The sequence below is a fragment of the Gymnodraco acuticeps genome, unplaced genomic scaffold (genome assembly GCF_902827175.1).
Source record: "Gymnodraco acuticeps unplaced genomic scaffold, fGymAcu1.1, whole genome shotgun sequence".
NCBI classification, from domain to species: Eukaryota; Metazoa; Chordata; class Actinopteri; order Perciformes; family Bathydraconidae; genus Gymnodraco; species Gymnodraco acuticeps.
Window position 1 is genome coordinate 1,575,362 of NW_022990981.1, and position 144,179 is coordinate 1,719,540.

General features: G+C 41.9%; 1 protein-coding gene across 1 annotated transcript; it reads left to right on the forward strand.

The window, feature by feature from the left end:
• Positions 1-14,273: 14,273 nt before the first annotated feature.
• tgfbr3 (transforming growth factor, beta receptor III) lies at positions 14,274-99,087 on the forward strand. Its single transcript, XM_034235640.1, has 17 exons — positions 14,274-14,508; positions 19,718-19,888; positions 41,238-41,425; positions 58,059-58,196; positions 67,613-67,796; positions 70,971-71,133; positions 71,546-71,693; positions 73,488-73,677; positions 74,007-74,278; positions 76,119-76,274; positions 78,065-78,214; positions 79,958-80,143; positions 85,631-85,924; positions 86,451-86,577; positions 90,826-90,861; positions 91,326-91,433; positions 94,930-99,087. The coding sequence occupies exons 2-17, from the start codon at positions 19,828-19,830 to the stop codon at positions 95,046-95,048; spliced, it is 2,520 nt and encodes an 839-aa protein (XP_034091531.1). The 5' UTR covers positions 14,274-14,508; positions 19,718-19,827; the 3' UTR covers positions 95,049-99,087.
• The last annotated feature ends 45,092 nt before the right edge of the window (positions 99,088-144,179 follow it).

Below are 144,179 nucleotides of genomic sequence, written 5' to 3' on the forward strand. Positions count from 1 at the left end.
AAAAGCACATATGGACAGAAGGTGTAAACCTATTAAATGTATAAGTAAACACATTTAGTCAAATAACGTGACAGACTAGGCCTGTGCAGTTGGTATCAGCTATGCCCAGCATGGGCTCCTCCATCAGGCCTGGTCTTCCTTGCTGAGGAAAGACCCTCAGTCCTCTCCACACCAACAGACTGGACGTCCATCACACGGAGGTTTCTCCCTGAAGTCTCTGCAGCTCTCTGGACACCAGGCTGTCTCAATCCGTCCACACTGAATATGAGAGGGGAAAAATGAAAATAATAAATGCTTTAGACAATAAGAAATATAAAGTTGAGTTGCTCAGTTTTTTTAGATTGTCAATACTATTACTGTATAACTAATATCTCAGGTTAAGAGGCACATTCAAATAAAGATTGGTCTTTAAATACATGTTGTCTTTTGAATTGTTTGTCTAAAGTCAAGGGTCTGGTACTGGTACTTAGTTTTAATGATACAGTCTGGTTATTATGCTGTTTGGAGGAGGCCTCACAGGTAAGAGCACTAACTAGCTACCATCACATGTACCTTAGCTTGACTTAAATGTATTAAACGTATAATTAAGTGATATCAAAATATAAATAACTAATGTCATGCAAACATATTAATATTTGCTTGATTCCAGTGTTGAATTTAGCACAATTGCATACAAACGTTAAGATTCTGAAGTATTATGCTAAAAACTCAATAACTTAGATTATTATTTATAGTTTTGCTGAATAGTTTCATGTCCGCTTACCTTAGAAACGTAAAATGCGACGGCAGTGTGCAGATGGGGAGCATGTTAGCTTAGCTTGGTAGCTTCAGCTAGCTCTGGAGCTTCCAGCTCGGTGGCAGCAGGTCCCGCCTCTTTGCCCTTATTTGGAGCAGGCGGGAGTTGAAATCTGACGTCACTGTCGAGCCGTTAGTGGCCGACTCCGCCTACTAAGGGCTTCTCGGCAACTCTGCAGAATCCTATGGGTGACGTCACAGACCCTACGTCCATTTATATATACAGTCTATGGTTCAAATGGATAGGATACTAAATACATTTGCACACATCTTGTGTCCATATCTTTCTGTTTTGGTGGTCATGCCACAACCGTGCACGTGCATGCATGCGCGAGTCATAGTGAGTGTCTGCATTTTGGGGAGGGGGGGCGCCAACTAAAATCTTGCCTAGGGCAGCAAATTGGTCAGGGCCGGCCCTGAGCCTGTGTGATATATAACTCCATTTAGCTTCAGTCTTCAGCGGTCCAATAACAAATTAACATATTCAATATTTAGAGACAAATAAAAGGGGATTCTCACAGTGAACACAAGACATTACACTTCTTACTATTTTTTGGTTTATTATTTTATTCTGTTTGTGTTTTATAACTTGATTTCTACTGCGTTGTCACTCTAAATCATATATTGTTTATGAGACTGTGCTGTACACGTCTGTAAAAAAACATTTAATGAAATTTGATTTCATATTCTCTTTAATATGGATCAAATGTGACTTTAATGGATTTAATTTCCTTCTTACAGTGCAAAGATGCTACACAAAGAAAATAATATCCTATATTGAAAATCAGAGTAAAAAATGTAAGGAAATGCTGTTGTCAAATGGATACGTGCTGCTTCCCTCTATTTTATATCATACTCGATAAATATCTGTGTGTTTGTGACTGAGAAAATAGACATTTGAAGACATCACATTTGATTTTGAGAAACTGGATGCGATTTTTAACAATTTTCTGCTAATTTAATAGACCGACTAATCTAGAAAAATGTATCTGCTGATATTTCGATAAAGAAAACAATTGTAAGTTTCAGCTCTAAGCAAGAGGTTAAAAAGATGGAAATGGAGTATGTATCTATTTAAAAAAAATCTAAAATAAAATTGCAATTTCTCATATTGATTTTCTCAAGGCAATAGATGAATGCCTGGTTAATTGAGAAAAACACAATTTGTTGAATATTATCGCACAACAGAAACACATGTAATCAATGTATAACAACAATCTGACACTATGTAATCTATAATATCTATGCCATGTAACCAATAACATCCAAAGATAAACAGATGTTTGACCATGACTTGTATGTAAGCTATAATATAAGCCTGTAATACAATCCAACCAAATACTGAGATCATGTGTTATTGTATGCAGTGATCCTCTGCTCTGAGTGCAGCATGATAAATCTGCCACAGCATTGTTGGACGTGACAGCTAGTGCAATCAACTGGGTCAACACAACTCCAGAACTCCTGATACATTAATGGAATGTGAAGATGCTTCAGATTTTCACATATCTTTGATGTGCTCTTATTCTTTCTATCCCCCTTCCTCTCAGCTGTATTCACAAGCCTAACACAGTGTAAATAAACAAAGTGGAACACTTTAACGGAGGCATGCATATGTATGAGATGTAAAATAATTTGATCCCTTTGAGCGTTTCCTTGTCAGCTCTCAAAGCAGCAGTGTTTTTTTGTTTTGTTTTCGTGTGTGTGTTTTGAACAACAAAAGTTTCCTCCCGTCTTGTCACAGGTGCCATCTCATTAGTGGTAAATCACTAAGCTCAGCTGACATTTATGTTGTACCCAGTCACACGGCATCTTCTTTTCAGCGGAAGTCTGATATCACAGCGAAGCAACGCAGTGTTTGTTCAGGAGGGAGCGAGACATTTCACACACAGACATCATTGTGCGTACAGTTTAGTCATTGGGGTTGTGGGGTGCTGAATTGAAAGAGTGTGACAAAAATGTGTTGTGAGAGATGTGAAAAAATCCTCACATCCTAATATTAGAAGCCTCCCAAAATTGAAATATGGGAGGAGCCAAGTTTGCAATTGATGTGTATTGTGATTAAATATCTAATAATATCTGTGCTAATCTGATCACAATGAGGTTACTCTCAACTCTTCTTTGCTAAATTCAAACGCAATAATGTACAAAAGAAAATGTATAACATTCATACATCACATAAGAAGTTGAGTGCTATTATTATGGAGGTTTAAACTAATGTATTGTAATTGCTTTGAGCAAAAGCATCTGCCAAATGAATGAAATGTAACAGAGGCAGTGCTTATTCGCTCCCCCGAAGCCAAAAATAATCTAAACAGTAAAATAACCTAATTACCGTTTATCATAACAGCTCCATATATAAACATGGCTTTTGAGACATTCCTGATGCTTGATGAATACTGTAACACAAGGCATGTCTCATGAAAATTAAATGGCATACAAAATATTCCATTATATTCTTAGTGTTGTTGGGGCAGTAATACAAAGTACTGTTTAAGGTTCGTTTATCAGCTGCACATGTTAAAATACGTTCTCCCGTTCTCACTTAAAGAGGCCCTATTGGCTAGCACTCCAACAAATTGTACGTGATAGGCTAAGGGGTGGGGCATCTCTAAGCGGTTGACCAATCACAACAGAGGCGGCCAGCTAACCAATCAGAGCAGACTGGGCTCTGGTTTCAGACAGAGGGTGAAAAGAGGTGCTGCAGCACAGGCAGTATGAGAAAAATAAAGAGCTTTCTGAACATTAAAGCATGGAGACATGTCACAGTAGAGGCAACAAAATACACATATGAACGAGCACAATAGTGCCCCTTTAAAAAAGAATAATAAGGAAGTGTAAACTGACAACTTATTCCAACAATAAACAAAAAAATACTTTTAATAAATTCTCATTTTTGCTCTAGCCCTTAATTGTCAGTATTCAAGTTGCAGTACAGGTAACATGGATAACTCATATCATTCGTAAAAAACTGCCTTTATTCGGATTAGATGTCTGTGGTTAACAAGAACCTATTTTAATAAAGATAAAACCTTAACATTTTAATATTTATTGATATTTTATTGTAACAGTAAGTATTTCATCACAGCATACATGATTCAAGGTTTATTGTCAAGACATACTGTATACAAAACTACGGTGTAATTATGTAATGTATGAAAAACAGATAGCATGCAGGTTCCTCAACAGTGCAATTTACAAGACATAAAACAAATAATATAAAAAACAACAATACAAATAAATAAAGATGGTGCAAGCTCAGGTGTTAAATAGTCTTATGTGGGATGAAACTGTCCCTGAGTCTGGTGGTTTTAGTCCGGATGCTGCGGTAACGCCTGCCAGACCAACACATCCTCACTCCCAGATCGGCCTATGTTGACGTTATGTCAAGTCCCCTGTCGGCTTTTTCCAACGCAAGGGGGGGGGCCTTAGCGTCCATTTTCAACGCAAGGGGGGGCCCTTAGCCTCCATTTTCAGCTTTCCGGGATGTCCATATGCTTCTATGGACGCTCATGGAAGCACGGCATTCGTTTGTGTCGGCTGCCCTTAAAGGCAATGTGAGCGTCCATTCTCATTGGATAACGGAGAATTGTACACCCGGAAGTAAGTATTCCCCTTACTGTCGATTGATTTTACAGTGATATCTGCACTACTCATCGACTAAAAAACACCAGATTATCCTTGTTAATTACACAACATTGATTGGTTTAAATTGTGTGCAATGCTTTTGTATTTTTCCCCTTCGATTCGGAGAAACAAATGTGTTTTCGGAGTAAAGGATGGCAGAAGACACTACACTACCCAGAATCCACAGCTATCGTTTGGACTACACCAGGGGTACTCAAATACAAATCTTAAAGGTCCAAAATAAATGTTTCAATAAGACAAAGGTCCGTTTATTACGGTCATTCAAACTTTTAAACAATTGCAACAAGATTCTTAACACGAGGTTGCAAAAACAAAAATAATCTGTATGCAGCAGTTTTCATTGTTATTGTGTCTGTGCTTGACCCCTCAGAGTCGCAGTGTAAGAGCTGCACAGTTAGGAATAAAGGCAGCTGCACCCTCTTTCATTCAGCATTCCCATTATTGCTTTATAAATGTATGCCCCCTTGTGTGTCCACTGAGGTTCGTCAGGCCCAACACATCTTCAACAAACTCCCCCTTTGCCTCATCATAAAAACTCACAAACACCAGCAACTGAGCATTGTCAGTGGTGTCAGTGGACTCACCCACAGCTAAGGAAATGCACTGTGCATTTTTTATTCCATCACAAAGCTGATTAATCAAATCACCAGCCAGTATTTATGTTCTTCTGGTTGCTGTGGAATCTGAGAGGGGATTTGCTTGATTTGACCTGTTATTTCCTCTTTTTGTTTGCCTTCAACATGGTCTCCATCACTTCAGTCATGCATTCTTTTATACTTCAGTTATGATCCAGTGGAATGCCCTTACCTACTGGCCTAGTTAAATCAAAGTGGTTACTTTTTTTTGGCTGGGCAGTGTAGTTTTAAACACCGTCTTATTTGACTTTCTCAGGACTTAAAACAGTTTTTTGGGGGCAGACCCCCTCAAAGAAAACAATATATTTACACACGTAAGGTCATCATCTTAATAGTTTTGTATGCTCATCCGTGAGCAGAGCATCAAGTTGGCATGTCTATTACAGCTGAATGCGGCGATTACCATCTTGTTCAGCGAAACGCCTCACAAACGTATTAAGATCAACAGCTTTAGTGCGTTTTGATTCAATGCTGAGTACAGCCAAACTGACAGTCTCTTCTCTGTCATTGTAGAACGTAAATACCTCATTCCTTCAGCGCTTGGGTCCGAATGCTTCTCGTTTTGCGCCGTCCAGTTAAAAATGAAATCGCCGCCAAATCGTATTTCCACGCTCGCGCCAGGACCGGGGGAGGGGTTACATGACGTGCATCTTGTGCTGCATTCACTTTCACTCGGACATTAGAGACTTTCTCTCATAAATGTCCGATGAGCCACAACTTTTCTTTCAAAACAAAGCTGCCAACTGGGGTGGCAGCTGGGGTGGCAAGGCCTATTTTTAGGGTGTCAATTGCCACCCCGGTAGGTGAAACTAGGCTACTAGCTACAGTACAGATGGAACTAGATGAGCTGTTAACTCTCGCTCTGAATTTTTTTTGTTTTTGTTTTAATTCTCGCTCTGACTTAGACAGGTTGAAAGAGACACACACATTTTTCCCACCCGCATTCCGCGAAGACCCGCCCTACTGTGCCTCTGATTCGCAGATTGTTTGGGGGGAAAAAACGCTGACTGGATGCTGAATGTGATTGGACCAAAGCGTTGACACACACAGGTGGAACACAGTGGAACAGTCAGACATGCAGAGCGCTGTTTGCAGTGGACATAGCGGAGAATTTTGACTCGTTGCGAATGCGTTGTGGCGATGTCTCACATATAATACAGAGAGATCATACATATGAAAAGTATAATTTGCTCAGAGTCCGGAGACAGTGGTGGTTCGGTCCGGATCCGGACCGGAGTCCGTAGTTTGAGGATGCCTGGACTACACCATGTGCTCTGTTTGACAAACCCCGTGATAGTCCTCAAGCTCTGTGATTGGAGAGTGTGCTCCGAGGGTTACGCCGATTCTCGAACAGCACTTGAAATGGGATGGAATCACGGCAGACTGTCCAAAACTGGATTTTAACGGTTCCACCGCGTCCCCCCCTCCCCCACCCAGTCCCCAGAACTACACATGCTGGCTATTCTGTTTCGCAACATGTTCTCTATCTATGGCACGTCTCTACTGGGAGTTGTAGTTTTAAAAGACGTTTTCGTATTTCCCATAATAAGAAGTTGCCAGTATTAAACTGTGTACATCCCTGGAGGTTTAGGGGATAGGAAACACTCACATTTAAAACATATAATTAATAAATGGGTGAAAATTGCTTGTGCCCATAATGGGCAGCATTAATATATATACACACATGCCAGCTAAGGTCAGAAGAGCTTTATTTAACAGCTGGTCTTATGTTTGTGACCCCTGTTGTTAATTGATAACATTACATTACATTAATTGATAAGCCTGAAACATGCACTTGTTAAGGTTCAGAGGCACATTTTGCAAATATGGCAGTAGCCATCGATCAGCTTAAGATAAGATATACTTTATTGATCTCAAGTTGGAACATTTGCGTTACATCAGCATGTGTAACAGTTCAAATGCAGTGGTGTTTATTTGTAAATCATTTAGTATAATCACACAAATTCTGTGTTTTATATTCAACAATTCTGTGTTCTTTATTTATTGATTGTTCAATACCTGACAAGGTCGGAGATGAAATATCTACATACATCTTATAAGAGTATAATACATTATGTATAATATCAGTTAAAATAAGTGCTTCAACATAGTTAACATTGCTGGAGGTATGCACAAATATTGATAGATGTCTTGTAATGCACTATTGAGAAACCTGCGACCCAAGTTTTTCATTCAATTTATAACTACACCATAGTTGTGTAGGCCTATATGATATGTCAATAAACCTTAGAAAATCTTGAAATCTTGAAAGGGATGTGCAAAATAGTCATTATATACAGTCTTTAATTAACTATTAGTAGAGAATAACGAGTAATTAATATACTTTATAGGGATCCTATTAATATCTAATAATAAAAATAATGAAATTCAATAACATGCTTTAACCACTAGGTGTCCCTTTATATCAGCTGTGCACCTTTATGGTGTAAATACAGCCTATCTACCAATTGGATCAAATATAAAAGTCAGCCGAATTAGTGTTGATACTGCAAGGAGACGTATTGTGTGAAAAGAAATGTAAGATGTTGTTTAATGGCTGATATATTTATGATCCACGTCACGTTTTCAGTTCCTCATGTTTGTCTAGAAGTCTTCTCATCAGGGCTCTATAAATACAGAACTACGGCAGATATGTAATATTTAATGCAGCCGAACCGTGTATTACAATGCCGTTATGTGATGACTTCCAAAGAGAAAAGCAAGCACACTCGGAATAAAGTATTATTGTATTTTTTTTTAATGTTTTCGGTCTGTTTCCGTTATTTGTTAATGACGATGTGCTGTGAGATGTGAGACTGGAATTGCACAGGGGAAAATAACGTAGGCTATCTTTAGATGCGGATTTTGTTAAACTAATATGTTTGCGCTGTGGACCAACACTATACATTGACGGGGAAGGGGGTAGCAATAAAGATAACACCATTAAACAGTTACACAACATAACAGAAATAATATCGATAGCAGCGTCCCTAGCAACCACCTTGGTAACAATGAAAACGTTATGGACGCAATTTCCTGAAGTAATCTTCGTAATAACTAGCAAACTAAAGATCATGTACATCCACTGCACACATCATCTGAAATAACAACTCATATTTCTCGCATCAAATGACATCAAAACGCATTTTAATGGCCAAACTAACTTTAAAATAGGCATTTTCCATCGAGAATAAAACGAAGTTCGGCCATGTTTTTTTTTTCTGCAGGGAGAAATTTGAAGATCACGTGACGTCAAACAGAGCACATGGTGTAGTCCAAACGATAGCTGGGGATTCTGGGTAGTGTAGTGTCTTCTGCCATCCTTTACTCCGAAAACACATTTGTTTCTCCGAATCGAAGGGGAAAAAATACAAAAGCATTGCACACAATTTAAACCAATCAATGTTGTGTAATTAACAAGGATAATCTGGTGTTTTTTAGTCGATGAGTAGTGCAGATATCACTGTAAAATCAATCGACAGTAAGGGGAATACTTACTTCCGGGTGTACAATTCTCCGTTATCCAATGAGAATGGACGCTCACATTGCCTTTAAGGGCAGCCGACACAAACGAATGCCGTGCTTCCATGAGCGTCCATAGAAGCATATGGACATCCCGGAAAGCTGAAAATGGACGCTAAGGGCCCCCCCCTTGCGTTGAAAATGGACGCTAAGGCCCCCCCCTTGCGTTGGAAAAAGCCGACAGGGGACTTGACATAACGTCAACATAGGCCGACCTGGGAGTGAGGATGTGTTGGCCAGACGGCAGCAGACAGAACAGTTTGTGGCTGGGGTGATGGGGGTCTTTTGTAATTCTGAGGGCTTTCTTCCTGAGCAGCTGGGAGTAAAGGTCCTCCATGGATGGCAGCTCCGTCCTGGTGATGTGCTGTGCAGTTTTCACCACCCTCTGTAAAGCCTTACGGTTGAGGGCGGGTGTAGCTGCCGTACCAGACCGTGGTGCAGCCAGTCAGGATCCTCTCTATGGAGCACCTGTAGAAGATCAGGATCCTCTCTATGGTGCACCTCTAGAAGGTCAGTATGCTCTCTATTACCTCATTCACACCAACGGTGTTTCGGGGCCGGTTCGGAGCTGGAGCTTGAAAAGCACCGGGTTTTCCTCTTCACACCGCAGCGGAGCAGTCTCTTAGCTCCGGAATCCGGTTCGTTTCAAGCACCAAAAAATTGTCCGGCCAGAGCAAAAGCACCACATACGTCACGCTTACGTCGAGGCGGGGGCAGGGGCAGGGGCGGGATCAACTCCTGAACAACAACAAGAAGCCCGCGTTTTATCCAGCTTGTACACAACGATGGAGAAACTTAACAAGCAGCAGTGGTCCACTGAGGAGACCAGCTACCTACTGGGAATCTGGTCTTCCGAAGAGGTACAGAGGAAGCTGGAGCACAATCGGCCATTGTTGTTGTTGTCGGTGTCAGCTGTGAGGGGTTTCCGCGCGGTTTGGCTTTATGAAGCAGGCACGCAAACGGTTACGTCATGACGCGAACGATGACGCAATGACGCAGCACCAGTCGGACTCTGGGCAGTGTGAAAAGAGCCTCCGCTAAACCGAAGAACCGGTTCTGAACCTGAAAAGCTCTAGCACGGAGCTTGAACCGGAGTTACGTTGGTGTGAATGAGGTATCTGGTGCACCTGTAGAAGGTCAGGATCCTCTCTATGGTGCACCTGTAGAAGGTCAGAATGCTCTCCATGGTGCACCTGTAGAAGGTCAGGATCCTCTCTATGGTGCACCTGTAGAAGGTCAGGATCCTCTCTATGGTGCACCTGTAGAAGGTCAGGATGCTCTCTATGGTGCACCAGAAGGTCAGGATCCTCTCTATGGTGCACCTGTAGAAGGTCAGGATGCTCTCTATGGTGCACCTATAGAAGGTCAGGATGCTCTCTATGGTGCACCAGAAGGTCAGGATCCTCTCTATGGTGCATCTGTAGAAGGTCAGGATCCTCTCTATGGTGCACCTGTAGAAGGTCAGGATGCTCTCCATGGTGCACCTGTAGAAGTTGCAGAGTATCCTGGAGTCCATGTTGAACTTCTGCAGCCCGCGGAGGAAGAAGAGCTGCTGTTGAGCTGTTTTGGTGATAGTGTTTGTGTGAAGAGTCCATGTCAGGTCCTCAGTGATGTGGACACCGAGGAATATGTGTTCCTCTGGTCCAGGTGTGAGAGGGCAGTGTGGATGGTGTGGGCTATGGCGTCATCTGTGGACCTGTTTGCTCTGTAGGTAAACTGCAGGGGGTCCAGAGAGTCAGGGAGGGAGGAGGTGATGAAGGTTTTGACTAACCGCTCAAAGCACTTCATAATGATGGAGGTGAGTGCTACTGGGCGGTAGTCATTGAGGCTGGTGATTATTGTCTTTTTGGGGACAGGAACGATGGTGGAGTATTTAAAGCATGGTTCATGGTACATGGTTCGGGCCCCTAGTTAGGATGCCACCTGGGCACCTCCCTAGGGAGGTGTTCAGGCACGTCCAGCTGGGAAGAGACCAAGGGGTAGACCTAGGACCAGGTGGAGGGATTATATCTCTTCGCTGGCCTGGGAGCGCCTTGGGATCCCCCAGTCAGAGCTGGTTGATGTGGCCAGGGAAAAGAAAGTTTGGGGCTCTCTGCTGGAACTGCTACCCCCGCGACCCGACCACGGATAAGCGGGAGAAGATGGATGGATGGGACTACAGACTGCAGCAGGGACCTGTTGAAGATGTCTGTGAACACCTCTGCCAGCTGAACTGCACACACCCTGAGAACACGGCCAGGGATGCCATCAGGTCCAGGAGCCTTGTGTGGGTTAACCCTTTTAAAGGATTTGCACACATCTGCCCTGTTTAAAACAAAAGGGCATGGCTCCTGATCCTTCTGTGCCTCCACAGCCTGGCTGCTCTCAAACTACTTTGTCTTTGTTTGTGTGTCTCTTTGCACTGATGATAGGTCTCCGGAGCGCGTAACTTGATTTCCTATACTCTTCAAAGTCTCCGCGCTGTCAGCTTGGCACGCAACTCGCCGTTTATCCAGGGCTTCTGATTCAGGAATGTTCGGACAGCAATCTTCGGTACTATGCCATCAATGCATTTGCACTGTATACTCCGTGTCACCGGCCTGTCCCGTTTAAGTTTCTGCTTGTAAGTAGGCAGCAGCAGCAGCAGTGAGAGGTTGTCTAATTTGCCTCAGGGAGGGCGAGGGAGAGCTTTATATCCATGTCGGAAAGGGGAATAGAAGTTAGAAGTCGTTAGTCCCTGGCCACAATACAAGTCTACTCGGTAGAGGAGGCCGGTTCCCACGTTTCATCAGCCTCACTAGCACTCCGACCCTGGATCTCCTCTTCATCCTGCGCCGCTCAGGTACAGCAGCAGCAACGACAACAGGTAGCCATGGTGATTCCCCATTGTTTGCAGGTCTCGTTGATAGTGGTCAGCTGTCCACCAAGTTTCTGATGTGTAGAGGTTCCTCTCTCCCATATTTGATTTCTTTAATACATGATAACTGTGGTTTAGTTTTTTGCCTCAGGGAAAGATTATGCAGTAAGTCTAATTTAGTTGAGGCAATATTATGCTTGTGTTTGTACTTGTGCTCAGATGCAAGATGATGGTCATAGGGATTTACTGTACTATATACTGAAATAAGACACACTCACCTTTAATGGCCAGAAGGTGTTTGCGTGTGTCTGTGTGTGTCTGTGTGTGTGTGTGTGTGTGTGTGTGTGTGTGTGTGTGTGTGTGTGTGTGTGTGTGTGTGTGTGTGTGTGTGCACATCTGTCATATGCCCCTAGTCAAAAAAGTGTAACACTGATCAAAGAATAATCCAAACAAAAACACATTCAGACACACGCATTTGCACGTATAGAGTCAGGAAGAGGTCTGACAATTCAGGTCCAAACACACACACACACACACACACACACACACACACACACACACACACACACACACACACACACACACACACACACACACACACACACACACACACACACACACACATGAATATTGTGACCAAAAGAGTTTCAGATAAGTCAATTGTGATATCAATAGAAATGTTAAATAATCATTTAAATACATCAAATCAAACTAGTCTTTACCTTTGTTAGTTGTAAGGGTGAGAGTTTTAACCAGAACTGTACAATAGCATGCAAAAAGCACCATAACAACACCATCAGATTAACTGATGACAAAAAATCCAAGTCCTTTCATCTGCCATGTGATATTATTATATTTTATGTCTATAATTACCTTAACATTTTTTATTTCATTTTAGATATTGCCGTCAAAATCACAACATATATTTATTTTTTTACATTTTTTCGATAGTATAGAAGAGAGACAGGAAAGTGGGAGACATATAGCAAAGGGCCACATGTCAGGTTCTCCCACTTAGGACATGGGGCAACTACTCTACCAGGTGTGCTACCGGGCCCCCCACAAAATAAATATTCTCAAATGATGTGAATACTTGAAGGATGGAGGAAATGGCTGGGAGTTAAAGGTCACCACAGCTTTAGCCTAACATCCTGAGGTTTAAAAAGCACTCACATTGTGTTTTCAAAGCAACAACCTGTTTAAAAATATTTAATATATATAATATATCATGTTTTATAAACACATCTTTAGATATTGCTGTCAAATTCTGTAGTAAAATAGGTTTCCTATTAAATGTAGTGGAGAAGATTTGCAAATATGCAAATGCAGCACCTAAGGCCTCTGTTACTCAAAATAGAATTCCACAGTTTATATTTTCCATGCAGATGTATTCCCTACATTACCACTATATTTTCTTTCAATAACTACAGAGATATATGAGCCCTCATTTTGCTCAAGTGCTAAACTTACACACATAGAGACTCTTGCATAGCCAGACACTTCCATAATCTGGCATCAAGGACCCACATGCAGATAGAGATCACTCCATGGGTCTGCGATACGAGTGACCTAAAGCAACCCATGCAATAACATTGTTTAAGTTTTGTATAGAATTTCACATCTGTCTGCACTGTAGATGGAGACTGTGTTAATATGTGTTAATTGCATTTATCTCTCTCCCTTGCTCGGTCCCATGCCCACTTTGGCTGTGAGCTGCGGACGCCTGATAAGCCACACCCCCCACTTTCATCACTTACAGCACCCATCGTACAGGGCAAATGAAAAGTGTAACCGGGGTGAAAAGGGTGTTACATTTACTTAATTATGAATGTTGTTACATTAAGGCCGAAAATTAGGATGAGCACAAACAGTCAAAAATGTTTTTTCCCTCCCAGAGCCTCCCCAGATCTGGCGCCCATAGGCGACCGCCTATGTCGTCTATGCCAAAAACCGGCCCTGTACACCATGCTAAATGTATGTCTACATAAAGCTAAGAGTTATGATCGGTCACATAGAATTTGGTGATGATTAAATAGTTTACAGTGAGATTTACTCCCATACATTTGGCCATACTCACGCAGCCCTACAAATGAATTGAGATTTCCACACAAATGTTCTTTAGCAAGTGTGCAGAGCAGTGTTGATTTAAAAAAGCAATTTGAAGGTTGGATATTTGTAAACCCTTTTTTTGTGTATATATTAATAATTTAAGATGTACATTTTTATTTGCAATACTTTCTATTTTTATTGTGACATTTGGTGGCATCAATGTGTGCATTTGATACAGATAATGGAGCAGTTGCTTTAGGGCCACAGTGTCCCTAAAGGTCAAATAATGAGATCCTCGACCTCCGCCCCCCTCTCCCACCTCCACACAGAGCCCCCCCACATATCAAATCCCAATTTAACCCCTGGTAAGAGCATACCATATTTCTTGTAAAAGGGGCAGATTTAAATTCTACTTTGTGAGCTATATTGTTTTGTAGACCAACACTTAAGGTTATAATCTGTACAACGACTGAATTAATTTGCTTTAGGATTTTCACTCTTTTTGGTTGACATTTTGATTTATTTTGTCTTGTCGGCTTATTTATTGGCGTTGCTTTTGATATTAAGGTAATCCAAAAGTAACGGAAAGTGCTTTGGTAAGTTTATATATATTTAACTTTATTTTAAGTAATGTCTCGTCTTTTATCTGAGTCTGTGATAAAGTTGTTTGACTTTGAATGCTGTCTGCGGGACCTCCTGACGCTCGTGCAGGGGCTCGCGAGGAAGGTGTGCAGCAACAGCCCGTCTCGCGCACAGCTCAGCCTCCTCCCTCTAGGCCCCGCCCCCAGATGAAGCCCCCAGTAAAAGGCAGATAGATAGTAGTGAACTGTTACAACTTTGAGCGAGAGGGGCTGTTTATCCACACTTTGCTAGAACAATATCACGTAAGTTTTGACCGCTCGCGTTTCCACCAAAAACAACGGGATGGTGTAAATGTCCAGCCGAGAGAAGACGTTTAATATCCGCATCCCGCGAGCGACTTCACTTCCAGCAAGTTTGGGCATTTTCTGGAGACTGTGCATGGTACGTTCTCAACACGTTCAAGATTTGTGCTTGTTTTTGGAGTAGTGTGGTTTATTAAAAGACTGTCATTGTACACCGTGTCTGTAAATAAGATGTATTGTAAAAATATGTTTTTCCAGTTAGCTGTGTTTACCTAACCGCCCATAAATCCAGCTGAACATCTGTCTCTTGAATGCTGCGTTCTCCTTCTCGCTGCTCCTCTACAAGCTACAGGCTATTAGCTAATGTTGATATCCAATGATATGCTGTTTTGGTCATGTTTTATTAGAAAACAGGAAATTAACATAAAACGGAGGTAAACAGAGTGATACTCCAGTGCTTTGAGAGGTGTTCCCTGCTGCAGATAGAGAACAGCATGCTCTTATGACAGGGGAACCGTGTAAGATCTGGGTTGAAAGCAGGACGAGTCAACAGGAATCTCATTTTTGCAAATGACATTGAAAACTGCCTATAATTAAGGGTGAACGTGATTTGCACTGTTTTTTTTAACCAACAATACTGTTATTATTTGGACCCTGGAGAAACAGATTATTTTAATAAATGATCACTTGGCTTCTCAACAATGTTAACTGATGTGTTGCACTAAGGGATTGACACTAACCTTAATTAATTGATGCTGTTTATTGAATGTGTTTTCAAATCTGTCAATGGATATTTTAGGAAAAACATTTGAAATCTTCATAACCAAAATAATGCATTCAACTTACTTTATGCATTTTTGGACTGAACAAAAAGAAAGCAAAAGCCCAAGATTATGTTTTTCATTTGCAAATGTGTACTACCTAGAGTCTGAAATCCAACATTATTCAAATATCCAACAAAACAAAAACTAATGAATGTTTTACTATATTACTGCAAGGTGGGACGTTTTCTTTCAGACATTAAACATAGGACAAACATCGTAAACAGATGGACACAGGTACAAAATCATTACTAAATAGTACATCATGTATCGATAACTGGAAACATAGTCTAAGCTTAAATCACCCTGAGGTGCATGAGCTCAATCAGAAAACCCTTTCATTTGAGAACCAGAACAAGCATGTTAGTCTTCTTCACTACAAACTATTTCATGAAACCTGAACCTTTTTTTTATGTTCATTTTAAGTCAATTACTTATCCTTTGAGGTCTATTTCAGGACATTGGATATCAAAACAAAAAACTTCAAAGTGACATGCATAAAGTATTATGACTACTGCAAAGTAACTGGACTTATTATGTTAAAATTAGAGCTGCAGTGATTTGTGTAGTTAGATTCGCCGATTGACAGAAAAATGTCTATTTGATACTTGATTAATCATTTAGATTATTTCTCATGCAACAAAGTCAGAAAATGCCTCTCAAATATTTCATTGCTTCTGTTTTGTTTCACATTTAAATGCTTCACCTTGCACTCTTTCTGAAATGTTTTGGAGCTAGAACATAATTGATAATGAAAACATGCATTCATTGCAGCCCTTACAGGGGGTCCCGGGGTCTTAACAAGTATTAAAAGTTGATCAATCAATTTAGCGAAAATGAAGGCTATTAAAAAGTATTAAAGGGCATTTCCCAAGGTGTTACATTTTGTAGCTTGTTTTCAATTAGTATATAAAGTGTCCAAAGAGGTTGTGTTCTACAGTCTGCCTGAATGTAATCATTGCGTAGGTGTGTAGTGTGATTCTGTGTAGTTTATTGATGGCATCCCGTTGGGTTTGACGTCATCTGAACAGGACATCGCACGCTCACTGCTTGATAGCGCGGAGGTCCGTTTACGCCGGTTGTTAAGCAACATCGTTATGGGGAAATGCAAGTCTGCGTCCAAATGGTTGGAAGATAAGGAGGAAGGACAATCAATACTGTAGTCAATGTGAGGTGAAGTGTGTCACCAAGGTAACCGGTTAAAACTCCAAGTGGCGATGAGGTCTTAAAATGTATGGAAAGGGTCTTAAAAAAGGTCTTCAAAGGTTTTACATTTGACTTCAGGATTCCTGCATATACCCTGCCTTAGTATAACATATGTGTCAAGGATCTGTTTGGATGCTAACGCCGTTGTCAAAGGTGCACATCATGCACATCATGCACAGGTGTCAGGGTGTTTCTCTGCGCTGTAGCGTGCAGGGACAGAGAGCACTGTTAGAAATAAGGGTGTGATAACACTTGTAATCAGTCAGTCAGAGCGGTGCTTTTGTGATAGAAGGAGAAGTGGGAGGTTTGATGGTGTGTTAGTCCTTAGCCAGTAGTTACACTTGCACTGAAAGAAGAGAAGAGCTAATACGAGGTTCATTCAGCAGGTCATGAACATATGACTTATGACACATGCTGGTGTTGGATGAGTCATTCTTAACGTCTTACTCCTGTACCTCAACATGCAGTTTGTCCCACACACACTGGCTCAGCCTTTCGTGTGCAGCTCTCTCTCATGGCTTTGTGATTAGGGGAACATAGTATCTTCCCTCTGGACATAACAACACTTAACTTCAGCGTATGCATACGTGATGACACAGATGTAAGCCAGGACCTTTAACATTGAAGTGGCCACAAGTATGTACCTTGGTTTCGGTAATGTGCACTGCAGTACGCTCAGTCTGGAGTCTGTGTACTGATGTACTTTCCAGATCTTCTTTGGGTGAAATAGTTGCTCGGCTTAGACGGTCAGGGTTGAAGAGAAGTCACATGAGGTGATTTAAAGTTGTTGCTGCAACACAACCAGCACCGAGGCATGAGTAAAACCCCTACTCTCAACCCAAAACAGATTACCCTTCATTTACATTACACGCTTGTTAAAATTGTGATAGATTCATTTCAAAACATACTAAGAACACTTTCTATCTTTAATCCCAACCTTAACCAACAGATTAAGCTTCCTTCCGTCTTGAGTGCTCCTTTCCTTTGATCTGGTCTGACTCACCGAAGGCATTGCAACACAGTTTACCTTCGTTTAGTCATTGAGGAGAGGAAGGTCACAGAGAGGCATACATCAAACAGAGGGCACTGGCTCTCCTTGACTAGCTGAAAGTGTAATATTTGTCATGATCTTCCAAAGTTACTTCCCAGGCCTTGGATCGCCGCACAGTGAAAGGCCCTTTGTCCAGTGCAAGCTGCTTGCACTGCAGAGCGATGCACCTTAGGACTTTATGCACCACCTCCCCACACACCCTGTACGGTTCACCACGAGGCAGATAGGAGCACACATCTGTTTTTACCACTCTGCTTATACTGAGGCCGAGTGCAATTCCTGTCACAGCACCTTAACCACATGAGTTTAAAATTCAACTCAAGTTACAGTTTTGTTGTTTTAAGAATCAGATATCACTCAGAGAAGTAGTTTGTGTAAAACTTTTTCAGTGGACCACTTCAAACATGTTACGCAACCTAGAAATAAAAACATATTGGTTCAAATGTTTCTCCAGAATACATTTGTATAAAGTTATTATTTTTAAAATTCCCTTTTGAGGCTCGATTCAAGATAAAAAAAAATAATAATAATTGCATTATTCCAGATATCATGGGCCTGCACTTGTGTTAGTCAGAATCATCGACTGTTTATTTAAAGGTCAGAATGCACTGCTTTCAGAAATGATGAAAACCTAGCCTAGATGATCCTCCCTGTTCTGATGCAATGGCAATGATGATTTGTCTATTTACTATAACATCTCTCTTTTGTAGGCAAAGCCACAACAACTAAATGAATATTATGTTGTTTTAAGGTGCTTCACTTAAAATATTTTCATTTATTTTTTAATAATTATTACAGATAATTAACCTGCTTTTAAAATCCTCCTGCCTCTCTTTTACAGTAACATCTTTTACTTCAGTAACATCAAGTTTTTCTTTTGGCAAATAGATAATAATGCAACTTTTGTCAAGACTTATTTGTGGAACCTGTATCAAGGCGTCAACCTCTGGGTGGGTTTTTCCCACGGCAGCGGCTGACTGACATCTGGTGGGCGTGTTGCTCGGAGATATACAGTTTAAACAGTTTACTGTCTACGTGGTGGGCTTCAACTAGATACTGTGATCGGCTTATATATCCTTCAAATCTCGCTTTGTTTGTTTTTAATGATATCTTATTTTTATCACACACATAATAACACTTACAAACCCACATTCAAAAACGTAACAATAAATGCAAAAACAATGACCACACATAGATAAATCCAACAGCGTGTCAGCTTATATTATTAAGAAAAAATACGTCAAAAATAAATCAAAAATGGATATCCCTCAGTAGGGACCGCTAACAAACGGGAGAGTAAATATGAGAGTCCAGGACCATGTCAATAGATATGTTTCCGCCTTTATGAAAAAGCTCTCATAGCTTTGGTTAGCCTTTTTCAGCCGCCTTTCCTTTCACAATATTCAACATGAGGGAGGACCCATCGTGTGGCTCAGTTGTATTTCCTTAAAAAGGGAAAGCTAGCAAGCTGGGCTAGCAAGTGTCCATTTGGATAGCTAGATATCATAGCTCAACTGGTTCCCACTGTAAGTTACCTATCATGTGTTTATCCCACTATAAAGGAGGGAGGCTATCAGCAGTCCCACTCTTACATGGTTCCAGTTGGGCTGAGGTTTAATGACCTGACTGCCAACAATCCCAGGAACAAGAAGTATATACTAATATACTAATACTTTCGTTTCAGTTTGACTTCATTTCATAAAGTAACATGACAATGTTTAACTTATTTTACCTTTTTATTAGTTAGGTTAGTTGGTTAAGAGGAACTCTGTTGATTGTGTAAAAAGTGTTGGACATCCTCAGTGTTTAACAGTACATGGACGTATTGCTGCGTCCTGTTAGTCAATGTTTGGGGTCACATTACTAAAGTTAAAGCTTTAGGCGAGGTCATGCTGATTAGCATGGTAAGTACTAATCTGCTTACTTAAGACCCCTCTGGAGCATCAGTGTTTCCTGGCCCTCTCAATTAAAGAGTGTTAATAACCTGTGGCATGTCCCAAAGTGTTTCACTCCCAGCAAGCCGGTCAGCCACACTTTTCATACACTGGCACGGAAAGGTGTGTGCAGCACGGCCCTTTGAAGCATGCATGAGCCCCAATTAACCCTCCTGGATTAATCCGCTGGCCTCTAAACTGCTGCTTCTCTTGTCTCATCTCATCACTCCCACAGGGTGTATATTAACCAGAGCCCAGTTCCCTGCTGTTTGTCCATGCTCAATGCAACCTGCTTCTTCTTCTGGTTGACTTTCTCTACTTATGTTCACTTTGCAGTCGGTGCTTGGAGTTGACTTTCTGCAGACTGCTTCATAGAGAGGAACATCCTTGTGAGGAGCAGGAGAAAAGGCCTGTTTGCCCACCTTCCTCATACTGGAAACGCCAGGATGGCTAGGAGATTCCCCATTCCCTTGTTACTTCTGGCAATATGCTGCTTGGCATCTGCAGGTAAGATCCTCTCATTGCTAAGCTACATGTGAAACAAATAGAGTTATCATATATAATGACAACATTAGATTACACTTTAGTTTGCTTACATCATTTTATGGGTAGTTAGTGCTTTTCATTAGAGAGATATTATTAAGTGACTAATTGGAACTTTCTTTTAAATTGATCCTAAATTGAGCTAGAGTACTGCAGCCGGCAGTCATTAAACAGTTTGAAATGTTATCGTAGATAACTGTTTTCCCTTCCCCCATTATTTGAACATCTTCTGAAACATTGCAACAAGTGACTTGTTACCAATCAGAATCAGAAATCCTTCAGAAATCCTTTATTATTCCCACTATTCCCATTATTTATGAAAGACAACAGTGAAGACAAAAGGCGCATTCACACCGCAGTACTTTTCCCACAAAGGTTCATGAGAACTCTTTAGTTCATGAGAACTAAAGAGTTCTCATGAACTAAGTACAGATCGCGTTCACACTGGAATAAGTTCCCTGGGGGAGGATTAGGCAAATGAAGCCGCTGACGTCACTTGTTCTTCTTCTGCTTTGGGTTTACTGGCAGGCCGCAAACCACTTCACAGCTTATACTGCCACCCGAAGTCCCCGGCCGGAAGTCCCCGGAGTTGGGGAAGGCTTCAGTAGAAGCTGCTGGGACTCCCAGCAGCTTCTACTGAAGCCTTCCGAGTAAATCGCCAGAACGCCGACACCTCCTCATCTCCACCGCTCCCATGTTTTATTTTGTGTTGCCATGAGTTAGTCTCTCTGCGTTTCTGCGCTGGGCTAATGCTAATGCTAATAATGCTAATGCGAGGATAATAAAATGGCGGCTTCACAAAACTTTTTGGGAGTTTTACGGGGCGTGGTTTGCAATCCGCCCAGCCAATCAGACATAGGAACCTTTTTCTCCCACGAAAGTCCCTGCTCTCTAGCAGGGACGGAAAAGGGGGTGAAAAGGTTCTCATGAACTAATTTGAGTTCCGGCTCTTTTTGGTGTGAACGCAACATTTCGGAACTATATCGGAACTAAAGTGGGAAAAGTACTGCGGTGTGAACGCGCCTATAGTGAGACTTACGGTACGTCCATGCAGTTCCGTCGCGTTGAAGCTTGCCGGTGGGCGTGTCTGGTGCGCGACCAACAACCAATCACATTAATCTCCCGCCCCGGACACACAAAGAGCGTGTTTGATTGGCTAGCGCTGGTACTGGCATATGATTTGATTGGCTAGCGCTGGTACTGGCATATGATCTGATTGGCTGGCGCTTCCGTCGACGCTTGAAAAGTTGAACTTTTCTCAACTTTCAGCACGAGCAACAGAGGCAAAGCGATGCGACGGAACCACAATGCAGTTCGGCAAAGCGTGACGTTACCCCAATCAAAGTGAATGGGAAGCGTCTCCGTTGAAGCACGCAACGGAACCGTGTGGACGTACCGTTAGAGAGAGCAGTGCGAGGAGTTTGTTGTGTTGTATTTCAGGAAGTGAAGCCTAGAGCTATCTAAAAGATAATTAATGACATGACTGAATGTGTTTTTAATTTCCACTATGCAACTCTGCTATCAGCAACAATATATATTGAATACGTAGCACAGAGTCTTGCAGTGCTGTCTTGTCAGACAACCGCAACTTTGTCCATATGGGATTTTCCACTATCTCTCCCAGAATGCCTTTCTAGACAGCGCTTGTCAGAGTCGTGAGTAAGGGGGATTTACATTTAAGAAAGTGCTGCCAAGTTCAATCTCAGAATACAAACACTCAGCAGCTCTACATGTATCTGTCAAAGTGTTTGGAATGAGGATTAGATAATGCCAAATACTGAGTAATTTACAGCCGTTAATCAAACCAACAGACAGAGCCAGAGAAAATATATAAGTGAACTGCTACAAGAGCGAATACTTAAAATGCATGTGCATTATCGGTGTGTCATATGTCAATTCATGTTAGGCACTGGATGGTGATACTGCACTTACTGCCACAACTCATACCATAACTTTGTCTAATTATTGAGAAATACAGTAGCTTCTTTTGACCTTCAATATTAACGTCTATCACATTTCATGCCAATCCCTCTTTTAGTCGTATGACTTATCAACAAACATCACCATGTCAAAAAAACCCAAAAACAAATATATCACAGACTATTTATTTGACATATTATACTATTTATAAAATAGAATGCAAGATTTCAGACAAATTCATTGTATTGGTCAACTACAAATGATGTACACTTAGACCCCGGCCACACGAGGACGAAAACGGCTAAACGCATAGGATTAACGCAAACGCAATCGCAAACAAGCTTCCGTCCACACGGACAGCTATCCGGATAGTGTCTGCCCACACGAGACCGCTCCGTTTAGCTCCAACCGCTGGAGAAGCTGCAGTACATATGCAGGAGCCTGTACGTGGCGCTGTAACTTCCTCCACAAAAGCAGCGAAGAAGCATGGTTGTCATGGTTGCCCTTCTGTTTATTCTCCGCGGTGGGGGCCGAGGGAACCGGGCAGAGTTTTTCGCCAGTCAACGTGTATTAAAGTTTAAATCTTCCGACAAAATTATAAAAGTGCCGGTCAAAGGTCTTCTTTGTTATTTATTGAGCTTTAAAACAAATGAATAACGACTCTATATATTATAATAATAAAATACACGGAGCCTCTCTTTTTCCACCCTCTCTTTGGACAGCGTCAGTGTCTGTCTCATGCAGCAGCTGATCCAGTAATGAGTGACCCGGCCGACAGTAAAAATAAACATATTTATAACTAGTTTAGGTAGTTTGAGAGGTGTCTCCGTCCTGTCAGATTAGACTTCACTCGCGTTTATGTCCATATCGAGAGAAAGATAAATAATCTGAATTCAGTGTGCAGTTTACTTTGACGCGGGGGTGAGCAGCAGAGGTGGGGAGAGGCGGGGCTATTGCCTCATCATTATCAGAAAATGATCGCTGAAGCTGCAGTACATATCCACAAAAGCAGCGAGTAAGAATCCCCCCCGGATGTGTAAGTCTGCTGTAGATGTTGCACAAAGAACTGTAGCATGGTCAGTAGCGTCCGGAGCACGATAGCAACTCTGCGATCCGCCATTGTTGTTGTTGTTGTTGGTGGCGAAACACATCAGCAATGGCGCGGGGTAAGCGGAGGTGAGCAGAAGAGGTGGGGAGAGGCGGGGCTATTGCTATTGCGCAATCACTATCAGAACATGTTCTTATAGGGCGCACACACGGAGCCGTTTGACCCCCCAGAGCGTTGCGTATGCCGTTCTATCCACCTTGGGACCCGTTATCGTTTCCTCAGTCATTTAGTGTCGTATTCGGTCGTCCTCGTGTGGCCGAATGGTCTATATGACACTAAACAGTAACGCAAACGGCCGTTTTCGTCCTTGTGGCCGGGGCATTAGACTGACCAATCAGATTTCAGAGAGGCCACTTCCAGGTAGCCACTTTTGCATTGCCCTTGTTAAGCAACATACATATTACATGGGAAAGGGAAATTAAAAGTTACTTTTTAAAAAGGATTCTCGTGCAGAAATAAATATGTTTCTCGGGAGAAGTTTGGTTGTGGTCATTTATGTACTAGCTGGAAGTGGGAGGGGTAGGCTATTAACTAGAGGAATTGTTACTGTTGTCCACATTGGCTTCAATATCTAGCAGCGGTTTCATCGTTTGAACAAAATATTCAATTCACTGATCTAAGCCTGATGCTCAGCGCCACAGTACGATTAAAAACAATGCTCAAGTTGGCAACAATCTTGCACGAACCACATTGAGAATCCAGTGTACATGTCTCTTTTCCATTTTTTTGATTATGAGTTGTCATGTTTACAGGGTCTGCTTTCACAATGTTTGCCATTGGACTATAACTCACTCCAGCTTAAATCTGGATCCCCAAGTTGCTTTTCCGCGGTAGCACAGGGATGATTACCCGGGAGCAGGCATGCCACATAGCCAGCGCTCCAAAAAAGTGATCCAGTTTTTCATTCTTACAGTCTGATTGACGCCAAAGGTCATTATTTCAAAAGTTCTTCCCTATTCCCTGGAGGTTTGAACCGCACTCCAGAGAGTGGACTTCTACTCATACAATAGCAGTGTAGTCAGTATGTTCTGTGGGTAAAGCAAACATCATTTCTACCACAATGCCAGGATCTCAAACACAATGAAGTCACGTACAAAGTTTTCCTCTAAATTCTTCCTCATGCGGCACAACGCATTGTTTAACTGCGTCACTAGGGACAGATATTTACAGTGAGAAAACCAAATGCCCTTTCCCCCAAAGTGCCCTGGCAGCGATTGTACTTTGTGAACAATGGACAAATCTTCAGATGCACTTGGGTTTATCAAACTGATTTTTGAGCAGGTAAAGGCAGTCAATCAATAGCATTTTCAAGATAAAACAACAATCTTCCACCTCTATTTGGCTGAATGAACTTTCACTTTCAGTGGTAAGCTTATCAATTTTGTCATCTTTTTTTCACACCACCTCTTCAGCCCATCTTCACCTCTATCTCTCTTTTTCTGTCTTTTTCTATCATCTCGCTGCATCTGTGTAAACAGTAACATCTGCCCTCTAAACTTGTGAGGAGAGCTCTCTTACGTAATGTTTAGATTAGTCTGCAAGGAGTCTTCTCTCAGCGTAATGCTATCCAGGATCCATGCCTCCCATAACTCTTAAAACTCAGACTGAGAGCACCTTGATGTCCATATTTCAAGTCTCTGTTCTGCTGCTGCGCTCAATTCTTTAGCTGTTTATAACTTTTTCTTTCATATCCTCACTACCATTTTGTGGTCGCCTCTCCTCAGCTTGCCCAAACGGTTATTTTGTGAAGGATATATTGTGGACATTTGGGCTGAGTTTTGGGTTTCGCTGTAAAATCAAGTTTTCTAGGAGCCATGCCAGATATTAATTTGAGGCACTTGCCAGAAACAGCTCCGGCAGGATGCTGGTTTTACTGGAGGCACAACGCCGGGCTGGTGACTCACTGAAAAACACGCCATTGATTGAAGTAGTACATTCTCCTCCTCCTATAGCCTTTCCTGATTCTACCTATGGGGCGGCTTGATGAATGATGGAGCTATTAGTGCGTATCTGTCCTCAGCTACTCATTGTGGAACCAGATAATCTTTTGGGATTGTTAAATCAAACAATGAGTGGAAAAGGGAATTGTGCTCACATTCACGGCCTATACGTATGACTTTTAAACACTAGAGTAAACAACTTTCTTTCTGTTGGATTTGTTGTATACTCTTGGCAGACTGGAGTCACTGTGCTGCCAAAAGTGGTTTTTAATGTTTTTTCCACCCACAGTTGAGCAAAATGTTCGTCTTTATATGCACAATGCTTTATAGGGCCAGCAATAGTGGGACTGCCAAAAAGCATTGTGCAACCGCTGTAATCTGAGAGGAGGGGTAGCCAGGGGGAAGAGAGAGGCAGGCGTGGGTCGTCTGGTCCAAATCGACACACTCCACACACGTACAGCGTGCCAAACCGACAAAGTCCCTTCCAGCGTGCTAAACCAGATGTTGCCCTGTGATTCATGCGAGGAGCTGGAGCAGCACGGCACAGAGGCAGTGTGCTGCCAGGCAGAGTGGTTGGGATGTTTACATAGCAACGGGAGTCCTGTGTGTCTAATTACAGGTCTGCTCTCCCCCTATGATGAGGCCTTTATCTTAACAGTGCTGTCAAGGAGGAGACGTCCATGCTGGCCTTGTTTATATCTCTTGCCTGTTAAATAAAGGTCACCCTTGTATTACTCAGTTTAATTAACAGCAGTGTCTTAATTAAATCGTGGAATATTTACTTTGATATAATTACTCATGCAAACACTCACAGGAGGAAGATCACCTGAATGAGCTGCAGCTGACAGGTCTTTACTAATAGACTCGTATCTTCGTCCTGCTTTATCATATCTTGTCAGCCTCCCGTTACGAGGGCGCTTACGCAAATCTGCGGGAGTGAACCGAATCCCTCTCTCTCTCTCTCTCTCTCTCTCTCCATAGTTCCAGTAAGCAGGCGTGTAAATAATTTTGGTCAAAGCCAGTAATGGGAGACAGCTGGAGTGATCGTGCGTTTTCCATTGTGTTTCGCAGCACTAGGAGGAAACAAATGCCACCGAAGCTGGGGAGAGTTAGTGTAAAAGAGTTATGCAATGTGTGTGACTTCATTGAAAAAAGAGAGAGTAATTGTACAAAATGGGACTCCTCCTAATCCGATAACTTTCAGAAGCAGCAACACCAAATTGAAGTTGTGCTATATCGTGTAGTATTTTTAGATGTGTAGTTTTTATTTTACATCCATTACTACTTGCCTAATTTTGTTGCAAAGGTGCAAACATTTGAGTGGATGACTGACTGCAAAATAAGTCCTAATATGGGATGTAGCTGAAGGCTTCCAGGTGGTGTCTTTCATCAGACCAACCCCTCCTGGGGCCTCACCTTCCTCACTCCTTTTCCACCAGATGAGTCTTGCTGAAAGACCATGTCCCCATTTTGGAATAGCTCTTAGGAAACCAGGACTGTTTGTCCAAGAAATGACAGCAGGCCCTTTACTCTTCCCTGAATAACAGATACTTGAGTTATATCACATACACACATTCAAACTCACCCACACACACTCTTTGAAATGCTTTCTTTTTCCACTTGTTTTTCAAAATGTAACTTCTAATAAAGGCAGAGGTAATAAAGTAACCATTAGCTACAGTGGTTTAGCCTCTAAAGGTCATTTAACAGGCTGTTATGGTAGCTGAAATCCTGCCACTGTAATTACTTAAAGCATCTGCACTTATATAGGTGACCATTTTTGTAGGACATCTATGTGCATTTTAAGCATTCCCCTCAACATCCTAGATATCATCTGCTATCTTAGTTTTTTTCTTAACAACTTATATTCATTGCTTATTTATTGTCTGTTATAATAGTGCTATTATTCATCACACTTTCCGTTAGTTAACTGTCCATTAAAGAGGCCTTCCAAAGCGTCCTTTGTACGTGTTAAAACACGAGGCGGCACGGCATTTGACAAGTCATTCTTCTCTCTTGCCCTCCCTTTCCTGAAGATGAAGAACCCCGGAGGAATGTCCTTCCAGCTTGTGTGAAAACGCTGTCTGCCTTGCCCTTTCTCACCTCTCTGGCTCCTTCCCACTGGGCTCACACACTGGCACAATGGCCCAGCATTGTTTCACTCTTTGCTTTCTGTTGATGGCGACCCGCTGCTTCTCAAAACCCCCCATTATCACATCTGAGTGATGATGTTTTTGTAAAATATCACAGGATCGCAAAAAGGACATCTTTATGGGCCGCTTATTGATTGATGTTGAGAAAACATCTATTTTTTTGATTTACAAAATCCTTTTAACATGCCCATAACAAATCAGTGGGTATGGAAGGATGTGTGTGTTTACAGTATGTATGCCAATTTGGATGCTAAATAAATGAACAGATATGGCTAAACATGGCCCAGTTTGATTTTGGTATTAAGAAACAATATCATTCTGATCCTGAAAATCTGGTTGAGACATGACATGGATGAAATGTGCAAGTATTGCAAATGTAAGTCCATTATGATTTACACTGTAGTAGAGTATGCTCTACAACTTGTTTACAAAGATTGTTATGGTGGTGGCTGTTGCTCAGGAAGAAGAGTGCTTGTCCACATATCGGAAAGTCAGTGGTTGGATCCCTGGCCCCTTTGGTCAACATGTCAAAGTATCCTTGGGCAAAATACTAAATCCAAAATTGCTCCTGAGAGCAGAGCCTGTAGTGTGCGAGCAGGTGGCACGTTATATAAAAGCCTGTGCCTCTTTATGAATGGGAGAATGCTGAGTTGAGTTGTAAAAGTGCTTTAAGTTGTCACAAAGACGAAAGCGCTATATAAATGCAGTCCATTTACGTTCTGTCGAATTCCCCAAAAGAGCATCTTTTAGACTTTCAACTAACTTTTACCATAGCCTGTCTGAAATAGTTACTTTCCATCAGTGCTGGTGAATTATATAAAGTATAGTTTGTATTAGAAAAATACATATTTTTGTGGGCTGACCTGGAAGTTTGCTTCGCAAGCGCTCCTTCGACAAACAGCAATGAGATTTTTCCATTGGACATTTATGATATCTCGTAAGCTAGTATTAACCACAGACCTAATTTAAGTAATCTAATCAAAATCTCTACGTCACGGGGAAACCCAGAAGAGCTAAAATGCTAACTCATTCCGTGTTAAGGACTCATTTCTTCACCACTCTATTGCAACTGTACGCACAAGGCAGATAATACCACACAAATGGAATGAGGCTGATAGGACAACCCAAGAACTGAGGGGCCCACCTCCTTGCTGGGTTTGAATCTTTGTGAATGCAGATGAAGCAGGGGCCCCCGAACCCCCACCATGCTGCTGGCTTTTGCAGACATGATTGATGAGTGAAATGCCCTTGGAGCAGCAGGACAAACATTTCTCACCATTGCCCCGTTTAAAGGGTAACATTGGTATTTTTCAAACTGGACCCTATTTTCCCATGTTTTTGTGTCCATGTGACTAATGGGGAAAAACATTTTTCAAATTGGTTCAGTACTGAGCGAGAGTGCTGCAAATGGGCTGCAATGTGATCCTTCCGGGCAATTGTGTGACGTAAATGTACGTCCACTGAAAGTGCTTGTTTTTGCTGCTGACAGGCTCGGATTGTTATTACAAGTGTTGGGCATCATTATGGACAGGACCCCAGAGAAATTCAATGTTTTTCTTTACCTTTCGCTTGATCCTGGCTGTTTGTTGTCGTGTCTAACTAAGCGTCGCTCAAAAAGAAATCATGTTAGAGGTGACTTGTTGCTGGAATGCAATGGTTGAAAATGGAGGAGTTTGTTTTGTTAGAGTAAAGAAAGTGTAGCTTATTGTTATCTTAAAGATCATGGCTTAATATTAAGCTGATTTTCACAATGTGGAGGAGGCATAACCCTCTTGTTTTCCGAATGAGACTTCTTCTTGAGCAAGACTTGCTTAGAACAATAACAAACACGATTGATCAAATTAAAGGTAAAGAAAAAAAATGTTTCCATAATTGTATGAAGCACTTATAATTACAATCTGAGACTGTAGTGGATGAACACAATGGTGTAAACATGCAGCCAGTTTCACGGCTGCCTTCAGAGGTGTACTCACTCAATACTTGACCAATTTCCAGAAATGTTGTCCCTTTACTCATTAACAAGACGGTAACACATAGGACAATAGCCTTTAACCTGGGCAACCATACGGTATAGCTAACCTGGTAGAGCTTGCGGCCCATGTATTGGGGTTCAGTGCCCATGGAATGGACCCATGAGGTCCTGCAACCATTTACGCATGTCATCCCCTCTGACTCCCACTTTCAACACTGTCACTCTCCAATGAAGGCTGCTGATCTGGCTAAAAAAAGCATTAAAAAAACCCAAAACGCTGGTGCTATGAGCACTGCTAAATACTGCAATGTGAATGGATGGCTGATGCAGGTATCTACACAAAGTCATTTCTCATTCCTGTTCAACCAATGTAAAGATAATGACTATACATTGTTGGTGCTAGATTGTACACTCTTTCTGTCATTACCAACCAATCCTTCACTTGTTTTTGTTTTACTCATGGTTTGTATGTATCTTGAGTACAACCTCATAAGGAATTTCAAAATAAATATATTTCACATTTTACTTGGCTCAGAATGTATACTCCAAACGGCTTTAACATACTTTTGAGTTGGTCTTAAACATTTACTACTCTTTAGAACAGCCAGTTCTTGTGTCGTGATGGTGCTGACAACCTTTTTGTTCTTTGATATTATCGGTCCAGACAGCACATGTCAGCACCCATCAGTAAAGACATACAGTGGCAGCACAGCCCGTAAAGTCTTTAGGCACACATGCTCAGCTGTCTCACTTTACACAGTGGCTCCTGCTTGTGTTCCTCTGGGAATCAGCCTTGTCATCCATTGCTTCAAAGCCCTCTGATTGATGTCTTTATTTAGAGGTAGAGATAAATGTACCCACTTCCTTCGCGCCTTTAATTGTTCAAGTCAACTCACGGTGATGGTTTACCAACAGGTGCCCACTTCATCTGTCAGGGCTGATGAATAATAACCAGTCTCGCTGTCAGAAACAGAAACATGTATGCTAACATGCTAAACTATGAGTGTGTTAATATGGTAAACCTAACTGTTGCACATCAGAATGTTAGCATCATCATTGTTAGCATGCTGATGATGCGGGGTGGGTCTTAACAATTATTAAAAGTTGATAAATCAATTTAGCGAAAATTAAGGCTATTAAAAAGTATTAAACAGTATTAAAAAGTATTTGTACTTGTTTTCAATATAAATGGTCCAAAGAGGTTGTGTTCTACAGTCTGCCTGAATGTAATCATGGCGTAGGTGTGTAGTGTGATTCTGTGTAGTTTATTGATGGCATCCCGTTGGGTTTGACGTCATCTGAACAGGACATCGCACGCTCACTGCTTGATAGCACGCGAAGGTCCGTTTACGCCGGTTGTTAAACAACATCGTTATGGGGAAATGCAAGTCTGCGTTCAAATGGTTGGAAGATAAGGAGGAAGGACAACCAATACTGTATAGTAAATGTTGCGCCAATGTAACCGGTTAAAACTCAAAGTGACGATGAGGTCTTAAAATGTATGGAAAGGTTCTTAAAAAAGGTCTTAAAAGGTTTACAATTTGACTTCAGGATTCCTGCATATACCCTGTGTTAGCATTTAGCTCAAAGCACATGCTGTGCTAGCACTAAAAAACTGGCTTTGCAACAATTACCGGACTAATTGATTGATAAATCAAGCAGTATTTTTAAATGAATTCATATTTAACGTCCTTTTTCATATAAAACCCTCAACTTAATGGCCTATAATCGGCACAACATGAGTGTCTTTGTTCCTAACTGTTGCTGAAGTATTAACATCCACATGAATGTATATATTGTCTGAACACCTGCTAATATACTTTCAAACTTAACAAAGCCTCTCCTGCATATCCTTTCACCAGACTTCCAACAAAGATCAAATATAATCCATTGAAACTCTTTAGCTGTGTATTCAGCTATATGCCAGTTTACACTAGATGACCAATAAAGAGTGTTTGGGAGATACTAAGTTCCACACAGGTCTGCAGGATATGTGTCTTCATATTTCTCACTTTGATGGGGGAGTTTACAACTTCCCTAATGGAGTTCGGGCTCGCCCCTATCCTCCTCCCTTCATCCCATTCCAGCTTCCTCCTCTTATGCCTTCAAGAGGTAAATCCTCTTCATAGGCAGGCCCATGGAGTGAACCTACACTACCCTTATGAATGGCTTTACTCACTTCCTGTAGTAGTTGCTCAAGGTTCAGGGGTGAGTGCGCTGTGCTAGAGTCAACACTGCAGATCTAGTGCTTCTTTAGTCCAAAGCCCCTTAGGAAAACAAAAGCGGGCAGAATATTACGTTCCCTAAACAGGTTTGCATAGTTCATGGTCCATGGGAATCATGCCTTGCAGTAAAAAGCAAGGAGACTTGGGGATTTATTTAATCCTGTTGTTCATATGGGAACTGGTATATCTCAGGTAAAGGGAGGAAATATATAGAAACAAAGAGGCCCCTTTGTGCTACTCTGTTTTCATTGTAAAATACATTGGACTTATTATATCTTTGCATTATTGGAGAATTCTATTGAAAATGCATTAAGTTTCATAGTGGACTTCCTCTGCTCCATTGTTGTTGTTTTTTGATAGGGAACTTTAACATTGTTGTCATGTGTGAAGTAATCTTCACTGCACAATGATTCTGTTTGCTAAAGGGTACTGGGAACAGGACTTGTGAGGATGTGTGTACACACACAGGGTGGAGGTTCTGTTTGTTTATGTTCGGAAATGGCTTTGTGGGAATATCAGATTTGTCCCTAACTGGCACACAGACTGACATCACTTCCTGTACCAGATCTTGGCTCAGTGTCGCAGTGTGGAAGGCATCAGTGTATTCTTTGGAAACAGAGGCGTTATCAGTGGCAAGGCAAGGCAAGTTTATTTATATAGCACCTTTCAACACAAGGCAATTCAAGGTGCTTTACAAAAATGAAAGACATTGAGAAAAAGGCATTTAAAAACAGTAAAAGATAATAAAAGAAACATTAAAAGAAAAAATACATAAATAAAAAGTACATGAATAAAAAGTTACAGTGCAGTTTAAGATATGAATAGTTCACACAGAAGTTTCACTTTACTGATGAACACAACGGCTCAGTTGAAATTAAAATTAAAAGCAGCGTCAAAAAGAAAAGTCTTCAGCCTGGATTTAAAAGTAGTCAGAGTTGCAGCGGACCTGCAGGTTTCTGGGAGTTTGTTCCAGATATTTGGAGCATAATAACTGAACGCTGCTTTACCATGTTTAGTTCTGACTCTGGGGACAGAAAGCTGACCAGTCCCTGAAGACCTGAGAGATCTGGATGGTTCATAATTTAGCAGGAGGTCAGAAATGTATTTTGGGCCTAAACCATTCAGTGCTTTATAAACCAGCAGCAGTATTTTGAAATCTATTCTTTGACACACAGGAAGCCAGTGTAAAGACTTCAGAACAGGAGTGATGTGATCCACTTTCTTAGTGTTAGTGAGGACTCGAGCAGCAGCGTTCTGAATCAGCTGCAGCTTCCTAATAGATGTTTTAGTGAGACCTGTGAAGACACCATTACAGTGGTAAGATAGGAGAAGATGGTAATGCTCACAGGGAGGTTCCAACTCACTAAGTTTATCATTTTTAGTGATACCTGGTCCACTTTCCAGTTTAATATCCTCAAAAAGTGTGTTTAAACCCTTTACTTTGAGACTTACCTAATACAATATAATACAATGTATACATTTATGAAAACATCATTCTTTTTTTAGTCAAACTGTTTTTATTGTAATTGTTTAAGCAAGCAAATTTAGACATGCCCTATTTCCACCTGTGATTATTTGAGGCTTTTCTTAGTCTTGTGTGATAACAAACTCATGTTTTAACTCATAGAAAATATGTGATAATATGACATCAGCCCATCACATGAAAGTCAAGTATTCACTCTATAATGTTACTGCTCATATAATATATACAGTGAAAGTACATCAGTGGACTTTGGAGCATTACAAACTCATTACAGCATTCTTTCTTTACCAGCGTCAGGCCTACTTACTTTCCTGGTCCAATTCCCCAAGGGTTCTTCTACATTTCTTCTCATCCAATTTCACTGATGTTTTTGCAATCGTTGAACATAATGGTTCAGACAGATCATTTTCAATAACTTACTGCAAGACAACCATTAGTGCATAATGCCAGTTTCAAAAGGACTGGTTTCTTCCCTTTAAATCATATGTGGTTGCACTTTAAAGCATGCAGTCTGGTGAATCTGGTAGAGTGAAAGCTGGACTTGTATCTTGTTTTATCACAGTATAGTATTCTGGAATACTATTACGAGATACAAGAGATTAAATCAATACAGAGTCTATTGTCCAAATGGAGCCGCCAACAAATGTGAACAGTGTCTAGTGACATCACTGTCTGGACATCACATTGTTATTCTCAAAGCGAGTATTTACACAGTCTCTCCTCTGGATTAAAAATGTTTACTTCCGTTCTTACAGACCTGTAAGACAAAAGTCATTTCAGGCAATGTAAAATAATAAAAGACTATACAAATATATTTTGACAGAAAATAAATTAATCTTGCAAATGGTATTGTTATGCCATATCCAGTGTTGCTTTTAGAATCAGTCCGTGTATATTCAGTGCTAATCCCCCAAAAGGCATAACTGAATAAACATGTAACTGCAGGTGGTTTGGAGAAAAGAGTCAGATTAAGGTGCATGTCAGTCACAAGTGTTTCATGTTAATGCCCTGTACTACTTTGGTAGAATGCGACATGTGCCACTAGCACAAATGAACCTATGTGCATGGTACACTATTCATTTGGAGTTATGTGAAGGGAGGTTCAGACCTTACACTTCAATTTACACTGTACATATTTGTACCCTAACACGTCAACTAAATAAATAAATAAATAAATACATTTAATTTATATAGCGCTTCTCATCTGCCAAGACAAATCTCGAAGTGCTTCACAACAAGGGATATTGATACACTTTGAGAGATTAAACAAATAATTTTAATAATAATAAGAAATCAAAAAATAAAAAATAAAAGAGTACAAAAGTAAAAGTCGGAGATAGCCAACTAGTTTAATCTTATTCTTCAGTTGACAGTTAACTGCTATCATGTCAATATTTGATCTGCTTTCATAATACTCTTCACATACCAGTTCACTGCTTTAAACACATTTAGAGTTGCTATTTGAGCTGCTTGCTTACAGCATGTACTGTTCATGTCAACTGACGGTTCAACTGATCTCTTATTGTTTAAGTAAGAGTTTATCTGATTTCAATGGTTACACATCACCAGCTCACTCGAACAATTCTTGTTCTGAACCTTCACTTCAGTTGATACTTCCGTTTGACTGATGCTTGAACTTGATTCAGTTTTTCATTTACAGTGGGGCAAAAAAGTATTTAGTCAGCCACCAATTGTGCAAGTTCTCCCACTTAAAAAGATGAGAGGCCTGTAATTTTCATCCTAGGTACACTTCAACTTTGAGAGACAGAATGAGAAGAAAAAATCCAGAAAATCACATTGTCTGATTTTTAAAGAATTTATTTGCAAATTATGGTGGAAAATAAGTATTTGGTCAATAGCAAAAGTTCATCTCAATACTTTGTTATATACCCTTTGTTGGCAATGACAGAGGTCAAACGTTTTCTGTAAGTCTTCACAAGGTTTTCACACACTGTTGCTGGTATTTTGGCCCATTCCTCCATGCAGATCTCCTCTAGAGCAGTGATGTTTTGGGGCTGTCGCTGGGCAACACGGACTTTCAACTCCCTCCAAAGATTTTCTATGGGCTTGAGATCTGGAGACTGGCTAGGCCACTCCAGGACCTTGAAATGCTTCTTACGAAGCCACTCCTTCGTTGCCCGGGCGGTGTGTTTGGGATCATTGTCATGCTGAAAGACCCAGCCACGTTTCATCTTCAATGCCCTTGCTGATGGAAGGAGGTTGTCACTCAAAATCTCACGATACATGGCCCCATTCATTCTTTCCTTTACACGGATCAGTCGTCCTGGTCCCTTTGCAGAAAAACAGCCCCAAAGCATGATGTTTCCACCCCCATGCTTCACAGTAGGTATGGTGTTCTTTGGATGCAACTCAGCATTCTTTCTCCTCCAAACACGTCTAGTTGAGTTTTTACCAAAAAGTTCTATTTTGGTTTCATCTGACCATATGACATTCTCCCAATCCTCTTCTGGATCATCTAAATGCTCTCTAGCAAACTTCAGACGGGCCTGGACATGTACTGGCTTAAGCAGGGGGACACGTCTGGCACTGCAGGATTTGAGTCCCTGGCGGCGTAGTGTGTTACTGATGGTAGCCTTTGTTACTTTGGTCCCAGCTCTCTGCAGGTCATTGACTCGGTCCCCCCGTGTGGTTCTGGGATTTTTGCTCACCGTTCTTGTGATCATTTTGACCCCACGGGGTGAGATCTTGCGTGGAGCCCCAGATCGAGGGAGATTATCAGTGGTCTTGTATGTCTTCCATTTTCTAATAATTGTTCCCACAGTGTATTTCTTCACACCAAGCTGCTTACCTATTGCAGATTCAGTCTTCCCAGCCTGGTGCAGGTCTACCATTTTGTTTCTGGTGTCCTTTGACAGCTCTTTGGTCTTGGCCATAGTGGAGTTTGGAGTGTGACTGTTTGAGGTTGTGGACAGGTGTCTTTTATACTGATAACGAGTTCAAACAGGTGCCATTAATACAGTTAACGAGTGGAGGACAGAGGAGGCTCTTAAAGAAGAAGTTACAGGTCTGTGAGAGCCAGAAATCTTGTTTGTTTGTAGGTGACCAAATACTTATTTTACCGAGGAATTTACCAATGAATTCATTACAAATCCTACAATGTGATTTCCTGGATTCTTTCCCCCCATTCTGTCTCTCATCGTTGAAGTGTACCTAGGATGACAATTACAGGCCTCTCATCTTTTTAAGTGGGAGAACTTGCACAATTGGTGGCTGACTAAATACTCTTTTGCCCCACTGTATATCAAATGTTTCTGATACACAAACACACATGACTTTGTTTTGGTAAGATAGCCACCCATGTGCTGTCTCTTGCTAGTGTCTGATATCTGTGTTGAGTCACATTATACAGTAGTCTTTTCTTTTTCCTCTGAAACTTTTTGATGTGGTTCTTACTAGGGATGGGAACAATTCATCGAATATTCGAAATGATTCAGGTATTCGAATATGAGAATATGAGTTATGAATATTGTTTTTGTAATTATTTTAATTTCTTTGGGAGGGGTGCCTAAGTTGATTACATATTATCAAATGGAATAATTCAATGTATACGACAGCGCCATAGCTAAGTGTGTTAGGTCTAAAGGTGTGTTTTGCTCCGCTCACCGGTCCCTCACAACGGGCAGAGCTGCAGCTGCTGATCTCTCTCTCGTGTCCGGTTATACTTCACACGCGTTTATGTCCAAATCCATCAAAAAAGTTATGTTTTAAGCATGAAAGCTGTAGGCCTATAGCTGTCAACTGTTCAAACTGTGGTCACCAGTTGGTGTCTATACTTATTTGAACATGTATTTATTTATTTTTCAAAATTCAAAATTATTATTATTTAAAAAAAACGTTTTCCCACAATTTTTTTTTGTATAGGATCCTATTGCATGAATGTTAACTAAATGAATGTTTGGAGGATTACAAGTTAGGAAATTGGTGGGTTAAGCCTTTTACTACATCATAGATTTTGGGGAAATAAAGCATCTCCGTCGCTTTATTCCATCATTTTAGAAATGAATGTTGCCCAAGCTATTACCCTGTACCCCATTTGGTAGTAGATCCATTTCCTTTGATTAGCGGATGTTTGGAGATATTAGTCTGTAGCTTACCACAAACAATAGTGCTCTGCCAAAATAATTTGAAGTACCAAAAGGGGTGAGATGCGAGCTACAAAATGGGTCTGGATGGAAACAATAGATGTTTTGCATAGTTTGTTGTAGGATAAATAAGGGTTACTGTCTCTGCTGTGTATCTTTTATAGTGTGTACTCTCATCTCTCTTTTTAGAGATAACTGTTACTGGTTCAGCTGGAGTATCAGATTCACCATCAGAAGTTGCTGTATGTGTTGGGTAAAGGCGGTATTTGGGGTATAGTCTGCAGAGTGTCTGGCTGGACTTGTTTTTCAGGCAGATTGAACAACAGCTTCTCTCATTCCTCTGCTGTGGGCGTTTGGCCTGGCCAGCTAAAAGGCACTAGTAGCAGCTGGACAGGACATACTCTGTACTCCATAGATGACCACGGAAATATGGCTGGAGAGGAGGGGAGACAGAAGAGGGGGAGAAAGACAGACAGACAAGGTGACAGAAGACACAAAGCTGTGGCCCGGCAGTCTTTTTAAAAAACGATTTTCATGTCCCTTAAGATTGTAGGCTGATTGTAAATGCACATGGGATGGTATTAGACCTCAGCCAGTTTACATCATAAAACAAACTTAATGAAGATGGCCTTCTGCTATGCATCATCCTAAATCTAAATATGTAGGGTTTATAGGTTGCATTATAAAGGGTATGCACTTAACATCATGGAAGTTATTGCAGTTACGCCAACTGAATGGCAGTGCTAGCTGTTGCCATTTTTCTACTTGTTAAGTTCAGTTAAATGTTCAAATATAACATGGTTTATCATTCATTTACCAAAAGTACACAATTCAGATCCATTATAACTCTCTATGTTCAAAGAACAAAACAAAAGTAGTTTGCTTTTCACGTTTTCAGCACACGTAAAACATGCTAACAATATTAGTTTTTGTTTTTTAGCTTTTAAGGTTATTTACATTTGGTGTAAATACTTGTATTTAGCATCCTTTTTTTAATGCTAAATTGTTTCTTAAAAATACTTATTTTCTATTACCCTTATATTATATATATATTTTTTCTTATTACCTACTTTGCAACTTGTTTTTTTAGATTGATATGTTTGCACCACCAAAACCAAATACCAATACCAAAGCCAATTCCTTGTATGTGTAAACGCACCTGGCAATGAACTTGATTCTGATCCTGATTCTGATTTGACCTTGTAAATTAGCCTAGTGGCTAGCAAATGTAGAATCCATGGATCCTCTAGCCATTTGTTAAATTGAATGCTACTTACTGCTAACTACCGTTGTTATTTGAAAATATAATAGTTTTTCAATCCTGTTTTTGCAGTTTCCCATACTATAACTGCAGCCATGTTGCAGGTTTTCAGTCTGACTAAATGGGCGTGCACATGTGGGAAAGTAATGTCTGCAAATAGCTTTAACGGATTTCTAGATGTATCATAGTGAAACATCTGTATGTCTTTATCGCTCATAATTGAGTCATATGCTGTGAAAGATGTGTGCGAGTGTCTTAGATCTTGAGTCAACGTAAAAGGCTCAGTTGAAAGTAATAATTGATTGCAAATGAGTATTTGACAACATTATATCAATATAAAAAAAATAAAAGTCTGAAGCCCCTAACCCTACTGGCTGGGGATTCAGCCGGCTAAAGTAACTGGATGGCCTACCTGCCTGTCAGCGTTCCATCTGTGCACAAACTTATCTCGTGCCCTCATTGGTCATGTGCACGTTCGTGTGTGTTGGAGGAGGGGCTCTGGAAGGAAGTCTGAAGGAAGAGGCAGATTTTTTCCGGTTGTGTACTTTCAAATTCTGGCGCACTCGAGCTGGTTTCTCCATTCTTACCTACCCTACCTTTAACTCCCACGTGCCTTATTTTTCAATTTAAAAAGTCCGATCATTGCCCAATGTGTAATCTTTTGGCAGTCTCCGAGAAAGAACTACATTTTTCTTTCTTTGTTTGTCTGGCAGTTGTTTGTTATTCTCCGTGTGTGAGGGGAAAAAGTGAGTTGGTGTGCCCTCATACGTGTTTGTGGGAGTGAGACTTGATGACATGGTTAGGCTTCGGTCCTTTGGGAGGAAGAGGGAGGGGGGAGTTAAGCGGGGGGTTGAGAAATTGATGCACCGCAGGTTTTTGCCATTAGGCCTTGTCCTTTTATCACTACGGAAAGACCTTGCCATGTTTTTAATATATGTATGCTCCCAATAAGAGTTTCTGAGATGATCTATCTGCGCTTTGAGGATTCACAAGCTGCTAGAGACAGCACAAAGGCCAGGTTGAAACATCTGTCAAGGGCTTGGGATTTGTCTCAGGAGACAAATAAGGTAACAATAAAGCCTCTGTATTTTTTCTCTCAATACGGAGGGGGAGCTATGCCATACATAATCTATGGCTTTATGCTGATGTAACATAGGCTTATTGGATAGCACGAAAGAGAAAACAATAGCTATGTGTTCTGAGCAACAACAAAACAGTTTCCCCCCTTAGTGTACCCCACTGTTGAGGCACGGTCTTTTTGGAGTCAGTCAGGGGAGAATTTAACATTGTTATCTAACTGTCTTTCACTGAGACTTTAATGATTTCCAAATGTTCCATCTGATTGCTATTGGCAAAGGTTGCATGTTTAGCGTTATGTGTTGGAAATGTGAGCAGGCCTTGGCTGGCACAAGGCTTTGGGGTAAAACGCAAAGTCTGACCCCATGAAAAAACCTGGCCGCATAGTATACATGACTCTAATGGAAAAGAGCTGCCTCACACAAACCTCAGCGCTGTGTTTTTGTGCCACCCTCACTGACTGACTGAGTGTGTGTGTATGCTTGTAGATGTGCAAGATACACCCTGAATGTGTTTGGGGGGGCCACACATGTAAAAGGAAGTTTACCTTGTAGGAACATCTCAGGCTGTGGTAAAGCTTGTTAACCCCCTTACAGATTGTGGTTAAAAAAGGAAGTCTCAATATCATGCAAGAGCAAATGTGAAAGCTTGGTGCGATCCTGTAAACGTCAGTGAATCTTTGTTTAAGTCAAGTAGCCCGTTCACAGTTCACTGAACTGCTCATTACAGCTCACTGTGCTGCAGACAAAACACTGACAGGGACTGAGCTTCAGCGTCCGTACCTGCCGAGTGCTTGACTGGGATCAGTGACGGATGTTCGTAGTCGTGGCTGCTGTCATGACTGGAATCAGAACACCAATAGAGATTACGTAAGGGATAATGTGCAGCGGAAAAGAACACCGACAGGCTGATCAGGAGCCCGACGCCAAGCGGAGGGATCTAGATCTGCATGCAGTTTGCTTTTCGGCCAAACTGTATACAGTTAAATCGAACGGACTTCTTTGTGCAGATGTGAGCGTCCTTAACACCGGTCAATACATCCTTGACAGCAGTCTGTCTGTTCTGGATTAACAACGTGTCACATGTTCTGAATTGACCAATCAGAATCGAATATTCAACTAAACCATGTAATAATAAAAGTGAGATAATGCGTTTTGGCTTTTAATGGAATGACATCGCTAAGGGAGGCGTGTGGTGCAGTGAACTAGTGCGTTGGTGTTCGAATCAGGGGAGCACAGGTTCAAACCCCACTGCAGTCAGTATGTCGTTGTGTCCCTGAGACACTTCACCCCAAAGTGCTCCTTTGGAGATTGCCCACAGTATTGAGTATGTAAGTCGCTTTAGATAAAAGCGTCTGACAAGTAACATGTAATGTAATGCTTATAAAAATAACTCATAACTGAACAGTTTGATATGACTGAATCAGATACAATAACCGAAACAATTGAGAGGTCAAGGTTTCTAGTATAACATGTTTCTTTTCCAATTGTATAAGTTTTAAAAACAAGTGTAATTTTAGGTTATACAGGAGTCTTTTTACACCGGTAGGATTTAGCGGGATTTTCACTGGTGTATAATCAGCTGAAACTCAGAACTGTTGAGTTTTCATTCACTTCGAAAGAACCCATCATATCATCGTCGGTAGCGAATCTGCTTCCACTGAACCTGCCAATGAAGCATTTGAAGGTGGATTATGGGAATTATAATTGGAATCTTGAAGTGTGTTGATTATCTGTCTTTCAAGTTCCTCAGCTTACAGGTGGTCAGCCTGACAAATGCTTAAATGAGAATTCAATGTTATGTATTCCAATGAGACTACAATAATGCATCAATAGGGATGATGTTTTGAATGGTTCATTTATCAGAAAGATTAATGTGATGTATTTTCAAGTTGTTGGAAATAAAACTGTTTTCTTAAGTAAAGTCATTATGACCATTGGGACATTAGTCTGTACACTAAGAGTTCATGCATGATTTACATAAATACGTCAGCACCATGTGAGACATGCAATTGAAATCCCTTCACATACTGTAGCATTTCATTCATACAGTATTCTTGTGTTGGCTGCAGGGCCAGTGTTTCGCAGCCCGTGTGAGTTGCTGCCGGTGGGGATGGGACACCCAGTGCAGGCCACACTGAAGAGCTACACCGCCCTGTCAGGCTGTGCAAGCAGAGGCACCACCAGCCTGCCCCAGGAGGTCCACATCATCAACCTGAGAGGACATGTTCCACAGGGACCAGACAGCAACCCCGCTGAAGTGAGTCATTCTTAGGAGAAGTTCAAATGTAGCTATATTGTCTACCAACATCATTGTCTCTTCAATACAGTCAGTCAAGATTAGACTTGAATCAAAAAGTGTTAATAGTGAGGCATTTAACAATTCTCTTCACCCATATATACTGTACCTTCATTATAGGCAGACAGTTGTGTTTTGTTTCTCAACATTGACACTATTCCACGCAGTCTTATCTTCTGGGTAATATTGTTCAGCCGGATAAAGAGTGCAAGATCTGCTGCATATTTCCACCGCCCTTGTTGGCTCTATTTTTAACCAGTGACTCTGATAATGGCTGCCAGTCCTATTCCCTTTTGTTTTTCGAGAAAGCTTCTTGGCAAAAAAAGAGTTAGTAAAAAACATGTTCACACTAGAGTGGCACCGTGAAGTTCATCCACACGAATCCACTGGAAGCTTGTTAAAGGCGGATTACAGCTAGTTGGTAAAAGTCTCTTTTTGGTGCGGTATGGTAACACGCTTGTTAGGTGGGATAATCATTTTGTTTTTGAAACAGTTTAAACTCAGACAGATCAGGGTTAAAAAAGTGAATGGTGCAACAAAGCAAATAAGCTTTGATGGCCTCAAACTATTTATAATCTCTGTTTCATTAAGACAGCTGTCTAATGGTTAATGGTCAACATGTTGAATTTGACAAACAAACCTATATGGTAATTAACCTGATTCTGATGTTGAGATTGGCTAACCTAATCTAACCCTTGACTTTCTAAAGAGTAAAAAGTAACACAATAATGAGTCGGTCACTTAAATGTCTGTACAGAGATATTTTCCAACCCCTTGGACCAGCTAATCTCTTTAGTGCACTGATTTAAACTGGCAGCACTTCTTCTGAGTTCCAAATGGTGTCAGTTTTAAAAACCACTCCCTGTCTCCAGGTGATGTCTCATAGCAGGACTCCTCACAGTTGAAGGTGAATCATAGGCCCACAGCCTCCTAAACGCTGTATCTGGAGTTTGAACTGTCCCACGTTCCCCTCCCCCTCAGTCACAGCAGTGTGAAACGCAGCATGTATAGACTTGCCATTGCTGCTGATGTAGGCTTAAGACGTTGCCAAGGCCAAATACACAGAAAACCGGTATGTGTGTGTGAGTATGCTGCATCAGCACGTACATACAGAATGTACTCTGAGTGTTTGTTCTGAAGCTTTACCACATGAACTCAAATGATAGAGTTCTGTTTTCATAACAATGAGAAGCATTTGTCTTTTGTTGTGATCTGTCATGTTTACTCCACACAATGTAATGTCGACATTTGACGGATGTTTATAAAAATCTTGAAATATGTCGAGCTGGGAAGGAGCATTGACAATGCAACAAGCATAAGATGCATTACAAAAAATTGCCCAGCTTGATACATTTTTGAAACCTGTTTATTACTTTACAGACAAGCAGTGTAGTCCAGAGGATACAATCATTATTTATTAAATGAAAGTATGATACTCAGATTTTGCATGCAATGTGAAACAAATACTTCTTAACAAATTTGCAACAAACATACACTCAAAAGTCTAACTTTTATAAGTAACTATTAACAGGATACTTTTCCTTTTAATTTGGGCCATGCTATTTTTATTGCAGAAAGAAAAATGTCTCAGTGTTTTTCAGTGTTTTTCAGCCCTTGTACTGTAGGTATGGCAACGCAGCATGTTTTTCTGCCCCTCTGACTTTACTACATGCAGACTCCTGCCAAGTAAGATGGTTGTGTTGAGTTTCATCTCCACTTGTGTCAAGGTAGATTATGATTCAACACAGATAGATTTGTAGTGAAAACAAACTGAATTGATATTTATTTTCGACCAAGTGGCCGTTTATAGGACAGATAAGTGCAAGGCAGAGTGTACAGTAAAGACTTTTGCTATTATTTACAAGGATTTTCTTTCTCAAGTTTTTTAACTTGTGCCAACAATGAAACTTCGGAAAGTCAAAACATTTCAACCATATTTATGCTGCTGTTGAAGCTGTCACAACCCTTGAGGCCGACCGTCTAAATCTTATTTCCACTTGCTCTCAAGAGACCCTGCTGCAACTGACAAGGTATTTCTCAAGTCTTCTACAGAGATCATTTATTCAAATTAAAAGCAGACAGATAAGTACAATTAAAGAAATGCGGACACTGGCAACACAATTTCATTTTTGTCTTATGGCATTTCTTTTACATAATTAGTTTTATTTATTAAGAGAGGTATAGCGTAATTAGCTCTGTAAATGACTACTCGGAGCCTAAATGTAATAGATAGTCCAGTAAAACTTCAGTTTGAAGGTCTGTGAAAAGCATCTCTTCATGTCAACTTATCCAGCTGTTAGTAACCCATCAGCTTAATGGTCAAGTGAGGACTTTAGCGGAGGAGGCAGATTTCCAGCTGTCCGTTCCCCTGCCTACAGCCTTGGCTGCAGAAGGTCACTTCAGCTCTGATTGAGATTACGTTGCCCAGCAGAAACTTTTTCCATGAGCTTGTGATAAGATAAGATCAACCCCCTCTCCCACTCTGGTCCTTGATTGCATTTCCACCTGGGTCTTGGGCACAAGAAGCCTTCCTAAGGGCTTAGCCTTCAACAAGACTGAGTTGGAGGGCACACAGTGCGTCACGCTGTGGTCCCATTGACACAATCTGCCCCTCATCTGTGATCTCTGGTGACAGGAGGAGGTGATGAAACAGGGGGGAAAGGGAATGACAAACTGAGCCATCCTTGGCTACATTTGGGCAACTTGCTGAAGCAAAATAGAGTAAAGTTGGAAGTAAGGAGGTTGATGTCGTTCATGGGAACGTTCCTTGGAATTATTTCCTAAAAGCAAACCATTAAACTGCATGGCCACTAATCGTACAACGTCATTCCAATGAGAATGAGTTTTATATATCAAGCTCCCTGATCTTCTTTGTGTAAGTCACAGAGATACATGTTTTTCTTTAATTTAAGGCTGATCTAGTGATCTGATTTGGAAGCGTCCAAATTGATTTCACTCTTAGTAAAGGGTCTTTTTCCCTGTTTGCTTTTCTCATGCATATCCTTTGCTTATTTTCAAAGTCAGCACAGGGGTGCTGGTCAGTCTGTGAGCAAGTCATTTTTCTCTGAGCGCTACTCCTCACCTCTGCTGATGGAGGAGGAAGTGGTGTCTGGGCCACAGAACAGACTGTATTTGGATGTGTTCGAGGCCCCCAGGACAAAAGGTGCCTCTGGCTGGGTTTTGGCTGTGCTGGACTCTTGGCTGTCTGGGTTCAGGGGCTGCTGGAGAACATGATGTGCCCCACTGACTCCTCACTAAGTATCTGCAAAGCCTTGACCAGGTCGGGAATAAATCTTCGTTTCACAAGGTGTGTATCGGACATAGGGGATCACATGGTCTGTCTCCTACACACACACTGGCACACAAATGTCCTGCAGCAACGGTGTGTGAGGCCTGCTTCACATCTCTTCCACATCCGTGTGTGAAAGTCATGGCTTGCAGTTTGTCCATATTTTCAGTGAAGACGTGAGAGCAATGAATTGTTTCCTGCCTGCACCAGTGAACCCATTCAGTACGGGTATTAACTGAGGGCTGTGAACTGTTATCCACTGAAAGAATTGCACAGCTGGACCTGACTCAGAATACACACTTTGGCTCCTGGCCAATCCACACACCAACGCAGAGTTATTAAGTGCAACAGAACACCTCAGTTGTGACTGTGCACAGTGCTTCGTCTGGGATATGCTTCGGGCTTGAACTCAGCGTAGAATAACACAACAGAAGGAGAAAATATGCTAATCATTCATTTAAGAACCCTTAAGCTAGAAATACCCACCATAATATTTTGATAGTATTCGAGTGATGTACAAGCCATGTGCTCAATGCTGCTGATGAGAGAGTGAAGCAGTAGAGCCATTTCAACTAAAGTCACACATATGTCCAATGTTGCCTGTTCTTGATACATTCCTAATAACCGTGATCTTAAGAACCACATGTAATACAGGTGATACTGATTTAAAACAAATTGTAACCTAAACACAATATGTTACATTTGGAAATTGGTTCACCCTACTTTCGCAAGCATCCCTTACAGAAACTGAATGACTTAAATCGATTACTATATGATCTATTATAGTTTTTGAATTGCCCTGTTACTGATTAGAATTTCTTCCAGTGAGCAGGAGATTATGTTCCTATTGCCAATGGCAGTTAAAAAACAAATAATGTTAACGCTTTGAACAATCAATTTCATGCAGCACCCTGATTAAGTAAGAAATTACAGATTCCTCTATCTTGATATCTTCTCCCTAAAACTAGCTTTCTATTGGTCTTCATCTAGATTTAGAGCTTGTACTATAGTAAATGAATGGGACACTACAGTTTTAAAGAAGACTCTATTGCCCTAATCAATTCAAATCAGTCGCATTCATATAGTAATCACTCTTAATACATCTTGCAAAGGCAGCTACGTTTTGACTTGTGCACAGTTTAGCCATACTAGAAACTCTAAGGACGGCAATCTAGGTCTGTTCTTCTAATGTTTGGTCACTTGGTCAGTTTATCCTCCACTTTGGTCAAGACCTTTTCTCTAGTATCACCATAAGGTTTTTTTTTTTTTCTCTTTCTCATAATTCTCTGGACTTGTACTCAACTTCCTGTAGACAGTGGGCTGTTCTTTCATAGATTCATAGCTCTCCTTTTATATCAAATGACCAGTGCTGTCATTGGCACGCCTGGCCAATATTTTTTAACATTTGTCTGATTTCCTCAGCTCTAGTGATCTTGATCATAGTAACAGAAGCCCATTTTTCTCTCTTATACCCTTATGGACCTCTAAATAAAAGACAGGCCAGGCTGAGAGCCAGTGTCCTGGAATGGGACTAGTAAAGTTACTGTTCTGTGCTAGAAGTCATAGCAAAGCCTGTAGTGCCAGGTTGGGGCTTTTTGTGTCGGGGTAGTGATTTCCTCAAAAACTGGTAGAATCATTTTCACAAAATTGTGTTAGATAAAAACAGATCTATTCTTCGAAGCGGGGTAACAGTCGGAGTGGGCTTTGCTGTAGACGAGACTTACTGCTCGAATTTCATCCAAGCTTTAAACCCCTTTTGAGGCAAAATATATTTTCGTCCTGTGACTATTGACCTGGAGGTGTTGGTGTTTTGCCACTTAAGCTCTACCAAAACAATGACCTCATCCAGGGGTTATTTTCTGTCCCCCCAGCTTCGGTTCAACGGTGTAGGTATCAAGTTTGAACATTTTTCCATATGTTCCCTCAGCCACATGCTAAAGTGGCCTTTTGCACCCTGCGAACAAACCACCACCACATGTGCGCCGATGCAGAGCATGGCACTTTGGCAGACACCTAAGTTCCCCAGTTGCTGCAAAGTGCAGAGCGAAAAACTCAAAACAAGAGACCTGTCTGGGGATGCAGTCGGTGATAGGGAATAAACACAAGGGGCCGACCATATCTCAAATCCGCCATCTTTCTCTAATCAGTTTACCAAAAGCAAACATCAAACACAGCCACTGGCTCTGAATCAGGGTGAGGCAGAGCAGATGATTGTTTTATCAGCTGGAATTCGCAGATATCTTTGACTGTATGAGAGACAAGCTGAAGGAGCTCACCGGGCACAAACCGCTGGCGAGAGCCTAGTGTCAGATAAGAGCTCACACACAAGACAAACTGCACACACAATGGCAGCTTTTTCTCTTCAAAACTTGCTTTTGTATGGCCTCACACTGTTATCAAATGGCATGCAGTTTTTGCTCAGTAGAACTTTTTGCTCCTAGGATTTCTCCACATGTAAATACATTGAGTAAATATAACACTGCAGAGCACAGACTTCCGTCGAATCCATGCCCCCCATCTCGCAATGTTAAAGAAAGTGAAAAATAGTGTGTGTTTGCCCTGTGATTCAGATACCTTCCACATTGTAATGGGTTCTTCCTTGCCCATGCTACACACTCCCCATACAATTCCATAAAACTCTTGCCAATATTCTTTTGCTAATCCTTATAACCTCCTTAGATTGGTAAAGGTAGAACATCCAAAGTATCCAAAGAAATAAGAGGAAGCGCTCAAATCACAAAGGGTACTTACAGTTGCAAGAGCTAACAACAATAGCCCATTAGCTAATGAATTAAGTTGTGTCCTTTCAAATCAAAGTGGTATTATAAACCATTATTTGTGCATCGCAACAAAGATATTACCAATTAAAGGTGGGGTAGGTAATTTTGGAGAAACCGGCTCGAGTGCGCTAGAATTTAAAATACACAGCCGGAAAAGATCTGTCACTTCCTTACAGAGCCCCTCCTCCAACACACACGAACATGACCAATGAGGGCACGAGATAAGTTTGTGCAATCAGATGATTGGTCGTGCTTTTTACAGTACTACGGCTTCCACAGTTTTTTATGGATTTATTGTCAAAGCACTTCAGATATTCATTGCTATCGGATGTTAAGAGCATTCCATGGAATATAACAAGTGTATCTCAAGCCGGTTTCTCAAACTTACCTACCCCACCTTTAAATGATTGTGCCATCAAACCAACCAAAAATCCATCCCTGAATAACATTATGTAGTGGGCACTATGACCAAGTATAAATTAAACGCCTTTATTTTTGTTTAGCAACAATTGATCTTCAGTTCAGTCTGACTTCAATCTTATCAGAGTGTTATCTTGGGCTGTCCTCCTGACCCCACTTCGTGTTGTTTTCTTCAGCGCGTCCTGCCTTTCTGCCATATCACTCACAGATTGCTATCCAGAGGTCCTGTCTAACTTTGACGTCTTTCTAGGCTGTTTTGCCTTGCAGTTTGGCATTGAACTGAGTGCAGACTGATTAGCATCACAGTACAGGGGAAAAGGCTCCAGGTAGCATCCCCATCGCGCTCAAATATGTGGGTGGCGCTGATAAGAGCGGTCAACAGCTTTTGGTCCGGATCCCCTTCGCTCTGTACACCCTCAGTGATCCAGAAAGAACCAAGATCCAGACAGACAAGACACACGCACATCAGATAACACAGTATGATTGGTCCCAGGCTGTCTCCTTTTGGAATCAAGACTTCTTTAAGCCAACCCACTTTGTTTTCAACTTATGCAATGTTCCAGTATAGCATGCGGACGTTTATCTAGTGTAGATTTTTGTTATAATCAATTTAAAACCATACTTTCTCCTTTAAAAAGAATACAAGCCATTCATTGTTATTCAGATATTGTCCGCTCTGTTTCATGTCATGGAATACTTTGGGCTTTCTTTGATTATTATTTCCTGGGAGGGAGAGTGTGTTCCTAGATTAGTCCTACTTTTTGGCTAATTAAAGGATGTTATGGGTTTTCTCCGAATCAACAGGGATCATCAGCTCTGTCAATAAAGGAAACGGCAAGGAGCCGCACTGATACTGCACTCTGACTGCAGGGTTAACTGTTGGCTGCAGAATTTGTCTTTGAAAGTATCACATTACAATGTTGATGCGCAGTGTTTATGATGCACACTTGAATCTCAGCGTGATTTACTTGACAAGAAAGGTCATGAAATTGCAACCACATGCTGGAGACAGGACAAACAGATCATTACAATTACTGTGTCAAAGACATCAGAACGTTCTAAATCCAACCATGTGGCTTCGCCGTACAATAAGTACAATAAGTGTGATTCATTCTTGATGGTGCGTTTGTTGTTGACGCTGATTTAGGGCTTGAAAGTTGTAGCTGTTTCTTTGTTAACATTCCCATTCTTTACACATGCTACCACCACTAATGGTATGCTCTGTAACGGGCCTTGCATATCCTGCTACAGCTGTCGTCCCTTGCGTGGAGTGAGATTTCAGTAACGTGATAGGTCTAGACAAACCTCCATCCGTGGCTGCTGGCAAATGTGCCCCATGACTGTAATGGACACTGGAGCCCCAAATCCCTGTGCCAGCCTCCTGATAATCAATCAGGCGTGGCCTCTTGTTCCCGGAAGACCCTCCCCGCAGGGTCCCATGAAGGAAGCATCAAGAGGGAACACTCAGCGCCACCTGATCCTCGTCAACACCATTAGAGGCACTGCCTGGTGTTCTGCTCCTCTTCCCTCCACACCCTGGCTGTGTGACAGGCTCTGTTGCTATGCACACCACTCTTATGAACAATTAAAAGCTTGTGGGGAGAGATGCACACCAGCTGCTGTCGACAGTAGTGTAAAGTAACTAGGTACATTTACTCAAGCACTTTTCTTAAGTACAATTTTGAGGTATTTCAGAGGTGGGAGTACTTAGATATTGTACTTGAGTAAAAGTAGAAGTACCAGAGTGTAGGAATACTCTGTTACAAGTAAAAGTCCTGCTTTGTTACTCAAGTAAAAGTACAAAAGTATTGGCATCGAAATATACTCAAAGTACCGAAAGTACAAGTAGTCGTTGTGCAGATTGGTCCATTTCCGAATAATATATATATATGTTTTATAATGATTGATCATTAAAGTGTTCTCAAAGCTGGTAAAGGTGCAGCTAGTCTGAATGACTTTCTTGTGAATTTACTCCAGGTGGAACTAAAGTCTGATTTAACACTTGATTATATTTCACATCCTTCAAGCACATCTGTAAAGTAACTAAATGTATAACATAAATGTAGTGGGGTACACGATTTACCTAGTAGAAGTACACAATAGCATGGAAATAATCAAGTAAACTACAGCTATCTCAACATTACTTCCCACCTCTGGGTTCTCGAATGCTACTTTGTGCTTATACTCCACTACAATTCAGAGGTTAATCATGTACTTTTACTCCACAAAATGTACTGTATGAAGTACCTTCAGTTACTTTGCAGAAAAAGATGAATGATAAACAATATGATCAACGCTTATAATAGTTTTAGTTTCACCTGGAGTTAATTCACATGCTGCCCAGCAATACATAATTCAAACTAGTTCAACCTTTACCAGCTTGATAAACACATCAATAATTATAATCAAAACATATCATATATATTATTCTGAAATTGACCAATCTGCAGAATGAGTACTTTTACTTTTGGTGCTTTTAGTATATTTTAATGCCAATATTTTCTACTTTTACTTTAGTAACATTTTGAATACAGGACTTTGACTTGTAACAGAGTATTCCTACACTTTGGTATTTCTACTTTAATTAAGTACAAGATCTGAGTACTTCTTCCAGCTCTGGCTGTGGAGTCCTGATCATCGCTCACATTGTGCAACCCGGCTCTGGTCAGAACTTATCTCTGTTTACTTGCTGAACCGAGAAAAAGTGCAGATAATTATCACAGCTTTCTCCTATTTCCACCATCATTGCCTCTTGGCCCTTCCTCTCGTCTGAGCTCTGTATGCGTGTGTTTTCAGGTGACTCACGTCTTCTGGAAGTGATTCTGTCTGGGTTTAAAATTCCTCTTATTTTACAACTCGCTCTCATTCTCCTTCTGCTTCTCTTCCATCTCTCAAAGCCAAGACAGGTATGATTATATCTTGGTTGTTGATATTCTCAGGGGAGCGATGCACACGCTTTTTCCAGAGTCTGGACTTCAGGGGAAGCAAATATGCAAAAAGAAAATGGAAAATAAAAAAATAGTCTCTGATCTGTTTGTTTGGATCACCATACAGTTTGCCTCATAGATAACTGTTCAGTCATTTGTTCCATTTTCTTCTCTCGAAGGGACTTTTGAATGATTTGTGCAGCACTTTCATGGACCACATCACTAAACAGTCGTTTGTGTTGCTGTCCTCCAGGGCTTACATCTGTGGAGGATGGTAATTAGGCTTTGATGCTTCATGTTCACTCTGCTGTCTCTGCTGCCGGTGTCTCTTGTTAAATGGCTTCATGCAGCATCACAGTGACAAGGCTTTGAACGCAGAGCATCAGCCAGAAGAAAATCACAATTGACTAGATGAAATAGATATCTGTTAGGGAAGACAGGAGTCTAGCATCTTGTTAGACAAAGATACAGAGCAATATTTTTCCTACTGACAAGAACATTGAATGGTGATTATACTCGGCAGGGCTGTATTTATGGTGTGGAACTGAATGAGATACTGCAGGCTTGTTGAGGTGCACAGTTCAATATAGGCCTTGGAAACAGCAGTTAACTTACTATTCTATTAGTAGCTGTTCTGGATCTTTTGATCTTATCACATGATCTTCAGCAGCAAATGGAGTTTTCTCAGTTGTCCTGTAATGGTAGATATGTATTTTTCTGGATTGTTTTAGAAAGTATGCTTATTTACGTTATTTTAGAGATTGAGATGATTTATTCACCAGCAACCGATTTGCTTAATTTAGCATAAATAATAAATCAAGATAACCTGGTTCTGTCCAAAAGTGTCAAAAATGTTATATATAATCACATCTATGGATTATTGTTGTTTTCTGGGATATATTGTAACTGTCTCTTTGCCCAGCCAGTGCCTCAGGGGGGTTGCTGCATGTTGCTTGGCAACCCTGCAGTGACAATAACAGATTGGTAGATTAAAGATGGGTTTGTTTGAAGAATAATCACAAATGTATCTGCCTAAACAAATATATCCGATGAACTCAAATAATACTAGACGGGTTTTCAAGCTGATGCAGCGCACAGATGGAGTTTTCTTTTTCTTTTTTGTGTCCTTCGACTAATAGACTAATGAAAAAAGAGCTGACTAAGGCTTTTTTCGCCGACTAACGATTAGTCGACTAATTTGGGGCAACCCTACTATGCACTGTAGCTGCTGGAGCCAACTGTGGCTTCACAAACACAACCTAATCCTGAAAGCAGTTAGGGCTTAAAAAGGATGATATGATGTGCTTGTGAAAGTCAACAATATTCACTCTTAATAGTTTGATCGCTATAACCGGACCCGAGAGAGAGATCAGATCAGCTGCTGAGTCTGACAGAGACACGCAGCTCTGCATAATCACCTCATAATCACCTCAGTTTCTCATGCAGCACGCTAAACAGTGGGCGCCCCGCCAATTAAACTGACGGGCTGTCAGGAGAGAGAGGGAGGGAGAGCAGCCGTTTCTCCCGTGTTATTATTCAAAGTTACTAGGCTTGTTTGAGACGCGTTGCGGCTCGCCTCGAAAGTAGACGAGAGTAGCCGATCGCAGCCGGGGGAGGTCTCAAAAAGCTCTCCTGAAGTCGGACAGCTCGGAGTCGGCTTCTTCTTCTTCTTCTTCTTCTTCTTCTTCTTCTTCTTCTTCTTCTTCTTCTTCTTCTTCTTCTTCTTCTTCTTCTTCTTCTTCTTCTTCTTCTTCTTCTTCTTCTTCTTCTTCTTGGGTTATTTGGCGGATTGCAAACAACTTTAAGGTGCATACCGCCACCTCCGGAGTCGGCTTGACTCGGTTTGCATTTATAAAGAATGCACACATGTGTTTAATCGTTAATGTCAGATATGTACTAAGTAAATACATTTGTTCCTGCTCAAGATTAGATTCAACTTTATTGTTATTGCACATATTACAGGTACTGAGACAACGAAATGCAGTTTAGCTTCTAACCAGGTGCAACAAGCAGTAAAGTGAAAAGTAATGTACACAATAGACAGAATAAAATATAGAATGAATTGAGTGATGAATAAACAGTGAGGGGTATGAATACACTAGATATACACAGCAGCCTGTGAGCAGTATGAACAGTGTGTATAAATATGCTAAGATATATAAAGTATGAAAACGGTAAGCAGTGCAAGTATAGTATAAAATGTATGGATATTAATTTCATTATGATAAACATTGTGGAACAATGATGAAAAATGGGAATGGATGTGGCGACGTAAAACTGACACAAAACAACAACAAACTTTTGCCGAGCCAATTGGAGAGTTTCATCAGCAGCACGTGGTGAAAACCACCAATGAGCGCTCAGCTCGAGATACCAGCGAGTCGTTTCCCATCAAGCATTTCGCTTCCGCAGCCCGTGGAGAGGAACTGCGCCGCCTCGCCGCGCCTCGCTCTCAAGGCTGCGGGCGTCTTTGTCCCGCGAGATTTCAACGTCTCATGTAGGCGGGCCTCCAGAGCAAGTCGGACAAAATGACTAACCATCATGCAACGCACGAGCAAGACGTTGATCGCAACTGCGCAGGTCTGCGCAGGTCTTGCTTGTCTCAAACAAGCCTAATGTAAACTTTTGAATAATGTACGTCTTCATGTTTGAATGTAATAATTATGTTGTTTGTTGTTTGTGGAATCATTTATTGAAAAATGAATCTGAACTTTTTGATCTATAACGATTATAAACTGAAGCAATGTAAAAATGAGCCCCATTAACTGAGTTTTAAACATCAGCATATCCGGTCCTAGTCCGGTGATTACCTGCTAACGGAAACTCTGCTACACAATTCTTATTATTATTATTGAAACATGACCGGTAAGTTTCAAATTTTGTCCGGTAAAATAAATTCTGTCCGACATATCCGCTTACATTCATAATGTCAGCGGAGGGAGGGGAAGCGGCGCTGTGGAAGAGCAGAGTGGCGAGGGAGAGCTGTCATCTTCCCTTTTCAAGCTTCAAACATGTATTTATAGTGTGATTTTGGAAATAAAAATATAATATTCTGAAAGCCAAGACTTTGTTTATTTAAAATCAAACAAAACACCCGATCCCCGAAAAACTAGTTTTTTTACGCAAATCCACGTTTATTTTGAAATGAGCCGTTGTGACTTTCGACTGATTTCGATAGAGCGGGTCACATATGGCAAATGTGTGGTTGTGGGGAACCAGGTCAATTAAAGTACTTATTTAACTATTAAATACATTGAGTTTGAGTAAAATACTTGGTTACTGATTAATTTAGGTTATAATATATGAAATTGCAAAGCAAAACTGCTGTAATTGATTTATTTTGTCCTTTGGTATTTTTGAAAGGGTTTCAACCTGAAAGAATCCTAATGTGTCCTTGAAAAGTTGAAATAAAGAAAAGGAAAAAGGATTCCAGTTGTCCCTCAAGCCTCTCAAATATGGGCAAACACTCAAATAAATGCCAAAAACCCAGAGAACTTGACAATACTTATCAGAATAAAAGTATGTTAAATAACACTGCTACCTAGTTAATAACTCTACTTTACTCAGTGGAGGCTCGTCCATTGAGGAAAGGGAGGACCATCCTCCCTACAATTTCAGAGAAAAATAAACTTTGAAGAGAACAATAAATACACCTCAATTTAAAAGATAAGTCTGTTAAAATACAGATAATAGCCCTGGCTTTGGGACTGAAATGGGGCTAGAGAGGACGAGCCTGGGCGGGTCTAGCCAGAGGCTCTGGATTGGGCGCCTATATCATCAGTGAACCAATCAGCGGATCTGACTGCGCATCAGAGTGTTGATGGGGAGGCTTATCAGCGATATCAGAGTTTTTTCTGAACCGGGGAACAGGGGCGCTGCGCCCTCTTACCAAAATCAATTCCTTGAATTAGGCTTTGATTATGTTCTGGCCCGCCATCTTGCGGCTCAGCAAAAAATTGGCCCACGGCCAAACTTACTTGCCTACCCCTGGTGTAGAGTCTCTAGATGAGTTTACAGTAGTCCCTCGTTCTTATTAAACATCCATGTTGTAGTCCGCTGTATAGAAAACTGTAGTTTCCATAGTTTCCCCACAGCAGCAGACGCACAAAATGACGTCCGCTGACGCATCATAAACACGTCGGATAGTGAAAGTGCAGTCGGATTCTCGAAAGTACCGGGTTGCGTTCCAATAGTCCATTTAGCTTAGGAACCTTCCTAACGGAGTGAAATGACCCGGAATTACGTCACTGGCAGCCATGATAAGTGCCGTTCCAATTCTCCAAATGAAAGGAAAGGAGGTTTCAAACTTCCTTTATAACCTCCTTTAGCTTAGGAACCACTGGACCTCCCTAACCGAAAGGAGAGGAGAAAATGCTGCCCCACAATGCATTGCAGCCGCAGCATTTGCCGTCACTCAACAGTCGGCCGTTCAGGAAAACAACCGATTATGGGAGAAATGATATCATGAAAGTTACGATGCTTATTAAGCATTTTAAAACGTATGTGGTAAGTTGCCAAAGTGCTTTGTTTTGAACGTTCATCAGTATTATAATCAAAAAGAGAAATATGAACTTTAGTTTTTACTGAAATGATCAAATAAAGTCAACATTTCACAGTCTTTACTGAGCTGTGTGGTGTTTGTTCAACTTTTAAAAGATGTTTGAATGGTGATATACACAGTGATAGATGTTAAGGACTAACGTTTATAATAAATACATTTGAATTGATTTTAAGCTATTTTCATAGTTCATACAATCGTACGTATTGGGATCATTTGTATTAATGTGGACCGGAGGGAGAGGGTGACGAGCATAAGTTTCACTTTCCTTTTTTATTTCAATTCCAACTTTGGTCATGAAGAATATGTTTCTCTGTTGTCCACGTTCATAAAGCATAAAGCAACAGCATCAGAGCACGGTGCAGAGTCTCTAGATGAGTTTACAGTAGTCCCTCGTTCTTATTGAACATCCATGTTGTAGTCCTCTGTATAGAAAACTGTAGTTTCCATAGTTTCCCCACAGCAGCAGACGCACATTCATGAAGTCCGCTGGCGCATCATAAACACGTCGGATAGTGAAAGTGCATTCGGATTCTCTAAAGTACCGCGGTCTCTTCTCCTAAATCCTTTTGAATTCTCCTATCCACTATCCCTTAACCCCGTGACGTTTCACTCAGAGGTCAAGGAACAGGAGATAGGGTTAGACGTTAGGAGCTGATTTTTGGATTATCCGACCGCAACCCAGGTACTTTTCGTGGGAGAAAAAGGTTCCCATTTCTGATTGGCTGGGCGGATTGCAAACCACGCCCCGTAAAACTCCCAAAAAGTTTTGTGAAGCCGCCATTTTATTATCCTCGCATTAGCATTATTAGCATTAGCCCAGCACACAAACGCAGAGAGACTAACTTATAGCAAAACAAAAGAAAACATGGGAGCGGTGGAGATGAGGAGGTGTCGGCGTTCTGGCGATTTACTCGGAAGGCCCAGCTCCGGGGACTTTGGGCGGCAGTATACGCCGTGAAGTTGTTTGCGGCCTGCCAGTAAACCCAAAGCAGAAGAAGTGAGGTCAGCGGCTTCATTTGCCTAATCCTCCCCCAGGGATTTATTCCGGTGTGAACGCGATCTGTACTTAGTTCATAAGAACTAAAGAGTTCTCATGAATTAAATTCTGATGAACCTTTGTGGGAAAAGTACTGCGGTGTGAAAGCTCCTATTGGCAACACTCAGAAATGTCTTTGATCAACTTCAGAATGTAAAGTTGCCAAATAATTGTATCACTTCCCAACGCTTGCTAGGATATTGTTCATTTGTGATAAAGCAAAATGAACAATTAGACTGATTCAAATTTCCGTTTCAGAACATTACATAACGTGACCTTAAATAGTTTACCCTCGTAAAATTCAGTCCAAGAGCACAGTGTCTTTTTTGCTCATAAATACTTGTTTTGAAGTGACTGGAATAGAATGTACAAGTTTAGCAGAACTGCATTGTAGCAGAGAAGTTTGATGCTGAGAAATGTTAATGGTTTGCATTAACAATGTATCTTAATCTTGATACGGCACGACCACATTTAAACAAATGATCCGTATGAATGTTTTGTAAGGTTTTTCATGGTTCAGAGACCACTAATGTGAAACTGTCAACACATTTTAACAATTATCGTCTTCGTAATTACACATCGTCGGTTCCATTTTTAGTTTCAATTGAATGCTGTATTTGTTGAGAAAAGCGATTTAGCTGTGACTGATTATATTACTGTAGGGGTCGTTTTATCCTATTAGATGAACCCTTGTGGGTTGAATTAGTGATTTAAAGGCTTTTATTGCTGACAAGCAGGATGGGGCTAATATGATTAGTCTGGGAATATAGAGTGAAGGAAGTTTAAAGAAGAGAGTAAGACAGGCCAACATAACCCTCTCGAGTATCACTTCTTATCAAAGCTAGTGAGAACAATAGAGGATTAATAACAACTCTGGCATAATGCAACAATTAAGTATTACTTTTAGAAGTGTCTAAATGGGCAATACAAAGACAGATCCTTGCCTTGAGATGATTTTGAGTTTAGTGCATGCTCAGGCCATGACCCACCTGAATTCATTATTACCAAATTGTCCAATCCAACATTGGAAACAAAAAAACACCGGTCTTGGCAACAAAACATCAAGTTTGTTTTCCCAATCTCACTACCAGACTGTGAACATCTATTTTAATAGCATCTGAGAATCAAAGGCATAGTTGCATGCTGCAGAGATGGTAACAGAGACCCGCCACTTTCTTTCCCCTCTGTTAACAAAGAGTCCTCTGTGTGAAAGTTCAGATCCCGCTGAGGCTACATATCAGAGCAAGGGTCTTTTAGGGAGAACACAGCACGGAGTCTTGTCGAGCGTATCAGCAAACTGAGTACATAAACAACCACAAAGCCTGATAAAGAAGAACAATCTACAACATTACAGCAGTGTGATTACACCAGGATAGTAACTGTGTTGCCTCATCATTCTTGTTACATTTCAGTGAACATGAGAAAACCAAAGCTTTGCATAGTGTTGCTGTGTGAAATAGGATCAAGTGATGCATTTCAAATGTTCCCTGCTAATGCCCAGCTCTTCCTCAGTATATGATACTTGTTCACCAGCGTGTTGTTTCTTTATTTGACTCTTATCCCTTTATTCTGCCTGTCCAGGTTGAGCTGCATCTGAAGCCCATCCAGTCTCTGCTGCGCCACCAGAAGCCACTGGTCTTCGTGCTCAATTCCCCCCAACCGCTGATATGGAAGATCAAGACAGAGAACCTGGCCCTGGGCATTAAACGTACCTTTCATGTGAGTCCAGCATCACTTAAAGCCTTTAAATCCTACTTCCTAAAAACTGTGTTTTCATTTCCTCAGAGGCTAAACCGTACTCCCATTTCAGTAGCCTTCCTCGCTGAGGAAAATAATTTAAGTGATGTAAATTTGCAGAGAAGGCCCTTCCACACGCCAAAAGGAGTCTTTGAGGCATGCAGGTGCAGTCATTGTGGCGAGGCATCAATCTCTGTGCACACATTTAGTGCAAACGTATTTAGCTACAGCTGTGCAGTCTTCTCAGAACACTGGGGTTTAAGATGAGTGCAAGTTTGGCTAATATTAATATTATTTGTGTCTTATCAAATTATCAAGTAGGTTATTGTGAAAGTAGTTTTTATACTGCCAAACTCCTGCCTTACTCACATCCTGGTTTTGAAAATATATTTATCTGAAAAGTTGTGATGTGCTTTGTCAGCTATTTTCACACTCAATAACCACAGGGCCATGTCCCCCACGCCTCCCTCCCTCCTGTTAACAGTCCAGTTGATAACTTGGCAGCTGTCCAAATCAGACAGGGCGTATCCGTATCCCACAAAAACCCCTAACAACGGGGAATGTGTGGTAGCAAACACTAAACCACTAACATTTGCTGAGTAAGGAGCTGATCGCTCACCCTGTGTAATTTGCTGAAATCTGGAATTCTATTGCTAATTTATTTGTTAATAATACACTGGGGAGGCTAAAACCGATCCAGATGTGCAACATCAACAGGACACTCAATCATCGTTATGACCCAAGAATATTGACACATTTCCTCTGCATGTTATGACACGGCTCTACTCAACTCAACTAGCTGTATTTAGGTTTTCCATCAGTAAAAGTTTCCAAATAGTATGTGACACTTTTTTAGATAAAGGTAAAAAGTGAAGCTTAAAGAATGCAGACAACTGGATCTTTAGAGAGAAGCGTCTATAGCATGAAACTGGACATCCTGTACCAGCCTGCCATTTTTAAATAACCAGGCTACCGGTTATAATAACTGCAAGTTTTTTAATTCATTTGTCCTAGAAAAAAGAAAGAAAATGGCAACAAAACAAACCAGACCGAACAATATGTTGGTTGCAGATGAAAGGATCCAAGAGAGCCGCGTTGAGGAGGATTTCAAGGCTATTTTACGCAATATCACTACGATAATTAGCTAAAATCCCCCCCCCCCCCCCCCCACACTACTACCAACAGTTGAAAACTAAAATAATATTTGTAAGAACTTTTAAAAGTTACTGTCTCGCCCCAGAGTACATACTGTATGTGGAAGGAAGAGAAGATGTTTTGGTGGAGGGATATCTCAGTGTGCAGTAGTTGGTGCTCCGTCCCCTGGAGAGCCAGACTTTTTTTAGTGAAGGTACCAGGGGGACTCGCTGGGAAACTTAATAAAAAATGTAAAAATGGAATCCTTCAGTGCCCATGTTTAAAGCCTGTGTATCACATGAGAAAATCACAGCAAAATGAGACCCAGAAGCCTCAGCCTTGGCTTAACCATACTATATTGCGAGGAAAACTTTTTTTCTTTCTTTGCCTTTATATGCTCCGAAGGCTTTCCTGCATTTTCGGCTTCCCAGAAGTAATCATTTTCAATTGTATGTTAACACCACAGCATTCCCTAAGAATGCAGTATCAGGTACACAAATGATTCCCACATGTGGTCCAGTGTTTTCTTGCTTACCTCTCATGTGCATAATGTTCTGCCGTGAAAGCCGATGTGACACGGAGAAAAAAAAATGAAATTGCAAAATCCTTGCATGATGCACGGGCTCATCTACACACACGCACACATTTATTATATAAAGAGTCTGTGGACGTTTTGAGCAGGCAGCGTATTAATGTGCCTCTTCTACCATATGGAACTTTTTTAGGCTTATCTGACATATGACTTCCAGTTGATATATAAGTGAACCATTGAGAGTGTTTAATGTACATTTAAAAAAAATGGGTGCAGTTAAAGGCTAGGGTACAGCCTTTCATTCATCTGTCATACAAACACAAATGTTTAGAGAGCATTACTTTAATCAATTCAGATAATCTGTTTAAAAAAAAACTTACTTAATAGAAAACACAACATGAAAGGGTGAGGCGTGAGTGTCGAGTTCTCCTTCTAATGATTATTTCCTGTAGTAATGAGAATAAATGCTCTCATGTCAAGGGAAATTGTTGCATATCACGCAGATGGATGCATCTGGCCAGCTTGTATTTCCCTTAAGCTGTGATAATGTGGGGCCAGTGAGATGGATGTTTGTGCAGAGAGCAGCAGGTCAGCATCATAGTAACTGTCTCCCCTTGTCAGTGGTGGCAGACACATAACAGCTGACAGCCTTCATTAGGCTTACAGTCCAGGCAGAGCTGTTGCTGTGCGTCTAATGATGTTAGACACCAGTGCTTTTCCACAGAAACAAGTTTTCCTTTTTTCTTTTATCTCTTATAAAAATGGGCTGCTTTTAGTGATAAGATACAGCCTGTAATAGAGGAATGTGTATAATCATTTTATTTTCAGTAGCGAACATACTTAGCTATTTCTCAAAGCAACAATATATTTTCTGAGACAAACCTGGAGTATTAGCTTCCTTTGTTGGCCAAACAGTATGACACTTGTCTGTCTCATGATGATTGTGACGAAGGTAACTTCATCACTATGGACTGACTGCTTCAGGCCGGGTAATTGTGTGCACCTGGTGTCCTGTGTTGTCTCCTCCCCCCCTCACCTGTGTCTTGTTGTGCTGATTAGTGTGTGTATTTAGGCTCTGTTTCCCTGTCTGTTGGGAGGCTGGCAGGGAGTGTGTGTGTGAGATCCTGGTGGCTGCAGGCTGGGCTCACGTGAACAGCAGCAGCAGGATTGAGGCTGGTGGCTGTGTGCACAGGAACAGCAAGATTGAGGCTGTGTCCTGTGCTCAAGTTTTAATAAATGCCCACACCGGGTTATATTTTTGGACGTTCTGCCTCTGCCTCCTTGCTTGGTCTGGGCCGCTCAACGGTCAGCTTCACAATGATGAAGGGAATCAGAGTGAAGAAGGAGGTCCCTGCAGTCAGACAAAGCTGAGCTAATGGCTTTGACTGGCTCCGGGGGCCCCCACTGAATTTGGTGTTAAGTATTTTGTGTTTGAGTGACAGCACTGAGCCATGTGGCAGTGCTAGCTGTCGGTATCTGACTGCACATGGCTGTGAGCCAGGCCCAGGTCTTAGGTTCTCTTCACAGTGACACCTCCTTAACATACCACACGACTCAGATACCTGAGACAGACACCGTCCCACCGTAAGAACAATGTTTTGACTCCTTTGATCAATGATGAATTGCAGATGAAAGTTCACTACAGATGCACACTTTTGTAGATTTTGCGTAAAGTGTAAAGGACGACCAATTTTTTGGGGCACTTGGGTGTTTCTATTGAGCAGCTAACATTATCATTAACTGTGATTGCAGTCAGAATCAATTACAAAATATAAACTACATTAATATAATTGGTGTTAATCACAGGGAGGCACTGATAGAAGCTTACCAGTTATAGGAACATTTCTGGGCTCATCCCTGAAAGGCAAGTTGTGTGAAACTACACTCCAAACTCTCTGAATGCTGAGTCTTTTACTGCAGCCCATGTGCTCTGCTCCAACATATGGTCAAATACCAGGCTTTGCAGGTCTGTCTCACCTAGTTACATTTGGACAATCACTTTGGGGAGGGGTTTGAGGAACAGTCAATTAAACTAAGAACTTGTATCAGTCCATAAAAGTACATGTGTTCCATGACCACAAAGGTCTCGGTGTTAGTGGCCTTGCCAGTTCCCACACTCTCTGATCGCTGCCTCCCAGGTGGAGAAGTTGTGTGGTCAGATCATACAGTAACAGAGTAAAAAGGAACTGCTTTTGAGCTTAACACTTCAGAACAGAAACCCACTTCCAGACCTCCCTCACTCTGCCTGTCCGCTGGAGAGGCCGTTTCCTGGGACTAATTGGACTCTGATTCGGGCCTGCCAGTCCTTGTTTCCTGGTCCTGGCGCTCTGGGCTCCGCGGACACAGATGGGCCGCTGGAAAAAGCTACAGAGACGCTGAGCACGCTGTTGCTGTTGGCCTCTGGACCCTGCCGCCTTAAAAAAATGCAAGAATCCAGATTTTTGTTGTAAAACATGTTCTCAGCAGTAATCCTTGTCAATCATCCGCAGGCAGAGATCATCACGGGTCTAAAACGCCATGAAGTATGAGCATTGAAATCATGCCAGATTTATTTTAGCAAGGGACATAAGGCCTCGAAGTGAGACACATGTGCAGAGTGATCTGTGTTGACTTCTTGGCAGGGTGTTTATATTTCTTTTTGACGAGAGGAGGAGGGCTGTGTTGCATCTGTGCTTGAAAGGCTTGATCTGGATCAAATGTTTAGTGACTCTGGATGGAACAACTCTGTAAAGTTGTGCTGTTGGCTTGTGCTGCCTATTGTTTGTTTGCCAAGCTTTGCCTGTGTTGCGTTCACAGGGATAGGCTCTTTCGCTCTCTCACACGAGGACTACTCTCCTCAGTGTAATATTTTATGGAAACCATGGGTAGCCGCTATTGGTTTTTATTTGCAGACAGAAATGGCAGAGTAAGGCTCCCGAGTGGCGCTGAGACATATGGTTTTGTTTGCCCCACAAACGAGCCTGCCAGATAACAGGAACATGCATGAGCAGCGTGATTAACTCCCGTATCTCATCAAGACACGAGATCAAGCATTTATCACATTCATATCACCAGAGAGTTATTGCATGCTCATACTCTTTATCCACCCTTTCCATCCCCCTCCTCTGTTTGCAACACCTCTTCACTTCTAAACATTTGTGATTTCCCAGGCTCTGGGTGTTGCTCAGCGGAGGATTACAGCTCTGTGGTAATTGATCTCAAACATTTGGTATGCCTTCTCATTTTGACTGCGCATATGGCTGTAATATGTTGGTGCTTACAGGCAGAAAGGGTACTGTTGGATGTTTAGGGTCATATACTGTAGGGTATTGGCAGATGTGCTTCTATCACTATAGATCATGGGTGTCAAACTCAATTTCATCTCGGGCCTCTAGCATCATGGTGGCACTCAAAGGGCCAATTTTATATATAAGACTATATAAAAATACATATACTGTATAAATATTTAATATTTATAAAATAATGTATTATATTTAGGGCTGTCAGTCGATTAAAATATTTAATCGCATGATTGTCCATAGTTAATCGCAAATTAATCGCACATTTTTGATCTGTTCTAAATGTACCTTAGAGGAATATTTTTCAAGTTTTTAATACTCTTATCAACATATGAGTGGACAAATATGCTTTATGCTAATGTTTATTATCATTTGAACAATGACAAATATTCTCATGAATATTAAACACAACAACTTCTGAACATTACAAATATTCGCCTCAATTCAACCTGGAACCTCTCTCATACAATAATACAATACAAAGTGTGTGTGTGTGTGTGTGTGTGTGTGTGTGTGTGTGTGTGTGTGTGTGTGTGTGTGTGTGTGTGTGTGTGTGTGTGATGGATCGTTGGAGCTATGTGCAACTCAAGGCATATGCTCGAACGGGAGCTGCCTGGACGCTGCAATCATGTTGCGCACTACCCGTGCTGAGTGTGCTGATTTCTCGTACAATGTCCCACTGTCTGGCTGCCTGCATAAAGTCAAGTGCTCGGCGCAGTTGTGGCGAAATGTCGCTCCTCTGTTTTCATTTAAGCAGCTCCTTATATCCGTTAGCGCAGCTAGCTAGCACCAGATGCTAACAACAACAATGCACGTAAGGTCTCTCTCTCGCTCGCTCGGGCCACACATACACACACCCTCCCGGTCCTCCCAACAGCCAGTCGGTGCCTGCCGGTGAGCGTGGAAGTGTGGTCTGCCACAAGCGGGCGGCAGGAGCGGGGCTGTCAGCATCAGCTTGTAGATGGTATTTTAAACTCGATGCGCTCTGAAACTACGGGGCGGCCGAGGAAAAAAATACACATGCGTTAATCGCGTTAAAATAATTAGTGGCGTTAATTTGTTTTTGCGTTATTATGATAGGATACTAACTTCATAAGTCTCTTCAGTGAGAATGTCACAAAATGATTTAAAAAGAAAAGCCAAATTCTGGAGAAAAAAAGTAAAAAAAAAAAAAAAGACATTTTGAAAAAAAAGACGAATTCTGAGAAAAAAGTCTAATTTGAGATGCATTGTGGGACATGTAGTTTATGGGCAACGTGCTTCTGTAATGCGGCATGTAACCGTATAATAAACATATTATATTCTTTGCAAGCTCTTGTGGGGCAGCATAAAAATAAGTCACGGGCTGGATTTGGCCCCGGGCCTTGAGTTTGACACCCCTGCTATAGATATTAGATAATGAAGATTAAGGTGTTCTATGACCATTTCAGATACATTAAAATAGTACTCTTAAACAGATATAAGTATGCTAACATTAGTTATTCTATATAAATGGAGAAAACAGTCACCATTTGAGTTGTTGGAGTTGCATGCCTGCCTGCAAATACCATTTAAAAGCACAAGTACATGAGTTTCTCCCATTACCAACATGAAAGCATGCGTCTCAGTCCCCACGGTGTGTAACTGACTTTATAAGTCTGAGGAATTCCTCTTAAATCGATCCAGTTTTCTTGTACTAAACACATTACAAGGCCTGCACAGGTAACACAATGTACCTCCAAGATACTTGTTGGCAGTAATAGCAATAGGTTGCTTTATAAGAGATCTATATTCTTATATAGAGGGTTAATGCTTTAGTTGGCAGTGGGCCGAAGAAGAATACATATATTTTTGAAATATGAGTGCTTTAACAACAACATTAACAGTTTTAGAGTATATTGATTGACAGCTTATGGAAACAGTTTATTTCAATCATTATTATATAATTATATTTACATATTCTATTTATTTATATTTATATATTCCACATATGCCCATGGAAAACAATGTTCTTTCCTTTCTAGCTTATCGAGGGCTCATCAAGTTTATTGCCAGATACGTTTACACATACAACCTCAAATCAGCTCCTTTTGGTAGTCTTAGAGATCGAAGGCGCAGAATGGATGCAATCAGGCGTTAAACGCTATGTGGAAGAGAAGCTTAATACATTATTAATTTGAGGAATAGAGAATGAAAAAGTAGAGTCAAGGTTCGTTTCAGTCAACAAAACAATCACACAAGCTCCTGTGATCTCCACTAAAAGCAGCAACACGTTAAGAGAAGGGGAGAGAGGCACGGGCGCCTGAGAGACATCGAAAGGATTTCGAGCACCTGAAGTTTCAAAAATACTAATTCACATCCCTCCTATGCAAAATAAATAAATTCAAGTCAATTACCAAGAACAAGTCCATTTGCAAAAGCCCAGTTTTAATGTATATAACATTCTTAAAACAAACATATGCAAAATAGGTTTTGGATTTGATAGATAGTTCTAGAAAAAGAAGAGGGTCGTCACTTAACATTGAATCCCAATGCCTGCTCAGAGGATTCTAATATGAAATGAAGCTATCTACACTGTGTCTGCTGTGTGCAAAGGAAGCAGCATGATTTCAGTCTCATGAAGGGGGGTGTTTGTGCATCCGTAATTTGTGTTAATTTTAGTTTTACAAAACAACACCAAGCCAGAAAATCAGCATAACACTGCTTCTCCTAAAACCTCAATGCAAGCAGATGTATGTTCTGCTGGGAAACTATACACCTATACACACACGCCAAAAATACTGTTGAACAAAAGTATAATGTCATAAATACTGCGTTTGCCCTGCAGGAAAATAGAACTGTACTGTAAGTACTTTGGGTCTGTCAACTGAGACAGAGATAGGGGGAGAGATAAAGGGGGGGGCTGTGACGGCCCTGTTTCAAATTCCTGAGGTTTTCAGTGCTCTGGATGGCCTGGAGCTAGTTTGGCTTTCAGGTTTTCCCCCTCTAATTCTTTGCGACTAATTGCAGTCGTATTTCTGCAATTAAACTAATAAGCTCTGCTGAGCTTGGCAAGGTGAGCGATGAGACTCCAGCCCCTCCTCAGCGGCTCTGGGCTCCACCTCCTCGCCATCTTTCTTTTTTGTTTCTTATCACCGTAGTAAACGCAAACAATTCAATCAAGCTGAATTCTTCGACGGAGCCTGTCTCCTCGGCCTGCAGGATTTACTGCCTCTGGTGACAATGCCAAGAACATGGAGAGGAGTGTCCAGAGGTCAGACAGATGTTGTGAATGAGAGGATTTCAACAGTTATGTCTGAAAAACTTGAACGCCCCCAAGGGATATTATTCCATTATCAATAAAGCATGATTGCAATTTAGGAAGACTTCACAACATCATCACAGAGAAGAAGTCTAACGTATTCCTGTTGGATTCAGAAGGGATTTCATGTTTTTAATTGGGCCTGCCAGCACTGTCTTCTCATGCATACAGATAGGATACCTAGGGAGAAAGAAAAACAAGCATGGAAATAAAATGAGGAAGGCTGTCTAGACCGTGTGCTTGGACTCAGTTTGGTTGTTCGCTAGGTTTTACAGTACATGTGAATGTTTATCCCTCTGAAATGAAGCATATAGTCTGAGCTCCATTAAGTGCTAAAGGGGTGGTCCCTTCAATACGGCCAGGCCAGTTTCCCTGTTCAACGCAAATTAGCACGTCCTTTATATTTTAAGAATTCTACCTTACTCAAGTTATGTTAAAATGTTTGATACGGTTTCTTCCTCATTTTTGAATTTGTTATGACATCCATTACTTTTATCACTGTATTACAAAGTGTTGTATGATGTGCAAACAATTATTGTCTTTTGAACATTAGTTTTTTATGCTTGCACTCTAACGAGCCTGTGCCTCAGATGTTATGTTATGTATTACCTGGTTTGAGTGTGTGCCCAACTACCGTCCTTCTTGTCAGTCAGTCTGTCAGTGTCAAGTTTTTTTGTTTTCTCTGTTATCCCCTTGTGGCCATTTTAAAGCAGAACTACACATTTGTGATGACGCACTACAACACAGTACAAGGTGTAAACACCGGAAACCAGACAGCATATTGTGTTGAAGAACATGTGTAAAAATACACAGAGCATATTTGTAGAAGCTTTGAAATAACAGAAAGGATTGAGCGTGTAGGATGGGTTTCACCAATGTTTAGAGAGCAGGTTTAATTTTGGAAAGGCTGAGCTCTTTTTTTCTCAGTCTGCCTGCAGGTTCTTCTTCTTCTGTTCACTTTTTATGAGCATATTCTTCTCAAGAGGGAGTTGGATTTTTGAGTGTTAAAACGTTAAGTGAAAAAATGAATATTTGATGCATTAACTAAATGAACTAAAGATGGATGCTGGACATCACCAACGCTGAAAAGAAAACCTATTACAGTGTATATCTCCTCTTTTTTGGCATGTTCTGCCTTTGTCCTCTTACACTCTTGTGTTTTCCTCTCTTCAAGGTATCTGAGGGTTCAGAGGTCCACTTCCAGCCTGGAAACTTCTCTCTTTCCTGCCAGATCCAGAAGGAGGCATTTTCCCATGGCAATGAGCATCTCCTGAACTGGGCCCAGAAGAAGTACAGAGCCGTCACCTCTTTCTCTGAGCTCAGGATGACTCAAGACATCTACATCAAAGTCGGAGAAGGTACTAGATTCCCAAAATTCCCAACATAGCTGTATGCCTCAAGGCACGCCCCCCCCATTCCCCTTCAGCTCCCATAACTTTACTTAGCTTTGTGTTTGAACCCTGGCTAGAGGTTCACATGCACTGCTCTGGGAAAATAATTTCCTTCCCTCAACGGGCTACCTGTGGTACTTCTGAGCTGAGCTGCTTACAGCCACATGCACTATTGGACCTCAGATATATACAGAAAGGGCATGGACTATGTATTTGAGTATTCTGGCATCAGGTCATTTCATGCAGTGTCACTCTAGAGCAGGGGTTCCCAAAGTGGGGGTCACAAGACCCCGAGTGGGGGTCGCGAGATGATTACAAAATAAAAATGGAAAATTAATTTTTTTTAAATTATTATTAATAATAATGGGTGCATAGACATTTTTCAGGGGCGGACTGGCCATCTGTATGATTTCCCCGCAGCGAGGCTCCCCCGTTGACTAGCGCAGTGTTTCTCAAACTTGTTCATACCAAGGACACTTAACCAATAAAAAAACACTCACGGACCACCTAACTCCACACATATCCAAAAATCAATAGGCCTGCTTACCACTGCAACAGTATATAACAGCCTAATAATGACAGCTTAACCTTCTCTACTGTATATCGCCTCGTTCACACAATAAATCAACGATACAAATACAACTACAGATTATATAAACATTTAGTTCAAATGCGATTTAAAATGCTCACAAGTTTTACACCTCTTATGAAATGTAGACTACATTTATTACGGAGTTTATGTCCGAGCCAACAGACTCACAGATCGTTGGCTACTGAGAGATATGCAAAATACACCTCATACGACACAAACCTCCGCTGTGGATTTTCAAAACAAAATACAGTAAAACTATGGTCGCAGGCCCAAGTTTAACTCTCTGAGGTCTAAGCCATATTTTCACATTTTAGGCTCGACTGGGCTTTTTTTTGTAAAAATGCTATTAAAACATGAACCTTGGTGACCATCGGGCTGGCCTGCATGGTCTGCCTACAAAACTCAAATGTAAAAACGTTTATGCAGCCCCAACAACAGCCTCTGATTCATCAACAGACTTCATGCAATGCTTCATTGGATGCATATATTAGATAATAATCTCTATCTCACTCCTAACAGACAAAACCTAGATACGACGGTTTAATTAATATTATTATTATTATTAACCAATGCCTATGTATATACACTGATGGAGTTTTCTGGTTAACAGACAAAAGTTATATTTACATTTTTTGTTTTCCCACAACAAATTGCATTTATCTTTGTGGTCTAAAACACTTGATGAATGCAATGGCTTCCTATTAAGACACTAGCAAGGCAGATCTGGGGATATTTTTAATCATGCAATATGTATGTCCATGTTGGATGATCTTCTTCTTGAGTGCCTTTGTGGGAGCATTGCTACACTTATGTACATGCTACTGCTACTAACTGTCCAGCACCACAAAGAAAGAAACCCACATCAGGACTGAAGCATTTCAACTTCTTATTTCTGAGTGGCTTGAGGAAGCACTGCAGGATTCTGAGCTGTGAGTGATCTTCACACATGTTAGAACCGTTGACTTTCAATTCTTCATCCTCTACTGGCCGGTCCATACGGTGAACAGACAGCACGTCCAACCTCCCAATGCATCAGCTCTCAGACAGGACATCTTGTTTTTAATGAGCATCCTTCACCACATGGAAATAAAACAACTCATGTCTGGAAATAAATAATAAATAATGGCTCCTCTACTGCCGGTGATAGGTTCTCTCTCAGTGTTGTTGGTTGCTGTGGAGAGCAGAGTGGTTGCTCAGCCTGCGAGCATTTGGCTTATGTCATTAGGGGCTGTGGTTTTGGCAAAAGCTCAGAGTGCCATGATGTTTACTCCGAGTAAAGAGCTGTAGATTTCCACTCCTTCACATCGTTAGTAGTGTTTCATGAAGATGGACACATTCTCACTGTGCTTTCCTAACCATTCCCGTACTCAAGGTCTCCCTTTAGCTCTTTCAAGAGTCACAAGGGTTCCGGAAAGGAAGGTGCCAGCCTTCAGTTTACACTTCGTCCAATAAGTCTGTTTGCCAAATAAGGAAGCAGCTGTCTTGTGTTTTATCTGACTGCTGAGAAGGGTGTAACTTTTTATGACCTAAAAGTACTTTCTTAGCAGTTAACCCATTTTTCGAAGAGCAGTGAAAGTGGAGAAAAAACACGTTTGATCAAATCTGTATATGAATAACTTTGTCCTGTTATTGTACAGGAACTAGGGTTGAAAAAACGTTGTTTAGTTTTCCCATGTAAAAACCAAAAGAGAAATGTCCCTGTTGATAAGAAGAGGTCATGCCAACCAGAGCACGCCCAACCCATCCAACACAGAGCCGGACTGGGAACATGATTCAGGACGGGAAAACATCAACCATGGCCAATCTCCACACATTCTAACAGACCTTTAAAGTGTTTTTCGTTTTACTGTTGATACCAGTTACAATATGTCTTATCTTTAACTGCTTCAGAAAACAACATAGTTAAAAAAACAAAGTGTCTTCAGTTTTCTATATTTAATTGAGGTTTCATAATAAAAGCTACATAAATATTTATATATATATAATAATTTGCACACACATATTTTTGTCAGGCTTTCTTGAGGGCCTTCCTACTCAAATAAAAGAGTAATAAGGTTTTTGCCAATGTAGTATTAAGGCCTACTGTACCAGAACCTTAGGGAACACGGAAAAACTACAGGCTGCATTTTCATTAAAAAAATGTGAGTGTAGCTGTGGTGAGGGAATAACCCAATACATTTTTCAAGTGCAGCAGAATCCCAATCTGCTGTTTGAGGGATTATATTTGGCTTGCTTTGATTTACCCATTATATTTAGCATTTTGTAGCACTTGTTAATTGTCATGTCTAGTTGTTGCTAGTACAATGATAACCAGCGCTGCAGGACTGTGTGGTGAGGTTAGCATGGAGACTGTTCAAACATCCACCCTACTGAAGTCTCCTAGGCAGAGCACTGAAATCTCCCAGAAGCACGGCTGCTGTTATGTAGCTGACCCCGGCTCTGACCTTCCTGTGGTGTGGGGTAACAAAAAGCTGTATTTCTCCTTTGGGGGATCATTATAGCCTCACAGAACCCGCAACCAGTAACATAAACAACCCTTTCTCTTTCAGATCCACTGTTTTCTGACACTTGCAAGATTGATACCAAGTTCCTGTCTCTGAACTACCTGGGCGGCTACGTGGAGCCACAGACATCAAAGGGTTGTGTGCTGTCTGGACCCGACAAAGACCAAGAGGTCCACATCATTGAGCTGCAAGCCCCCAACTCCAGCAGGTGAGCGGCCGGAGCCAAGAAAACATGTAGTCATAGTTTATTTTCGAGGTCAAGATGCTCTCACTAATCTCCATGGAGTTTGTTTTGGATGGAAAGTCAGTTTGGGGGTTACTGTTCACTTAGTGGAGGTTTGTTTTTTGAGAGATATTTCAAAAGTGGGTCTCAAAGTTCATGTTGCCAGATAATATCCTCACTCCCCATTGGAGTGATTATTCCAAAGACGCAAAGCAAATCTGGGAATAACTGCGCTGTATTTCACTGCAATGCTTTCTGGTCTGTGTTGCATATGTCTGCGTTTTTTTATGGGATTGCATCCAGGTTTTTAATGAGTTGGCCAGACACAGAAGGCGTGATAACACTTTGTGGATCTAAACGTCCAAATATCTTCCCCTCTCTCCCTGCTTCTCTGCAGTGCTTTCCAGGTGGATGTCATAGTGGATCTACGGCCTCTGGAGGACGATCCCCCGCTGCATCGTAACGTCATCTTGCTGCTCAAGTGCGCCAAGTCCGTGAACTGGGTCATCAAGGCCCACAGCGTGATCGGAAACCTGGTTGTAGTGGTAAGCATGAAAAACAGACAGCTTTCCATTCAGGAACATCTTTTTTTATTCCTTCACAGACATCAACACTGAGATTTGTGTTATCAAACATCACAGTGGCTCACAAGTCATGTCCCAGACAGAAATGTCATCACTTTACACCAGTTCCCAAAGAACGTGTCACACCAGAATGTGTGTTGAATTGGCGCCGGGTCCCCGCTGCAGGGGGGGGGGATAACAGGTTAGGAGGAACTGTGAAATAACATTGTGGCAGCTCCAGGATGTCATCACATTGAGAGAGCCAGGAGTGGGAGGTGGTGGGAGCATCACATATTTTTAGAGCCAAAGCTACTGCAGCACTTGAGATGCACAAAGCTGCTTCCCATCACCATCAGTCACAATGTGAAATATGAGCAGTTCTCTTCAGGCGTTTTCTTAAGCTGCTAGCTGTTAGGACCTCCTCGCCACACACAAATAACAAACACTGGCTTATTTCTGAAGTATATCAGAGTGCCCTTTTCTTAGGACTATAGTTTTACACATAACAGAGCTGAGTTTACAGATTTGATATTAAATCTTCATTAGTGTCTCTTAGAACCCTTAGGAACTATAAGAATATGACACCTATGTACACTTTGGAAGTACAGTTTAACTGTACATCATCTTGATGGAGAATTGGCAGTTTTCCAAGCTCTGTATTTGCTCCAGGGCTGAAATGTTGAACATTTTCTTTCTCCGGAGTGAAATAAGAAATCAGTGCAATAAAACTGAAAGAGACTCACTAATGTTGGGCATTTCTCAAAATATTTCCTTTTTCGGTATTTACGGTATGATTTGCTGTGCTGATTTCAGTGGAGCTGTGTGAGGGGTTCTGTGTCTCCTCACTGTGTAACGCTGATGCTTCTGCAGGGCTGTTGCAGCCATGACACAGCACTTTTACCAGGCACGGTGTGTTTGTACAGCTGCCTGGTCACTGCTGTATAGTGTGTCTGTCAGCTCGTGTGAGTGTGATACCAGGTCAAAGCCTGCGGTACGTTCATCAGCACAAAGCAATTGTTATGCATTAAGCAGAAGTTTCAGGGATAGTTCTGATAGACAATAGCAAACATATTTAAGCCACCTAGAAAAAGGCACATTTAATAACCTAATTAATTTGAACTCACAGAACACTGGATTTGCTCATCTATCACTGGCTCAATCGGCTTGTTTCTCCTATTTTTTTACTTTTGTACTTTTAAGGGTTAGTTCGGATTTACCAAAGTCAGACAATGACAACAAATACATTCGTTTTACTTCTGCTTTGTAGCTGCCACACATTATTATCATCAGTGTTAAACCAAAGCAGAATGGTCTTTCTAAAACACAAAACACATTTTTGTTGCCAAATTCCTGACAGTTTGAATTTGACTTGACATCAGTGGTACACAGGATGCTGTGCTTGCGCAACCAGTGTTTGGGATTGTGTCAACTATTTATGTGATATGATAGCCTCGTAAAACTGAGGCCTTGCTTCTGTCACACAACGGGTTCTCTTCAGAGTTGCTTAAGAGACTTGAATGTGTGGGAAAGGTCTGAATCAGAGCAGGAGACACATTTTATGGGGGAAACTCACATGTTGGTTTCTCAGCATTGATTGAGCGGTGACACGCCCATTACCTCACACTTGACACAGAATGAGAACAGGACTGAACTTGAAGTTTAACATCTCTGGAACAGTAAACTATGTCTTTTGTTTCCTGAATATTTTAAAGGAGCTTATGCAAATGTTGTCTTTTTCTACAAGATAAATAACACCTCTGCTTTTCTTTTTCACAGGCCTCTGATACCGTGAGTGTTAGTTTCAATACACAAAAAGTGATGCAGGTGTCAAAATCCCCGAAGGAGAACTTGCCATCGGGTTCACAAGCCTTGATCAATTGGGCGGGGGACCATGGCTGCGGTCCTGTCACATCTTACACCAGCACTCCCGTTGCTAACCACTTCACTATCCGACTTAGAGAGAGAGGTAAAAAAAAACATCCTCTCAATTTAATTCTACTGAAGCGCAGAAACAGAAATAATGGAACGGAAACGTCGATTTTAATTAAATATGCTATGTAAAAGATTTCACATAACTGTATTAGGTAAGCAATTATAAGTTTAGTTGAAAAAGTAGGTTCAACTTAATATTATTGCTTTCAACTAACCTAATACATTTATGAGAAATGTGTTGACATAATCGTTTTTCCAGTGAAGCTTGACTAATATGCGCATACATACATTTTAGCAGCTGATGCAATTTCTTCATAACTAATATAATATATATAATAACTTATTACAATTTGTGATTTACAGATGTGGTGGATCCTCTGGAGAGCATGTTGCCTCCAGAGCTCTCCATCCTGCGTGACGCCAGTCCTCATGCGAGGTCGGGAGCTGCTTCCCGGCGCTCCAGCCTGCCCTTCCACTTCCCCCCGCCTCAGTCCGACGGCCTGCCCCCCTCCATCGATGAGCGGCCTTGGGAGAACGGAGAGCCCGAGGACCATCATGAATTTCTGAACGTGGGCCTCAGCGTGCAGTGTGAGGCCACGAGGATGGTGGTCAGCATCGAAAAAGAAAGCCTGCAAGTGAGTGGAGAGCAAGATTTCATCCATTATGGACCCCTCTGCCTAGAAACGTACAGAGCTAAAGTAATGGTTATTTGGAATAGTTTCATTGAATTGGGGTTCAATCCAGGAGGCATCATTTCATATATATTTAACGTTTACCAAAAATAAAAATGTCCACATCTTTCATACAGACACACACCAGGGTTTCCGCTAGGATTTTTTCTCGCCGGTCAAATGTCCGAACAGAATTTATTTTACCGGACAAATTTGAAACTTACCGGTCATGTTTCAATAATAATAATAAGAGTTGTGTAGCAGAGTTTCCGTTAGCAGGTAATTACCGGACTATGACCGGATATGCTGAGGTTTAAAACTCAGTTAATGGGGCTCATTTTTATATTGCTTCAGTTTATAATCGTTACAGATCGAAAAATTCAGATTCATTTTTCAATAAATGATTCCACAAACAACAAACAACATCATTATTACATTCAAAGAAACTACTTGTTGTAGCCTAGATGAAGTACATTATTCAAAAGTTTACATTAATTTAAGAAGAATAACACGGGAGAAACGGATCCTCTCTTTTCCCCTCTCTCCTGACAGCCCGTCAGTTTCTCATGCAGCGCACTAAACAGTGGGCGGGGCTTCAGGTGATTATGGAGCAGCTGATCTGATCTCTCTCTCACGTCCGTCCGGTTATACTTCACTCACATTTATGTCCATATCGATCAGATCCAGCTCTCCTGATCGGCCTTTATAGAGAGCACCGATCAAACTATTAACAGTGAATATTGGCCGATAATGACCGGCGGGCAATCGATAGGAGCATCGGACATTTTGACCGGCAAGTTTTGAATTTACCGGTTTTTATTACATTTTACCAGCTAAAAACCGGTAATTACCGGCTAACGGAAACCCTGACACACACATACATACCATTTCTTTATAGCATATAAGTTAACGTGGTAGAGATAAAGAAAATATTAGCTATCAAATATGTGCATTACTTAGTTGTTAAATAAATACATTTTCTGTCAATCATCAAACAGATTAAGCAACATGATCTTAGAGTAAAGAAGCAAACAGTTAAGATATGTTCCCCTCTCATGTTAAATAGACAAAAACAACAGTTCATTTGGTATATTCAATGCGTGATAATGCTTTATTCCAGCAAAGAACAAAACCAATGAAATATTTTGTTTCCCAACCACACTTAATCCAGTGTCATCGGTGATTTGAAATGCCTTTCAAGTCGCACATCTGAAAATGTTTCATGGTCCGATCAATCACATTTGCTTTTGGGTGTTTTGTTTGCACATTTCTGCTCTTACGACACAGACTTGATGTGACAAGATGAACAGAAAACAACAAACAATGGAGAACAGAACACCCAAAGAGAACTGCAGTGTCCAGACCAATTAGGGCTCTGAATGGATCGATGATTCATGTGTGGGCTTTGAGCTGCAGAGATCAGGTTAGCCTGCTGATTGAGAAAAACCTGATATCAGGTCACCAAATGTAAAGTAAAAATAACTAGCATTAATGACAATGTTGTCATTGTTCTATTACTTTGTATTTAAGTGACCACATCCCTGACATTGAAGCTGGCTTCCCAACATTTGGCGTCTGAACACGGGCCTGCGCAGTTAGCCCACATCACAGAATGGAAACTGGCATACACTGTAATTAGGAGAAGCTGGGGCTGGAGCTAGACCACCTTGTGGGATTTGTTTATTCCTGGGAACCAAAGTCTCACACAACCACTTTGCCTTTTTTAACATTTTATTATGAAAATGAGTTAGTAAAAGTTGTTTTGATCTTTACTCAATGTTGCCATTTTTGTATGTTTCCTCAGGCGAATGGGTTTGCTCATGCCAACCTCACGCTCCAAGATCCAGCATGCAAAGCAACAGTGAATGCCACCCACTACACCCTGGAAACTCCTCTGACTGGCTGCCTGACCACTGTATATCCCATGCAGGGCAGCCCAATGGCCCTCCACATCAACTCTGTGAGTACAATACCCATTATTACATGTTAGTCTACAGCAAGTCATGTCAACAAAGCTGCTTAACCTTAACCATGGAAATTGGCTGCCCGGTTATAATGTACAAACAAACTCAGTGTTTTTAAAGGCATAATGAGTAGGATTTCCCCCAATAAACTGTGTATAGACTTATATAAAAAGAATCCCTCTCAATCCTCATTTCCCACTAGAAGTGTTTGTTGGCATTTGCAGAGACCATGCTCTCTGTGTTTGTGACATTTCAGGGTGTCAACCTCCATAAAGACGTATTGATTTGGTCCCACATAGTAAGCACGCATCCAAGAGAAAGCTTAGAAAATGGCAAAAACATGCAATTTTCTAAGCTTATACGCGTTGAATAAACTCAAATATAGGAAGGCAAGTCCAATATTCACTCATTTGAAATGCTGTGTTTACTAAAACATGGTCATACTTTTTTTACTTTAACATTTTAACTGAAATTCAAATGTGTTTTTGCCAACCATAACAACCGACTTGTTTATTTTAAGAAAAACATGTTCTGCACTAATGGAAATACCCTTCATATTTTATCTCCATTTTGGTGCAGTATTTGTGTGGGTGGACATCAAAAACACAGGCAGTTATCCAGCCCTGCAGGGGCCACATTTTTGAGCTATTATTTGACTACGCCAACTGGCTAACTGGCTTACTAGGTTGAAACCGTTTATGAGTAAAAGCTAGTTAGCATAGCAGGCCAGCTTCCATATTTTCAAATTAAACAAAGAAGTCATAAACCACTGCTGATACATAACTGTATTCACTATATGGACTGGTTGGAAAACAATGTGTTTAAGCCACTAGCATCACAGAAGTTGACAACATATTTCCCAATAACGTCAGCTATCAGACATCAACAGCTAATAGGAAATATCCTCTCTGACCCTTGAAGCTTAAACACTTTTTCCACAAACTGTTAAAACCTTTTTTTTAATGAATACATACAAGCAATATGACACAATTATGAGCACATTGTCATGTCATGGGTACCAGTGTGAGAACAGTCTCACAGCCCCAGTTGTCTTCATTATTGTGGAATGCATTCACTCAGTGCATTTGTTCTAACAAGCAAGGATGAATCACTTCCTCCCTAACCTTTTGAGATCTTTTGTGGAGGACATTTGGAACAACACATTTTCTGTCCGATGCAGAAGGAAAACCTGGGCACAAGTCCAAGGTCGTCTTTTGTGTTTGCACTTGGATGCAGGGATCTCCTCTGACCTCCAGTCAAATGAGACTCAACTTCATTGTGTAGATACCCACACTTCGGAGATCATCTGCTTTGGCTGTTGTTTCTTCTGTCCTTTGACAAGTTGATTTACTTCAGCAGTGGCACCAAAGGCAGTTCAACTAACTCATTTGGTGCAGACTCAAGGAAAACACTGTTGGTGTCACAGAGATTGTCCTCTCACATAATTAAATCTGACTTTTCTTAGAGAAGCATGTCCTCATGTCAGACCCCTGACATTCTTCTGCTCTACAGAGAAATGAAAGTATGTTCTATGTTTTTGTCCAGGATGAGTCCCAGTGCTGAAACCACAGGACATTCCCACATTTTAAATCCAAATGATTGGTTTCAGAATGTTTTGGCAACCTCCTCTCCAATAGTCAAATCTCCATGCCTGTGGCTTAGTGAACACTCGGACTTAAGCAACACTTCTCACAACTGGATGTGTTTAAAATAAATGTGAAAATCTGGAAAGGATTTATGTTTCACTCACTAACTGATGTGGCTTTGCCCCCTCTGTGGATTGCAGGTTCTGATAAGTCATGCTGAGACCAAGGATGGGAGTGGTGGTCCGCTGGATTATGAGGATCTACAAGCAGGAGACATGCTGTTCCCAAGAGACCCGGTGGAGTTAAACAGAAGGTTTACGGAACCCACAGAGCACCAGTCCGTCATCGGGGTAAGACAGCAGAACCATTGTGGTTCTGTCTCTGTGAGAACTGCAACAGGGAGAGAGTTGATATACAAGACCATCTACTGTACATCTCTATGTAGTTCATGCAGAGTGGGAATAAACCCCCTTGCTGCATGTAAAAACTCATCTGGCTCTTACAATCTGTCTTTCTTTCCATGATGTCTGTTTTATGAACTTGATCTGACTTTCTCCATTTTGAAGTTTCTCCATCTATCCTCTACCGACTTATTTTCCTTTGTCTAATCCATTCCCAGTGTCATACTTATTGTTCTTGTCTATAGAGTATCTCTTGGGTTCTTTCTCCATTTCCTGATCCATTCTAAATGGATAGTTAGCATAGTTTGAAGTGGGGGTTTATGCATAGTTTGTGTTAACTATAGTAAATGGAGGTCAACTTGCCCCCCTGTTTGGAGAAACAGACAGGAGTTACAGGACAGAAGCTAAAGTGAGTGGTTTGGAGCGAATCACATTTTAGACACCTACACAAATCCTGTATCAGTTTAAGTTTACGCTATATTAAGAATGTTTTCACCACTTTGCATTGCTGTCTGACAGCCCAATTAAAAAAAGATCTGACGCTGTTATCTATGCTCTCTTCAAAGCCAGACCTCTTTGATAAAAAATGTGCACACTTGGACATAAAAGGGACTCTTAAGGCTTGTATACGTTTAAAATAAGAATCCTTTTACTTCATCTCTGAAATACACAAGCACATCACTGCCTTGGGCATACACTCGACACGTTCTAATAAGTGATGTCTCTGTCCAAACATTTGTTCACATTCTCCAACTTAGATAAACATAAAATACCAAAGGTCTGCTCACAATTAACCCGATAACACACTAACTGACACTCTTCAGCACACAGAAACAACTCACTATTTGGTTACAGGTTATAATACTAAAGACATTAGCCCAATTTAGCTAGCCGGTGACGCACTGTGACGAAGAAGAATTGGGAGGGATGAAAGAAGAAGAATATGGAGAGATGAAACCCCTCTTTAACGGTCACACATGCAGAGCACACAGCACACACAGCACACACAGTGAAATGTGTTCTCTACTTTTAACCCATCCTAGTACCAGGAGTCTAGTACTAGGAGCAGTGGGCAGCTATTGCACAGCATACATGACATGTTTGACATTTAACTGTTAAATTATGATAATATACGATATAAATATTGATGCATTACCGCTAGTTTCTTTTAACACTTTTATACGTCTTTTCATCACTTGAGCATACCTGGAACACACCAACACAAGCACATCATTGCACATGGCTGCACTCACTCGGCAAGGTCTAATAAGTGATGCCTTTACCTTCCCCGAGCTGCTCTATCTGCCTGTGTGAGCTTTAATATCAAAATATTTAAAATAAACCATTTGGTGAATTATTATGTATTCTATTTTATTTTCTGCAGCTAAATACCATTAGCTGCTTCTCCTGTTCACAGCAGAACATTGCATGATCCTGTCTGTTATTCCAAACTGGGGGCCTGCCAACATTATAAATAACATTATTTATTTTATTTAAACAATACAAAATAAACTTTGTTTGATTGATTATATACAGTCATCTATTGTATATATATTTCACAATGGATAAGTACCTCTACTATTTCACAACGTCAGAACTCCCTCTTTAATGTGGTCAAACACTGGCACACTGAAATCAGACGTCAGATCCATGCTGATATTTCCGTTGGCTTTCGTCTCTTTCTCCTCCCAGTTCAATTGCACGTACAGAAAGAACCAGGAAAGTTCGGCAACTCTTCCCAGGATTGTACCGGGACCAGGGAGGCACCCAGTGAGCAACATGACATTTAAAATGGAGTTGTACAACAAACTGCCGATCCACAACCCCTCACGCCAGGCCTTCTACACTGTTTCACAAAAGCAGCAAGTCTTTGTGGAGGTACGTGTTGCATTGTAATAAAAGGACTATTCTATATATTGTGTCCTTGCCGTTCAGCTCTTCCTTCTTTCATCCATTAGTTTCTGCCATGTCAGTTTCTATTTGATCTTGTTAGGTCTTAAAACCAAACTCTCACTTTCAACCCCCTAATAGTATTTGTATCTCCTCTCTACGTGTCTCCATATCCTGTCTGTCTCAGGATCCTCATTCCACAGCAGTAATAATAGAGGTCATACTCTGGAGTCCTTTGACAAGAGGATTTATGCTGATATCAGTGGGAGGTGCTTTACTGACAGAGCCAGCTGGTTACAAAGGGTCTTTCTGTGTACATGTATGCTCAAGGGGGATTGTTAAGGATGAAAAGGTACATTATTCAAAAATATGTATTCCTTGTTACCCTAATGTATCCTAAGTGTGGGAGTTGATGGTGAATTTTCATGAATATCATGAATAAACTAAAATTTAAGACTTAAAAAATGACACCGACCCCCGCCATCAGGTTAAGAATTGAAAAATAGTCTTATTTTTTTAAATATAGGACTTTTCATGTAAGGAAGAATATACTCACACAATTTTGCTATTCTTTATTTATTTATCCTGTGTTTTCCCAGGGGGAAATCTGTTTCATTTTGTTGACATTATAAAAATGAACTACTTTCTCAAAAACATTCTTTGGAACTTTAAGCATTGTATTTTTGGTATATTACCAAGAATCGCAATTATAGAAATGTGTTTCAGTTAACATCGGTAATGTGTTGACAGGGTTTGTCACCATCAGAAACCACTTCCATATTATCATATATATATATTAATGCTGTCAAAATTATCGCGTTAACGGCGGTAATACATTTTTTGAATTAATTGCATTAAAAAGATTTAACGCATTTAACGCATGTGCAGAATGGCCCGCCCCATACATCCCACCAGTGGCAGCGCCAGGGTATGGCTGGGGTAGGCTACACCCATACCAATAAATGGCTTAGTACCACCATGAAAAATGATGGTAAAGTAAGCAAAATAAAGTCCGCCAACTCGCGCCGAGAATTGCACAGACAGCAGTTAGTAAGATTGATTTCAGCAGCCACTTGTCTGGAAATACCGAAGACCAGAAACGTCTTCTCAATAGAACATCTTTGATAATGTCTTCTGGCCAATCAGAATCAAGATAACGGCGTGATGTTGTTGCAGGAAGTCCCGACGGAGAATACTTTTGCTGTAGTACGGGGTGCACATAACTGGTACGCAGGTTATGTGCGTAATCTGAAATGCGTACCGTCACTTGTGTCACAAAGCGCATTTGCGTACCGATGTACTTGTGAAGCTTTTCCAGAAGGCGGTTAGATCACCGGACGACAGAGTCGGTCTCCGTGTGCACAGACAGGGCTGCTGTTAACATCGGTCTGTACAACGGAATTGTGCCAAAACTACGCCAACCGGCTGCGGAGGGAGACTCCCCCCCTTCACTGGAGAACTGCACTAAAACAGCTGATCACAACGTTCACACTCTGTGGTCACGAAGTACTCCACTAGCCCCCCCCCCCCGTCGACTTTCCTGAAGTACTCCCCCGTTGATAGAAATCAACACGTAATGAATTAAGACCCCACTGTTTGATGATGGATAGGTGTGTGGGCTGTCTTTCATTTTGACACACAGAAAAATGTTATAATAAACATACATACTGTATGTTAAATGGATATATCCGCCTTCTTTCATTTATCTTTCCATTCCCACAACAATATACATAAAGAAATGGCATATTTCGGACATAGTTCGAATGGTGATTAATCATGATTAATGAATTTTTAAGCTGTGATTAATCTGATTAAAATTTGTAATCGTTTGACAGCCCTAATATATATATATCATTTTGTCCATTTGGAACAGTTTGTCAAAATGGCTTATTAGAGCGCTAGGACCCAACGGCGTCCTAGCACGAAGTGCTGTTTTTGAGATCTTTAGGATGCTTCAAAAGTTGTATAATTTTGCACGGATTCCAGAATCGGTGAACAATTCAACATTCTGGAGTCAATGGGTTCAAATTGTCCAACGTGCTCTCTAGCGCCACCTATGGCCATTTCCATTTTTGGAAAGATGTACAAAGTCGCACCTTAACTCTGAATGACCTGACATTTTGCACACTTATTCGGGTGGACCTGCTCTACATATTATCTCCTTGAACTCCTAAGCTCCGCCTACTTTTTAATTAGCATAATTTACAAAACAATTAAATGTTAACTTCAATTTAAATTTTCAGTTTTTGAACACCAAACTTCGTATACAGCATCGGTGGAGGGTCAGACACTTTACCGTAGAAAATGAGCATGTTCAGATGATAAATATTGCCGCCATGAATCAAAACGTACTCGCAAAAAGGTGGAGCTTAGAAAGAAATGCTCATAACTCATCAACAATGTATCCAAACATCACAGATTTTAGTAGATAGGTTCAGTCTGTCTTGGTGAATAGGCACACCAAAGCATTTTCATTTTGGACTATAGGGGTCGCCAAAGACACCACCAATTTATAACTCAAGAACGGATTGACACATTTTTTTAGTTTTTTTTTACACATACTCTGGGGGTGACTACAAACTGAGATTTAAAGTGTCGCAACAAATGCAGAATGTGGGCATGGCTTATACATTTTTTTTTTTATTGCGAAAGCATCAAATGAGCTTCGGACGCAAAACTTGGGACATACGTCACAGCCCACGATCTTTTCGAGAATGTAAAAAAAAACGTAATTTAAAAAAAAATAAAACTGCTCACTAGCGCCCCCTATTGTGTGGTAGTCACATATAGTTTCTCAGAACTTTGCTAATTTTGGCACACACATTCCTCATGGAGTTGCGGACATATTTGTAAATAGCTTCCATTCGCCCCGCCCCCCAGGAAGTCGGCCATTTTGAAAAATGTGCGTTTTTCATGCACTTTAAGCACATTCTTGCGAACTCCTCCTAGGGCAGGGGTGCCCAACCAGTCGACTGGGAATCTCCCCGCGATCGACCGGTCGATCGCGGGGAGATTCCCAGTCGATCGCGAGATGTGTCTAAAAATAGAACAACAATATTCTGTTTTATCGTTAATGTCCTATAACATAATCTTCCTGTGCCAAAATAATGCACTTGAACGCATCAAAGCTTTGTGATTGGTCGGCGTGACCTCATGTGGCGTGGCTGGTGGGCAGTGGGCACTATTTCGCTGACGTTTTCCATGTCAACAGGAGTGACAGTCCGCACACACACAAGACCGCAATTGTGGCAGAAGCAAAAAAGCCCAAAATATATAATTTTCACTCCGAGTGGGAGGATGATTATTTTTGTATCTATTCCAATTCAAAGTCCATCTGTCTCATCTGCAATGTGAGCGTGGCTTTATTGAAGAAGGGTAATTTAGGAGCGGCATTTCAAAACAGTGCACAAACGCTACAAGACGGAATTCCCTCCTAATTCTGCCCTACGCTCCAAAAGGGGAGGGGCCTGAAAGGACAGCTAAATGCACAGCAGTCCATTTTCACCAGGCCCAACAACAAGAGCAAGGCTGCTACCATAGCATCTTATCGTGTCAGTCACGTTCTTGCGAAACACATGAAGTCTTTCAAAGACGGCGAAGTTGTGAAAGAAGCATTCCTGGAGGCTGCCGACGTGCTTTTGGGGAACAGTAAAAATAACAGTAGCATTTCAACAGGTTTTTGATATAATAAAAACTCAAGTTAGATACCGTTATTAATCAGCTGTAAGTTTTAGTTTGTTTGAACTTATTCATTATAATTATTGTACAAAATGGTATAAGAATGCAAACTTAAATTGATTATAGTCTATTATCGATTCAGGTTAAGAAACTAGTAGGGGTGTAACGGTTCACAGAAGTCACGGTTCGGTTCATACCTCGGTTTGGGGGTCACGGTTCGGTACGGGTTCGGTACAACAAGGAAAAGCAAAAAAAAGTTCCAAATGCATAATTGTTTTTGCTGTTATTTATTTTTAACAGTAGTGCAAGTTTAGAACTCTAACATTTGGAATCATTAACTGTATTACACAGTTAAAAACAAACCACAAACAGTAACACACACACTCAGATGGCCATATTATTTATATTGGCTAATGTCAAACTAAAAGGTTAAATAAGCTGTACAACTAAAAAGAATGTCTTGAAAATATTAAAATAAATAATAAGAAAGTGTTTCAATCACAATCAATAAAAGGCAATACAGAACTGTATAACATCTCCTGATGTCAAAATATAAAATAAATATAATGATAAATATAAAACAAAATAAAATCTGTACCTTTAGGAGCAATGTCTAACATGTGTAATTAACTTGTGAGTGTGTGAGGCCATTATGCCTAAATAAAGGTACTCAAGCTTTACTCTATTTTCAAGTTTTTCTTCAAAAAGATGAGTTTGTCTACGTTGTCAGTAGTGAGGGCAGATCTGGTGGCGGTAACTATTGGCGCGTTTCCACTGCAGGCCTCGCTCGGCCTCGCTCGGTTTGGTTAGGCCTTATTAGGCCCGGCTCACTTTAATGCTGCGCTTCCATTACAGTTTAGGAACTGGGGTAGTTACTATAGTAACGCAGGGTAGGCGGAGCCGTGACGTCATCTTCAATGAGAGCCCCAGAAAAACAACACAGCCGTTAGGTCTTAGCACTCAGAGCTCACAGCTCTTCATATATGTTCAGAAACTAGACAAAAGTTAAACAAGTACAAACCACAGACTGTCTGTGTCATGGCGAATACAGCCGCTGGTTTATTTATGTCTGTATAGGCCGTTGTTGTGAGTGTGGACGGTCGGAGCATATATAACGTTAGCTTAGCCAAGCTACATTTAGAAAACACGCATTTTAAAAGGGTTTTTCGTCTGCTGTCTGTCTGCAGACTTGTCAAAGCATTAATTCATGGTTTTTACTAACCGGTATCAGTATGTTGTTACTTCGACATCATTTTGAAACGTGTATTACAATTAAATCACGGTCAAATATGTTCATCTTGTTGTAGTTGTAGCCCCCTTGCCAGCGATTCTTTCTCTAGTTTAGCATACTCAGCCCGACTCAGCCTGGTTGTTCCTGGCCCTAGAACCACGATTTTCTGGGGCCAGAAAAACTGTGAATTAGGACCCGCTAGCCGGTACTAGGCCAAGTGGAAACGCAACCAAAAACGGGCTCGGCACGCTTAAAGCGAGCTACCCGCTGCAGTGGAAACGCGCCATTAGTCACTTGCCGTCGAGAAAACCCTCTCGCTGGGGACTGAGACTGACTCGGATGTGATTGAGCATGTTTGACGTGTTACCACTAGCATACCGCACCGCTGTCGAACAACGCCGACACACCGTCCTCGTCCGATCCACAACTCGCACCCCATCATTGTTGTAGTCCACAGGGAACCCAAAATGTTATAGACTTCAGTCTTACTAACATAAAGATGTTTGCTATTGCAATTTTAGATGTATTTAATGATAAAGTATTTTCTTCTCTCTGGTGTTCTTCAGGTCACATCGGCCGCCACAGATCCGGAGCTGGGGTTCACCATCGTAACCTGTTTCATCTCTCCCAACTCTGACCCCACGGTGCCCTCAGACTACACCCTCATTGAGACAGTGTGCCCCACAGACGACTCCGTCACCTACTACCCTCAGAGGGGCTTCCCTGTCCCCCACACACAGGCGGAGAAGCAGAGTTTCAGCTTCACCTTCAACTCTCAGTTGAACCTGTCCCTGCTCTTCCTGCACTGCGATATGTCTCTGTGCTCCAAGAGTTCTCAGAGCAACCAAAGAATGCCTCCGGTATGCAGTCTTTACTTTCCAAATGACTTTTATACTTTTGCATCTTTTATTATTTGACAGTACAAGTCTCTCTCGAGTTTATTAGCGATGTTATTTTAGGAGATTTGAAGTTGGTGTAGTCGTGCCCCATCCTAACTCTGGCTAACCCGAGCCTTTCACTATCAGGAAACATGAATCAAAGTGAGATTCACCAAGTATCCAGCTGCAGAACCAAACAAACATCTGTCTTGATTTTCATCTTGATTTTTCTCTTACTGTTCTCTGTCCAATTTAGACAATCTCCTGCAAGCACGTTCCTCCACTTTATTTGCATTTAACAATAAAACAAATCAAAAAAACAATTAAAGAAGTGCAAGAAGAAACAAAGTAGAAAAAAAACGAGAATTTTGTAAGTTATAAAGTCAAATAGAGGTGAGCTAAACATAGAATGTAAAATGAAATGCTGTACAGTGACATACATGTACAGTTTGGGCTTTTCACTGTTAATTTATTAGTTTTAAGTTCAGATATTTTTTTGTCCATGCAGTGCTTACAACCGAGTGACACCTGCGATTCTCCTTCTGTGGAAAATATCCTGTCGATGGTAATGCACAGCAAGACGTCCACAAAGCCGCTGGTCGTGGTGGATGGATCTGGTCCGTCAGAAGAACCAGGTTAGTAAAGAGGGGATGAAAATATAACCTTTCACACAAACTTAGACCTTATGCCATGGGCTCAACCTGTACACCATTTATAAATGTCTACAAAGCTCTCTCATTTTCATTTTGGTTTTATCAGCACCACAAATGTTTCCATTGTTTTGAGTGTTAAGTGTGGTTTGAAAACTGGAGTAAAGAGAGAATGAAGTCTGAGCGGGCGAAGGAGTCGGAGAAAGCTCAGTCCAATCCTCAGAGATTAGACCAAACCACAAAACCCTGAACATCACTTCCCCACCTCTGGTCATCATTATCAGCAGTGTGTGTGTGTGTGTGTGTGTGTGTGTGTGTGTGTGTGTGTGTGTGTGTGTGTGTGTGTGTGTGTGTGTGTGTGTGTGTGTGTGTGTGGTAAAGGGGCGTGTGCAAACACAGAGGCCCAGTTCGGCTGCTCTGGACCAGTCCATGCTGAGGGAGGGGTGGAAAAAAAGGAGTCATACAGCACCAGTTGTTTTCACTTAGGACTTTCACTGTGGCCTCAGCCTTCCACTAGAGAGGGGGAGAAGGGAGGAGTGTGAGGGGAGTGGAGGTCCAGCCAGACCCTAAAGGGCCCCTCCATCATCTCTTGTTTAGCCACTCTCCATTCACTCGCTGTGTTGTGGACTCTCCTGGGCTGTGAGTGAGTTCAGCCCGCAGATGTGGGGGGGAGGCCTGAGGTAACCATGTTCACATTTAACTAATTATGACCTAAACTGAGATGGGGTGATATCATGAGTGCCCGATCTCTGGTGGTCAGCCAAAGCGTTTCAAATCAGCCTCCCTCTGAGCAATGACTTCAACCAGAACCTGTGGTCAGTTTGAGTCAACTTCATTGACTCAAGTCTTTTATATAAACCACATCATTTTAATCAGTGTGAGCTAGAGCATGACTCATATATCAGCAAGGCCAATATTAGACTTTTTAAGCCTAATGTGGATATATTGTACTGTCTTATATTTAAGCTTATAAGCAACATGCAATTGCCATAGAGAAATAAAAAAGATTTAGAGTGTTAGCAGTAGTATAAAAGAGTGTGATAAACATAGTTTGCCCAAAAGAAGCAAAGACAAGCACTGGCAAATATGTTTGAAATGATTTGCTTCCGATTTACAATCACACATCATATTCATACAAACGTTGTATTAGGAGAAACCTGGGGGCTTAGACCATTTTGTGTCTTCTGTTATAACTAATGAAATGTTCAGTATTGGGCCCTCATCATAAAGAATTGTTTTTTATCTAAAGTGTAAGGTGTATGTCAGGTGGTGACAGTCATAGTAAACAGTAGGAGACTAAACAGTACTTTTTTCCAGCATGTAGGAGGAGGACAATTTGTAGCTTTAAGCAAACCGATTTGTCTTGCTCCTGGCCCCACTGAAATATATGACCATTTATTTTCAAAATTGTTTAAATAATTTATTTAAAAACAAAAACAAATGGATTGGCTCCAGCCTCTCAAATGTACTGATAATCCTAAACTAAACTACCATGGTTATCATTATACCTTTGAGTGGTGAGACTTTTGACAGACAGTACAAACCATTTTAATATGACAACTTGGTCTTTTAGTCAGCGTTTTTGACTAACACTTTTTACCAACTAAGACAAAATAGGCTAATTGATAGTAAAAACCATTGTTTGATGCGGCCATGCGCAAAACTATACAAATACAAGTATCGACTTCAACAATCTGGTATCAGCCTGGCTGTAGCGTGAGGGGCCAGAGTTGTACAGAACATTCCTGAACTGAAATGAATGTAGGGTCCCTAATTAGAGATCCCTATTAATCCCTATTTAGAGATAAACAGTAGATGTGGTCATTTTTTGGCACAGAAGTCCAGTGTTAATGTTAGCAAGCTGCTGAAGACATTGGTGATCAGAAACTTGTTGTTAAAGTATGAGTGAGTTAGCTGAGCTAGGGGGAGAAACATGCACAGCCACACCAACATCCAGCGGGTGCAGCAGGTTTATTTCCCATGGCACCGATTAAGTCAACACAAATATGCAATAAGCACAGTGAAAAGAAACCTATTTCAAAGAGCAGGTTTTATAACACAAAGGCATCTCTTATACTACGAAGGCAAACAAAACAACCAGCCTTTTCAAGGGCCACAGTTCTGTACTGGATGGTATCCCAAAGAGCACAAGTCCCTCTACAAATCAAAGAGGGCCACTTGTGGCCAACTTGGTGCATGGAAAAGCATAACAGCCTCAGAGCGCAGCCATCAGGAGCAGATTTACTGCTACACAATAAATGTTATTGGATCTGGTCAAGTTCAGAAAAGTTGAAAAGTATCGTTTATTTGAGAGGTTGGCAGTGTGGATTATATAACTCACACCAGTAGTATTACGTTTATACTGCAAAGAGTAAGAGAAGAAGATAGAAACTTAAAAAACGTTTATTCACATTACATTTAATCAAATATAATCTGTGTCAAAATAAAAACTGCATAATATTAGGTTGAATGTATTTTGATCTCCCTATGGGCTGTTATATACACTGCATTGATGTCAAAAAGCCAACGTTATCACAAAAGCAGAATTGAAAAACTCTTGTAGATTATGTACCAATCAAAATATAAATCATCCACACATTGTTTGAACAGATCCATTATGAGAAACCTGTATCACTCTATAAAACCACTGTATATCATCATTTAGTTGGGTGCTAATAGCCTCATAGACCAAGCTTATTGCAGTAACAAAGTTTTGAACTGTCGAGTTCAACTGTACTGGGCTTTATAAATAAGAACATCCAATGTCAAGGGTCTTGCAGAAGAGGATATCAGGGGTTTCTGCGCTGTGTGAGGAGAGATCAGAGTTAAACAAAAACATTCGCTCTCATTCCATGGCAAGAAAACGTACATAAACAAATGACGTTCCTAGAGATAATAGAGACCTCTTTCAACTCTGGCAGAGGAACATAAGTCATGATTTTAACTTCAGGGGTGCTGTGTGGTTCTGTTGAAATAGTCAGCAAAATGTAAGAACTGACAGGCGTCCAGAAGGGAATAGTTCCCCGAAGACATCAAGGCGTTCTATGAAAAGATACATTGAGTTTCGGTTTAACCATAGGAGCTATAAGATGACAGTCATGTCAATTCTCCACATAAAAAATAAAATATGAGTCCAGTTTAAGTCCATTTATTTGGTATGCATTTTATTAAATCTGTCATCCAATAAAAATCGTTCTGCACAGAAACCTTGCACACTGACTCTCATGCTTTTTATTTTTGTTGCGTACATTCATAAAATAAGACGAATGAAAAAGCCAGGGTTGCATCTTAATAGAAGTCAAAGCCTGCTAGATGCTGAATTATTTACATGCGTGCAATGGTGCTATTCCCAATCAGGGTTCATTAATGATTGATAATAATGAAAAGCTATAATTTAGCTGCTTATAGCACAATCAATACTTTCATATTTTTCATAAATATTTGTCTTTGCCATGATCTGTGATATGAAACTGTAATGCGATCTCTTGCCACAATCAGACACTGTTTTGGATGATGCTGTTCTGATATCTATGACTCTGGGTGGTCAAATAACTCTTTCATTTTGAGCGATGAAAAGTACATATTCAAAAACTTTGATAATGAATGAAACTTTCTTAGTCAGTTTGTAAAAATGATTATATTTAAATCCCAACAATTACCAAGGCCATTACAAGACAACATAACACACCAACGTCTCATGCTGGCCTCCCTTATGCCTGCTCTTTCTGCCTTTTCTGTACTGTACAGATAACACTGGAACGATTGGGGGGTGGGGGGTGGAGGTTGGCAGAGAGGACGTCCTCTGGCCATTGTTCCCTCTGAAATTAAAGTTCTCTCTGATGACCTGTCATCATTCATTATGCAAAATGGAAACTCAAAGGTGTTCTTTCCAAGAATAGCGTGCATTGTGCCTGAGTCTTGGACGTGCACCAGGCTCGCCTCTTTAGATTACAGAAGAGGCTTTGTGTTGTTTGTTAAGACATCATTATGAGGGCTTGAAATACAGTGTTCAGAGTCAGTAGGTTCATCAGCTGATAGTATGGCTGCTCTCTTCCTGGTTCAGGTTTCTGTGTCACATTCCTCAGAGAATTGCTTATCAACTCAGGGCAGTATCAGTAATGTTCTGGTCCTCTGGCCTGGAGCTGACAGCTGACCATCTGAACGATTCACTATGTATGAATGTGATACCCTACATGATAATGAGACATACTTTCATTTTCATTTTTGTTATAGTTCCTCCTTCTGAAACACCACCGTATCTTGATGATAGTAAGTGATTGTACACAAGTTTCAAGATGTATTATTCTCCTCTATTTATATTAACATGTATGTGAATTATATGGAGCCCTTAAGTATTAAATACATAAATAAGACTTGAAAATGAATAATTAAATAAATACATGTGGTAAAGGCTTACATAAACCAATAAGATATATATTTCTTGATTTTATGTAATTGTTATGCACAATGTATGTACAGTACATAACTATGACTATTTAAAAACATTTGTCATTTGTTAAATATATTTATGAGTTTTTGGAGAGTGGATTGCTTCCAAACCAAAAACTTTTTGTGTTTAATATCACAATGACAATAAGCGTCTTATCCTAAATTATGTATACATTTAATTAAATGTGATGATTGTCTTACAATTTATTGATATAAATACTTATTATTATGTATATTTTAATGTGTTATTCTAAGTTATGAACTGTGTGCTCTTCTGTTTGCAGACGCGCTATACGTGCTGGACACCCCCACAGTGGTGGGGATCGCCTTCGCAGCCTTCGTGATTGGGGCTCTGTTGACCGGAGCCCTGTGGTTTATCTACTCACACACAGGTAGGTCCTTTACCTGCTGCTCACCTCTCAACACTAATGAAAAGATAAGACGCTAAAGAATGCCCCAGTGTCCGGGTGCCAGAAATGTGCCGCTGGGAATGCCAAACATCCTGCTGCTGACAGAGGCCGGTTCACAATAACAGATTGACTCCTCTACTGTAAATATATCCTGTTGGTCAGCAGCGAGGGCTCTTCTCTTTCCTGCCTTTGAATGTTTTGGGAGCTGCGGGGTGGTCAACGAATACTCTCAGTACAATGGCTGGGACGAGTTGGAAACCCCCGTTGTTGGGTTTAGTGGCCCTCACAGGAAAGGACACACAATCTGTCCATTAGATGCCAAGAGCTTCCCCATCGTCCCCAGCCTACCGACCCCTGCTGACCCCCGGGAGGAAGTGCGCTCCCAGCAGCTCTCTGGAGTTCACCGTTGCACAGAGCTGCCCTTTTCTCATTGGCTTTGCTGCTTGACTGGTGATCAGCCATGCCATTGACCTGCTGGCCCTGCGGCTGATGTGTTCACCATGGACGTCTTTTATAAAGGGGTCAGGGTGTTCTCAGAAAATGCAACGTGTTTGAGTTGATGCATAGAACAAAAGCTTACAGTTGGACAGATTAAATGGATTAGTAAATCATCCAAAGATCCGGACACATTGTCAGAACTATTACAAACTGTTCCACTCATTCTAAATCTTGTGTTTACTGAATAGGATTTCTTGTAGCATAAAAAAGATCAGATTTCAGTGCCCTTATCTTTATCACAACATTGGTATTGGCTCCTCTTTAGAAAGCCACTTGACTACAGTTTGATGGGTTTCCTAGAGAGCCTTATTAGATGGTTTTCCAACGATATGAGAAGTAAGCATGGAGAGAGAAACAGGTGTTAGGATAGTATTTCTGGAAAGAGTTTTACAACATGTTCTTGCTGATGTTATTGAAATAGGCTTTAGCTGGGCGTGTAAAGCTGTCTTTGCTGAAATTACCTTACAAGGCAATATTGGCAGTGCCTTATAAACCCCAAGTATGTAGATCCCCTAAGAAACCACCAACATATCAGTTCAGGGTGTATTTTAAACTTGTGTACAGAAGCATGGAACATGAAAAGAGATGTGGGTCTGTCCCCTCAGGGTCTGAGGACAAAAACTCTTGAGAAATACACTTATTTTGAAGTTACTACTCATTGGCATTACATTAAAGGTTTTTTATCCATTGCAGTTTTACTCCATATAGGGCAATCCAAAGCGTCTCTAAGAACCCTTAATATATGATCTGACGTCCTGCTCATTATGTTCACCATGCATTCTGCCAGGGCTGCAGTCATGTCCGTTGAGAGATCTGCTCTCTACCTCTGCTCACTATTTGAAACCACATACACAAAAGATTTTAGAAATAATTGCATCGAAGAGTACCAATGGTAAATGTCACCTCTAAAAATCAGGGTTTAGAAATATGTTATTAAATACTATTTGACTACGAATACAACTGAAGGGCCGCAAACATTAGTGACAGCAAGAAATGTACGACTAGGAAACATACTTTTTGAAGCATGGCTTTAACAAAGACCAAAGTTTCATGATGTATTAGTAGCTAGTTTGTGTGTTTTTTAAAGTGAGATCCCCTTCGTGGTGAAACTATAGCTTGGATTGTCATGAAATGTTGTCCCGCCGTTCATGTCTCCAAAAGAAGGATTCTTGTGCCTTTGGCGATCCTCTGACCTTTCCTCTACTGACCTTTCCTCACTGAGAAGTTAGTTTTGTGTGTTATCCCTTGACAGCTGTCAGATGACATTGCCTTAACCTTTGTTTGATACATTCATGTTCCATTTAGTATTAATTGTCACTTTTAATCCAGTGTCATCATCAGATACAAATTGTTATTTGTTTAAATGGTGAATGGTAAATGGATTGTACTTATATAGCACTGTATCCAGTCTTTACGACCCCTCAAAGCGCTATTACTATTACAAGTCATCATTCCCACCTCCCCCATACAGAGCAGTGCCACTTTCACATTCACACACATTCATACACCGCTGGCCATGCCATCGGGAGCAACTCTGGGTTAAGTATCTTGTCCAAGGAGACATCAACATGTTGATCTGGTCCCAGGTCTTGATTTAGACATTTTAAGTTCGCAGGCAAATTGCCCCTTGAGTCAGAGTTTTTATACACAATATAATAATAATAATAATTCATTTATTTTATATAAGCGCCTTTCAAGGTTCTCAAGGTCGCCGTACAAACACATAAAAAACAAGATACACAATAGATAACACCAGCATAAGAAACATAAACAAGACAATGACAATGCAGTATATAAATCAATTAAATAACCAAATAAATAAAAACAGCCTTTATCTCTCCTGTCACCAAGATAATATTGGACCTAGGAATTTACATTTCCTTACAGGGGAATCCAAGCTTCTTTGTTTTCAAGAGCTCTTGGTCCTGCGGGGGAAAGACCTCTGGCAGTTCTGCTCTGGTAAACATTAGCAGAACTAAGGGGCCCCAAAGAGGGAGCGGCATGCACGACCGCCAGTGGACCCACACATTCTTATAGTCACACTCAACTTTAGGTACAAACAAGACTATCGATGGGAAAACCTTTATCTTAGAGAAACATTCTCTATGTATTAGGGCGAAATAAATCTAGGAAACAAACAACACACTAACACGTGTGTGCCAAATACTCAAATGAAACCCAGACTTGACTGTACTTCCAAAGCTGTTCATTGTCTGTCAGAGACATTTTTTGTAAACAAATGTAAGCACTTTTATTTTCCCTCTTCATTTAAAGCGCTGGATCCCAAGAGTCTACAAAATGAAATGCTTATTTAGTCATAGAACAATAAACCAGTCAGTGGTTTGAGCTCCAGTCAGTAGGTCCTGTCCTGTGTTTGTTCTGCTGTATAAAGCTAGGCTAATTGAATCCAGATCACCAAAGAAATGAATTCCATGAACAGGAATCCTCCTTTTCTCTTTGTCTCCCAAATGTCATCTGACAGATAGGATGTGACTGGTTGTTTCTGGGCGCTCTGAGGTGACATTTTGTGGGTCCAAGCAGTTGAAAACACTTTGTAAATCTGTAGCAGATTGTGCTTGAAGATGGTAAAAGTTAGCACAGATCAAATCCAGAGTTCTTCTTGCAGTTTTTAGCCAAGGTCTTTGTACTGAAACTGGATCCTTTTTTGCTCATGCTTGAGTGAAAATGTGTGATGGCTAGTCACAAAACGTCATGATAAAGAATTGTATTTGATATAAAGTGTAAGCTTTATGTCAGGTGGTGACAGTCATAGTAAACGTTAGGAGATTAAACAGTACTTTTTTCTTTAAAGAGGTACAATGAAGGTTCCAGCATGTACAGTAGGAGAAGGACAATTTGTAGCTTTAAGCAAAGCAATTTGTCATGCTCCTGCCTTTCTGTAATATATATGAAAGAAATTCTACCTCCCTTTGGTCCTCACCCCTCCTCACCCCCTCTCCTGCTCTCTCCCCCTGTGTAGGTGAGACAGCTGGCAGGCAGCAGGTCCAGAAGCCCCTCCCGGCCTCAGAGAACAGCAGCCCGGGCCACAGTGTGGGCAGCACCCAGAGCACACCCTGCTCCAGCAGCAGCACGGCGTAGCCCCGACCCGGACCCCTGCCCAGGCCCCAAGGTTCACAGGGACCGCTTTGTTCTTCTCCTTCCATGAAAGGAATTATTAGGGGAATGTTAAAGGTCACACAAAAACACCTTTGGTCCTGTAAATTCCTTTTGTGCCAGACTAATAAACTGTCCTGGTGTTACTGCTGTGTAAAAGTAGAGACCTTGGCAGCCTCAACTCATATTTAGTACAGGAAAATACGTTTATGCAAGGCATTTCATTCCAATCCTAATGCTGTTTTTTTCTGAGCAAAAGCCTTTTGTTTTGGCCTTAAATGGTGAGATGTAGGCTGTCTGTAATGAGCAGGTGTACTGCGACAGCAAGGAAAGCAACCAGGCTGCAGTGATGTCAGTATTAGTACGTGAGATGTTAATGGCTGGACTGTTACACTTCACAACACGCAACCCTAAAGGTGGCGAAGCAACCACTATTAACATGCGGACAAAAGTGCAGTATGACATAAGTCGTCATCTTACCGAGAGATGGCTTTTAAAAGATGCAAGATAGATATTGAATGTATGCAGAAGAGTATTCGCCAACAAATGTGAAAGAACAATGTGAAAGACATGCTGATAGAATGCCACATTTTGTAATAACTCTTCCCTTATAATGGATTTATACACGCAGGTTGGCAAAACATATTTCACCGGTGGTAATAGTACTGCATTTCAGTTGAGTCCATTCTTTTACAGAGTTTCACAGGGGCATTATGGGTTCCCTTTTTTTGGTCATTGTTAATGGAATAGTTTCACATTTTGGGAATTCCTTTATTTGCTTGCCATCCAAGAGTTAGACCCTCGGTCTCCTAAAAGTTACGTTACCATATGATATGTCAAATACGTTTCGATGTAAATGAATTTGTTCTCTCGTTCTTCGTTTGTGTTCGACGTAGCGTAATCATGTTTCAAATGAAAGTCTGCGTAGAGTTCTGTGGGTAAATAGGTCAAACACACTACTACTGCTAAACCAAAAGTCAAATGTGCATTTTAACTTAAGGATTCAGTAGGCTTGTGTGACATACTTTATTGAGGTCATGTAGGTCACTTTTCTAGGTCAATTCAATCTGAACCATTATCCTTTACTTTAAATATCCAAGTAGTTTTGATTGCTACTTTTGTTTAAATTCACAATGATTCCCGGTGTATAATTGCGACTGTAATCCGGAAAAGAAAATACATAATTCAAAATGCAGTTTTCTTGTATGGCAGCGTAGGAGACAGGATCAGAAGATATTTACCACTCTCATGTCTGTGCTTTCAATTCTGCATAACATAGCATAGCTCCCAAAATGCTAAACTATTCTCTAACGACCTGTATATTTTTGTAAATATTGTAAATACTCTAAAATGTTAAGCGGTTAAGAGTGTGTGCAAATTCTGTTCTTGTACTTTAAGATTAGACCAGTTTATCAGTTACAAGTTAATACCTTTTATCATTTTAAAAGTGATAAAAGAAGAATCATGATGTTACAAATTAGGACCCCGTCCATTTCCCCACGGACCCTTTTGAGTTTACATTCACAAACACAGGAAATCCTCACAATTGCGAGACGGTATGAAGTGAAATATTTGGCATTTCTTTTTGATGAATAATGAAAAGTTCAATCCAGTGAATGTTTCTCAGCGTATCAGACAGTCAGAGCAGATGTTTGACACTATACAGCCACAGTGTGCAGTGTAGATCTCTTGTCTCGGCACTGACTGTTATATAAGCTGCAGCTCATTGCTATGGACATATCTTTTATTTTGCATCACCCGACTGCCCCCCCCCCCACCCCAGAATAATATGAATGTTTGCTGTAGTGCCTCCCTCTACCCTGGATGTGTTTCTCAGAGTGTGTGTGGGCCCTTTGAACTCCAGAACCATGTCAAGAAAAACAGAATGTATATTATCTCAAAGCTTTTTATCTTATGTAAACATGTGTAAAGCTTTCTACAGAGGGAACAGAGTCTAAATATATATTTGTGTATAAAATTATATTTTGGAATATATTTACCAAGAGAAACCTATTGTCTTGTATGTGTGTTACTGTACTGTGAACTGTGGATATGCTCATACAACACACACGTGTGTGTGAGGGGATTTATTCATAGAGGCCTCATGGCACGGCTTCCTGACACTTCAACTGATAAATATGGAGATACAAAATGATTCACCTTTTTAAAATCTATTTGATATATAGAGTATAAACCAAGTCCACTCTTTGATACAAACTAACTTTGACATCATATTTATTTACATTTGAAGCTATTGCAAGTCATTGTTTATTGTGTCATAAACCATGTGATAGGTTTGATGAGTATGATCAGACAGAATACAACTCCTATCACAATCACTATCACAGTTTGTCATCATCTAATGTTACTATACTGTTTTGTACAGTGTATCATTTTCTAACTCAAAATATATTTTCATATAAAGTAAGGAAATCACTGTTTTTGTTTTTTAAATGATGGCAATAGTTATTAACTTTATTCTTCACAAAGTCTAGGTAAATAATGGTATCCTTACTTTATGTATTGTCATAGAGAAAAACCCTTATTTTCACAACTATGAGGTGAATCCCCTCAAAATAATGAAAACAAATGGATCAACGGTTAAAGATGGCAGCAATAAACCAAAATGAAAGTTGAATGTGTGATGTGTGTGTATATATCAAGAGGATGGAATGGAGGGTGGAAAAAATCCAACTCAACTGTTTTCCAAAACACTTTATTGAGTAGTTGAGCCTCTTGGGAACATTAGAGCTTGTTTGTTTTAGCAGACATGTGGCCAGGTGTGTGCCTAACCTTCAGTTCCTCAGTAAATAAACAGCATGAGATGTGGTGCACCCCCCATGTCCTGCAGAGAGGGAAGCCTACGATCAGCGCTCATTGTGGGATCTCTGCTTTCTGACATTCCTTTAGTTTTGAGGTTCTCTTATCTACTGTCCATCTCCCATGAGTAATTACCCGCTAACTCCAGCTGTTAAGTGGCTGAGCGCCATGTTGTGTCCTGGATCTAATCTTCTCCATTCAGATCATTTTGGAATATTCAATCAAACTGATCATACAGTTCATGAGATGTATTCAAAAATATAAACATGCCCCCATGCTTACTGCCTCAGTGCCTCGTCTCCTTTAAATGATGTTAACCTTAAACAAAACTGAAATCTAAAATATGCTTTGAGGGAAACTTATTTCACATATCGCAAATAAGAGTAATTTATTATTACGTATGCAATTTAACTTACATTACACACTTACTACAACATACTGATGACGTCTGCATTGACTTATTTCAACTTAGATATATGCATTTCAACTGTATAACATTCTTAACTTGGGCAAATAACCTTTGTTACGGAGCAAACTCATTCTGACCTAAAACAGGATCTTTTACCAAAACCTAACCATGTTTTATGTTTCACTTCACAACGTTAAGCATGTGTTTAAAACTGCCACTGTAATCTGGGGGAAAACATGTTTACCTCGAAAGTAAATGAAAATACAGTTGAGTTGTAGTCAGGCATCATTTTTAGGAGACAAGGGGGCCATATGACATAGTGATGCTGTATCAGATCAAATAGGCGTTATTATGGAAGCAAAAGATGCCTTTCCATAGGACTTATAGTTACTGCTGAACAACAGCTGTAAGTGGAGCACAAATCCACCATCTAGTTATTGATTGTATTTGTAACCATTTGACTACCTCATGTTTTTCTATGAATGTGTACTTTTTGTTCTACGTGTGTGATGTCATGTGTGTGAATGTTTCGTGCCTATGTTTGAACTCAACACTAGTTAAATAGATGAAACTGCAGTTGGATGGTTCGGGCCCCTTTGTGGTTTTACTGCAGTTTTATTTATCAAACCATGAAGAGTTTGATCTTTCCCATGATGCCAAGATTGCCTTTTTTCGGGTGTTTGTAAAAATGTGTAAAACTTTTCATGATTTTATTTTGTTTTGGAATTTTATAAGCTGTAAATAAGCATGACATCTGTATACCCATTATGTCCAATAAATCTTCATAACAATGTACCAGACTGCTGTTTGATGGTTTCTCGTCAGTGTGTGAGGGTGCTGTATAACTGATGTGTAATGATGATGTGTTGGGCCTGAAGTCATGACTCCTCTGGTGAGATCATAGCGTGATACAGACCATGCGGTCTTCTGGCTGGAACCTTTGGGGGTTCCTTACCCCCCCCCCCCCCCCCCCCCCCCCCCCAAGAACAGCACTCTCTCCATCTTTGTTTTTGATTAGAGCTCCTTTACCGCTAAAGGTAGCGTGCCTGGCACACTGAAAATAATGAACCGTTGATTTTAATACATGTATTATGCCAACAGTCAATCAATCAATCAATCAATTTATATAGCCCAATATCACAAATGTTACACTTGTCTCAGTGGACTTCGCAGTTTGTACAGAATATCAGTATGACAATACGACACTCTCTGTCCTTAGACCCTCACATCGTACAAGGAAAAACTTTAAAGGGGAACATGGGAGAAACCTCAGGGAGAGCAACAGAGGAGGGATCCCTCTCCCAGGACGGACAGACGTGCAATAGATGCCGTGTGTAAATTGAAAAGATAATACATTTGCAACATAGGTAGTCCAAATGTTTGGAAATGCATGTGTGTATAATAGGAAGATGAATCCACGAGGATATCCATCCAGGACCTATGATCCAGGACCACAGCCACGACTCAAGATCCAGGGCTCGCGATCCAGGACACAGGATCATCCATGACTCCGGATCCCAGCGTATATAGACACCAAAAAGAAAGACATTTGGGGAAGCTGGGTTAATCGGAACATGAGAGTACACAGGTATAGACAGAGAGAAGGAAGAAGTAAGATGTCCCCCGACAAACTAAGCCTATATCAGCAAAACTAGGGGCTGAATCTAATCAGCCCTAACTATAAGCTTTATCAAAAAGGAAGGTCTTAAGCGCACTCTTAAAAACGGATAGGGTGTCTGCCGCCCGAACACAAACTGGAAGCTGATTCCACAAATGTGGAGCTTGATAAGAAAAGGCTCTGGCTCCCATTGTACTTTTAGAGACTCTAGGAACAACCAACAACCCTGCATTCTTGGAACGCAATGCCCTAGTAGGACAGCAGGGTATAATGAGTTCTTTAAGGTAAGATGGCGCCTGCCCATTAAGGGCTTTGTAGGCGAGAAGAAGAATTTTAAATTCTATCCTGTGTTCTATAGGGAGCCAGTGTAAGGCAGCCAGAACAGGAGTAATGTGGTCCCTTTTCCTAACTCTGGTTAGTACACGAGCTGCAGCATTTTGAATCAGCTGAAGCGACTTAACTGACTTCTTGGTACACCCTGATAATAAAGAGTTACAATAATCCAGCCTTGAAGTAACAAATGCATGGACTAGTTTCTCTGCATCGTTTTGAGGCAAGATATGCCTGATTTTTGCAATGTTACGTAGATGGAAGTAGGCGGTCCTTGAAATTGATTTTATGTGGGTGTTAAAGGATAAATCCTGATCAAATATAACACCAATATTCCTTACAGTCTCACTGGAGGCCAAATTAATGCCATCCATAGTTAGTATATCTTTAGATAATTTGTTTCGTAGATTCTTCGGGCCAAGTACAATAACTTCAGTTTTGGTCGTGTTTAACATCAAAAAGTTCAAGGTCTTCCACGTTTTTAAGTCCTTGAGGCAGTCTTGAATTTTATTTAGATGATTAATTTCATCAGGCTTGATTGATAAATATAGTTGAGTATCATCCGCATAACAATGAAAATGTACAGAGTGATTCCTTATAATATTGCCTAACGGAAGCATATATAATGTGAACAAAATAGGTCCGAGCACTGAGCCCTGTGGCACTCCATGGCTAACTTTGGTTTGCGTGGAAGATTCATCGTACAAACTGAGAGCGTTTAGATATATAGGACCTAAACCAGCCTAAAGCAGTTCCCTGTATGCCAACTAATTATAAGATGTTTTTATTTAAATGTATAAAACAACAGAACGATGTGACCTTAGAAAATAAGAAACCAAGATATTTAGGATCAGAAAGGATTGTATTGATAGAAAAGCTGCCTTTCATGAAGCAGATTCAGGCAGCAGCCTACACACCAACACTGAAACACATGAGCACATACTACAGTTTAAAAAACAGAAATAAAATCAGAGCTGACAGAAATGCTCCATTTTAGTTTCATACACACAGTTCAGCTCACACACACTATTTTATGAACAGATTCACACAGTATTAGCCTAAGAACAGTACGGCTCACAGAGAAGAGATAACATCTGATCCTTTACAACAAACACTGTATGATCTTTTTTGATTTACTCAAACTTTAATCCTGATAGTGATCCCCATATTTCAGAAATGCAGTAATTGAATGTAACTAAGACAAAATAGGTGCCTTTTTTCTGCTGTATCCTGATTACGTTATCCCGTATGAAGTAATCCATTACTCCCCAGGCCTGGGTGCAGTACAGAGCGAGGGGCCACTTTTCATGCTAGCTCAGCTTTGGATTGGCCCCTAAAGCCTCTGTGATGTCACATGTCACCATCATGCTGCGATGCTCTCATCCATCTAATGACTAATATTGATTTTCAAATCATAGACACACTGTAGATCCTGTCATTTTTTACACTCCCAGCGTCCCCCCATGGGTACCTGGAGCACACAATTGTTCTTTGGCTTTTACACTCTTGCATTTAATCCGTTTAGTCACTGATTGAGCGTCCCCCAGACAATATGCATGATAAATCCAGGATCAAATTAAAGGGAACTTTAGTTTTAGGCTGGGCTAATTCAGACCAGACCTTTGCTCCTAAACATGATTACTTGAATTAAGTTAAGTCAGACGTTCTGGAACGTTCTGGCTGGTTTACAACATCGGGGGGGGGGGGCTTTGCACAATCACATTCACATTAGCTAAAAGAGTACAAAACAGACCTTTCACACATAAAGAAACCAAATACTTGCAGAGATACTAGACGTGTTTCCGTTCAAGAGTCAGGTAAACTTTCAACATTTTTGGGAGACAGAAATGTGAATTTGCATCAACTGTTTCAAAGTGAATAATACTAGATGTTGTGTAGTACGTGTAGCTTCATCAGAAATTGGCAGTATGAGCTGCTATGTTTTACACATGGCTGAAAAATAATAGAACAATAATCAAACTAATTGCAAAACAAGCGGAAACTGAAACAAGTGTAACCCGAGAGAAACATATTCAAACCATCAGAATGAAGAATTAAAAGCTGCTTTATGTGTCTTTTCATCAGTCAACTCATTTGGAATAGGTCATCAGTTCAGCGCGCCTCATATTCCTCTCATTTCAGTTTGAACATGGAGAACATATTAAAGTCGCATTGTGTAATGCATCGACACATGCCCCAATCAAAACCACTGCAGCATTTCATCATTCCTTTTTGCAATGCATTGTTTTCCTTGGATTATATGTTTGCCATTCCAAATGACGTTCGACTTGAATTATTCGGCTGCATGAGGAACACTGTTTTGTTGAGTTGAACAATTCTTGTGGACTGTAAATGGACATTTGTGCAAGCCGAGTGATCTTATAATAAAATGAAGTGATTTCTCATTTTGTATAATTTAGCCACGCTGAGGAAAACATTAACATAAACACAGATGAATGCCTCAAAAGTAAATATCAGACCCACTTTTCCTTCATCTTTGAGAATTTTGTATCTGTTTCTACAACATAGAGTGTAAAGGTTAGTCACATTGTGTCACGACACCCTAGCTTACTAGTTGTTATGAAGCTAAACATGTTGTGAGCTGTAATGTGTATATCTAATACTAGCAAAATAAAAAGTAATTAAATTAGACCGCACCCATTTAGGAGACAGAACGTCTACACCAGGGGTGTCAAACTCAAGGCCGGGGGCCAAATCCGGCCTGTGACTTCATGTTATGCGGCCCAACAAGAGCTTGCAAAGAATATAATATGTTTATTATACGGTTACATGCCGATTTTCAGAAGACCATAAACTACATGTCCTACAATGCACCTCAAATTTGACTTATTTCTCAGAATTTGACTTTTCTTTCTTCAAAATAAGCCTTTTTCTTAGAACGTGACTTTTTTTTCAGAATTTGTCTTTTTTTCAAAATGTTACTTTTTTTTTCACTTCTTATTTTCTTTTTTTACTTCTTTCTTTTTAATGTGACTTTTTTCCAGAATGTGGTTTTTCTTTTCAAATCATTTTGTGACATTCTCACTGACGAGACTTGCAATTATTTGCCCTAGACTTCTGCTCTCAGACATAGTTAATTATAAAGTTATTACCCTATCCGATAATAATTCAATGCAGAGGCAATAATGTCATATAATACATTATTTAATATATATAACATATATATAAATGTGTATTTACTATTTATATAGTCTTAAAGTTACAACTGGCCCTTTGAGTGCAACCATAATGCTAATGTGGCCCGAGATGAAATTGAGTTTGACACCCCTGGTCTACACCATTCTGTACCATTGGTGTTTATTGTAATACGCTATCTTCACTCATAAAAACCAAGCCGCCAGGATGACATTGAAGCAAATGTTCATAGTGGATACATGGGGGTACTACAACTTGTTGGAATGTCATTGGTCGCAAAAATAATTGTTCCCTTTACTTAAATTGGGAAAGAGTAGTCTGTAAATAAAATCATTTTGAGCTAACTATGAACACTTGAAAAGCCCTTATTCAAATCACTGGGTCCTAATCTTGTAAAATCAGTTATTTTAGGGTTCCATTCAGTTGACTCAGCTGGGACTGGACATGACGGAGCGTAGAAAGGCCATGCTTAGCAAAAACACAAGTGCACATGCTCTCTAATCCCCAGTTGATCCGTATATTAGTTTACTCAAAAGTCAGGACATTTGATTTGTACCACTGATCAGCAGGCACCTCCTCCATCGTTGTATCCAGTTCTGAGTAAAATACATTTTAGAAAATGTTTATACAGTATGTGGGCTACTTGTTGTGTATTGGACCCTTTAAACTGGCGTTGTGGAAAATCGACAGTGCTCTAGTCAGAGAGCTGGAGTAATCAGATGGATTTAAATATCTTTACTCCCAATGCATGGATGGTACCATACGGTACAGCATGTTATAGTACGGAACATGAAGGATTCTTAACAGTACTTGTAGAACATGTTTGGGGCGGCTCTACGTCTTTGTCTTCTCACGTTTGCTGAGAGCAGACTGCCACTACAGTGCCCCTCTCTATCGCCTCTAGAGGAAGAACTGGTACAAGAGGGGCTAGTCAGTTAGCGTGTTAATGTTAGTAGGTCCGTATCTCTACAACACAATACATAGACGTCTTTGTAATTCGGTCAACACTGTTATCACGTCAAATTGTGAGGTCATTGTTGTAATTATAAAATCCTGCCTATATCGCACGCATTGCACCTTTAACCAATTAAGTTGCTTTATTGCTCTAGTAAGCTTCCTCTCCTGTTGTTTTTTTTTTCCTTTTTAGCCATGCAGAAACTATAGCCCCCTGAATGCTAACTTTAGCCTCCCACACAGCTGGTTCTGATGTATGCTACACCAAAATATGACTCTGCTATCTTTCATATTGCTGCCAGAATCCATAAAACGGTCTCATTCTGCTGAATTGCAAACTCTGTTTTCACTGTGGCACATGGGTACAGCATGTGTGTATTTTTTTAGACATCTGAGGCCCTCGTACTTATTGCTGGAAAACACTGAAGTGTTTCCAGTGGGAAGAAAGAGGAAAGAAAAAAAAACACTGTAGCCTAAAATTACATTACTCATAATGAAAAAGCTCAATCGTAAATAGCTTTCTACCACAAACATCTACCACTCAGTTAATGTTAGCGTCTCCATTTCTCTGCACCCCTTTTTTCATTATCTCTTTTGCATGCACATGTGCAAAATCCATGTCCATGTAAACATGCTCACACACCAACATGCTGACTACAATTACTGACTGATTTGCTGCCTCAGCCACAAATATAAACTGAAAACAAAAACAAACTGGAGAAATGTACCCAGCATTCAGTCTGTCTGGACTGTTTGGACCGAGTGTCTTATCTGAGTAGCTGTTTTTATATCTGCTTCTCTAATGGAGGACTTCAGGCTCCACTAGTGGAAGTTAAGGCTGAAAGCTTCCAACCATTCATTCTATCTTATAGATTCATAACCTCCATTTCCTCCTCCTTCATGCAGATCCACATTGTGTTTCCACCTGGCCACATCCTCCTCCACAGCAGCGGTGTGATGCAGCTTCCTGTCAGAGTAACTGTTGGTAATCTGAGGTGGTTGATGGCAGTTTATGTTTCCGCCCGTGTGGTTAAAGTCGTAACTTTTTAGGAGGAGTATAGCGGAACACGTGGCCTGTGCAGACACATCGTTCATTTACACTCCAGCGACTTGTGGCCTCAACCCCCAAAGTGTCTCCAACCACCAGGATGGGGTTTCTAATTCATATATTTAACAGATAAACACATTAGACCCTGTCTTTTGTTGCTTTCATTTTCATGTCAGTGGCTGTACACACACATTTGTGACTCATTTTAGTTTTTGACCCACATAGTTTCATCTTGAGTGAGGCTGTGAGCATTCTGAGTGACTGGATTCATACGCAGGAGGACGGCCGCTGTTTATTTTTAAAAGAGGGAACTTTTGCTCATCTGGATCTGTGCCACCACGAGCACATCAGCTGTGCAGCAGATGACATTCATGCACGGCCTGCGCCTGTCATGGTTTTGGATTTGTTGTTTTCATTTACCACCTTTATTATTTTTGAAATGTTTTCCTCCTTGTGTCTTGTCTGGTCCTACTTCCTGTGTTTGCCTCCCTGTCTTTAGTTTCCCTGGTGTGTCTGATTGTGTTCACCTGTTGCCCCTGTGTTTCTGCCTCCCCTGCCCAGCTGTGTCTTGTCCTGTGATTACCCTTCTGTGTATTTAGTCTTGTCTTCCCTGTGCTCCATGTCTGTTCGTCGTCGTTTCATGTCCCTGCTACCTGTCGTCTCTTCGTGTCCATGTTCCCTGCCTCGTCTATGCTAGTCCGTGTCTCCTGCCTGTTCCCGTCTGTATGTTTGTTCCCGTATGTTTGTTCCCGTCTGTATGTTTGTTCCCGTCTGTATGTTTGTTCCCGTCTGTATGTTTGTTCCCGTCTGTCGTGCTCCCCGGTTTTGTTTTTGTTAATCAGTTTCTTGTTTTTCCTGTCTTCGGCTTTTTGTTAACAAACCTTTTTGTATTTTTAACTGCACTTGGGTCCTATTTTCCCCAACCTGACAGCGCCTGCATTAGCTGGTTTAAAATGTCAGTTTTCTAGCAAACAGAATGTTTCATTTACACAGAATACATTTTTGAAAGAGTTTTTACAGGAAATGATTACTGGAAACTTCATCTTGAGGAAGCAACATTAAAACGTGTTTATTTCTACCAAATCAACTTTGGACTTTCACAGAGTTAGGGCAATATATTTGTGCACTCATAGGTTTTATGCACATCAGTGTTTGATATCATTGAAAATATAGAAGGTGTAAGAGTACAGAGGCTGTTTAACAGTTTCTCTCGAGAGGATTACTCAGATTGTATCTTTAGGAAAGGCTTGTTTGAAGGTTGTCTCCGTATGGGGTTTGGATGTTTGAGTTGTTCAGCTGGTCCAATGAGTGAATCCTTTGATTCTATTGATAATTGAGGGCATAGGCAGATGATGGATGATGAACCTCTTTGTGTTATTTATGTTGCTTTTTGTAGTCATATTGTTTCTCATGGACGTTTCTTTACATTTGTTTGGTGTGACCTTGTAGTCCATGTTGCTCCCGATGGCATGACCAATCGTGTGTGTTAATGTGTGTGAATGTTAGCTTCCCTGAGCACTTTGTACTGTTTGCCAGCATCTGCCTCTGTTTGAATGGGTTAGGGTGAATGCTGACTTGCATATGTGAAGGTGCTTTGAGGGTTAGGGGTTAAAGGCTGGATAAAGCTCTACAGTCCATTTACCAGTTATGTTCCATTCTTGGTACCAAACTGTATGGACAATGTGGTTTGAGTCTTTGAGTAACAATTTGTAGGTGAAGGCCGGGGCACATTTAGTCATCCACCCATGTGCCGTATGAGTAGGCGGAGTCTTGGGCGTGATTGGTCAGGAAATGTGTGATTTTAGGTTAAAAACTATCCGTGTTAAGCATACCTTGTTGTTTTTTAAGGTACAATATTTATGTTGATGCAATTATGAATTTACTTAAGCCTTTAGGATTTTATTAAATGTAGACAACAGTGTTTAATTTTGTATTCAACCCTTCACTCCGCTTTCAGAACCATGACCTGATTGGCCAGGTTGGATTGGGAAGGTGGGCAGTCTCCTATAAATGTGGTTGGGAAGAGAGGGGAGGGGGGCATTGGTGTTTGTTCCTTGCTGGTGAACGCAGCACCAGGCATGCAGTTTTTGTTTCTGTGGAATAATGTGGAAGGCTAAGAATAAAACGCCTGTTTATTTTTGCAAGAAAACCCTCTCTCCACGTATCGTTCTTTCACCTGCACCTCACATCGTAACAATTGGTCCTGTGTGACAAAAATCACTGGTTATTTTTGTCATACAGGAATGATGCAAAATTACAAAATCAGATTTCACTATCAGCAGAATGAAGCCATCCATACTGGTCTGAACACAATCTGCTATAAAATAAAAATAATATTGTGACATGAAGTATATTTTTGCAAGAACTAAACCAACTTCAACTAAAGTAACTTTTAAAAACCAAACAATCAGAATTCTGGTAAATGTTCTCGTGATGTAAACACACTCTGTCAGGCCCGCAGAGCCACAGTAGATGCGGGGGGGGGGGCGACTTCATTAAAATGTGTTTTTCCATCCAGAATCCTGCGCAGAGAACCGCCCTGCCAGGCTTCCAGAGTGCAGATCTGCTCCGCAACCAAACCAAATAATCTGGGTCCAAGTACCCACTCCTAAACACTACCAGATGTCTGCTCTAATAATCAGAGAAAATACTCTGCTGTCCTCCCATTGGTCCAGAGGAAACCCCAGCTGATCAGTGAAAGCTGTCGTCCACAAAACAGATGTGCAGAAATTACAGCGCAGCCCGGGGCCGCACTGAAAGGTGAATGGAGCAGAGGTGTAGTTAAACAGTGAAATATGGAGCTGCTCTGTAAAAATCTGCAGCTGATATATGGACCCTGAGAGAACCAGAACCAGAGATCGAGTGGAGGAAAGAGGTTAGAAAAGTCAAAACAATGATGTGAGGTGATATTTATAATGTAAGCAGATACAAATAAACACACCAACAAACAAAGACACAATTAAGAACAGATCAGAACAAAAAGATTCAAACCTAGACTAAAGGCAGGAGAAGAGCAGGGAGAAAAAAGACCACACCTCTTTATAAAGTGTGTTTTTAGGAAGGATTTAAATGACCAAACTAGCTATGCTTGACACGATAGGGTGGAACTCAGATGCACGATTCAGTTTTAACTCAAAAATATATTTTATTTATAAAAGACTAAAGCTACAAACGTAAGGCTATAAACAAAATCACTTAATAGGAAAACTTCGATAACAAACAAAAGATCACTAGGTTCTACTAGGTTGCTCAAAAGACTAACTGATTACAGACATGGACTCGAAACAATCAGGGGCAGGAACAACAATCAGGCTGACAGGTGACACACAAGGGCAGGAAGTGAAGACACCTGAAACGAGAGGGTAGAGTCATTTACCAAAATAAAACGGAAGGTGACAAGACTAGGAACACAAGACATTAAACTAAACATATTTTAACGCTGAAACCTTGCAATGCTTTCCTAATTTCCTCTCTAATAAGCATAATTGATAATGGATGAGTCCGTCTGATTCATCTGTTAACTGTCTGTTTATTGTTGGGCGACATGACAGAAAGGATTAAGCAGTCAGCTGGGGGTAACCAAATCAAATTTCACACAGAGCTTATCCAACTCTGTCCCGGGGCTCAGGGAAGTTCTCACATCAAGACCGTGTGTGTGTGTGTGTGTGTGTGTTGTGTGTGTGTGTGTGTGTGTTGTGTGTGTGTGTGCGTGTGTGTGTGTGTGTGTGTGTGTGTGTGTGTGTGTGTGTGTGTGTGTGTGTCATCAGGTTGGCTTTTATATTGATAATAAGCACAGTTCAGGACTAAAGCTCTGAGGTTCCAGAGAAGTATACCTGAGACTTTAGTTATTGTATACAGAGCCGAGTATGACAGATAACGTATGAACGTGATGTCTGAGAGAACTGCAGTATGTTAGCTTAGCTGAAACCTTTGCAGGACACTGTTTTCAAAAACACATGTTCTTATGACCATTTAGAAATATGAAAACAGTTGTATTGGGTATCAATCTGATGAAGTACTGAACAAAACCATTACTTATAGTGAAAACCACCCTTGAATGATGGGATAGTAGACTAAAAGCTTTAGGAATCCAAACTATAACATATAATAATAAGTACCCTGTATCAAGATTGATGCAAAACAAGTGACATTTGACCTTTTTGGATAGGTTTAGCATAAACAAAACTTCTTGGGGCATGGGGTTTAACAGGTTTTAATCAGACCCCCGATGAGACTCTCAGTGGGTGAGGGTCTCACTGGGTAAAAGTGGAGGCTTGTGTTCTTACTGCGGCGGACCAGGGTTGGATTTCCACCTGATGACCTGTGCTGCATGTCATCCTCTCTCTCCCATTTTCCAGTCAAAATCCCCTCCATAAAATAAGGCAGAGGTGGGAGAAGTACTCAGATCTTATACTTGAGTAAAAGTAGAAGTACCAGTGTGTAGGAATACTCTGTTGCAAGGAAAAGTCCTACATTCAAAATGTTACTCAAGTAAAAGTAGAAACGTATTAGTAACAAAATATAGTTAAAGTACCAAAAGTAAAAGTAGTCGTTGTGCAGATTGGTCCATTTCAGAATAATATATATGATAATATTTGCAATTGATCATGAAAGTGTTCTCAAAGCTGGTAAAGGTGCAGCTAGTCTGAATGACTTTGTATACTGCAGGCTAGCTTGTGGATTTACTCCAGGTGGAACTAAAGTCTGATTTAACACTTGATTATATTTCACATCATTCATCCACATCTGTAAAGTAACTAAAGGTACTAAATAAATGTAGTGGAGTGAAAGTAGCTGTGTGACAACAGTGACAGAAAGTGTCCCTTGTTTATAAGGAGGAGCTGTGTTTCCAAAAATGTTTTTTCATTTGTTTATTCCATACATTGACTTCATTAAAAAACGTTTTGCAAGATCTCTCAACAGTACAACCTCTTTTTCTAAACTTAAATTGTTCCCCTTCCATGTCTCCATAGTGTTTGGATGGAGTTATAATCTTATAGACCAGGGGTTTTCAAAGTGTGGGAATATGAGCCTCCCCATAACTGAGGTTACCTACTGTAACCCAGCTTCTATGAGTATTGGCGCAGCCCTCTAAGGCTATCGCTATTGGGTTTACCCTTCTGCGCCCCCGCGCAGTACTGAAAACACTTGTAGTCCACGCCCACCCGCTAGGTGGGCCCCACCCTCGGGCCTCCTTCCGGTATAAATAGGGAGGTTGCCCGGCGATCTGCTCCCATACAATATAACTTTTCTTCAGCTATTCGTAGAGCCAGTGGGGCCCAGCGCTTAGAGGGCTGCGCCATTACTCATAGAAGCTGGGTTACAGTAGGTAACCTCAGTTCTATTTCGTATATGGCTTCGCCCTCTAAGGCTATCGCTATTGGGTTAAGGGCGAAGCATGATGTAGTCTGCGCCCCACTGGGTCCGTCCAGCACTAGAAGCACAGACATACCTGCTTAATAACACCCCCCTGCCTGTTGTGCCATGCGTAATGGCACATCCCCGTCCCTGGAGCAAACATACCTGTTTTCCTGACGGGGTGAAGGCTGGGAACAATACATACCGACCGCAATGAGAAAGTAGAGACGAAGGTCCCACCTTGCCCAGCGATCATAGAGGGGGAACAGCCGCTCTCTCCGTGTCAGCCAGGTAGGAGAGCTCTCAGCTGGATCCCTGACGTCACTCACTCTGACCAGGCACTCCCTACGAAGTGTGTCAGAGGAAGGGGAACGTCCCTCTCATACGAGGGGAAAAAGGGCCGCTCTCTGTGTGCCGCAAGGCAGGAGAGAGGCGCACAGCTGGATCCCTGACGTCACTCACTCTGACAGGACACCCAGTACAGGGCGTGTCAGAGAGGAAAGGGAGACATCCCTCAAATAAAATTGAATACATGAACAGGGGGAAGACCAAGATGCAGCCGTGCAAATATCTTCCACTGACATTCCTCTGCGCAACACCGAGGAGGAGGAATTTCCTCTGGTTGAGTGCGCTTTGATATTCTCCGGGGGCTCCACCCCAGAGGAGACATATGCTTGTGACACAGCCTCACACAGCCAGTGTGACAGCCGTTGTGTAGACAGAGGTTGCCCGATCGAGCGCTCTCTGTAGTGCACAAACAGGCGCTGAGAACGGCGCAATGCCGCCGTGCGCGCTATATAGCAGACAGCGCGCGCACCGGGCAGAGGAGATGAGATGTTTCTTCTTCCTCCGACCTGTGAGGAGGGGGGAAGAAGCCAGCCAGGGTGATCACTCTTGACCTAAAAGAGTTGTGATGACCTTATAGGCATGAAGCCGGGTTAGGGCGTAAACCAGCTGAACTGCATCTCCATGGATCCGGAGACATGACGGAGCCACAGGGAGAGCAGACAGATCACCCTTTCCTCTGACAGAGCCAAAAGCAGTACTACTTTGGCTGAATACAGTTAAGGGGAACCTGATCAGGTTCAAATGGGGTTTTTCTTTAGTGCGCGTAACACCAAAGCCAAATCCCACTGAGGCGCCAGTGTGCGTGACACCGGTCTGAGTCTCCATACTCCTCGCATAGCACGGCTGCTGCGTTCTGCGAGCCCCTCGGTTAAATTCGCCGGAAATAACACTGTTCCTGGGATAACGGGAGTGTTTCTTGCATCCCATGGAACTGCTGGGGGGAGAGGCTTCTCTGTGATGTGCCGTAATGTTCGTCATGGTGACGTGCCACGCCCTCGCCGCTGCTGCCCGTGAAGCAAAAAAAGCTGCGAGGGAGTTTCCACACGCTGCATTCCACTCTGTCTCTCATCATGAGGCGCGTACACGCAGGGCCGGCCCTGACCAATTTGCTGCCCTAGGCAAGATTTTAGCTGGCGTTTTTCACCTATTCTCTTATTTTTTTATAACTATAATGATCATATAAAGGTGTGCCTTTACCTCACTGAGCTGAGGTTATCAGAGCCGCTCAGTCTTTCAGGAGAGAGCTCTCTAAAGCTCTCCCCCCGCGGCCGCTCACACAGTAAATTCCAATGTTAATAAAAGCACACAGAAGCTGTGTACGTTTTTTGGGAGTTAGATTTATTTTTAAATTAACACAAATAAATGGTGTTGTTATGAAATAAAAATGTTTTTATTTTTTTATTTCTAACTTTTATTTTTTTTTTTTTCTCCCCAATTTTCGGCGCCCCCTATGGGTTGATGCGCCCTTAGCATTCACCTATACTGCCTATGCCGAGGGCCGGCCCTGCGTACACGCCCAGAGGATGAGAGGTGTGTGTCTGCTGTCCTCACGAGGCGTTATAACAGTGCTCGTGGATTTATTATGACCGTGTGTAAGGCATATCTGGGACAGAGGAATGCCTCGAGCTCTGCAGTTTATAAACCAATAGGTTAAAACAGCAGGCTTCTGCAGTGAATGAAGCACCTCTGGAGACTCCCCCTGTGGGGGAGACCCAGGGGAATCCCCCCCGTGACCAGCTGACGCTAATGCCGAGCAGCTGCGTTACGGAGAGGACTGTGTGGTTTGTGACACGCCGGAGGAGAGCTGTCAGTTTCTCACTCGCTGCCAGAGAGCGCTCTGCTGCTGGCTGAGTTTTTTTAATTCCACTCCAGATAACGTTTGTCTGAGAGGGAAGGGAACAGCTCTTCTTCCAACTTGTTATGAAACCCAGGCTTTGACAGATGCGATACGAGATGTACCGTCTGTAAAGCGACTTCCTCCCTGGAGCGAGCCAGCAACTAGCAGGTCGTCCAAAGGAAACCACCCTCTCATCCCTCCTCTGTGTAGCGGCTCCAGCCTTCTCTACACAAAAATGGGAGGAGCCAGGAAATATCCAAACGGCAGACGATTGTCTGGTCTGATATTCCCTGAAATGAGAAACCGCAGGAATTTCCTGTGTTTCGGGATGATGGGTACATGGAAGTATGCATCCTTCAGGTGGAAGTGAACCAGTCGTCCTGGTGAACACATTCCAGCCCCTGTTTGATCGTCAGCATGTGAAATACTGACAGATCGAGGATGTCTCATTGCCCCAGTCTTTTTCGGGATTAGAAAAATAACGGGAGTGAAAACCCCTGATTTTACTCCCTTTAAGGAACCCTGGAAATATCCTCTTTCAACAGGAGTTCCAGCAGCTCGGATTTGGAGCGCAAGACATAGCTTCTGGGAGGACAGGAGTGTTTCCTGTATCCCATTGAACTGTGGGGGGCTTTTTCGACACCACGCTGCGGGGTGTGACACGTCGAAGGAGAGCTGTCAGCGTGTCCACTCCACTCTCTGCCGTGAGAGTCGTGCTCTCATGCGGGCTGAGTTCAATTCCACCCAGGTAAACAATACTCTGGGCTGGAATAGGACAGCTCTTTTCCCAATTTATCATGAAACCCAGCTTTGACAGATACGATATGAGTTGTACCGTCTGTAAAGCCGCTTCCTCCCTGGAGCGAGCCATGCAGCAGCAGGTCGTCCAGGTAAAAATAGTACTCTCATCCCTCCTCTGTGTAGCGGCTGCAACGCCGTCTCTACACACTTTGAAAAGTACGAGGAGCCAGGGAATAGCCGAACGGCAGACGGTAGTACTGGTACGCTATTCCCTGGAATGAAAACCGCAGGAATTTCCTGTGTTGCGGAATGATGGGTACATGGAAGTATGCATCCTTAGGTCTATAGAGGTGAACCAATCTCCCTGGTGAACACACTCTAGCACCTTTTTGACCGTCAGCATGTGAAAAGGCCTTTTCATTATTGCCTTGTTGAAAACTGACAGGTCGAGGATGGGTCTCATTCCCCCTGTCTTTTTCGGGATAAGAAAATAGCGGGAGTAATACCCCTGATTTTCTTCCTCCTGGGGAACCCTGTAAATAGCCTCTTTCAACAGGAGTTCCCGTAGCTCTGCTTGGAGCGCAAGACACTGTTCACGGGATGTTAGGCATGTCACCTGTATCCCGTTGAACTGGGGGGGGGGGGGGGGCGAACTGCAGGGTGTACCCTCTGCTGATCAGCCTGTGCATCCATCCGTCCATCAAACACATGCGCTGCCACGCCGAGAAACACTCTGACAGAGGGCGCGCATGCTCGAGATGTGTTGTGGTTGTCATGACGACGAGCCACGCCAGAGCCCTCGCCGCCGCTGCCCGTGAGGCAACCCAAGGTGGGCCTAGAGCGAAAGGGCTGTGCGGAGGCCTCCACACGCTGCGTATCCCTCCGCCTCGCATCATGAGGCGTGTACACGCTCAGAGGATGGGTGGAGGTGTGTGCAGTAATATCCACATGAGGCGTTAACACTGCGCTCCTGGGCTTATTATGACCGTGTATAGGTGGCGTATCTCGGACAGAAGAATGCCGCGAGGTCTGTGGTTTAATAACCGAAGAGTCATAACCATCAGATCCCTGCAGCGAACCCTGCTGCCTACTAATCACCAGATTGAAGGCAGCTGGTGTAATTACTGTGCTCCGCAGTTTATTAATCGATAGATTAAATAGCGTAGGCTTTTGTACCGAACCCGGCTGGCTATTAACCGATAGGTCATGGCAGCTGGCTCACCGGCCAGAGTGGGGGATATGTGAAACACATTTGAAACTGATGACTCAGCCAACATGTTGGGAAATAATCTTCTTTTATTTTCCTCACACTGCCTCCCCAACCGTCAAGGCCGCTCTGCTTCCTCGGCGGCTCTCATGGAGCAGACGCCGAACGGGAGTACCTCACTCCCTTTTTACCCCCCCTCTCCTGGTGGGGGGGCGGAGGCCCCATGAGGCAACCCCAGGTGGGCCTAGCGAAAAGGCTGTGAGGAGGCCTCCACACGTTGCATTCACTCCGCCTCTCATCATGATGCGCGTACACGCTCAGAGGATGGGTGGAGGTGTGTGCAGTGATAACCACATGAGGCGTTTCCACGGTGCTCATGGGCTTATTGTCACCGTGTGTAGGTGGCGTATCTCGGATAGAGGAATGCCGCGGGGTCTGTGGTTTAATAACCGAAAGTTATAACCACCAGAACCCTGCAGCGAACCATGCTGCCTACTAATCACCAGATTGCAGGCAGCTGGTGTAGTTACTGTGCTCCGCAGCTTATTAATCGATAGATTAAAATGCGCAGGCTTTTGTAACGAATCCTGCTGGCTATTAACCGATAGGTCATAGACAGCTGGTTTACCCAGAGTGGGGGATATGTGAAACATATTTGAAACTGACGACTCAGCCAACATGTTGGAAAATAAGCTTCTTTTTATTTTCCTCACACTCCCTCCCAAACCGTCAAGGCCGCTCTGTCTCCTCGGCGGCTCTCATGGAGCAGACGCCGAACGGGAGTATCTCACTCCCTTTTTACCCCCCTCTGGTGGGGGCCCGTAGGTGCGGGACGGTGCCCTGGAGGTGTGGGCCGGTGCCCCGGCCGCCGCTGACGGACGATTCTGACAGACGATTCTGACGGACGATTCTGACGCCTCGGCTGCTGTTGCTGCTGGTGTCTGTCCGTCTGCCGCTGTGGCCGGCTTGGCTGCTGCTGCTGCCGCTGGTGTCGCTGCTGCTTCACCGCTGGCTGGAGCCAGCCGACGTGCTGGCGGATGTCCTCCGCCTGCTCCGATGCCGCCTTCATGGAATCAACCATGGCCAGGAACTGGGGCCCGAACAGCCCGTCCGAGCTGATCGGAGCGTCCAGTAAAACCTTCCTGGCTGGCTCTGTGACCGCTGCCTGCTGTAACCAGAGGTGACGCTGGATCTGTGTCATCCAGGCTGTAATCCTCGCCTGGGACACCGCCACGGCTGCGCACAGCGAGAGCGCCGTGCTGGCCGCCTTAGCGATCTCCTCCGCCTCCTCTGGAGCCACGGTGGTGTGTTCTGGATGGGTTCCTGCCCACCCCAGACGTCTTCCTCACCCGCAGCAACTAGAGCGTCCGCCCTTTGCTTCCTGTCGGATGAAGGAAGACGCACACAGTGAGGACATGCGACCTGCTGGCTGAGAGCCGCGTCCGCGTGCTCTGGCCCCAGACAGGCTGCGCATATTGGATGCAAATCGTAGCTCATAATGTAGCCCGTATTGCACGAAGGGCACATACGGACACACTCTTTATTGCTCATGATGTTGCTTTTCTCGTGCTTCAGTAAACTGCTGGTTGCTGAAGAAAAGAGGGAGCAGATCGCCGGGCAACCTCCCTATTTATACCGGAAGGAGGCCCGAGGGTGGGGCCCACCTAGCGGGTGGGCGTGGACTACAAGTGTTTTCAGTACTGCGCGGGGGCGCAGAAGGGTAAACCCAATAGCGATAGCCTTAGAGGGCGAAGCCATATACGAAATAGAACATAAGAATAGCCGCATCCCCCCTCCCAATTATTATTGCTATTATTATTATTGTTGTTGTTGCTATAATGCAGGGGCATTCAATTGCAGTTCAAAGAGGTCCAGTACGAGAAAATGTTATTAAACGCTCTGTTTTCGCTGCCTACCTTTCTCTTTTTTGATCATGCCATTTGAAATGACTCACTGCTGTTTCTCTCGTTTTGTCTCGTCTCTGTGTTTGAATCTATCGTGCTGACTCACTGACTGGACCGATTTGATTGGCTGAGTAGCGTCACCTCCTTAATACATTAAACAATAACTTTTTAAACCTTTTTATCTTTATGTTTTAAAAAAAAATGTTTTTATATATACATTTTTTTTACATTTTCAACATCGTGGATAAATCATTATATGCTCCTGGCAACACACTGAACGTCAACTTTGCCTCCTTATGACTCACCTCTACTTTAGTGGGAACAATAGGCGCTTTCACACAGCAGTACTTTTCCCACAAAGGTTCATCAGAACTTAGTTCATGAGAACTCTTTAGTTCTCATCAACTAAGTACAGATCGCGTTTTCCGCACCGGAATAAGTCCCTGGGGGAGGATTAGGCAAATTAAGCCGCTGACCTCACTTCTTCTTCTGCTTTGGGTTTACTGGCAGGCCGCAAACAATTTCACGGCGTATTCTGCCACCCGAAGTCCCCGGCCGGAAGTCTTCCGAGCAAATCGCCAGAACGCCGACACCTCCTCATCTCCACCGCTCCCATGTTTTTTTTTGTGTTGCCATAAGTTAGTCTCTTTGCGTTTGTGCGCTGGGCTAATGCTAATAATGCGAGGATAATAAAATGGCGGCATCACAAAACTTTTTGGGAGTTTTACGGGGCGTGGCTTGCAATCCGAAAATAAGAACCTTTTTCTCCCACGAAAGTACCTGCTCTCTAGCAGGGACGGAAAAGGGGGTAAAAAGGTTCTCATGAACTAATTTTAGTTCCAGATTTTTTTGGTGTGAACGCGACATTTCGGAACTAAAGTTGGAAAAGTACTGCGGTGTGAACGCGCCTGAGTCTTCGTCTTTGATGCGCACAGGCGGATGATGCCGGGATGCAATGTAGACAGGAATAAACGCAGATCATCCTCTGGCTGCAGCCTTGACCGGTACTTGCTTTTGATTAAAGTCAATGCAGAAAACCCACACTCACACAGGTAGGTGGAGGCAGGGGCGGACTGGGACTAAAAATCAGCCCTGGAATCTCACCCAGCCCAGCCCACACAAATTGGTAGAGCATGCTAGTTAACTGTCAACGGGGGGGAGCCTCGCTGCGTGGAAACGGCCCGCTGAACGGACCTCTGTCACCTTTCAGCGCAACTTAAATGATGCCGTTAAAAAAAGGGGCGGTGCCGGCCGTCAGCGAACGGAGCCGGCCGTCGACGGACACACAGAACACACAGATGGCCAGTCCGCCCCTGGGTGGAGGTGAAGGGAATGTGTTACGGTGAGTGAAGCAAGCAGGACCTAAACGCAGATAACACTGAAAAATCCTTTATTTCAAGGCTACCGTCAAAAACCAGAACACTCCCCGTTGAACACAGTCACAGACAAACGACGAACCAGCAATGACAGACAGCAAAAACAGAACTTAAATACACACAAGACTAATCAACGAAACAAGAGACAGGTGAGGAGGGAGGAGAAAACACAGCGGAGGGCCCGCAAGGGATCTCGGGCGGACGGCCCAGGGGCAAGGCAGAGACCATGGTGGGGGTCTCGGGCGGACGGCCCGGGGGCAAGGCAGAGACCATGGAGGGGGTCTCGGACGGACGGCCCGGGGGCAAGGCAGAGTCCATGGAGGGGCGTAGACCACAGCGGGCGAACTCAGGGGGCCGAGCATGAGGGCGAAGGCCGAGGCACTCAGGAGGCCGGGCTCGAGGGCGAAGACGGCGGCACTCAGGGGGCCGGGCTCGAGGGCGAAGACGGCGGCACTCAGGGGGCCGGGCTCGAGGGCGAAGACGGCGGCACTCAGGGGGCCGGGCTCGAGGGTGAAGACCGCGGCTCTCAGGGGGCCGGGCTCAAGGGCGAAGACCGCGGCTCTCAGGGGGCCGGGCTCGAGTGCGGCGACGGGACAACTCCGGAGGACGGGCAGGAAGGCGCTGACGGGACAGCTCCGGAGGCCGGGCAGGACCCGGTGTTGGCCGGACAGGAACCGGAGCCGGTGGGACAGGCTTCGGCAGGATCCCCCACGGAAGAGGACCAGGAGTTGGCAGGACCCCGGGCGAGATAGGTGACGGCGGGACTTCCAACGGAACAAGACATGGGGTTGGCAGGACTCTCAGCGGAACCCCCAATGACACAGGACATGGAGTTGGCAGGACCCCCAGCGGAACCTCCAATGGCACAGGACATAGGGTTGGCAGGACCCCCGGCAGAAGAGTAGTCGGCGGGACCTCCAACGGCAGAGGACATAGGGTTGGCAGGACCCCCGGCAGAAGAGTAGTCGGCGGGACCTCCAACGGCACAGGACCTAGAGTTGGCAGGACCCCCGGCAGAAGAGTAGTCAGCGGAACCTCCAACGGCACAGGACATAGGGTTGGCAGGACCCCCGGCAGAAGAGCAGTCAGCGGGACACCCAACGGGACATGACATGGAGTTGGCAGGACCCCCGGCAGAAGAGTAGTCGGCGGAACCCCCAACGGGACAGGACACAGGGTTGGCAGGACCCCAGCGGAACCTCCAACGGCACTTGAGTAGGGACTTGAGTGGAGACTGGAGAGGGGACTTGAGATGGAACTGGAGAGGGGACTCGAGAGGGAACTTGAGAGGTGACTTAAAAGGAAACTGGAGAGGGGGCTCGAGAGGGAACTGGAGAGGGGACTCGAGAGGAAACTGGAGAGGGGACTAGAGAAGGGACTAGAGGAGGGACTAGATAAGGGAGAGGGGACTTGAGGAGGGACTAGAGAGGGCACGAGAGAAGGGACTGGAGAGGGGACTAGAGAGGGGACTAGAGAGGGGACTAGAGAAGGGACTAGAGAAGGGACAAGGGACTTGAGAAGGGACTAGGGAATGGACTCGAGGAGGGATTCAAGGAGGGACTGGAGAGGTGACTAGAGATGGGACTAGAGGAAGGACTAGAGGAGGGACTAGAGGAGGGGCTATGGCTGCTGGGGCCGGAACCAGGGCCGGAACCATGGCTGCTGGGGCCAGAACTGGGGCCGGAACCCTGGCTGCTGGGGCCGGAACCCTGGCTGCTGGGGCCAGAACTGGGGCCGGAACCGTGGCTGCTGGGGCCAGAACTGGGGCCGGAACCGTGGCTGCTGGAGCCAGAACTGGGGCCGGAACCATGACTCGAGCTGCTAGTCTGGACTTGCTACTCCCTCTCTTAGGAGCCTTTTGGAGGCTCCGTGGACCTCCAAAAGCCAGACGAGTTCCAGAGAACGGCTCCTGGACAGGAGCAGGAACTGGGGAAGAAGCAGAGGTTGACTCCAGACGGAACACACCGAGACGTATGGTGTCAGGCTGGGAATTGGGAGGCAGGGGGCTAGCATGCCTGGAGCTAGCAGGCCGGGAAACAGGTTTGACCTCAAGGCTGCCCAAAAAGTCCTCCACCCACTCGGGTAGCAACTCCCTCAACTAGGGCCTTGAGGTTACCTCCTGGCATGCCGCAGAAATAACTGACTGCCTCTCTTCAGTACTGGAGGCATATCTAAAGTCATTCCTCAAGCATGTTAAATTGTACTTCACCTCGTACAAACTGTCTGCTGGGTCCTTTCTTGGTTGGTTGGTTCTGTTACGGCGAGTGAAGCAAGCAGGACCTAAATGCAGATAATACTGAAAAAATCCTTTATTTCAAGGCTACCGTCAAAAACCAGAACACTCCCCGGTGAACACGGTCACAGACAAACGACGAACCAACAATGACAGACAGCAAAAACAGAACTTAAATACACACAACACTAATCAACGAAACAAGAGACAGGTGAGGAGGGAGGAGAAAACACAGGGGCAACAGGTGAGCACAATCAAGTAAACAGGTAGGAGGGAACACACACAGACAGGAAACCAAAGACAGATCTAAACAAGACAAAACACAACGCAGACAGAAAACCAAAGACAGATCTAAACAAGACAAAACACAACACAGACAGATCGTGACAGAATGAGCACTTTTACAGCCTTTTTGGCGAGGTGGGGGAACTCGGTCTCTACAGACAGCCAAAAGTGTGCAAGTGACACTTTACTTGTCTTTTTCTCGTTATTCTTTTCTCACGCTGCGCCTCCCCTGAAGCTCTCTGGCGCCCCCCCAGGGAGGCGTGCCTCACACTTTGAAAACCGCTGTTATAGACGGAATACAAACCACTACACTTACTGTGTGGGACAAGGGTGTTTTTTTTCTTCAAACTAACATATTTAATGGAATCCAGGTTGTGGATTTGAGTCCGACTCCAAAGATTTGACAAAGAAAACAAAGAAAGCCTCTCAATTCAATTTTAACATCAATAACTCAGGATGACATCACTTGGACGTATGACGTGCGATGACTTAATATACTCTCAAAGAACAAAAAACTATAATTATATAAATAGAGATATCAAAGACCGTGAAGTGAATTAACTTCCCATTGTCCAAACAGCGGATTGAATCATTCCAATAGCAGCCAATGAGCATGTGTAAAAACCATGATGTCAGATTATCACATTCAGATGGTAAGAAGAAAAAGGGCAGTAACACTTGGCTCAGGATGAGAATGAGTGTAATTGTTATTTCTGTACAATTACAATACTTACTCTTACCCTATTGAAATATTTAAAACAGGTTAACATTAAGTAAACACAACAGGATATCTTTATGGTGAAGAGTTGATAATTATCTCGGATAAAATGCTGCTCTGTTGTCATTTAAAAAAAGAAAAGAAAATAGTAGCACATTACACAAATCGGCCTCTAAAGGGGAGAGCTGACATATGTTTTTAAGGTAGCTCAAGGACAAATGTGGAATATTTTGTTCTAATACCGGTCATGTGTCAGGCAAAGAAAAATATCAGAGTACAATAGTCAAAGGTATCCCTTAAAGGGGCCCTGCATGTTGGCCGATTTGAGCGAAGTTCCACACACACGTTACCATAAAGACTCCCTGAGGAGACCTCTCTCAATCTTAATAACAGACCCTTCATGCAGCCCAGTCACAGCGAGGTCAGACCTGGCTGTGGTTTGTCTCTTCTTCTCTCCTCCGCCTGCTGCTGCACACCCCAGCCCCCTCTTTTATCAGACACAATGCATTTTTCATCGAGCTTGCTGACGTTTGTTGCAAGGATAGTGGCAGTTTAGAAGCGAGTCATGCTATTGGAAAAATACGGTGGCCGACACGGGCAAATGCATTAGGAGAAAACACAGTGCAGTTTCAAATACAGTGCAAAAACTAACATGTGCCAAAACACATGCAAATGAAGGAACATCCTCCTCAACCAGACAACACATGCAAGGCATTTAGAAAACATTCACCAACTTGAAAAATGCCGGCGTTTACCTTTTCAAGATTCAAGGCTTTTATTTTCATTCGTACATAGCTAAAGCGTAGTTATGTCGTTGAAAATCTTATGCCCCAGACTCCTCCAACAGTGCAACACAATAAAAAATAGTGCAAGTAAATACAATAAAATAGATTAGAAGTAGTGCCATAAGAGTCTACAAGTGATACACAACTGCCGATAGGAGAGGACGCTGGTGTGGTTTGTTTGCCGCTTCTCCACCGCTATCCTACTTTCAGTTCGTGTTTGAACATATTTGATCAGATTTTTCTTTATACATCGGTTAGCTATATATAACATCTGTCAATATTGGCTCCAACCGAATCGCTACTTTGTTCAAGTAGTTTTCCGTTACCTATTTGATTTTTCCTGCGTACCGGACCCTAGCCTGCTAGTCCGTTTGCTACCAGCCTCCAGCCGTTGGCCATCAACAATCTCGTCAACTCCCTGCCGTCAGCTGACCACTAACATTGGACACCCTCGTCTCTGCATGGTGGCAGCTACGGTGGGAAAAAATGTTCACGAACAGTTTCTTAGCTTTCCCGGTGTGGAAAGCCCTAGTAGCCGTAACCGCTACCTCTACAGCTAGCCAACCTCCAGAGAGAGAGAGAGAGAGAGAGAGAGAGAGAGAGAGAGAGAGAGAGAGAGAGAGAGAGAGAGAGAGAGAGAGAGAGAGAGAGAGAGAGAGAGAGAGAGAGAGAGAGATGTTGATTTTCCCACCCATAAAAAAGGTCACAGACCGGACCTGATCTGCACTACTGGCATTGCCATCAGTAACCTGACCACCTATGACCTCACCATCTCCGATCACCTGGCCCTCATCATGGACATGCTAACCCCAACCCCCCTCATCAAGCAGAAGCGCACCATACAATTCCGGAATATCAAGTCCATACACCCCGCCTCCCTACTGGCTGACACCATCCCTGACTCCACCGTCACCCATAATGTTTCCCCTACTGACCTGGTCCACACCTACAACAATGCTCTCTCCTCCTGTCTCAACCAACTCGCTCCAATAAAAACCAAGTATGTCTCTTTCACTCACTCGGCCCCCTGGTACACCGATCATCTCCGTTGCCTCAAAACTAAAGGTTGCCATCTCGAAAGACATGCTAAACGAACTGGTCTCACTATCCACAAAGACATTTATAGACTGCACCAACAGCAGTAAAAAGATGCCCTCAACAGTGCACGCTCCTTCCACTACTCCTCTGTAATACAATCATGCAGCAATAACCCAAAGTCCCTTTTTTCAACTATTAACAAGCTCCTCAACCCCATGGATAATATCTCCAACTCCTTCACCACCTTAAAAGTGTGAATCCTTCCTCTCATTCCTCCAAAGCAAAATCAAAATAATACACAGCAACATAGCCAACTCCTCCGTCTCGTCCACCACCCATCCTTTTCCGGAACCTGCCTACCCTCCTCCTTCCAGGCACCCTTTTACAGCCTTCAGACAAATTACCTCACTGGACATAGTTGCCCAAGTCACCGGCATGAATACCTCAACTTCCATCCTGGACCCCATGCCCTCCACCCTTGTCAAGGCCTGCCTCCCCCAACTCACTCCTCTTATAACCACAGTCATTAACTCCTCTCTGTCCACTGGACTCGTCCCCCCTGATCTGAAACTCGCTGCTGTCACTCCCACACTCAAAAAACCTAGTCTCAACCTTGATTCCCTCAATAACTACCGGCCCATCTCTATTCTCCCATTCATGTCAAAAATTCTGGAGCGAACTGTTGCCTCCCAACTAAAATCCCATCTGGACTGCAATAACCTTCATGAACCTTTTCAATCTGGTTTCCGTACTCGCCACAGCACAGAATCTGCCCTACTCAAGGTGACCAACGACATTCTCCTCTCTAATGACTCTGGTTCCCTCTCAATTCTCATTCTCCTTGACCTAACAGCCGCATTTGACACGATCAACCATTCCATCCTCATCAACCGCCTCCAGTCTTCCATTGGCATAACCAGTACTGCCCTCTCCTGGCTTAAATCCTATCTCTCTGACAGACATCAATTCATCTCCATTAACAACTCCAAATCCCCCACAGCCCCCGTCAATCATGGCATCCCTCAGGGTTCTGTTCTTGGTCCCCTTCTGTTCATCATCTACATCCTCCCAATTGGACAAATCCTCCATCAACACCAACTCCAGTTCCACTGTTATGCTGATGACACACAGCTCTACCTCTCAACAAAATCAATTTCTCCAACCGCACACTCCCAGCTCAGCACCTGCCTCACTGATATTAAAATGTGGATGCAAAACAATTTTCTAAAACTTAACTGTGACAAATTGGAACTTATAATCATTGGCCCAAACTCACTTACCCGCTCAACCCAAGATTTTTCTCTTACCATCGATGGCTCCATTGTCAACCCCTCCACTCACATCCGTAACCTTGGCATTGTCTTCGACCTCACTTTCCTCCCTCACGTCAACCAGGTCACAAAAAACGCTTTCTTCCATTTAAAGAACATCACCCGCAATAGACCCTCCCTCTCATTGACCACTGCTGACACTCTGATCCATTCCTTTATAACATCCCGACTAGATTACTGCGACAGCACTTTTTGGATCACCTGCATTCATTCTAAAAAAACTTCAAAATGTCCAAAACTCAGCTGCCCGCTTGCTCACCTCCACCCGACGCGCCGACCACATCACCACTATCCTCCATGACTTCCACTGGCTCCCCATCAAACACCACATTGACTTTAAAATATTACTTTTCACTTTCAAAGCCCTCAACAACCTTGCCCCCCCCTACCTCTGTGACCTCATCCAAGACACACCTCCACCCGTCGCCTCAGGTCTGCTGAAGGTAACCTACTGCAGCCCATCAGGACAAAGCTCCCTACCTGGGGTGACAGGGCCTTCACTGCAGCCTCCCCCACACTCTGGAACTCCCTCCCCAGCCACGTCAGATCCGCCAACACTCTCACATCATTCAAACAATCCCTCAAAACTCACCTTTTCTCTCTTGCCTTCAACTCCTAATCAACTAACCCCTTGCCCTTATTCCATCTATAGCTTAGCACTTTTTACTTTTGTTGTTTTACTTGCTTGTAAGCGCTTTGAGCACCAGGAAAAGCGCGTTATAAATGTAATGTATTATTATAATGTCTAAGTAGCAGTCAGATGAATGTTATGGATGTTGTTTCAAAGTTCAGGTGTTTAACAGTCGTATGGCCTGTGGGATGAAACTGTCCCTGAGTCTGGTGGTTTTAGTCCTGATGCTGCGGTACTGCCTGCCAGACGGCAGCAGACAGAACAGTTTGTGGCTGGGGTGATGGGGGTCTTTTGTAATCCTGAGGGCTTTCTTCCTGAGCCGCTGGGAGTAAAGATGCTCCATGGATGGCCGCTCTGTCCTGGTGATGTGCTCTGCAGTTTTCACCACCCTCTGTAGAGTCTTACGATTGAGGGCGGTGCAACTGCCGTACCAGACCGTGGTGCAGCCAGTCAGGATCCTCTCTATGGTGCACCTGTAGAAGGTCAGTATGCTCTCTATGGTGCACCTATAGAAGGTCAGGATCCTCTCTATGGTGCACCTGTAGAAGGTCAGGATCCTCTCTATGGTGCACCTGTAGAAGGTCAGGATCCTCTCTATGGTGCACCTGTAGAAGGTCAGGATCCTCTCTATGGTGCACCTGTAGAAGGTCAGGATCCTCTCTATGGTGCACCTGTAGAAGATCAGGATCCTCTCTATGGTGCACCTGTAGAAGGTCAGGATGCTCTCTATGGTGCACCTGTAGAAGTTGCAGAGTATCCTGGAGTCCATGTTGAACCTCCTCAGCCTGCGGAGGAAGAAGAGCCGCTGTCGAGCTGTTTTGATGATGGTGGTAGTGTGATGAGTCCATGTCAGGTCCTCATTGATGTGGACACAGAGGAACCTGAAGCTGCTGACTCTCTCTACCGTAGTCCCATTGATGGCGATGGGGGCGTGTCCCTCTCCCTGCTGCTTCCTGTAATCCACAATCAGCTCCTTTGTTTTGCTTACGTTGAGATGGAGGTTGTTATCCTGGCACCAAGATATCTGGGTTCTGACCTCCTCTCTGTACGCCGTCTCGTCGCCGTCGGAGATCTGGCCGATGACGGTCGTGTCATCAGCAAACTTCACGATGGTGTTGGAGCTGTGTGTGGCCACGCAGCTGTGTGTGAACAGGGAGTAGAGGAGAGTGCTGAGCATGCAGCCTTGAGGGGCTCCGGTGTTGAGGATCAGGGTGGAGGATGTGATGTTTCCCAACCGCACTGCCTGGGGTCCAGTGGCGCCCCATGACAATGGGAAAATGGGATATGCCACCCAATACATCAAGCACAACCGACAGCAACTTTATAATCCCTGAATGTCACCAAGCCCTCCGGTCACAGCTGTGTGCGTCACTTTTTAGTGTCCCCTTGTTTTCAGCATTTTGTATTTGCAGCGTTTTGTTTATGCAGCACTTTTAATAAACACTAATAGTGTTTCGACAAGTTGGTGAAGATGTTTATTCATTTGCATGTGTTTTGGTACATTTGGGTTTTTATATTAGCATCTATTTTGAAGCTGCAGTGTGTTTCTCCTTATGGAAGTGTTTTGGGCCATTGTAACTCGTTTCCTTGGGTCGGCCACCATAGAAAAGCTCCTCATTATGAAACTATACAGTCAGGTGTAGTTGACTCACTCTTGAGTTGCTCTGAAGAAAATAACATCCTCCAAATAGCAACAGCAGGATTACATAAACAGCTCTCTTGATGAGCTATCATAATTTAACCTCTACAGAGCATAAAAACATTGTAAGCTTTAGACACAGCACCTTTCACACTCAGATACTTGCTTCTGTCACTCTGGAAGCTGTCAGGCTTAAAGGGGCAGCAGGCGTGCTAATTCACAGAAAAAGAGATTCTTATAAAAGTGCTGGCTGATGTAAACAGTGCTGCTCTGCAGAGAGAACTCACCCTATATGGTCAGCAGAGGGAAACACTCAGGGTTAGGACCTGAAACAGATTATTCACAGAGACCTCTGTTTATGGAAGTGTCACTATCTCGAGGTTCCACATTTTTCTGAAGGTTCCTGTCGTCTGCTGAAACCCAGCTGTTCTCTGAAAACAAAAGAAAGTGAAACATTAACCCCCATATAAAGCATTAGCAACACTTATCAATGTGATAAATCCCTAATGATCAATATGTCACACACACAGGATTAAATGTAACGTCCACGCGCTGTGCAGCACCTGTGAGACCTCCTCAGCGGCAGATGTTGCTCACCATAAGATTACATTAGCTGTTCAGTTTGTTAGGAATACTCACGTGTTCCATTTTTCCCCGTAATGAGGAGAGTTTACTGGCATGCTAACACCTCGGAGCGGGAATAAATCAGACACTGATATGACGCAGAGTGGAGCGTTGTTGTGGCGTGCAGAGAGCTGCTGCACACACGCACGCACACACGCGCACACACACATACACACACGCACACGCACACGCACGCACACACACACACACACACACACACACACACACACACACACACACACACACACACACACACACACACACACACACACACACACACACACAAGACTGCTTTTGCATATCAGATTCTTTGTTTCTGGAATGTATTAAAGTTAATGGGTCGATTTTGTTCACATTTATGAAGCCCTACCACTTCTACATAGGAACGGACACATGGAGTTTATAATGGTTAAGCCTCTTTTTGTACTGTAGTTGTTTTGAGGCTCCTTCGTTCCCATTTTTTCTCTCGCATTGCTCTTTTTTGTCTCTTTGTGCTTGTTTTTGGCAATTTTCACAGTATGCAAGTATCTTTTTTGTATCTTGCAGCTGTTTTACATCTCTCTGTAGTTGTTCTGTGTGTCTTTTTACTTGTATTGTGTCTCCTTGTATTCATTGTAAGTCTCTTTGTGCCTGTTTTGTCTCCATTTGTAGTCATAGTATGGAATGCCATTTAAGCCAAAATTAAATAAATACATAAATAATTAAATAAATAAATACATACATACGTGGGCTGTCAAGTTAACGCGTTAATAACGCGTTAACGCAAAAAAAAATTAACGCCACTAATTATTTTAACGCATGTGTATTTTTTGTCCTCGGCCGCCCCGTAGTTTCAGAGCGCATCGAGTTTAAAATACCATCTACAAGCTGATGCTGACAGCCCCGCTCCTGCCGCCCGCTTGTGGCAGACCACACTTCCACACTCCCCAGCAGGCACCGACTGGCTATCGGGAGGACCGGGAGGGTGTGTGTATGTGTGGCACGAGCGAGCGAGAGAGACCTTACGTGTATTGTTGTTGTTAGCATCTGGTGCTAGCTAGCTGCGCTAACGGATATAAGGAGCTGTTTAAGTGAAAACAGAGGAGCGACATTTCGCCGTCAACTGCGCCGAGCACTTTACTTTATGCAGGAAGCCAGACAGTGGGACATTGTACGAGAAGTCAGCACACTCAGCACGGATAGTGCGCGCAACATGATTGCAGCGTCCAGGTAGCTCCCGTTCGAGCATATGCCTTGAGTTGCACATAGCTCCAACGATCACACACACACACACACACACACACACACACACACACACACACACACACACACACACACACACACACACACACACACACACACACACACACACACACACACACACACACACACACACACACACACACACACACACACACACACACGTACGGGTTTTTGTGAACTAAAAGGACACTTTGACCCAAACACGTTTTTTCCTTCATTAGAAGGACACCCCTTTCCACTAGCTTTACAAAGATGTTTTGAATATCAAAAAATCTATTTTGAGCCATACAACACAAATCCCACTTCAAATGTCCAATACACACATCACAACTCAAAATACAACAACCTGACACCATGCTTAATTATGAGGACAGCAGATAATGAGCTGCATAAGCCCCGCCCATGACAAAATTGTTATTTGTGAGGACAGTAGCTATACAACACACAAACATGTCACTGAAGTGTATTAAAGGGGCAAACATGATTAAATGGAACATAACTTTACACAGACAAGTGTTGGATTGTGCATTACAAGAACAAACCTTTTATAAACGGACACAATGTATACAACATAGGAATACCTGATTTGTGATGTAATATTTTAATAGACAATATAGTGCACCATAGATATATAGCTTAAAAGTATGTTAATGTGTTTGGTTATTGCTTGCCTCCTGTTTGCAATCTGTTGTTTTCATGCAAATGTAGAACCACATTCTAATACTCTCCAGTGGTATACTACAAGCAGGTCTTCCGAGACGAATTAAATCCATTTGCAAGTAAATGCTTATATTTGCAGCACTGCTAATTGCAATTACATCATCGATATGAAAAGAACCGATAACCATTTTATAGCAAAGTGACCGAACTGGTTTATCACTAATACAAAATGCTATTTGCCCTACAAGACTGCTCATCTACTGGAGCATTACCTTTTAAAAGCTGATAGAAAAGGACACATGGCACCTTGCACAGTGAACAATGAGCCAAGTTTAATGGTTATTTTCACATAACATTTTCTCACATGAAAATTGAGCTAAGACTAAATATTTATTATTTTAAACATATAACTCTCCTTCCAGCATTACCTTGGTACGACAGAGGATTAGGGCCACACAAAAGAAAAGATAGAAGAATAAAGTCATAATTACGAGATTAAAGTCGCTATGTTCGGAGAATAAAGATGAAATTATCCCGGGGGCTGAGGGGTCGTTGCAGCAGATCTTCAAGAAAGTTATATTGACAGATTGGAACTGGAACGGATCAATAACTCATAAACAAAACGTTGCTAAAACACAAACTAACTACCGTAATAAGGTAAACAACTATCCACAATCCAATTTCATCAAAACAACCTCACACCCGCCGCCCTCTGAGCTGGACACATCACACAGGTGTCTGTCTGCAGCCGAAGGAGAGAGGAGGGGTCAGGGACCGTCTACAAAGTGCAACACTGACAAAAATACTGCAAATAAACTACTAAAACCACCTATTTTCGCAAAGTTGCATGTGTAGTTTAAGCAACAGTATATTATTGTGTGATTTAAAATGTGATGTTTTATAGCTTTATAACAGAGGAGTTATTGAGTATATCTTTATTCAGTGTTGCACTTCGTAGACGGCCCCTGACCCCTCCTCTCTCCTCCAGCTGCAGACAGAGGACACCTGTGTGATGTGTCCAGCTCAGAGGGCGGCGGGTGTGAACGGTAGTTAGTTTCTGTTTTAGCAACGTTTTGTTTATGAGTGTTTGATCCGTGAAGTTCCAATCCTTCAATATAACTATCTGCTGCAACGACCCCTCAGCCCCCGGAATGATTTCATCTTTATTCTCCTAACATAACAGCTTTAATCTCGTAATTATCCTTATAATAAAACATTGCTCCTACATGTAACATAATAATGAAGTTGAACTGTGAACTGTCCTCATTGCATGTTCGATTACATTTCATCATCATTTGTGTAGCAGTGCTTTTTTCTTCTGAGTCGTGCCTTGGCTCCTGACGAAGTCTCTAATATTTTGCAAAGAGCGACCAGCCAGAATAGGATGCTCTGCAGCTTTGCACTGTCTGCAGTCTATCATCGTGGCCACTTTCCCCTTGGTGTGCATTAAAGTGTCTCAAAACTGCTGCCACCTCTTTTGGAGACCACTTCTGTTTTTGCATCCTCCTGGAATTCCTCTCCACAGCATTTTCAAGAGACTCTACAAACAGAAAAAGAGGAAATCTTGTGGATGAAGAAGGACCAAGTTTAATCACTAGACATCCAGAGTAGTATACAAATGCTTTACTGGCTCTTGTTCTGAGTTAACAACACAATCAGGTAGAAAGACACTGATTATAGTATTTAATATCTAAAGAGTATGATCATTCAGTTTAACATTAAGAAGAAAAACAGCATTGACACACAGTCCTCTTAGTGTCTAAAGCGGTCCAGTAGAGTGATACACAGGACCTGTGTATCGAACCTCAGCATTCAAATCCAGTCTTCATGGTTTATAACTTGAAATAAATATGTAACTAATACCAACATTAGCCGCGTTCACACCAAGTACTTTGCCGTACTTAGTGCCCCGGCACTTAGTACAGATCGCGTTCACACCGGAATAAGTTCCCTGAGGGAAGATTACGCAAATGAGCCGCTGAAGTCACTTCGTCTTCTTCTGCCTTGGGTATACTGGCAGGCCGCAAACAGCTTCACGGCGTATACTGCCACCCGAAGTCCCCGGCCGGAAGTCCCCGGAGTTGGGGAAGGCTTCAGTAGAAGCTGCTGGGAGTCCCAGCAGCTTCTACTGAAGCGTTCCGAGTAAATCGCCAGAACGCCGACACGTCCTTATCTCCACCGCTCCCATGTTTTATTTTGTGTTTCCATAAGTTAATCTCTCTGCATTTGTGCGCTGGGCGAATGCTAATGCTAATAATGCTAATGCGAGGATAATAAAATGGCGGCTCTACAAAACATTTCAGAGTTTTACGGGGCGGGGTTTGCAATTCGCCCAGCCAATCAGAACTGGGGCACTTTTTTCCCCCAGGAAAGTACCATCTCTCAGCAGGCACTAAAAATGGGGGTAAAAGTTCCCGGCTTGAAGTACTCTTTTTGGTGTGAACGCCACATAAGCAGTAGTAACGGAACTAAACGTGAAAAGTACGGGGAAAAGTAGTCTGGTGTGAACGCAGCTATTGAGTTGTGGTTAACTCACCTGTTGAATGTCATCATAGTGGGACTCAGATGTCATGAAAGCATCTTCATGCAGAGTCTCTGCCTCAGTGGAAATATTGTGAATGAAGAAGGACCAAGTTTAATCACTAGACATCCAGAGTAGTAAATGCTTTACTGGCTCTTGTTCTGAGTTAACAACACAATCAGGTAGAAAGACACTGATTATAGTATTTAATATCTAAAGAGTATGATCATTCAGTTTAACATTAAGAAGAAAAACAGCATTGACACAGTCCTCTTAGTGTCTAAAGCGGTCCAGTAGAGTGATACACAGGACCTGTGTATCGAACCTCAGCATTCAAATCCAGTCTTCATGGTTTATAACTTGAAATAAATATGTAACTAATACCAACATTAGCCGCGTTCACACCAAGTACTTTGCCGTACTTAGTGCCCCGGCACTTAGTACAGATCGCGTTCACACCGGAATAAGTTCCCTGAGGGAAGATTACGCAAATGAGCCGCTGAAGTCACTTCGTCTTCTTCTGCCTTGGGTATACTGGCAGGCCGCAAACAGCTTCACGGCGTATACTTGACACCCGAAAGTCCCCTGGCCGGAAGTCCCCGGAGTTGGGGAAGGCTTCAGTAGAAGCTGCTGGGAGTCCCAGCAGCTTCTACTGAAGCGTTCCGAGTAAATCGCCAGAACACCGACACCTCCTTATCTCCACCGCTCCCATGTTTTATTTTGTGTTTCCATAAGTTAATCTCTCTGCATTTGTGCGCTGGGCGAATGCTAATGCTAATAATGCTAATGCGAGGATAATAAAATGGCAGCTCTACAAAACATTTCAGAGTTTTACGGGGCGGGGTTTGCAATTCGCCCAGCCAATCAGAACTGGGGCACTTTTTTCCCCCAGGAAAGTACCATCTCTCAGCAGGCACTAAAAATGGGGGTAAAAGTTCCCGGCTTGAAGTACTCTTTTTGGTGTGAACGCCACATAAGCAGTAGTAACGGAACTAAACGTGAAAAGTACGGGGAAAAGTAGTCTGGTGTGAACGCAGCTATTGAGTTGTGGTTAACTCACCTGTTGAATGTCATCATAGTGGGACTCAGATGTCATGGCAGCATCTTCATGCAGAGTCTCTGCCTCAGTGGAAATATTGTGAATTTAGAAGGACCAAGTTTAATCACTAGACATCCAGAGTAGTATACAAATGCTTTACTGGCTCTTGTTCTGAGTTAACAACACAATCAGGTAGAAAGACACTGATTATAGTGTTTAATATTTAAAGAGTATGATCATTCAGTTTAACATTAAGAAGAAAAACAGCATTGACACACAGTCCTCTTAGTGTCTAAAGCGGTCCAGTAGAGTGATACACAGGACCCGTGTATCGAACCTCAGCATTCAAATCCAGTCTTCATGGTTTATAACTTGAAATAAACATGTAACTAATACCAACATTAGCTGTGTTCACACCAAGTACTTTGCCGTACTTAGTGCCGGCACCAAGTACTTTGCCGTACTTAGTACCGGCACTTAGTGCTCCGGCACTTAGTACCCCAGGGCACTAAGCTCTTGTTCTGAGTTAACAACACAATCAGGTAGAAAGACACTGATTATAGTATTTAATATCTAAAGAGTATGATCATTCAGTTTAACGTTAAGAAGAAAAACAGCATTGACACACAGTCCTCTTAGTGTCTAAAGCGGTCCAGTAGAGTGATACACAGGACCCGTGTATCGAACCTCACAATTCAAATCTAGTCTTCATGGTTTATAACTGGAAATAAATATGTAACTAATACCAACATTAGCCGTGTTCACACCAAGTACTTTGCCGTACTTAGTGCCGGCACTTAGTGCCCCGGCACTTAGTACAGATCGCGTTCACACCGGAATAAGTTCCCTGAGGGAAGATTACGCAAATGAGCCGCTGACGTAACTTCGTCTTCTTCTGCTTTGGGTTTACTGGCAGGCCGCAAACAGCTTCACGGCGTATACTGCCACCCGAAGTCCCCGGCCAGAAGTCCCCGGAGTTGAGGAAGGCTTCAGTAGAAGCTGCTGGGACTCCCAGCAGCTTCTACTGAAGCCTTCCGAGTAAATCGCCAGAACGCCGACACCTCCTCATCTCCACCGCTCCCATGTTTTATTTTGTGTTGCCATAAATTAGTCTCTCTGCATTTGTGCGCTGGGCTAATGCTAATCCTAATAATGCTAATGCGAGGATAATAAAATGGCAGCTCTAGAAAATGCTTTACTGGCTCTTGTTGTGAGTTACCAACACAATCAGGTAGAAAGACACTGATTATAGTAATTAATATCTAAAGAGTATGATCATTCAGTTTAACATTAAGAAGAAAAACAGCATTGACACACAGTCCTCTTAGTGTCTAAAGCGGTCCAGTAGAGTGATAAACAGGACCCGTGTATCGAACCTCAGCATTCAAATCCAGTCTTCATGGTTTATAACTTGAAATAAACATGTAACTAATACCAACATTAGCCGCGTTCACACCAAGTACTTTGCCGTACTTAGTGCCGGCACCAAGTACTTTGCCGTACTTAGTGCCGGCACCAAGTACTTTGCCGTACTTAGTGCCGGCACTTAGTGCTCCGGGACTTAGTACCCCAGGGCACTAAGCTCTTGTTGTGAGTTAACAACACAATCAGGTAGAAAGACACTGATTATAGTATTTAATATCTAAAGAGTATAATCATTCAGTTTAACATTAAGAAGAAAAACAGCATTGACACACAGTCCTCTTAGTGTCTAAAGCGGTCCAGTAGAGTGATACACAGGACCTGTGTATCGAACCTCACAATTCAAATCTAGTCTTCATGGTTTATAACTGGAAAGAAATATGTAACTAATACCAACATTAGCCGTGTTCATACCAAGTACTTTGCCGTACTTAGTGCCGGCACTTAGTGCCCCGGCACTTAGTACAGATCGCGTTCACACCGGAATAAGTTCCCTGAGGGAAGATTACGCAAATGAGCCGCTGACGTCACTTCGTCTTCTTCTGCTTTGGGTTTACTGGCAGGCTGCAAACAGCTTCACGGCGTATACTGCCACCCGAAGTCCCCGGCCGGAAGTCCCCGGAGTTGGGGAAGGCTTCAGTAGTAGCTGCTGGGACTCCCAGCAGCTTCTACTGAAGCCTTCCGAGTAAATCGCCAGAACGCCGACACCTCCTCATCCCCACCGCTCTCATGTTTTATTTTGTGTTGCCATAAATTAGTCTCTCTGCATTTGTGCGCTGGGCTAATGCTAATGCTAATAATGCTAATGCGAGGATAATAAAATGGCGGCTCTAGAAAATGCTTTACTGGCTCTTGTTGTGAGTTAACAACACAATCAGGTAGAAAGACACTGATTATAGTATTTAATATCTAAAGAGTATGATCATTCAGTTTAACGTTAAGAAGAAAAACAGCATTGACACACAGTCCTCTTAGTGTCTAAAGCGGTCCAGTAGAGTGATACACAGGACCCGTGTATCGAACCTCAGCATTCAAATCCAGTCTTCATGGTTTATAACTTGAAATAAACATGTAACTATTACGAACATTGAGTTGTGGTTAACTCACCTGTGTAATGTCATCATAGTGGGACTCAGATGTCATGGCAGCATTTTCATGCAGAGTCTCTGCCTCAGTGGAAATCTTGTGGATGAAGATTGCACTTGAAATGATTTGGCTCTATGAAACCTGATGTACTTATATGATTCTGTTTTTTTCAAGTTTGTAAGTAAGTCGCTTTGGATAAAAGCGTCAGCTAAATGCAATGTAATGTAATGTAACTATATAGCGAGTACGGAGAAAACAATACAGTTGCTACATAAGCAGTAGAGCCGATAACGCAGTGATTATAACACAACCCCACATATTAATGTACATATGTAGTAATGTTACGTAACATTAACCAGTACCCATACATTTTCCACCACATTTTAGCTGACTATCCGTTACTATCATTGACCGTCATAACAGCGGTACAAGCCGTTCTTCTGTTGTTGTTTTATACAGGCTTGTCTGATTATCAGCTGTTATTAATACTTAGGCTAAACATGTTGTTATATCAGAACAGCACAAGTTAGATTATATTGAAAATACGCCGGTACAGCAAAAGCAGCTTGTTATTAATCAGCGAGACGTCTGCGGTGGCTAAGCTATCACTGTCCAGAAACTCTTTTCAGTGCTATATTACCAAACAGTATACATTTAAAGCTAACAAACATGTGAATGTATTGGGGAATATGTATCAGGGGACGTTGCTTGTGTGACAGTCAGACAGCGAATTATTCCTCTCCAGTTAGCAAACGGTAGCTGAAACGCCGGTGGAGCACGGCCGTCGGCAAATGCTACTTAAATAGTGGTAAACAATGTACCACGTCACTCTGGATAACAGTATTAAAGCATAAACTGTATGTACAAAGGTGCACAAGTTGTTCAATCATGCTTTGAATTAGGATTTATATATAAATGTCTCTATCTGCACAAATGTGGTTTATTTCTAAAAATGTTTTTGATCCACACAAGAATGTTTGTAATAGATATCCACAAGTATTTTAATTAAAGTGTTAGCAATTTTCATTAAAGATATATTTTGTGTTGTTACATGTATACATAAACTATTCAACCTGCATTCACAAACTCACCTTTTTTTTGTATGAAATGCAGAGCACTTTATACATGAAAAGCAATAAATATTCATGTGTTGATAAAAAATGTGGATAATGTGGAATTTTTCAGATTTATATAAAACAATACACATTTATGTGTGCAATGATAGATATGTGTGCGGAGAGAGATATGTATATCCTGATTTTACATTTCTGAACCATTTTGTGAGCATTTATTCATATTGAAGGACTAATTTGACTAAACAAAATCAACATTTTTACTAAGGGCACAAGGTAGAGTACTGTATGTTGGGCATGCATTTTTATATCCAATAACAATAAATAACAAATAAACAATTACATTTGACAATGGAAGTTATGTAATATCCCCGCAGTTAAGATCTTGAGCAGTCTTGGAATAAATTCAGCCTTGTCTAAGAACGAAACAATACAATGGTAAAATGCAGTCAATTCAAAGACAAGACCTCAAAAAAGTGGTCTTGAGACAAAGACCGATATGGACTCCTAAAACACTGAGTACCTTAAAGTATATTATCAGATAAAAGCTATAGTAAAGGTGCAATGAAATTATAGAAATATTAGACATAATGATATAATATAGTATTAAACAAAAGCCTGATAATTACATCTCTAAACTGCAATGAAATGTAGGTAGTATTAGACATAATAATAATAATAATAATAATATTAATAACATCATAATAATATTAATTATTATTACTATGTTATTCTTATTCTTATTACACACACAACATTTTTCACAGAAACATGAATTGTCAGGACCATCCGGCAGTCAGCCAATCAGAGCTCCTTCTGTGTGAATATTCATGAGCGGGTGCAATACCAAAAACCAGCTGTATGAGCGCTCTTCTGACACACAGAAAATACACAATTTCTGGGTTTTGTGTATAAAAAGGTCTTTTTTTTTTTTTTGGGTATTTAAGCTTTCTACACCTATAGAAACACTTCTGCGCTTTTAGAATTTTTATTTATTAGCAGGACACCGACCCTGTCCTGTTAATAAAAAATGTCTGGCTAATGTCGGTGTGTATTCATACCAAAAGTCCTCTTAATTAACAAAGGTGCACACACACGCACACACACACACACACACACACACACACACACACACACACACACACACACACACACACACACACACACACACACACACACACACACACACACACACACACACACACACACACACACACACACACACACACACACACACACACACACACACACACACACACACACACTTGTGTACAGACATTAATGTAAACACGGCAAATGTGCATTCACACGCACCTGCATACACAATCACACAACACAGTGCTGATAATGATGACCAGAGGTGGGGAAGTGAGATTGTATGAGAGGTTCCAGACGAATATTTGTAATGTTCAGAGGTTGTTGTGTTTAATATTCATGAGAATATTTGTCATCGTTCAAATAATAATAAACATTAGCATAAAGCATATTTGTCCACTCATGTTGATAAGAGTATTAAAAACTTGAAAAATATTCCTCTAAGGTACATTTTAGAACAGATAAAAAATGTGCGATTAATTTGCGATTAATCGCGATTAACTATTTTAATCGACTGACAGCCCTAATATATATATATATACACAGGGGTGCACATAACTTTTTTGCCCTGGTTCTCAAAGGAGCACCTGGAGATGTTGCTTGGTGCTCATCCTTAAAATGAAATAAACCGTAACTTTTGAGGGGGTCTTGACTTTATTTGCCAGACACACGGCACTAAACACACATGCAGAGGTGAACACAGAACACAAATGCAGAGGTGAACACAGAACACACATGCAGAGGTGAACACAAGACAACATTAGCACGACCAGTAATCCTACAAGCTGTCATCACTACCCTCCTGACTGTTCTCCTCACTGTCTTCCTCTCTGTCAGACATGGTAGCTGATGATGTAGGCCTACTTCTTTCTCTCTGGTTGAGTCTGTGATTAGATTCTTGCATCCACAAGTCAACAGCTGGGTTTGGGTCGAAAGTCTCTGTTGTCATCTTAGACAAGTGGATGTAATCAAATAAGTATGTGAACATAACCAATAACCTACCATAGTCAATAACAAATTAATGTAACTCATTTTATTTTTGTTGTTCATTCATATCTTATTTTACCTTAACATTTATTTATTTATGCATTTTTTTTTATCTTTCCAGTTTTAAAGGATATTTTTGGTTTACTGTCCTATAGTATATATTGAAATGATTTAAAACCTGTTTATTCCAATAATTATAAAGGAGTGCCTTGGAAATATGTGTTTACATAAATTGTGATCAAAAAGTTTGAGACCCACTGAGATAACTTAGACTAAAGTAAACTATCTAAACACTCAGAGTCCTTTACCTCACTGAGCTGTAGTTATCAGCCTCTCAGTCTGACTGGAGAGGACTCTCCCTCCACATTATTGTAGAAACATCTTCAATAAATATGTATACATGTACATTTAAATACACATTTATTTATTTCAAGAGACTTTTATTTCATAATGACACGTTCATTTATTTCAGGGGACTTTTATTTCATAATGACACGTTTATTTATTTCAGGGGACTTGTATTTCATAATGACACATTTCCATTCCTTATATGCAAATGAACGGGGCGTGGTTAGCTCACAGATCCAGACCAAAGCAACAGCACCACAACACTGACTCAATACCTCTTGTTTCACACTCCAGTACTCTTAAGTGGATTGCAAACTGCCAATAACCAAACCGGTTCCGGTTCAAGAACCGTTCTTGTGCTTTTCTGGTGCTTAACTGGTTCTTATCTGGTTCTGCCCCTTTTCCACCAAACCGGTTCAGAGCCAGTTCCGGGCTAGCCTGATTTAGCTCTGGTTCTTCCTGTTTCGGCCGCAGCGCATTTGAGTTGAGTGTTTCCTCAACTTAATGTGTTGCTTAAAATAATACTTCTGCATAGATGAGAGTAACAAATGCGTCACTCCCGGGCAAAAATAACGGCTCCGCCCACTTTTGGGGGAAAACAACGCTGTCAGTTGAATGGCGGTCAATACAAATTCTGAAGTTTTTGCCAATCCGATCAGAAATGTAAGAAAACCGGAGATTTTGGATCTTCAAAGAGCCGATTCCAATGGCCAGACAGGCAAACAATTGCATTAAGCCATTAAGCCTTATTTTACTGTCCTTTGTTCTTAGAGGAAGTACAGAAACACTGAACTCTTGATTTGTTTTAATGTTTGAGGTGCAATAAACGACACAGCAGCTTTTTGTCATAATACAACTATTATGTTCCGCCTCGCTCATGAGAGTAACAGCTGGAGAAATTACAGCCTCACCAACTGATTTTAATTTAACCATATATCAAGACCGATTACCAATGATCGAATGCAATTGTTTGCCTAACTGGCCATCGTAATCGAGCTCTTTGAAGATCCAAAAATTTACGGTTTTCAAAAAAAATTTGATCGGATTGACAAAAACTTCAGAATTTATATTGACCGCCATTCAAATGACAGCGTTGTTTTCCCCAAAAAGTGGGCGGGGCCGTAATTTTTGCCCGGAAGTGACGTAGGTGTTACTCTCATCTATACAGTATGTGACAATGTAAGTGTTGCACAGCCAGATACGGCTCGAGAAGCTGACTGATAAGGAAATATTGTGATATTATATGATCGATGATCTGATTGATGATGTGATATCAGTGTGATATGAATGATAAGTGCGACACGACGGCGTCTTCTCTGCAACGGCAGTTTAAACTGTATTTCCTTTATCCTGTAATACTTATAGATAGATTTAAACTCCGCACACTGAGCTCTAATTGATTGGTCAGCAGGCGGTGCTTTCACTGAGTTGATCTCTTTTCTATAGGCGCCAGGGGCGGGGCAGCGTCAGGTAAAAAAAAGTTATTTAGCCTTCCCAAACCTGAGCCTCACGCGCTGCCTATGCCCCCATTGTTCTGTGTGTCAAAATGAAAGACAGCCCACACACCTATCAATCATCAAACCGTGGGGTTTTATTTCATTACGTGTTGATTTCTATCAGGCCTCATTTATTTATTTCAGAATTTATTTCTCAGGCATATTTATATATATATATGTATTTAATTATTTATGTATTTATTTAATTTTGGCTTAAATGGCATTCCATAATTTTGTGGCTGTTTGTAATTATATTGTATCTGTTTTAGTTGTTTTACCCGTTTTTCAGAGTTGTGAGTCTTTTTGTGATCATTTAGTTTTTAGGAAAGCCCCTGACCCATTCAGTGATCCATCCAGAATTAGAGAACATTTATCAAACCCTACATAAAGTAAACTAAATATGTGTTGTGTTATATGCCACTGTCTGTTATGTTATGTTTTATACCTCAAAACCTTATGTTTCATGCAGTGGAAATGTTTTGCTTGTTGCAGTTTTGGCTATAGGCTAAAGAAACGTGGGTCCCTCGCCCCCTGTCTCCATCAGCAGTCACTACCCTGTTATCCTCCATCCTCCCACCAGACGACTCCTCCACCTCTCAGTCACCTGACCCTCAGCTCCACCTGTTTCCACTTCCCCTCATCAGCCCTGCAGTGTTTAACTCATTCCCTGAAACCCTGTCAACGCTGACATGTGCCTTGAGTTCCAGTCACCTGAATCCTGAACCTTAACTCTCTGCCTGCCTGCCTGCTCTGCATCTGGGCCCTGATTCTCTGGCTGCTTTTTACCTGGCCTTATAATAATAAATAGTGCTACACTTTAAGAAGCCCCAGGTATTTTAATCAAATTAGAGAGGGTCAAGAGAACATTCAAATATCAATGTCAATGTCTGTTTTTCCATTTACGTTGAATGTGTGTGTGTGTGTGTGTGTGTGTGTGTGTGTGTGTGTGTGTGTGTGTGTGTGTGTGTGTGTGTGTGTGTCCGTGTGTGTGTGTCCGTTTAGTGCACTGACGTGTGGAGGCGCTGGCTAGTATCTGCCAGATTTACCCACATATGAACCCAAACGATGTATCAATCATATATACAGTATATGTTTATCCTATTTTAATAATGTATTTATCAATGTCTCCAGAATTAACACATTTACAAAATAGCAATTCATTGAATGTTGTTGGTGTTCATTGAATGCCATAAAACAATGCACAAATCAGCTAAAACAGCTAAACAGTTTAAAACAGAAGTTTACTGATGCACTTGGTTTCAAAGAGAGCTCAGAAGGTTTTATATTATACAACCCAAGCTTTAAGATGAATCACTGCTCTGCTCATAAGAAAGATTTCCATATTTTAGTTTTATTAAGCAGACTGCCTTTTCTTCAGCCAGCTCTCACTGGCCTCTAACATCGGCTTCACTGCTCGCTTTCACCTTCATCCATGAAATGTGCTATAATTCCCAAATCCTAATTCTGTGGAAAGAAGTCAAACTTTGTAAAATGTTCCATCTCCACTGCCAGCTCAGCATACGTCAGCAGTCAGCACTGACTGAATCCTGCTTTGATTTCTCTCTAGCTCATGTTCATAAATACTGATTAGATCAAATAAGTTATTCTGAAGAACTCTCCGGAAGAAAAAAATATGCATGCAGCCTTGAATACAACTTCTGAGGTTAGAAAAGGTTAAGGTTAAGGTAAACACCTACACAAAGGCAATGCAAAGTACTGAACATGAGCATTAACACACAATAAAAAATGAATATTTACTAAAATACATTGATACCCTAGTCCGCTTGCCTCCCTTCAGCCATGTTTCAACTTGTTAAGCCCCGAGCCTGTTTTTCAGGTCTCAGGCTAGAAAATGACATTCCCAGAACAAATTACCATCTTCCCTTCTAAAAGGGTTAAATTAATAATCTTTTTTCTCAAAGCAAGGTTACATCTGTGAGTTGGATGTAGAAGTGTCAGAATCAATATAGATGTTTTTATTTTAAAGTAAATTCAGATTGAACACAGTAAAAAAATGTAAATTATTGTGTCCGTCCAAAAAAAAATACTTATAGTGAAAACCACCCTTGAATGATGGGATGGTAGACTAAAAGCTTTAGGAATCCAAACTACTACAGTACCCTGTCTCAAGATTGATGCAAAACAAGTGAAATTTGACCTTTTTAGAGAGATTTAGCAAAAAAAACTCTTCTGGGGTCATTTGGGTGGATTTTCCATATCTCTGGCCCCCCTTGCTCGATTTTGCTGATTGACATCTCTTTCTAACCGTCAGAGCCAATGGAATCGAGGGGAACTCCCACATACGCCTTATTTGGTAATGTATATATAGAAATGTTATTCATTGGGATAAACCCCTTGAAACACCATCATTTTAAACACCATCTCGTTTTCAAGGGGGTCCCGATGTGTGTGTGTGAGACTGACGTATAGCCAAAACCGGAAGCTGCGATAACTCTGGGGGCTACCATTAGCAGCTAACTTTTACTCTCCAATTTTTACATACAAATTGAATTATGGATTATAAACAATTTTTTCAAATCCACAGAAACATTATCAACCTATGGATTAACCGATTCAGCCACGTTTTTTCTCGTTTTAATGCCATTGAACAAGTCTTTTGATCAGAATGACAGCTACGGTGAGACGATCTCCCATAAAAACTTCGTAAAGGTACGTGTTGTGATGTCTGTGTTTGCTTCCCCTGTCGCGAGTTCGGATCACTCAGTGATGATACTATACCTAAATAATCTGTGGAACCTCAGCTTTAATCGGATATCTTGTATGTGCAGCTACGATAAGTAATAAGGGTATCTTTTATCTTGAGTTCTGTGCCAAAGTGCGTTAGCATTTTTCGCTCAGGGGTCATTTAGATGCTTCTTATGAGACTTGTGTTTTGTTATTGTTTGTATCGTCAGTTAGCTGAGATTATTCCCGTTAATCTGGTATAACACATTAATAGGTTCTTAAATATTAAGATGCCCTGAGACACAGTGTCGTGAAAAAAAAAGCCCCCGCCGAGGGGGGCTTTGGGGCTTAACAGGTTAATTAAAGGACCCTTTTTATCCTGCAGCACTTCTTTTCACCCTCTGTCTGTTTCTCTCTGAAACCAGAGCCCAGTCTGCTCTGATTGGTTAGCTGGCCGGCTCTGTTGTGATTGGTCCACCGCTTAGAAATGACCTGCCCCTTAGCCTATCATGTTCAATTCAAAACCTTTATTTATCCAGGTAAAATCCCATTGAGATCAATTATCTCTTTTTCAAGGGAGACCTGCAGCAGTAGGTTCCACAAGAAGACATAAAAACATAAACAACAGAACAACAAAAGGACATCATACAGCAAAATGTACAGGGATTACAATTTACATATCTAACCACATGTACAGGTACCAACAGCATCTGATTTTATAGCATCCAACTGAGCTTTAAAAACATGTAGTGGTACTAGCTTGGTAATTTTCCATTCTTTTTGCAGACTGTTCCATGTTAGTGGAGCTGCACATCTAAAAGCTTTCTTCCCTAAGACAGTCCTAGCACTTGGCACATTTAATAAAACCACAGCATGCGATCTCAGGCAATAAGTACTTTCAATTCGCCGAGAGATCAGGGAGCAGATATAAGATGGTAGTTTATCCAACATGGCTTTGTAAATGAAAAAGTACCAGTGACTGAGCCTCCGTACAGTAAGTAATGGCAAAACCGCCTTGGTATACAGTGTACAGTGATGCGTAAGTGCTTTACAATTTGTCAAAAATCTCAGT

Coding starts and splice junctions, on each gene's coding strand:
- tgfbr3 (XM_034235640.1), top strand. CDS start 19,828: ATGGCTAGGAGATTCCCCATTCCCTTGTTACTTCTGGCAATATGCTGC. Junction 19,889..41,237: donor ATGCTGCTTGGCATCTGCAG/GTAAGATCCTCT, acceptor TGTTGGCTGCAG/GGCCAGTGTTTCGCAGCCCG. Junction 78,215..79,957: donor AGCACCAGTCCGTCATCGGG/GTAAGACAGCAG, acceptor TTCTCCTCCCAG/TTCAATTGCACGTACAGAAA.